At 38.4% G+C, this 125,700-nt stretch overlaps 1 long non-coding RNA gene, 1 other non-coding gene and 1 pseudogene across 2 annotated transcripts; 2 read left to right on the top strand and 1 right to left on the bottom strand.

Annotated features, from left to right (window-relative positions):
* Nucleotides 1-4,466: 4,466 nt before the first annotated feature.
* Nucleotides 4,467-4,527, bottom strand: MIR155 (microRNA mir-155). The gene has a single exon (NR_049305.1). It is a non-coding gene; the product is annotated as a microRNA mir-155 (primary transcript).
* Nucleotides 4,528-26,363: 21,836 nt separating this feature from the next.
* Nucleotides 26,364-26,770, top strand: LOC100684297 (annotated as a pseudogene).
* A 4,329-nt stretch (nucleotides 26,771-31,099) lies between these two features.
* LOC111093524 lies at nucleotides 31,100-109,676 on the top strand. The gene is made up of 6 exons (XR_005381974.1): nucleotides 31,100-31,237; nucleotides 44,161-44,257; nucleotides 95,194-95,322; nucleotides 101,061-101,227; nucleotides 108,801-108,911; nucleotides 109,439-109,676. It is a non-coding gene; the product is annotated as an uncharacterized LOC111093524 (long non-coding RNA).
* The last annotated feature ends 16,024 nt before the right edge of the window (nucleotides 109,677-125,700 follow it).

Genomic DNA, 125,700 nt, shown 5'->3' with positions numbered 1-125,700 from the left:
TGAAGCACTTTTATAGGAGAGCTACAAAGCGTACTTTGGGAGAACAGAGGAGAAAGATCACTCTGGGTGCAGGCCTTTCCAGCTTTTCCTATGTGCTAGGCACAGGCCAAAGGATCAGAAATTGTTGAGCTGTCAGAATTTGGGAAAGGATGAGATTTTCCTAAGTGGAGACTGGATATCCTGATTGGTGAAGCTTTGGCAGCACAGGATGAGTGAGGATGGCAGTGACATTTTGTGGTTGTTTCATCAGTCAATCTACTCTTTCCAAGACAGCAACTGGCACCTGATCCCCTCACTGACCTTCCCTAATGACTGCTCTAAGCAGCAGCTGATAGTTTGGGCATGGCTAGTCCAAGGTTATTCATGTTTTTGGTGGGGAAGGATAATAGGCCCTGAAATGTAATGGCTGACACCTCATCACTCAACCCATGCAGCAGAACCTGTCAAGGACCTGGCACCTCATCACTCAACCCATGCAGCAGAACCTGTCCTTACACAGAATAAACAGTGTGTGAACAGTCAACAGAATTGCATCTGTATGTTGCAGGATTTCTGTTGGGCGTCATTCCTAGTTGCCATGTCATCAGTAGTGCTGGGTATAAACCACTGTTTCTCAGAGTTGGCTTGTGAACCATTTGCTTCTGGATCACTTGGTTAGCCTGGTAAGAGGGTAGGTTCCTGAGCTTCACTACAGAATCAGAAGCTCTGCACACGGAGCCTGGAAGCCTCCACCTGGACATGTTTCCAAAGTAAGAATTACTGCACTAGCTCTTCAGTAAATGTAGAATTTTTCAGTCATTTGTTTGCTGTAATGACCTTTTATTTACTAAAAATCACCCCTTGGAGCCCATGGGCATAGCGTGAAATGTTCATTATATTTAAACTTGCTTTTACAATTGGACTTGGAATAATAATGGTGTAATTAAATCAATAAACATTTGAATATGACATAAATCTGCAAGACGGTGGATTGAGCCTCAAGGATACACTTCTTCTAGTGCAGTCATTTACACACCACAATAAATTATGAGGCAGTGTGTTCAGACTAGCACTGCAAAGAACAGTGGAAGAATGATATTTGATAAATCTATCTAAAACAAATCCATTACTTGAGCGGTTAGGAATATATGTGTTAACCAGGTGCAGACTAATACTGGAATACTTAGATCCGTTATAATAGTAGAAGAAAGCCCCAGACCCTTTATGTGTACATTATTTCCTTATCCCTACTGCCAGGAAAGAATTTGAAGTCCAAAGTGCAAAGCTGAACTCTTGTACCAGTTTTTTGTTGTTGTTTTCATTGTTTTCTCGTCAATATTACCTGAAAACCACCTAATGGGTCAGCTTTTTTTTTTTTTTTTTTTTTTTTGAGTGCTTCCAATTTACTAATTTTTTTTCAAGCTTTTTTGCCTCTTCAGAAATTTTCCCCAAATTTCTTTGACAAAAGTACTGGTCATCTCTTTATTTTTGGAAAAATTCTAATACTCCATGTTTTCTATATATCCTTCAATCCCTTGACTTTGTTTTCTTTACCCCCTCTTTAATTTTTTAGCTCCTGAGTCTTACTGGTGACAGTGAATAGTCTCTAATTCAGCAGGTTTCTGGGGAAGTGGGTCAGATCCTAGGCAACCCTCTTGATATTCTTCAAGTTTGCTTGTTTTGTTTTGTTTTTGTTTTTGTTTTTTAAAGAAACCATGTCCATGATGTCATGCTTCACTCAATTCATTCAGCATTCTGTGTACAAAATCAAGTTCCTTTTACCTTCTCCATCTGCCACAGCACCCACTTTCACTTCAGCTACCCTTAGTTTGTCACTTCAAAACACACAAGCACTTCTCTGCTACTTACCCCTTCCTCCAACCTAAACACACACTCAGTCTTACGCATGTTCCAAGAATTTTTGGCATGGCTGAACATATTGGTCAGGAGGACTCCAAGACTGGGAGATCAGGAACTAGCAGCCTAGGAGAGCTGGGCATCAGAGAAAACCCAGCGACCCTGGCAGATCTCGGTTCTCTGGGTTGTCACCATGGGATTATGGTTAGGTTGGAGCTAAGTGTCCTCGGGGAGATGTGCTACAGGAGACCGTTTAATTTAATGACTGAAATATAGAAGTGTTAAAGCTAGTGTTCATTTAACATATAATGCATGGTAAGACACTGTGCTCTTTACATGCACTATTTCACCAAGCTCATCATCCTTCAGAAATAGATTCATCATTTCACTGGTGAGACAACTGGCACAGAGATTAAGGAACTCACCCAAGTTTCATGTAGTCTAGCGCTCTTGAAATAAAGCATTTCACGGTGCAGTTTTTCTTTTCTTTTTTTTTTTTTAATTTATTTTTTATTGGTGTTCAATTTACTAACATACAGAATAACCCCCAGTGCCCGTCACCCATTCACTCCCACCCCCCCGCCCTCCTCCCCTTCTACCACCCCTAGTTCGTTTCCCAGAGTTAGCAGTCTTTACGTTCTGTCTCCCTTTCTGATATTTCCCACACATTTCTTCCCCCTTCCCTTATATTCCCTTTCACTATTATTTATATTCCCCAAATGAATGAGAACATATAATGTTTGTCCTTCTCCGACTGGCTTACTTCACTCAGCATAATACCCTCCAGTTCCATCCACGTTGAAGCAAATGGTGGGTATTTGTCATTTCTAATAGCTGAGTAATATTCCATTGTATACATAAACCACATCTTTATCCATTCATCTTTCTTTTCTTTTTTAAAGATTTACTTTAGAGAGATTGTGCGAGCAGGGGGAGGGCCGGGGGGTGGGGGGAGAGAGAGAGAATCTCCGGTAGACTCTGCATTGAGCAGAAGCCTATGTGGGGCTCGATCCCAGGACCCTAAGATCATGACTGAGCCACCCAGGTGCCCCTCACAGCACAGTTTTTCTTATGTTGCCCTTTTGATATTCACAGGCCTAACATTCTGGCTGAGGTAGCAAGCAGGGTTTTGGAGAATTGGGACTCAAAACAAGGACTCCAACTAGAGATGAGCAGTGCAGATAAAATGGGTAGTCTGAGGAAACTCCCTTCAAGGGACGCACCTACTTCAGGGCTCTTTGGAGCCAAATGTTCATTCCACGGGTTAAGAGGAGAACTTTATCTTGGCAGCACACACATCTTGAACACAAATGTTTGCCAGGCTGAGGGGATGCCTTCAGATGAGAATACCATGTCCTAGGGGTCAGGATCGTTCCCCCTGGTATTCTCATAATTTTTTTCCATTGTTTTCTTTTTGTTTGTTTTTTTGTACAAATGACTTCTGAAATTACAGTTTGTACTTTGCAAAAGAAAAAAGGCCATAACAAATTACTTTAAATCAACTAAGGACTAAAAGAGGTTTATTCGGTTACAGTGTATAACTGACAAAATGTTGCTAGAAGAGTTGCTAATACAAATATACACTAAATATGCTAACAATTATAGTTAACTATTTATTTGTAAATGATATAGTCAATTATGGGGGAAAAAAAAAAACTGCAGAGAAGTCCAAACCTGAACAATTCTGTAAATCAAATCATTAGCTTTTCTCTAACAAAGTGGGGGAAGGTACTAGTTCTTGGATGAATTTTACGAAAACATTAATGTAACACTTGCTATTTTACAAAATAGTTCTCTATTTCAAACTGACTTTGTAAAGTGTTAGCCCCTTTCTGTGGATGAAGACACAGGCTTAGAGACGAAAAGTGGATTCTCTGGCCTCACGACATGGTTATGTGGCGAAGCTTATTAAAGTTGAACCTAGATTTGGGACTTAATTTCAAAAATGAATTTTTTTTAAATCAAATCTTTGTCTCTTGTAGGGAAAAGACAGGGGCTACTTCTCAGATATCATTTACCATGCTAATTGGTAAAAAATATTTTATTAAAAACATTCATTGTCGTAGCCTTACAGTTCCCCCTTCAGATTCACATAAAAGTGCTAACTTCGAACTAAAGTTGTCTGAATAGAAAATTGTTAAATGAGGGGGAAATATGGCCAATTTGTAAAATCTGTTTAAAAATGTTGCCAGACAATTTTTATTTGTATGTAACTGAAGAGTAGTAGTCATTCTAATTTTTAACGACAGATATTCTAGTGATTGTGTCAGAATGTGTTTAGTCCATATTTCTGTCAGTTGAGTTATGAAAAGTGCTTCTGAACAGTTCTAATGAACACACCATAAGTTTGATGCAAAGGATGTGAATACGTTTTCCACTAAAGATAAAAACAAAAGATGTGGGCTTGAAGGTTCACATAAAAATGTTTGCATTCAGAATGCTGCTGATAAATCTGAATGATCTTACTCTCTTAAAACTTAAGGTGGAACATCTCGGTGACCAGATTATGATTCACAAAAATAATAAAGTCCGAAGTCTTAAGTTTATCCAGCAGGGTGACTCATGCTTCTTTGTCATCCTCCCACGGCAGCAATATGTTCCAGTGAATGCTAGTAACAGGCATCATACCCTGTTAATGCTAACATGTAGGAGTCAGTCGGAGGTAAAAACCCCTATCACGATTAGCATTAACAGCATACAGCCTACAGCAAGCCTCCAGCATTCAGAGGATGAGGCATAAAGAATTTAAACCACAGATTTCCCCTTGCTGGTCTGCGGCACCTGCAAGAGAGAGAGAAATGGTTGTGTGTGTGTGTGTGTAGTTATAATGCTGGAGTAAGGGAATATAAATCTGGGAGCAAAAACAGACTTTATTTTCCTTTTAAGGGAGAGGGTTAGCTCATGAAATCCTAGGAAGTAATTTGTTGAAAAAGGTAGAGAAACCAGGTGATAAAAAGACATTTTTACCTTTACGTATATTTGAAAGTAAACTTATGTTTCAAATTCTGGATTATTTATACATACGTAGCCTGTTCTTTTTTTTTAATTTAAAAAAATTTTTTAGAAATTTTATTTATTCATGAGAGACACAGAAAGAGAGGCAGAGACATAGGCAGAGAGAAAAGCAGGCTCCATGCAGGGAGCCTGATGTGGGGATCGATCCCGGACTCCAGGATCACGCCCTGGGCCAAAGGTGTCTCTAAACCACTGAGCCACCCAGCAGTCCCTAGCCTGTTCTTTTAAAACAAAAAACCAAAACAACTCTTCGAAGTCACCAAATGCTAAAATGTAAAGAGGCGATCATGAGTTTGGGCATTACTGTCTTTTTTGATTTAAGTTTTTACCTGGGAACCAGATAATTTAAGTAAAGGGCCCAAATATTCAAAAGAGTATTTTATGATTTGTGAAAACTAAACCTGAATCCACCTGGTTTATAAAGGTTGAATTTGGGCTAGATTTTTATTCAGTAGTAAACAGTTGAGGCTTTACCTTTCTTTCTTTCTTCCTTTCTGAGAGATAGGGTACACGCAATGGGGGTCTCTCCTACAAATGAATCCATCATAACATGGCTCCATCTGCTCTTTGGAGAGTCCTGTGGGGAAAGCACCCCCCAGTGGCTTTGGTTTTGGTCTACGTAAAGGAAGTAGGACTTAAAAGGTGCTGTTTCTCGAACTTCTTGTCTTCAGCAAGGAGTGGACTAAAAAAAAAAAAAAAAAAAAAAAAAGATGAATTTGCTACTTCCTGTTTGAGTCTGATTTTACTCTCTCAGATAAAGTGACATTTCTCCCACATGCTTCTGGTTGCAGTGTTACTATAGCAGAGCCTAGAAGTTACAGTATCATTCAAGTATGTGGTCTCCTCAGTGCAAGAGGGGAATCACCTTCTCTTTTATTTAATCATGAAACCAGCTAGATGTAAAACTGTGATTAAGTTCAAAAGAAATTATAAAGTTAAAAATTCCCCAATGAACGTATTTTGACAGGGCTGAATATTGTGGTTTGGAAATTTCCAAACCAAGGAAATATATCATTCTTACTGATAGTAATTTTTTTTTCTTACCTTTGGTGTTTTTTTGAGATGAATTAACTTAAAGCCGAAGAGCTTTGAATTAAATGATGTCAGTTGAGGATTTTAATACCTTTTACAGATTCTTCAGTCCGTAAAGATCATAAAAATAACTACCCCCCCCCATCCACAGTGCCTTAGATACAGTAAATACTCCACATATATTAATATCCTTATGCTGGTTCCTCTCCAACCAATATAATTCAACCCTTTCTTAAAGAGCTATGTCTAATTTGTGTTGAAGGTAAATTGTTTGCATACTATTCTACCCAGGAGAAATTTTTCTCCTATTCTTTCAAGATGACATCTGAGCACAGGTATTTAAAACAAATGCGTTTAGTATGATAACTGGATTTTTTTCTTTCATCTTTTGTCACAAATTGCCTGATTAGAGTGCTCAGAAAAGTGGCAAGTGTTTTTCACAATGTGCTATGCTGTCTTAAACATTCTAACAGCTTTCTTTTTATTGGCTCAAACTCTATAAAGGTATGCTGAAATGAAAAGCATCGTGCATCTTTTGATCTCAGTGCTCAAAAAGAAAACCGCGGTACTATGTACCAAGACAGACTTCTCAGGCATGAAGAATTCCTAAGGCTGCGCAGAATGAGCAATTTGTCTGATGCTACTACACAATCTTAAGTCTCATTTAAGACAACATAACGAGAGATAGAAAACATTAGCCCTGGTAAACAGAAGAAAGGAGAAAATATCCTGGAATAGCTTTTTAAAAAGTAAATTGAGTAGACTTTTAGACATGAGATTGGCCAGAGGGCTCATTACTGTTGAAGCTGTGCTCACTTTCAGTATTTTTGACTAGGCTTGTTAACCAAATTAGCCAACAACAGAACTGCTGTGTGTCTGAGTGGAAACTAGTGATCACAGGAAACAAAGCCTGGTCTAATATAGCCAAGACATTGGGCAGAAAATGCTGTCACGAGGCAATGAGGAATGAATATAGTTACTCCACTGGTAGAGTGGCAGGGTAAGAACTGGACACAATTCTAGACCTAGCAATCAACAGCCATGGCTGCTAATAAGCATTTGATAAAACTGTGACAAGCATAATTTACAATGTATAGCAATATAAATTTATCTGGATCATACAATATAAATTAGAGTGGGAGTCTTGACAGTGGTGGTTCTGAAGACCTATTTCAGACCCCCCTCACTCCACATACTTTATTAGGCCCACATCCATTGTCAAGATAAGCTTTACTACTGCACAATTCTATTCAATTGCTGAAGATAGGTTCCAAGTTAAATCTGAGACTTCAAAGAAACTATCCATTCTCACCTTGGATAAAAATCTACCACGATGAAACCTTAGATATATACTAGATAAAAATACTAGATATCTTTCATCATATGGCAGGCCTACTTTTCCTCTGGTAGTAAGAACTGAAGGGAGCGCTCTGGGAAATTTTTCCTCAAAGTAAGCTTTTCTAAATGATGATTTTTTTTTTTTTTTTTTTTTGAGGAGGGCCATATGATTTCAATATATACTTTTTTTTTTTTTTAAAGTAAACTGCACCAAACGTGGGGCTCAAACTCATAATACCGAGATCAAGAGTTGCATACTCTCCCAACTGAGCCAGCCAGGCACCTCAATCCTTTTATTTTTACCTTACCGATTTGCTAGGAAAGATGGTATCAGCTATATATTCAGAACAGAAGTTTGTCACTAAGGACTTCTTTTCATAATGAATCTTAAGTCATATCCTTCCACAATCTTATATGTCTCTATATTTTACCATTTTTCTTATTCTCAGCACCCACTACTTAATATTTGCATATCTAAAGAACTGCATGCCATAGTTTTCTTTTAAAAAAGAGTCACAGTGGTTGAATTTCATAACCAAGCCATCATGAGTTTATGCATCCTGAAATATGCAAGTACTTGGAAACTATTAATTTGTTGTTACAAAGTAAATGTACACTAATTTCTACTGAAAGGCATGATCCTAGATTGATATAGCAGTACAAATTCTAGTCCAAAGCCATTTCAATGGGTGAAAAGTAATTATGCTTTTGAAAATTAAAATGGTTAAATTCAGATAATTTAAGTGTTTCCCACATTTACTTAATTTTCTTATATACTAGTCAAAACATAATCATTAAAATGGAACTCAATGTTGAGCACTATTTGGATCCAATCACTAAAAGCAACTAGTGTATAATTGCCTAAGAAAGCATTATCTTGCTTTCCCACCAGAAGTTACTCTGATTCCCTATATTCTGAAGTTGCTTATTTTGGTTTAGGTCATGAAAGTAAGCAGTGAAGATTAATACAGGTATGTGAAGATCAAGATCCTGAGAAAACTTGGACCTGTCACAGTTAATCTTTGTGATGACAATTTCTTGATTACCATTTTGACCTAAGGTCAAACGATGAAGGTGGCTGCTAACATGATTCCTTAAAGACCTGCCCCTCTAAAAATTCTACATCTGTCACAGTGTTTCCCTTTCCTTCCACTTAGTCTGGATTTCTTACATTAGAACCATCTCCTTTGAGTGGGAGAAGCAAGGTGGCAGGTAAGGTTTCAGGTGAGCTGTTCTTGCAGTGGAAAGAAGTTATCTGCAGAGGGAGGAAAAGGTTGAGTTGGAGCCCCTCCTATTGGCACTTTGACTTATTTAGTAGGTTAGTTAGCTAAGTCATCTTGGAAAGCAGAGATCAAGGACTGAGGAGACGGATTCATGGTGGATAAGTTTTAAAGGGATAAAGAATGATTAGAGGAGAGATGAGGATATACTTCAAATAGTTCAAGAGCCAATCCTTTTCATGTCCAGCCTAGAACAGTCACAGATTGAGTATTTAGAACAGTATCACCTGAATTTGAGTTCAGTCCCGTTTTTTTTTTTTTTTTAAGCTTCCTACATTGGTCTAAAATCTCCTAGTAAGTGTTGAGTCTCTCAGTAACTCTTCATAATTACCTTGAGGATTGTGACAAAAGTAATGTTCAAATGACTGGTTTCCTAAGCTGTTTATTTATGTGAATTTTTTTAATCACGTTTTCTATGATTATTCTGTTACACCTTAGTAATCAATTTTCAGGTTAACCTCTGTGCTGTCAGGCAATGAGGCAAAGAATATTATGTTTCCTCTTGAATTCACCTGAGTTCACCTGTTACTGATTGAGATGGTAAGTAACTGGGGTCAAGTCTTCAAAAGCATACAAATGCATCTTCTAAAAGTAAAATGGATTGTTCTGTCAGAGTCATCCATATCCTGACCTCTTGGTGAATGGTAAGATACTTTTTATATCATTAGCTTTTTTCTTACATTTAAGAAAAATTCCCAGTATAAGCCATTCCTGGGGAAAAAATGATCAACTCTCTCTGTCATCTATTTTCACAAAAATCTAACATCCGTTGATAGTTCTAATTATGAATTCTTTATTTTTTAAAAATATTTTTATTTACTTATTCATGAGACAGAGAGAGAGGCAGAGACATAGGCAGAGGGAGAAGCAGGGTCCATGCAGGGAGCCAGATGCAGGGACTCGATCCTAGGACTCCAGGATCACACCCTGAGGTGAAGGCAGACGCTTAACCGCTGAGCCACCCAGGCATCCCTAATTATGAATTCTTTAATTAAAATACCATTTCTAAATTAAGAGCTCCTTATTGAAAAGACTGGTTTGCATATGAAACAGCTTTAGTACAACATACCTTTCTGTATTTTGAAATACAGAAAATGAATGTTTTAAAGATATATGCCAGTAATAATATTAACACATAAAACTAAGTGTGACATACTTTTGAACTGTCTCACAAGAAAGCCAATGTGGAATTCACAGGATCACTATGGAAACATCATACTGAGTGGCCATTTACTGTGAACGTACAAACAAGAAAGAATCTGGACCTTAGAGGATTATTCTGCTTTTCCCAGTTTTAAAACCAGGAAGTTTTTACTGAAACCTACTTACAGGATCTTATGTACAAGCAGAGCAGCCTTCCCAAAAGATTTATTGTGGACAGTGATTAATACCTTCGCTTTATAGATAAGAATGTGGAAAAAAAATCAGGTTAGAAGTATTTGCCCCCAGAGCCAGTCTGTGGAGGAAGCAGAAGTAGGTCCAGAGGCAGCTTGAGTCCAGCCCCCTCTATCCTCAGTCAGTGTGTCACAGAGGGGGCACTTCCTCAACACCCCAACCTCACAACAGCTCAGCTGCCAGCCCAAAACTTGGGGAAAATGTTATCAAACAAATATGGACAAAAACAAGGGGCAAGAAGGAGAGAACTTAGAAGAGAGATGCATTCTTTTGCTTTAAATCATGGCCATTCTTCTTTCAAAAGTTCTCAAAAGGTTCTCCACATACTAACCACTTAAACTTTTAAATATACTTCCATGAAGAGAATTATAGTAATAATTTTCTATTTTTGTTTATAATTTGTTTTCAATATTCTTTACCCCCCTACCCTCAGTTCCCCCAGGGAGAAAGGAAACGTGATGGCAGTTACCAACTCTGGAGTGCTCTGTCATCACTTGAAGAGTTACCTTTTCTAAGAGACTTCCTCCTCCTCCTCTACCTGAGTTCACAGTGTTTATTCTCAACATGGAATTTCAACAAAATGCCTCCTTGGAACTTACTATGTATAACCTGTTTGTCGGTTACCTGTACTGGGGCCTATATGTCTGGCATCCTAGGAAAAGTCCTCTTTCCTATTTCTTCCAAGCCACAACTTACGTGTTTCTATTTCTACACATGATCATGGCTCCAAACAAGGAAGGATATTGTGTACTGGGAACGATGTCAGACAAACTGAGCAAGTTCTGGGAAACTAAAGGTTTGGTTTTGCCTGCTTAAAAATTAGTTTTCTTACTACATATGGGAATACCCTGTTATAAGGCAAACACCATACCGTTTATGACTTACACTCCCACAGCGTTTTACTCATGTCTTAACACACCAAATGAAGGTCAGGATTGGTGCTCCTTGAAATTCATCTCGAAATATAATGTCCTGTGTACGCTTAGGAACTGGTCTACCTACTTCAAATTGCTCCTCAGATATGGATTCACTCACCCTGCTTTATTTCTTTCCCTCACCAATAGCAAACCCCTGGAGGCGGGTCCCTCTTTGGCTCCTGGTGTGACCATCTCTCTCTCTCTCTCTCTCTCTCTACCTCCCCCAGCGTGGTTAGTCCTGGCTCTGACTTCCACCACAGCTGTCTTCACACTGCGCTGTGATTACTTGTTGTCTCTTCCCCAGTGCTGAGGTGTACTTGAGGGCAGAAATTGGGTCCTACCCCAGTGCTTGATACACGACTGACACTCTGAGATTGACACCTGACGTACTTCAAAGGAATTTCTGTCTGCACAACCGGCTTGGCTTTGGCACTGCAGCATTTCAGAGAGATTGAACTAATATGCAGATTCTTGGAGAATCAGTGTTGTAGAAGCTTATAAGTGTGGAAATATATAAATTAGGTCTGTTGATATTCCACATTAGTAATGGACTACTTACATTTAGGGGATTCCAGGCTTGGATGTCAGTCCACAAAGTTTGATCATTATAGGATAAAGCTGGAGAATCCTACCAGAAATAATCATCTGAAGTTATGGGTAAAACTTAGGTTCCTGTTCTTTCTTTCTTTTTTCTAAACCACCCTTGGATGTCATAATATGTGTTTTCACTTCATTGTGGAGGAGTGTGCCCTTAGGAGATATGCGTCCAAGCATTTAGAGGTGAGATGCCAGAGATGATACAGACATCAACAGAGAGAGGTGAAGGATAGGGACAGAAGGCAGATGTGACAAGTGTTAACAATAGTAAGTCCATGTGGAGGGTCTCAGAGTGTCATTACTCTGTTGCATTCAACCTGTCTGGGTTCCATTCTTGACCTCGGCCATGTTCCTAGCTGTGTGATTTTTGGGAATTTAAACTCTTTAAGTCTTTCTTGCTTTAAAAATGGAGATAGTGATAGAACTGACTCAAAAGTTTATTGGGAAGATGGAATGACACAATGAACATGAAACATTGAGGGTGGGAGTGAGGCTCATAACCCAGGCTCAGTGGATGCTAGCTGCGGTACTAGCGGCAGCAGTCACAAGTACCTGCTAGGGCCTGAAAGTACCTGTCCCTGTACTACCTGTTGCCCTTGTCATTTGAAAAGTACAAGATACATCCACAACTATTTGACTAAATCATGATATAAATTAAGAGATTATCAACCAACACATACAAGTCAAACAAAAATAATTCTTTGGTATCTTAATCTCTCAATCATAAAGGTATACCAAAATGCTTCCTTAGGAATTTTCTGAAGTGTCTTTTTTCTTTGGATTAAGGAGAAAAAAATTATTATGAAACTCTTAAGAAACTCTTTACAACCAACCAAGTTTTTGCCTTGTCAGGATTCTAGAGATCATTTTGTCCCTATACACTTTACTTTCTCAAATTGTCTTTGTATCTAGCCTTCCAAATTGGGTTCTTGAAATATGCAAGATCATACAGGGTATACAAACTAATTGCAAACACTTATATGGGTCTCTGGGCCAGGCAGGAGTTTGACTTCTTATTCCTCATCATAGCCTTGGGGATGAGTTTTATCACCTCCCCATTTTTCCTTGGTGGCCCTAAGGGTCAGGGTGCAGGCAGGGGCACTAATCTGCCCCAAGTTAGAGTGGGTAGGCAAGCGCCCTACTAGAATACAAACTTGAGCCATTAAGCACCGGTGTCCACGCTCTGAACTGCAATGCTGGCCCGACGGCAGCTGAGCAACATAAAGGAGCATAGCATTTTGTTAGGACAGCCGGAAACTTCCACTGTATAGAGAACATGCTCATTATGGAGAATTCCACAAACGTCATGGTATTTCATTTCACCTTAGCCAAACATCAGCTCCACAATTTCATTAAATCAGCTGTTTGATATTCTTCACTAATCTTTCTGCCCCACATGTGGATACTGTTTTTCAGAATCGGTACCGAATTGGCACAGTCTGTCCCAAGCCATGCCACTTGACTGATGTTAAGTCTCTTCTGCTGGCTAGCATGTCATCGTGAGTAGGGGTGGGACCTGTGCCTTTGGTTCACTGTTCTTCCATTGCTCAGTCTTGTAGCCATGGGCGAGGATGCTGAACTGCTCAGATGCGTGATGTGTTACTTGGAGGATAAGTGTGCTTTTGGCCCTGACTACTGTAAACCCAAAGACAAGACTGATGGACAGAGCTTCAGTGTTTCATGGCAGGTGACAATTACACAGCAGTCATCAAATTAAGAGTGGTGTTTTCCTTAAGAGACTGAGATAGAGGGAATACCTATAAGCAAGATGTCAGTGCAAAGGTGGAATAAAGAGAGACTTCTAAGATTTTAACGCTTCTCCATGAGAAGAAGCATTTCACAATTTTCTTATTCTATCCAAATTCAGCCAATGTGTGACAGCTTTGAAGCCAGTAAGATAGTGAAAGACAACCATACACTGTCCAGCCAGTTATCCTGGTACTTACTTACTCTGACTCTCTTTTGGGCAGAGAGGATATGAATTCACTGAGTCCGACTATGTCTTAGAAGAGGTATTGAAAGTGAAGTGAAGTGGTAGTCATGCTGGAATCATAGAATTTCTTCATCAGTTTAAGGGACTTTAAGAATGACTCAGTCCCAGCCACCTATTTTAGAGATGGGAAGAATGCAGCACAGGAATTTGCACAGAGGTGGGACTAGAACCTACTATGGTTCTCAGGCTGGTGCCCTTCCCATAATACCAGGCTTTTGCACTGTGGGCTGCAGGCCCATCACCAAAACTGAAAAGCTACTAAAATCAATAGTTCAGCTATGATTCACAGCCAGTGACTCATAAAAATGCAGAGATGCCAACTAGTCAAGGACAGAGGTGTTCTGTCTCGGTGGAAGGTAAGAGTCCATACACCACTTCCATCATTCAAGCTACTGACTTTTCCTAGGTTTAGAAGAGGGATTATGAAAGTCCACCCCAGAAGGGTCACAGCTGAGATTCAAGGAAGCCTGGAGCTCACAGACATGAATGCAAGACTGTGTGTGAGGATGCATATTTTCTCTTCTTAAAATTTCTGAGAAAAGCATACACAGCTTCCATCAGATTTAAGGTAGGAAAAAGGCCTTCAGAACTAATACTCTAAAATGAAAAATCTCCTTTAGATTGAACAGCAGAGCTTGGTCATGACATAAAATAGTTGATCAAAAAAAAAAAAAAAGGTTCTCAAAAGTTGAAACCTAGGGGGCTTTTTGGGAGTGGATTTTTTTGATTCACAGACTAACGAGCTATAAAGAAAGATGAAGGTTATTTATTTTCCGTGTTGGCCACTGGAAAGTAAAGAATGACAAAATTCACAGCACATCCTAGTTTAAGTATTTAGGTCCCTGACAGGTCAGCTTCCAGGGCGATCTCCTGTTAGCCCTGTCTCCTCTGACTTTTTAGATTCATGAGGGTAGGGACTGTCACTTGTTTGGTCACGCTGGCTCCTCTCCAGTGTCCAGCACGGTGACTGGAGCAAACAGAACGTGATGATGGCCTTCCCGTGAAGAGCATGTGGCACTTAGGGATTTTGTTTTTTTAAAGGCCACTAGAGTATACCGTTTCCTTATAGTTAGGTAAAAACAGAGGAGGAATCTGTGCAAATGTCACCGTTCTGCCTTGAAACGGGTCTCGGCCAGTGGTCATGTTTTCTCTTTCTTGACACGTGTGGTGTGTGGTTAGGAAGCTCTGTCCTGCAGTCAAGGTGAGCTGACCGGCCGGGGCGAGGGAACCTAATTATTATTACAGGCCATTACGGAGTAGCCCGGGCAGCAGAAGTAATTACTGAATGCGCTTGGGTCCTCTGAAGGAAATCACGGAGACAGAAAAGTCTGATGGAAATGAGCCTGAACTGACAGGGCTTAATGTGCCGAGTCCCCCCACTCCCCAACATCCCACATCTCACAGGTGCGCCTCACGGCAGGCTTTACACTAAGAACCTAATGACCTTAGCAGGGAAAACACAAATTCTGTGAGCCACGAGTCCTCATGGGCAAAATGGGCATAACACCCCCTACCCGGCCAGTTTCCTATCATTATGACGATCAAATAAGACAATGCACAGGAAGTCGCCTTGTCAACTTTTTAGCGTACATTCCTGCTCGCACAGATAAGCACTTCAATATACATACCCATTTGAAAAGATCAGTCCTACGATTATTAAAAGCTTGGCTGTAAAAAAAAAATAAAAAAAAAAAAAAAAAAAAAAAAAAAAAAAAAAAGCTTGGCTGCCCTAGTTCATTTAGATGATACATTGTGTTGAAGCCATCTATATAAGGGAGGCACTCCTTCAGGGAGATGAAGGGACATAATGAGTGACTTGGGCTTTGAAATATCACATAACATGATGTAAAAAGTCTATTTCCACTTAAGCTTATCTATTTGACCCACGATATAAATTCTATTATGACCATCACTAGATACCCTCGGCCTCTTCAAATTATAGAGGAATCCTAGATTTGCTGTGTGGTCCTGGAGAAGTAACGTCACCTCCCTGGGCCTCAAGTTCCCTCCTGTCTTAGGACTGGATTCCCGTTTCTCCCCGTGTCGGGCCGTCAAGCTCAGTAATCCTAGCTTCCCTCGGATTCCTCATTCCCCCCCCCCCCCCCCCCCCCACTCTGCCTGCTTGCAACGACACAAAAATCCACAAAACTACAAAACTCGAAAGACCCGGCCCGCCCTCGGGAGCTGCAAAGTGTCGGGCACAGGCGCCCACAGGGGCTTTACGAGGATAAAGCAAGGGAGCCCACGTGCTGTGCAGAAAAACTGCAAAACTGCCCCCCCTGGCCTGGCCTCCCCCGCACCCCGGGAGCGAGCCAATCCCGGAGCTCACTGCAGGTTCGGCTGCGGCCTCCCGTCCAGGAAAGAAGACCTCGGTAGGAGACGTTTAGGGTGCTGCGGCCTTTTTTTTTTTTTTTTTTTTTTTTTTTTTTAGAGAAGTAAGGCCTCTTATTAAGTTGCTTTTGAAAAGCAAAGCAAAGCAAAAAAAGCAAAAAAAAAAAAAAAAAAAGGCACGTGCTGCGCGCTGCCGGCCCCGCAAGTGTGCCCTGCGCGCCCCGGGCCGCCCCGGTCGCTGAGCTGGTCCTGGGTGCGCCTCCGCCAGGCCGGCGCGGGGAACTCGGCGCAGCGGCGCGCACTGGGGCGGCCCCCTGCCCCCCGGCCCCCCGGCCCCCCGCCCCCGGCCCCGCGCCCCTGCTCCCGGTCCCCGCGCCCCTGCTCCCCGCGCCGCCTCTCCTCCCGGGGCCCGCGGACAGCGCCCCCCGACGGGCGCCCGCTCGGCCGCCACGTGCGCGCCCCCGTCCCTGGGGCCGCGGGCAGGGCAGGGCAGGGCAGGGCGCGGAGGGCGCGGAGGGCGCGCGGGGCGGCGTACCTGGCGGCCGGGCGGCTCCGCTGTCCCCGCGCTCTGGCTCGTGGCGTCCGCTGGGTCCCCAGGCTGCCGGCGGCCCGGCCCGGCCCGACCCGACCCGACCCGACCCGGCGGGGCCGGCCGCTCGCAGGAAGCCCGCGCCAGCGAACGTGCGACCCTTTTATAACCCACTTGTGACTCATAACCGACCGGCCGCCCGTTCTGCAAAACCCCCCGCCTCGGCCCCCTCCTGCCTGTTCTTGGAACCTACAGCTTGAAAAACTTTTTTTTTTTTTCTTTTTAAAGGAAAAGTCGAAAAAAGCCCAGCGCCCCGAGGATTGGTGTTTTCCCCCTTTCCCTTTCTCGTGGGCTCGTGGGTCATTCTCTCTCTCTCTGTTTTTTTTTTTTTCTCTCTCTCTCTCTCTCGACACACGCCGCGTACTTTCCTGCCTCCACGCTGCCGGGCTCCGACTCCAACCTTTGTTCTTCATGAAAAGGAAACGCATTCAAATGAGCGCCCCGTCGGCCGCCGCCGGAGGGGAAGTTGCTACTTTTTGCAACTGGGTGCCAGGGCGGCCTGGGCCAAAGCCGTGCCCCGAGCCCCGGAGCCAGGGGAGGGAGCCGCAGAGAAGCAGACGCGAGCCTGGGGCAGGGGCCCTGACCGAGGGGGACGTGGTCAAGCGTGGTCAAGCGGCCCCTCCAGGGGAGCCTCCCCTCTTCGCCCTTCGAGAGGCAGAGTTCGGTTTGGGAGCTCTGCGTGGGGATGGAGAACGGTCGAATTGGCCGCATTTGTGCTTGGGGGATGCTGGGATACAGGGCTGGAATCTTCTTTCATGTTGACCTCAGCCGCATGCTTTCCCGGCCCCCTTCCCGCCTCCAGGACACATTCCTGGAGCATATGAGACTTGAGTCTTTGGAAGTGTTGACTTCATCGCCTTTCCTCTTGACCTCTCCCATCCTACCAAAAGGGGGGGCATTTTCCTGGAGCAGGTCATCTGACACACTGGGGTGCAATGGATAAACCAGATCTAAGACATGGCACGTGTATACTGCAAGACTGGTTGAGTAACTCATTCTTGAGCCCTGGTGTAATGACCTTTCAGAAGTTGAGGAAGAAGACAGAAATGCGCAGGAGAGAGAGGAGGTGGTCTGGGGTGGATTTAGCCTCATCCCCCTGTGGTTCATGCCTTTTCCTGGATAAGACAGGATCCCTGCGGGATCCCTCTTGTAGTTGAGTCTCCATCCCCAGGGCAGAAGACATCCTGGAAGAGTGTGCATTAAGCTGATGTCAGAAAATTCATTTCTGGAAACTTGGGATGCATTGTCAGAGCACAGAGTCCTTAACTTACATGGTGGGGGTTGGCTAAGAAACTGGGAAGCATTTAAAAATTCTCTGTTCTTAAGACTTAACATGGCCATAACGATAACAGGTAACAGTTATGAAGCATTTGTAAATGTTCCAAGTGCCGGGCCACGGTCTGAAAATCCCTCCATGAGGGACACTGAAACACAGCAAGACCACACGCTTTGCTTTGGGTCCTAGTAGGTAGCAGAGATGAGATTCAGAGCCAGCTCTGCCCCGTGCATATGGCTCCATTATACAGCCTCCCTACCTGCTGGATCCACCATTCCCCGGTGATCTGGAGCAGAATAGTGCAGTTGGCAGTGGGGAAAAGAATCATGGTCCTCACCGGGGTGGGTCATACCCCTCTGCTGGTTATAGACACCTGCAAACCCTTTCCAGATTTCCCTTCTGTCATATTAGGTCTTAGTTTGGGGCACCCAGTAATGGTGGACAGAGAGATAAATGGTTTTTGGGAGTCAAACCAATTTGCATCTCATTATAGCTTCTAGCTGTGGGACTTGGGGTTGAGTTTCCTGCACTTCAGTTTTCTCATGTGAAAAATGAGGAAAACAGAATCTTTCACTGGGGATTGCTAGGGAGTGACTTGACTTGTATGTCTCCCTGCCACCCTCCCCCACCCCGCCTCTGCCATTCATTTGTTGTAGCCCTAACCTGTAACGTGACTGTGTTAGGAAATACCGCCTATGAAGATGTGACTAGGGTTAAATGAGGTCATAAGAGTGGGGCTCTCATACTTATAAGAAGAGGAAGAGACCCAGAGCCCTCTCCACATTTACACAAAGAGGTCATGTGAGTACGCAGTGGGATGGGGGCCACCTACAGCCCAGGAAGAGAGTTCTCACCAGAATCCTGCTTGACCTGGATCTTGGCCTTTCCAGCCTACAGAACTGTGAGAAAATAAATGTTTGTTGTTTAAGTCACCTGTCTATGGTACTTTGTTGTGTCAGCTCATAAAATGATGGATACAGAGTGCTGCTGCTCTAAATAAAAGCTTAAGAAAGTAAAGGCCAGGAGTATTGTCCCATGGGCTGAATTCTGTATCCCCCAAAATTAAATATTGAAGACCTAACCCCCAGTATGATCTTATTTGGGAATAACATTGTTACAGATGTAATTAAAGTGCAGTCTTAAGGTGGGCTCCTAGTCCGATAGGCCTGGTGTCCTTATAAAAAGAAAAAATTGCTGTATGTAGAGAAAGAGACGCACATTGACGGAAGATGATGCGAAGAGACCCAGAGAGAAGATGGCCATCTACAAGCCACAGGCAGAGGACTGGACCAGATCCTTCCCTCAGGAGGGCTCAGAAGGAACTCACCCTGCCAACACCCAGATCTCAGACTTCTGCGTGAAAAGATGCATTTCTTTGCATTAAGGTTCTGTTGTTAAAGACCTCCAGTTTGTATCATTTTGTTACAGCAGCCCTGGCAAACGAATCCACATGTTGTTGCTGGTTTGGTTGGGGTCCTCAGCCCTCCTCAGGACCCCTCAGGTCCACCAGAGGCCCAGCAGGTCAAACCAGATAAGAGTTGCACTTGTTGATACAACTAATTGTAAATAACAATGAATAGATGGTGGCAGCTGGCATAATTACATACTAATGAAGAAGTCCTGCTAAAAGCACCGTAAGTTCATGAGATTCTGAAGAAAACTCAATAATCCCTGGGAATGGTTAGGAACCAGCCAAGATTTTTCTCCTTAAATAATTAATCATGGAGAAAAAAATATAGCCCAGGGGCTGAGTACTAAACTCATCTTGAAGAACATAAGAGAGACATTTATCAGAGCAGGTAATACTTTTTTAGAGGGTGGGTGAAGAAAAAGACCACCATTGCAGGCTTGGCCAGCTTACTCAGTGTAGCACAAGGTTTCAGTTCATTCTTTACTCCGTTGGACATTAAAATGGAGATAATGCCTGACTCTGTGAACTTGTGGATGCTCTCTCCCTGGGGATGAAGCGAGTTGAATCGGCTTCCTCTAGACCCCATTAGTGGCGCAACCATAATTACTACCCGAGGCTAAAAATGTTGCCTCCATAAGATGTTCAGACTTAATAAATTGTGTTTGTTTTTATTTTTCAGACACAAAACATCAGAAGTTTTTTTTCTAATATAATTTAATTTTTATTCCTGTCACTGTTTATAACATCTTGGAAGCTCAAATCTGAACTCTTATGTTTTTCTCAGCCACATTTCCTCTGTAAATGGGTTACTGGTTGAGAGTGCTATGTGACACTGTCAAATGCTGGGGTGCCTTTCCCTTCAGAGGACAAAGGAGTGGCTTTTTTTTTTTTTTTTAAATCTCTTTCTGTCACAGAGATGGAGTTTACAAATTACAGAGAATTAACCTTTCAACTTTCTCTTTCCCATTCACCCCCTCCTAAAGCACAGTGAGATGAAGTCAGATCTCTGAGTGGGACAGTAGTGTTCATTACAGTGAGTTTCAGGCTCTGATTAGCTGTGCCCTAATTGTTTAATCATTTGTATGCACCAATTTTCTGATGAGAATCCTTTGGGTGCATATATGCTCCCTTCTGTAGATAACTTCTTTCATAATCTTAATGTTTAAACTTTTTAATAGTGAAGATCTTTTGCTCCAAGTTCATGTCTTCTTCTTTTAGGCTTTGGGAAGCCAGGTTGTCATAGTCTTTTAAAAATATTATATATAATGAGGGAAGAGTTAGGGCCTTGGGACTGAATTGAGATGCTGACAATAATTTGGGTCATGAACAGTGTTGGCAGGGACCATTCTGCTTCCCTGTCTACCATCATCACATATAGAGAACATTCCTCTGCCCACCCCCATCACTCACTTCATCCGTATCTGACCTCAGCCTCATTCTTATCTCCCCTGGCGTGGCTCAGCGTTCTCAACTTCAGTTGGTGAATTGATGAATCACTCTTAGTAAATCATTCGCCACTGTCTTTCTTTTTTTTTTTCCTTCCTCCCAGAAATGACCAGGGAGACTTCCCTTGAATGCCAGCACTGTCTGTTCTTGTGTTCTGTTTCTTCTGGAAGACTATGGCGTATAACGGGCACCTGGAAACAGCAGTAAACTCAGTAACTACCCTGATGTCGTTCACTGTTTTGGTCAGCTCTGGCTGCCGTAACAAAATCAAATACCATAGACTGGGAGGCTTAAACACAGACATTTATTTCTCACAGTTCTGGAAGCTTGGAAGTACAGATCAAGGTGCCAGCAGTTTAATCCTGGTGAGGACTCTCTTCCAGGCTTACTGACGGCCTCCTTCTTGCCATGTGCTCACAGAGCCTTTTCTGAGAGCATGCATATGGAGAGCTCTCTCATTGTCTCTTCTTAGAAGGCCTCTAATATTATTGGATTAGGATCCCACTCTTATGACCTCATTTAACCTTAATTTCCTCCTAAAAGCTTCATCTCCAGATAGAATCACATTGGCAGCTAGTTAGGGCTTCAACATATGAATTTTGGGGAGACACAGTTTAGCTCATAGGACTCATTGACTATGATAATGACTATGATATGTTTGGTTTTCTCTTTGTATTTTAATATAAATCAGCTAATCCCTGTTGTCTCTTTACAGAGATTTGTTGCTAACATTATAATTATATTTTAAATATTATTTAAATATTCCCAGTGGCTCTTTTGCATCTTCTTCTGCATCTCCATGCCTGGTTTTTTTTTTTTTAGATTTATTTTAGAGAGGGAGAGAGAGGAATGAGGGAGGGGCAGAGGAAGAGAAAATCTTAAGTGACTCCACAATCAGCATAGACCCCCATCTCACAACCCTGAGCCTAAACCAAGAGTCGGATGCTTAACCAACTGTGCTACTCAGGTGCCCCTAAATGCCTGTTTTAAGAACAGTTTCTAATGTTTATTCTGTTGGGTATAATTTAATAAGGACTCCAGTGCTGGCCTTAGGAAATGGGAAAAAGTGGATCCAAGGAAGTAGCTTTCACAAATTATCCTATTTGAGAAATGATACAAAAGAATTCAAAAAGTTCTACCCCCATTGGGTCAATTTGTAGAAAACAGAAGATCCAATATCATTTGGAGAAAAGATGTATATGGATTACTAATCTCTAAACAACTTTGGCCTTTTGGGAGGAATAAATTGTGTGCAAATACTAATATCTTTCAGGGAGTTAAATATCCTGGATCATGCACCTACTGGGAAAGTGTCCAAGGATGAACAAGAGAATCCAGACAAGTTGCATATTCTTTTTTTTTTTTTTTTTTTTTTTTAGGACTTCATCTTTTAAAGATCATATTTAGGGTCATAGCAAAATTGAGAGGAAGATACAGAGATTTCACATATACTCCCTGTCTCTACACGTGCATGGCCTCCTTCATTATCAACATTCCCCACCAAAGTGGTACATTTGTTACAATTGATACACCTGCATTGATACATCATGGTCATCCAAAACCTATAGTTTACCTTAGGCCTCACTCTTGGGTGTACATTCTGTGGGTGGACAAATATATAATGACGTGTACTTCCATTATAGTATCATGAAGAGCATATTTATTGCCTTAAAAATCCTCTGTGGTCTGCTCGTTTATCCCCACCTCACCACTCCAACTCCTGACAACCTCTGATCTTTGTATTGTTCCCATAGTTTTGGTTTTTCCATGTAATTGTAGTTATAGTTGGAATCACAGCCTTTTTAGATGAGCTTTGCTCACTAAGTAATATGCATTTAAGATTCCCCAGTGTCTTTTAATAGCTCAAGTGGGGAATAATATTCTATTATCTGGATGTACTACAGTTTATCCATTCGCCTACTGAAGGACATCTTGATTGCTTCCAGCTTTTGGCAATTATGACTAAAGCTGCTGTAAACATCTGTGTGCAGATTTTTGTGTGGACATAAATTTTCAACTCCTTTGGGTTAATGTCAAGGAGCATGATTTCTGGATTGTATGGTAAGAGTATGTTTAATTTTGTAAAACACTGCCAAACTGTCTCCCAAAGTGGCTGTTTTATTTTGCATTTTCACCAGCAATGAATGAGAGTACACGTTGCTGCTCATCCTCACCAGCATTCTGGATTTTGACTATTCTAATGGGTGTGTAGTGGTATCACATTCTTGTTTTAATTTGCCTTTACCTTATGACATAGGATGTGAAGTATCTTTTCGTATGCTTACTTGTCATCTGTATATCTTTTTGGGTGAGGTGTTTGTTAAGGTCTGTGGCTTATTTTTAAATCAGGTTATTTTCTTATTATTGAACTTTAATAGTTCTTTGTATATTTCGAATCACAGTCTCTCATCAGATGTGTCTTTTGCAAATATTTTCTCCTAATCTGTGACTTGTCTTTCCATTCTCTTGATATTGTCTTTTACAGAGCAGAAGTCTTTAATTTTAATGCAGTTCAGCTTATCAATGATTTCTTTCATAGATTGTGCCTTTAGTGTTGTATATAAAAAGTCATTTGCCATACTTGAGATCATATAGGTTTTTTCCTATGTTATCTTCTAGGAGTTTTATAGTTTTGCATTTTACATTTAGGTCTATGATGCATTTTGAGTTAATTTTTGCGCATATTGCATATTCTAAAATTTTTAAAAAATCTGTTATGCTACAGGGAAATTTAGCTGTAGAAGTAGCTACTCATGTAACTAATTATGGGGTTTTGGGGGGTATAGGAAGCCCAGTACCATGAAGGTAAAATAATTTTTTGTCTCATCCCAGTGAGAGAAGCTGTAAGGGTCCCTTCTTGCTACGATTGGTTGCCCATTCGGTTTTACTGCTCCTGTGTCTCTAAGTTGTGTGAATGAGTTATGAATGCACTGTGGATTTTTCTGTCCTTGTTCTCCTTTTTCATTGCAGCATTACTATATAATAAAATTTTGCTTAAATTTACTGAGTGTTAAGTGCTTTCATTTGCTCTCATGGAAATTATCTAGCAGTACTGGTCCAACATTGTGGTTGACCACGATTGATCACTCTAAGCTGTAGGATGTAGTTGGTTTCCATGGATCAAAGAGCTTACTAACACTAAACCTGCTGGATTAGAGTTTATTGGGGAAAATTCATTGGGAAAAGAGTAGGAGCTGATGTGACAGTTCCTTGTTGGCATTTCTACTCTCAAGCGGGTCACAGCAACCTGATGGGGTAAGATGCTAGCTTCTGAGAGAGTGACCTTGATCCTTGGGCTTGAAGCCTTTAGGCATGATGATTAAGGAAGCACTTGCCATTTTGTTGCGATTAGGGCCAGGGTCCCAACCTTCTGAAGCTGTATAATGTAACAAGCTAGTGACAAAGTTCACCCTTTTTCCCTTCATAGTTGGGGAAGCATAGACTTCTTTTCTGGTGTTTTCTGAGTGGTTTGGTAGGCAGAATAATAACTTTCAAAAATGTCCTTGTTCCAATTCCTCGGACCTTTGAATATGTTATGTTACATGGCAAGTGAGCATTTAAGTTGGTGTTGGAATTAAGTTTGCTAATCAGCTGACCTTAAAATAGAGAGATTATACTGGATTCTTCCAGTGGGATTAATGTGACCATAAGGGTCATACAAGTGTAGAAGGGGGAAGGAGAAAAGTTAATATCAGAGTAATGCAGTGTGAGAAAGACACAACTGGCCATTGTTGGTTTTGAATATAGAAGGGGGTCATGAGCCAAGGAATATGGGCAACTTCTAGAACCTAGAAAAGGCAAGAAAACAGTTTTCCATTAGAGCTTCCAAAAGGAACACAGCTTTGAGGATCCATTTTAGAATTCTGATTTCCAGAACTGTAAAATAATAAATCTATGCTATTTTAAGCCATTAAGTTTGTGAGAATTTGTTATAGAAGCAAGGGAAGCTGATACAGGTGGAGTCACTGAGGTTTAAACTTCATGCTTGGCCAGTATCTATCACCTTAAGAGGCTGGGTGGTAGCCAGTTGTCACAGAACATTGCAGAGGTCCCCTTGCTGGTGATTGTTCTTGTTCAAGGCAACACTTATCATGAACTGTTACCTCTCACTAATATTTCTTTTTTTTAAAAGATTTTATTTATTTATTTGAGAGAGAGAGAGTGAGAGAGCGCATGTGTATGAGCAGAAGGAGGAACAGAGGGAGAGGGAGAAGCAGATTCCCCACTGAGCAGGAAGCCTGATGTGGGGCTCCATCCCAGGACGGCAGGATCATGACTTGAGCTAAAGGCAGACACTTAACCAACTGAACCACCTACAGGCCCCCTAATATTTCTAATTCAAGTGTATATGTACACACACAGTATTACTTTAACTTTGATGTTAGACCTGCACCTCTTATTTCCCATGTGAAATATTGTGGCTCCCAATAGCATTGACATTGCTACATTTGCTTTATCTTAACACACACACACACACACACACACACACACACACACAATGTATAAAACCAGTATTATAGATGGTTCTATTACCACTGAAAACAGCTTAATACTTTATAATTTTTTTCAGTTCTTTTTGTCCCACAAAGAATATAGCCCGTGTGGAATGTATAATCTAACTCTTTTGTTTTAAGGTCACTTGAAATAATTTCTGTCTGTTACTAACTTAATACAAAAGTTAACTTACTTTCAATTTTTAAGTATTGCTTTTTTAGTTTGAGTTGTTTTCATTTTATCTATTTTTATAACTAATTTGCACGGTTTCAAAGTCAAATTTGCAAAACAAGGTATATTTTGAGAAGACTACTTTCTTCCTTTTTCTTAAAAATATTTTTATAATTTATTCTTCAATTTTTGAATCTATGTGAATATGTATTTCATCTTCCCTTTCTTGGACAAATGTCAATGTGTTGTCTATACTTCATGTTGTTTTTCTTAATATGTCTTGGGTATCATACCATAGCAGAACATTGAGATAGTCCTTATTACAGGTGCATGGTTGTCTTAGTTCCAGTTTCTATAACAAAATACCATAGACAAAGTGAGTAAATAACAGAAACTAACTTCTCCATAGTTCTGGAGGCTGGAAGTTCAAGATCAAGGTTGTCAGCAGATCCAGTGTCTGATGGCCATCTTTTCCTTGTGTCCTCACAAGGTAGAGAGAGGAAGCAAGCTCTTTCCTGTCTCTTCTTACAAGAGCTCTAATTTTATCATGAGGGCTCTCATGACCTAATTAACTCCTAAAGGTCCCATCTCTGAATACCATCACATTGGAGGCTAGGGTTTCAACATGAATTTTGGAGGGACATAAGCTTTTGGTCCATAGCAATAGCATTCCATTGCAATCCCCACAGAGATGGACATTTGAGTGGTTTTCAGTGTGTACAATTATAAATAGTGGTATAATGAATACTCTTGTGTTATGTCATTTGGTATTTTATTTTATTTTATTTATTTTATTTTTACCAATTTTTCTAGTCAGAATTCCACCAGAGAAACAGAATCAATAGGGTCTTTATTGCAAGGATTGGCTTGAGTGATTGTTAAGACTGGCTAGGTAAGTCTGAAATCCACAGGGCAGGCTGGCAGGCTGGCAGGCTGGCAGGAAGGCAGACTGGAATTCTTAGGCACAAGCAATTATGTTTCTAAGGACTTCCAACTGAATTGGGCCCACTCAAATCATCTAGGATAATTTTTCTTACTTAAAGTAAACTGGTGCAGTTTACTTTATGGTCCAGGAGGCGGGGCCTGGCTAGGGTGCTCAAACATGCATGCGTGGAAACCCACTCCACCCCCACCCCTTGCCACCCAGGTGCTATAAAGAGAATTCACCTGTGAGCTCTTCCATCTCCCTCCTGCCTTTTGAAGCCACCTTCATGAGTCACTCATCAGACCCCAGCCACCAAAATGGTGAAGCAGATGGAGAACAAGTATGCTTTTCAGGGAGGTGAACAGTACAGAAGATAAACTTGTGGTAGTTAACTTCTCAGCCACGTGGTGTGGGCCTTACAAAATGATCAAGCCTTTTTTCTCATTGCCTGTCTGAGAAATATTCCAACATGGTGTTCCTTGAAGTTGACACGGATGACAGGCAAGGTGTTGCCATAGAGTGTGAAGTCAAATTGATGCCAACTTTCCAGTTTTCCAAAAAGGGGACAAAAAGGGTGGGTGAATTTTCTGAAGCTAATAAGAAAAAACTTGAAGCCACCATGAATGAATTAATCTAATTATGTTTTTTGATAACAACCAGCCATTGGCTGTTTAAAACTTGTATTTTTTTGTTGTTGTTGTTTACAAAAGGAAAGGTCAGGTATGAAGACTGTCTACTGCCATCTGAATATAAGTGAAAATAAAACATTAATTCTCTCCTTTAAAAAAAAAACTAAGTGGATTATGGACTTTAACGACATCTACAAAATACTTTCGCAGCTGGGGACTATAGTCTAGCCAAGTTGACATATAAAACTGACAATCATGCCAGTGTGTCTTTTGGATCTATTTCTAAATGTGGAATTTCTGGGTCAAAGGATACATGCATATACAATTTTTCTGGAGATTATCAAATTCTTTTCCAGAAGGATTGTACTGTTTTGCATTCTAACTACCAATGTGTGAGAATGCCTATTTCTCTACAGCTTCACCAAGAAAATAGATTTATGGGTTTTCTCAACTGGACAGTCTTATTTTGTGTCTCTTTTATTATGTATAAAGTTGGGCTTTGTAGTAGGTTAGATTGCTGTTCTTAATCCATCACCACTTGCTTCTGACATAGAACCATGTAGTACACTAGAGTAGATGTGATCTATTTTCCTGCCTGCAATGTGCTGAATGTTTATGTACCCCCCCCCTTAAATGTGTATTTGAAGCTGTAATTCCCCAATGTGATAATAATTGGAGATAAGCTCTTTGGAAGGTAATTAGGTCATCAAGGGTGAGCCTTTATAAGTGAGATTAGTGCCTTTGTAAGAAGAGACACGAGATAGAGAATCTCTCTCCCCATCATGTGAGAAAATAGCAAGAAGGCAGCCATATATATATACTAGGAAGAAGATACTCACCAAAACTTAGCCATGCTGGCACCGTGATCTTGGACTTCTAGCCTCTAGAACTATGAGAAATAACTGTTTGTTGTGGTAGGCCACCCAGTCTGATATTCTGTTATAGCAGCAGGACCCGAACTAAGATACTGCTCCAGTGTTTTCTGTGGAGAATGGAATGTTAGTGGACAAATGCATATAAACGCCTTAAGTGTGCCTTAAGTGGATTTGCAAACCTGGAACTTAGAACCTGAATCCTAGAGTCTGGAACCTAAGGTAGTCTAGCATATTTTCAGCCGACTTGAAGACCTGTAGTGAGAAACATGTGGTTACTATTTTTAAGGTGCTGAGGTTATTTGTTATCAGCAGTATGGATGCCATGACTGACTAATAATGCATATTTCTTCAGTTTAAGTCTGCTTTTGTGTCTTTTTAAAAATATTTTATTTATTTATTCATGAGAGACACACACACACAGAGAGAGAGAGAGACAGAGACAGAGACACAGGCAGAGGGAGAAGCAGGATCATGCTCTGGGCTGAAGGCAGGCACTAAACCGCTGAGCCACCCAGGGATCCCTGCTTTTGTGTCTTTGAGGAGTGTAGTGCTTTATAAGATTTGTAGTATTGTCATATAATATTTAAAAAATTCTCTTCTTTTTAATTTCTCTTTTTGTATCTTTTTATTGGAGTTTGATTTGCCAACATATAGTATAACTCCCAGTGCTCATCCTATCAAGTGCCCCCTCAGTGCCCGTCACCCAGTCACCCCATCCCCCCATTCTTTTAAATTTCTATAGCCTTTAAACATTTTACTATTTTTCATTTAACAAATATCTACAGAGTACCCATATGTACTAGGAAAATTTCTGGTGCTGAGAATGCAGTCACAACAAGGTTTCAATGGAACTTAAATTCTTGTGTGTGTATGTGTGTGTGTATGTGTGTGTGTCTGTGTGTGTGTGTGTGTGTTATTAGACTTGCTTGAAGTCTGTGTATTTATTTCATTGGTCTTTTCCAAAGAACTAGTTCTTGGATTTATTCTCTAAGATTCACTTTCTCTTCTGTATTTTTTCTTTCTTTCTTCTTTCTTTCTTTCTTTCTTTCTTTCTTTCTTTCTTTCTTTCTTTCTTTCTTTCTTTTTCTTAGCTTTATGCTTCCTTCTACTTTATTTTGGTTTGTTTTATTCTTCTTTTTCTAATTCCTTAAGTTGAATTTTAACCTTCCTTCTTTTTTCTCTTTCAAATAAACTTAAAGTTAAAACCATTTTTTGAGTGCCACTTTAAAACAATTTCTTAGTTTTTATATGTATTGTCATCAGTTTATTAATTTCTAATTAACCCATAATTAAAGTTTAGATTCACTTTTATTCGAGTATTTTGTAAATGGTTAAAAAATATTTCTAGGTGATTATCATTTTTTGTGTGGTTTGTTTTATGATAGTCTGTTCTTGTGTTTTTAGACAGAATCTTTCCCCCAAATATCTTTGAGGGGAGGTATTTCTAGTTATGGAGCCATGAAGGGATTGAACACTGGAAGTCAACCAGAAGCAGATAACAAATTGAGGAGCTTCATTCTTGAAAAGCTACTGGAACTTCAGGTAAGAACAGTAGGATTATGGCCTTTTGCACTCAAACTGCACCCATCTCTCCTTTCTCCCCTCAACCCAACTCGGTTAGCAAGAATGATAGTTTTATCAGCATGGGGATGATCATGGAATCTAATAGCTTTGCTGCCAGAAGGGATGTACTCAGTTTGGGTGTGTGTGGAGGTGGTGCTGAAAATATTTGGATTTGTTGTTTAAAAGGTATGGACATAGTTGGGGACAAATAAAGAAAGGCACAGCTTCGCAAGCCCGATTGGGGTGAATGGTGGATCAGCCAGAAATTTAATGCGGAGATTCTGGAAGTGAGAGATCCATGGAAGTGCTGAGATAATTTCTCCATGGATGACTAGAAAACTGTGCATGCTTGGAGAAGACCTGAGGGAGGCTGGTGAAAAAGAAAAGTTGAGGGAGACTTGAGAACTGGCTGTCACTCTACATACATTTTGCAAGCAACACGAAAACCAACTGACAGAGGTGGAAGCCTTGTGGGAACGAGGTATTTGACCTCAAGCTCTCCCTAATCATTGGCTTACCACTAAGCTATGCACAGAAAAGGGGGACCTTTAGGAAAATAGTCTAAAAACAAAAATAAGAATAAAAAAACTGAGCAGAGACATCAGTGATTCCACAGCTTAAATATAGGTAAGTTACTTAAAAAATTACTTAAAAACCCCACAGCCTTAAGAAAAATAAAGCAAAATCAAAAAGTAACACCCATTTGATAATGAAATTCTAGGAAAAGATACAATGTAAGAGAAACCCCAACCAGCCTTTCAGAGGTCAGGCTAAAAGAATCACAGTGATTTTTCTGTTTCATTCCCCAATTCTCATATCCTTATCCACATCAGTAGAAAAAAATTGCTATTATATTTATCTAAAAATGTTTATTTTTAAAGATTTTATTTTATTTTAAAGATAGAGAGCAAGAGAATGCATGTAGCAGGGAGTGGTAGAGGGAGAGGGAGAGAGAGTCTGAAGCAGCTACACTCTGAGTGCAGAGCTGATGCAGGGCTCAATCTCATGACCCTGAGATCACAACCTGAATGGAAACCCAGAGTCAGATGCTTAATTGACTGCACCACCCTGGCACCCCAAGATTTTATTTTTAAGTAATCTCTACATCCAGCATGGGGCTTGAACTCACAATTCTGAGATCAAGAGTCTTATGCTCTACCAGTGAGCCAGCCAGGTCCTGCCTAAACATGTTTATTTTTAAAACAAAATTTATTAGGCACACCAGGAATAGGAAATATAACCTATACTCCATTAAAAAAAAAAAGGCAGTCAATAGAAACTGTTCAGGGTGAGTCCAGATGTTGGGTTGTAGACAAAGACTTCAAAGAAGCTACTATAAATGTGTTCAAAGAATTAGAAGAAATTATTTTCAAATAATAAAAGGAAAATTTGATGACAATGATTTTACAGGGAATATAGGGAGAGAAATAGAAGGTATAAAAAGAACCAAATATAAATTCTATAGTTGAAAAATGTAATACAGTAGTCCTCCCTTATCCATGGGGGTTATGATCCAGGAACCCCAGTGGATATCTGAAACCTTGGGTAGTACCAAACCCTATATACACCATGTTTTTATCTATATAGTCATATCTATGATAATATTTACTTTATTTTTAATTTTTTTAAAGATTTATTTGAGAGAGAGAGAGAGAGAGAGAAAGCACATGAGGTGGGGAGGGGCCGAGGGAGAGGGGGAACCAGACTCCCCAATGAACAGGATGTCTGACTTGGGACTCAATCCTAGGACCCTGATCTGAGCCAAAGGCAGATACTTAGCTGACTGAGCCACCCAGGTGCCCCAACATTTACTTTATAAATTAGCACAGTAAGAGATTAAGGACAATAACCAATAACAAAATAGAACGATTATGATATACACTGTAATAAAGGTTGTGTAAATTTGGTCTCTTTCTCTGTCTCTCAAAATATCTTATTGCACTGTACTCACCCTTCTTCTTGTGATGATGTGAGGTGATAACATGCCTTTGTGATGAGATGAAGTGAGGTTAATGACACATGCATTGTGACATAGTGTTGGGCTACTATGGCCATGTGACAATACATCAGAAAGAGGATCACCTACTTCTGGACTGCAGTTGACCGTGGGTAACTGAAACTATGGTGAGGAAGCTGTGGATGGTGGTGGTAGTGGTGTTGGGGGGACTACTTAATTGAAATAAAAACTGACTAGATAGGCCCAATGGCTGATTTGAGATGGCGGAGGAAAAAATGAGACTTAAAGGAAGATCAATAGAAATAATTCAATCAGAAAAGTATAGAGAAAAAGATGGAAGAAAAAGGAAACATTAGGACAACATAAAGTATATAATATACATACAGTGGGAGTCCCAGAAGGAGAGGAAAGAAAGAGAGATGGGTATAGACAAAAAACCTTCCCAAATTTGATGAAAATCATTTACCTACATATCTAAGAATCTCAGTGAATCCCAACTATTACAAACATAAAGAGAGCCACAGTTAGACATGTCATAATCCCAAAGCCAAAAATTAAAGGGAAATCTTGAAATCAGCAAGAGAAAAACAACTCCCCACACACAGAGCATTAACAATACTGTTGTAAACAGCTGGCTTCTCATCAGAGACTCAGAGGCAGTGAAGCGACAATAAATGGGCTGAAGAAAAACAAACCTGCTTATAGCCAACAAAAATATTCTTCCAAAATGAAGGTGAAATAAAGACTTTCCCAGATCAACAGAAGCTAAGAGAATTCATTGCTAGCAGTTTTTTTTTTTTTTTTTTTTTTTTTTTTTTACTGCAAGACATGCTAAAGGAAGTCCACCAGAAGGGGAAGAGATGACACGAGATTGTAACTCAGATCCACAGGAAAGATGAAGACCATACAAAATATTAAATATAGGTATGCATAAAAGACTGCATATATATTTTTTCCTCTTTTCTCCATTTCTTCAAAAAAAAAACCCACCTAGAGATGTTTAAATCAATAAATATGATATATATTTAAAAATATATAAATTATGTATACATACATAAATTAAATAATTATAGCCCCATATAGCTGAGTATATATTTTATATAAAAAAGATACACATTTGAGAAAAATATATATTTGACACTATATAACATATTTAATAATTCTAGTACAGAAGGGGTTAATGAAGCAATATTGGGATGAATTTGCTTTACTTAACCCAGAGGCAACTGTGGCAGTCAGCTGCCCTGAGGGTGGCAGGGGTGAATCTATTCTGTACATAGTTCATTTCATTTCGTATCATCTCATTTCATTTTCTCTCATTTCAATATGAAAGTTACTAATAACTTTGTGACTTATTTAAACATTTAGCAAGCACATCGCTTAAACAAGATCACATGCAGAGACTTCAAGTTCAAAACAACAGTTCTGCCCCAGGCCTCCCACTCCCTCTTCTGCTTCCCAGGGAGCTATTTAAAAATTGTTTAATCTTTTTATTTTTATTTTTTAAAAATATTTTATTTATTTATTCGTGAGAGACACACACACATACACAGAGGCAGAGACATAGGCAGAGAGAGAAGCAGGCTCCATTCAGGAAGCCTGATGTGGGAACTCGATCCTGGACCCCAGGGTCATGCCCTGAGCCAAAGGCAGATGCTCAATCGCTGAGCCACCCAGGTGTCCCCGCCAATTTTTTTTTTTAATTTAAGATTTTATTTATTTATTTGATGGAGAGAAAGAGACAGAGAGAGCGCACAAGCAGGGGGAGGCGCGGAGACAGAGGGAGAAGCAGGCTCCTTGCTAAGCAGGGAGTCCCACCAGGGCTCAATCCCAGGACCCCAAGATCATGACCTGAGCCAAACGCAGATGCTTAAGTGTCTGAGCCACCCAGGCACCCCTCCAGGGAGTCATTCTAAACACGTCTCCCTGTTTTTTCCAAGCGGTTTCAACCGTGTTTCTGAGTGACATAGTCATATCACATCATCCTTCACATGATCAGATTTGGACATTTTAGCTCCTCTACACCAGACATTCCCTGTTTCCTGTCTTTTCCATGTGATTCCATTGTCACTTTTGCGTTCTGATTCGGTACCATACACCCCTTATTGCTTGTTCTATCAGAGCCATGCTCCGCTTTGTAGAATGAGGATAATACAACGAGAGAGGAGGCCTTTCCTTTGTCTCCTCTCCCCTTAACCTTTCAACTTCTTTGATCTGTATTTTTACTTATACACTGTAGTGAATAATGACATTTACTTTCTGTTTTGCAACCGTGATTAAATCTTTCATGTCTGCTTACAAATTGATGCCTCAAATTGCAATGCAATATTCAGTATTTACATTATTACTGTACATTTATAGAGATAATAGAGTTCTCTCCTCAAATGGTTTTGCTTCCCCCGCAGCCTCATTTCCCCCCAGCCCAATCTCCAGAGCATGGTGTGTGCTCTGTCAAGTTCTGTTTCAAAGACATGGTTCTTTTGCCTTCCCAGTGTGGTTGGGTCGAAGTGTCCCTGACTCCTGGTATAGTTGTCATCCCGACACCTTTCTCCCTGCGCTGCTGGGTTAGAGCCATTGTTTCCTGGATCATGTTCCTTCCTTTCCTGTGTTCTGTCCCTGCTCTGTGTATTCCATTCTCTTATAACTTCCTAAAAAGTGCATGATAGACTAATTCATTAACTCTTCCGTGCATGTAAATATTTACATGCTCAGGCTTTCATGATGATTTGGGAGGTTGTAGGAGTCCAGGTTGCGAGAATCATTTTCCTTTGGAGCAAGGGTCAGCAAATGTCTGAAAAGGGCCAGATCATCAATATGTTAGGCTTTGTGGGCCACAGAGCCTATGTTGCAACTACTCAACTCATTTTGTAGCATAAAAGAGGCTACAGACAAGAGGTAAATGAATGAGCCTGGCTGTGTTCCAGTAAAACTTTATTTTCAAAAAAAGCAGCAGGCTGGATTTGGCCCACAGGATAGAGTTTGTCAATCCTTGCTTTAGAACTTTGAAGACCATATTTTCATTGTACTCTAAATATGTTGAACTGATCCTTGTTCTTTTGTATGTGGCTTCCTTTTTCCTTTTTTGCCCCCTAACTGGGAACATTTAGAATCTTTAATTCTTGCATTCTAAAATTTCACTATAATATGTACAGGTGACAGTCTTTACTCATTAATTTTTGGCTGTTGTCTTGTTCTTTTTCCTCGGGTCCTTTGTTGTTCTGATGATGGGCCACCTGGATTCATCCTCTTTTGTGTCTAATCTTTTCTGTCTTTTCTGGAGGGGGAGGCCCTCGGTCTTATTTTTTGAGATATATTCAACTATATCTCTAAGAACTTTTCTTGATGTTTGTTTTTTGGCAGTAACTTTTGAAAATGCTACTTCTTGTTCTCTTTCTCCACCTCCCCCATTTTTGTGTGTGCCAGAGTAGATTTGCCACGGAGCTCATGACTCCATACTTGAGCACCACCAGAAGTTTCTGGGAGTAGTAGAGTGTTCTCAGTGGGAAGGTACAGCTAGGTTACAATCAGGAAGCATTGCTGTGAAAGTGTTTCTGGCTAAGTAGATCTCAAAAGAAAGGGACTAGGACCTCTAAGTTTCTGTAATTTAAATTGTGATATTTTTTCATATATAAATATTTATTTTTTTGTACCTAATTTTACATTCTGATTTTGTATTTGATTTTGTATTTTTAAGAAGGCCCTAGGTATTGATTAAGCTTCAGAGTTAGGCAAAATCTAGGTTTTTTTTATCTTAGTTTAATTTTTCTGAGGGTACTAATTATGATTTTTCTAGGTTCTTTATTGTGTTTTGTTTTGTTTGCATTTTATGTTTCCTTGAGGAAATTTTGTGGTTAGTATACTGTTCCCCACCTGCCCCCCGCTCCCACAAATGTCTGGTGATCCTTGGTTTTCCTTATTTGTTTATTTATTTATTTATTTATTTATTTATTTATTTATTTATGAGAGACACAGAGAGTAGAGAGAGAGAGAGAGACAGGCAGAGGGAGAAGTAGGCTCCATGCAGGGAGCCAGACGTGGGACTCGATCCCGGGTCTCCAGGATCAGGCCCTTGACTGAAGGCGGTGCTAAACCGCTGAGCCACCCGGGCTTAACCTCCATTCTTATTTAAAAGTGAATTGGAGCATGTTGGTGGCTCAGTTGGTTAAACATCTGGCTCGATTTGAACTCAGGTCGTGATCTCAGAGTCGTGAGATCCATGGTGGGCTCCATGCTGAGAGTGGAGCCTGCTTAAGATTCTCTCTCTCTTTCTCCCTCTTCCCCTTTCCACTCCCTCTCTAAAATAAAAAATAAAAATAAATAGAAGTGAGAAAATAGAAAAGCTGACTATAGGGTCTGCAAACATGAGTGGGACCTAAAGGTTTTCCTTTAGGGAATCTGGAGGGGGATTTTTGAGGTACTGATCCCCAGCTGCCTTCATTCTCCCAAAGAATTCATTCATTTTTTTTTTTTTTAACTAGAATTAATTCAATTTTTAAAGAGAAGAATTCCCCATTTTTTCTTCCTTTGGGAGGAACATGTGGCTGTCAGGAAAGGACTATTTTCCTCTGCAACCTCTTATGCTTCAGCCCATATTTCACTTCCGCCAGCAGACCAGTCTCCTTCCATTGGTATAGCTTTTGTCTGTGTGTTTTAGGCTGCAACTTGCTCTGTTCTACATCATCAATAACTATTCCTCCTCATGCTTTGTGTCTTCCAGAAATTCATTGAAATCCCTTATTAATTAATAGTCACCTCCTGTTCTCTCAGCTGGAGTTTTGTATGCTCTTTGAGTGTATGAGGGCCTTGGCAGATAGAGACTAATGTGTACCTCACTTCACCTTGAATATGGAATCTTGTGGGGCTTTAATCTCACCTGCCAATTTACAGCTTACTAGATGGCTCAGGTTTTGCTGCCTCTGCTTTTAGGGTTTCTTTCTTTCTTTCTTTCTTTCTTTCTTTCTTTCTTTCTTTCTTTCTTTCTTCTTTCTTCCTTCCTTCCTTCCTTCCTTCCTTCCTTCCTTCCTTTCTTTCTTTCTTTCTTTCTTTCTTTCTTTCTTTCTTTCCTTCCTTTCTTTCTTTCTTTCTTTCTTTTTTTTTTTTTCAAGATTTCTCCTGAAAACAAAAAGCAAAAAACAACCTCACTTTTTGAGCAAACCCTCACTTGTTGATATCTTCTCTTGGAGGACATATGGTTTTTGAGTTTCAACACCCATCTAAACTCTTTTATATCTTTAAGGAATTCCTCATTGTTTCTGTCCAAGCCTTATTTATTAATATTTTTTTTATCCTGTCATTTCTAAGGGATTTGTGGTGGGGAGAAAAGTAAATGTGTATGTTTAATCAACAGTTTTCATCTGGAAGCTGCAACTTCCACATTTTTAAGTGATATAATTAAATAGTATATTCTTTCTTAATACAATCCTCATAGTCTATACATCAGAAAGCTTTCAGAAAAAGTGCTCTAAAAATACAATTATGCACACACATTTACAGAAGCTTTTAATTAACTTCTTTGTAAACATATTTGATTCTGGAGTTTGATCTCAAGCTTCTTATCAGTTACATTCCATTTTTGACTTACTTTCTTCTCACAAGATATTCTTATCTGTCCCTTCCTCTTTTGGTTGGATATTTAACTCCTTGATACTGTATGATTTAAAATTTCCCTGTCTTTCTTTGAAATTATACTGTGCTTTTAATTCTTTTCTTATGACTCTTCACTCTTCTGCCAAATATCATTGATATTTTAGGTGAACCAGAATCCACTGAAAATTATAAGAAATATTGTGTATTATGTTACTTAAACTGAAAGGAAAATGTAGTGTTTTTCTGAGTATTCTCAGATCTATATACACCCAAGAATCAATCTAATAAGAGATTTTTTGAATGCATACAATGTGCCAGAATATTTTAGGCTCTAAAAGTGACCAAGTGACCACTGACCAAGACAGAAAAATTCCTGACCTCATGATATTTACATTCTAGTGAGAGACAGACGATAAACAGGATAAATAGGTTAAGGACGTGTACTAGGACTCTCCAGAGAAACAAACCAATAGGATGTGTGTATATACATATATATTTATTATAAAGAAATGACACATGTGATTATGCAAACTGGAAAGTCCTAAGATCTTCTAGAAGAGTCAGCAAGCTGGAAACCAAGGAGACCTGGTTTAGTTCCAATCTGCATCTTAAGGCTTAAGAACCAAGAAAGCTGGGCAGCCTGGGTGGCTCATCGGTTTACCACCGCCTTCTGTCCAGGGTGTGATCCTGGAGACCCAGGATCGAGTCCCATGTGGGGCTCCCTGCTTGGAGCCTGCTTCTCCCTCTGCTTGTCTCTGTGACTCTCTCTCTCTCTCTCTCTCTCTCTCTGTCTCTATGAATAAATAAATAAAATCTTAAAAAAAAAAGAACCAAGAAAGCCAAATGTATAGTCTCAGTCCAAAAGCTGGCAGGCTTGAGTCCCAGAAAGAGTTATGTTTTAGTTTGAGTTTGAAGGCAAGATAAAGCCAATATCCCAGCTCAAAGGCAGTCAGGCAAGAGTTCCCTCTCATAGGAGAGGATCAGCCTTTTGTTCTAGTCAGACTTTCTTTTTTTAATAATAAATTTATTTTTTATTGATGTTCAATTTGCCAACATACAGAATAACACCCAGTGCTCATCCCGTCAAGTGCCCCCTTCAGTGCCCGTCACCCATTCACCCCCACCCCCTGCCCTCCTCCCCTTCCACCACCCCTAGTTTGTTTCCCACAGTTAGGAGTCTTTATGTTTTGTCTCCCTTTCTGATATTTCCTACCAGACTTTCAACTCACTGGATAAGGTCCATCCATATTAGGGAGGATGATCTGCTTACTCACTCTCAGTATTAAAATGTTGATTTTATAGGTAATACAATGCCACTAAATTCATATCTATCAATAATTACTCTGAATGTAAATGGTCTAAATGTTCCAATAAAAAGACATAGGGTATCAGAATGGATTAAAAAAAAAAAACAAGACTCATCGATATTCTGCTTATAAGAGACTCATTTTATTTTTATTTTTTTATTTTTTTTATTTTTTTTTAATTTATTTATGATAGTCACATACAGAGAGAGAGAGAGAGAGAGAGAGGCAGAGACACAGGCAGAGGGAGAAGCAGGCTCCATGCACCGGGAGCCCGATGCGGGATTCGATCCCGGGTCTCCAGGATCGCGCCCTGGGCCAAAGGCAGGCGCCAAACCGCTGCGCCACCCAGGGATCCCAAGAGACTCATTTTAGACCCAAGGACACCTCCGTACTGAAAGTGAGGGTTTGGAAAACCATTTATCATGCTAATGGATATTATAAGAAAGCTGGAATAGTCAGCCATACTTATATTAGACAGACTAGACTGGATTTTACACCAAAGAATGTTATAAGAAATGAAGAAGGGCACTATATCATAATAAAGGGGTCTATCCAATAAGAAGATTTAATAATTGTAAATATTTATGCCCCCAACTTTGAAGCATCCAAATGTAAAAATCAATTAATAACAAGCTTAGGGACACCTAGATGGCTCAATGGTTGAGTATCTGCTTTTAGCTCAGGGTGTGATCCCAGAGTCCTAGGATGGAGTCCCACATTGGGTTTTCCACAGGGAGCCTGCTTCTCCATCTGCCTACATCTCTGCCTCTCTATTTCATTGTAAATCAATCAATCAATCTTTAAAAAATTAGCAAATTTAAAGAAACTCATTGATAATAATACACTACTAGTAATATAATACTAGTAGAGGACTTCAGCATCCCACTTTAACATCAATGGACAGATCATCTAAGGAGAAGATCAACAAAGAAACAATGGTTTTGCATGACACACTGGACCAGATGGGCTTAACAGATATATTCAGGGCATTTCATCCTAACGCAGCAGAATACACATTCCTTTCAAGTTCACGTGGAACATTCTCCAGAATAGATCACATACTGGGTCACAAATCAGTCCTCAACCAGTACAAAAAGATTGAGATCATGCTATGCATATTTTCAGACCACAATGCTATAAAATTTGAAGTTAAATACAAGAAAAAAAATTAAAGGTCACAAATATATGGAGTTAAAGAATATCCTAATGAAGAATGAATGGGTTAACTAGAAAATTAAAGACAAAATTAAAAATAAATGGAACCAAATGAAAATGAAAACACAATAGTCCAAAACCTTTGGGATGCAGCAAAGGTGGTCCTAAGAGGGAAGTAGATAGCAATACAGGCCTTCTCCAGGAAGTAAGAAAAGTCTCAAATACACAACCTAACCTTACACCTAAAGGAGCTGGAAAAAGAGCAGCAAATGAAGCCTAAAACCAGCAGAAGTAGGGAAGTAATAAAGACTAGAGCAGAAGTATGTGATACGTAAGTAAAAAGAAAAAAAGAAAAAAAAAAAACCAGCACAGATGAATGAAACTAGGTGCTAGCTCTTTGAAAGAATTAACAAAATTGATAAACCTCTAGCTAGACTTATCAAAAAGAAAAAAGAAAGGACGCCCCCAAAATAAAATCACAAATGAAAGAAGAGAGATCACAACTAACACTGAAGAAATACAAAAAATTATAAGAATATTATGAGCAATTATATGCCAACAAATTGAGTAATCTGGAAAAAAGGATAAATTCCTAGGAACATATAAACTTCTAAAACTGAAACAGGAAGAAGTAGAAAACTTGAGCAGAACCATAACCAGCAAATAAATTGAATCAGTAATAAAAAATTTCCCAAAAAACAAGAGTCCAAGGCCAGATGGCTTCCCAGGGGGAATTCTACCAAACATTTAAAGAAGAATCAATACTTATTCTTCTGAAACTGTGCCAAAAAATAGAAAGGGAAGGAAAACTTCCAAAGTCATTCTATGAGGCCAGCATTATATTAACTTCAAAACCAGACAAAGACTCCACTGAAAAAGAGAATAGACCAATATCCTTGATGAATATGGATGCAGAAATTCTCAACAAGATACTGGCAAATTAAATCCAATCATACATTAAAAAAATTATTCATCACAGTCAAGTGGGATTTATTACTGGGCTGCAGGTGTGGTTCAATACCCACAAATCAATTGACATGATACACCACATTCATAAAAGAAAGGACAAGAACCATATATGATCCTCTCAATAGATACAGAAAAAGTGTTCGACAAAATACAGCTTCCTTTCTTGGTAAAAGTCCTCAAGAAAGTAGGGGTAGAAGGGACACACCTCAACATCCTAAAGTCCATTTACAAAAGATTCACAGCTAATACATCCTCAACAGGGAAAAGTCTGAAAGCTTTTCCTCTAAAGTCAGGACCACGACAGGGATGTCCATTCTCTCTATTACTATTTAATATAGTACTGGAAGTTTTTGTCTCAGTGATCAGACAACAAAAAGAAATAAAAGGTATTCAAATTGACATCCAGGGATCCCTGGGTGGCGCAGCTGTTTGGCTCCTGCCTTTGGCCCAGGGCGCGATCCTGGAGACCGGGGATCGAATCCCACATCGGGCTCCCGGTGCATGGAGCCTGCTTCTTCCTCTGCCTGTGTCTCTGCCTCTCTCTCTCTCTCTCTCTCTCTCTCTCATAAATAAATAAAAATTAAAAAAAATAAAAAAAAATTGACATCCAAAAGGAGTCAAAGGAAGAAGTCACTTTCACTATTTGCAGATGACTTGATACTATATATAGAAAACCTAAAAGACTCTACCAAAAAATTCCTAGAACTGACACGTGAATTCAGCCAAGTCACAGGATACAATATCAATGTGCAGGGGGCACCTGGATGGCTCAGTAGTTGAGTGTCTGTCTGACTTCAGCTCAGGGCATAATCCCAAGACCCTGGGATCGAGTCCCACCTTGGGCTCCTTGCAGAGAGCTTGCTTCTCCTTCTATGTCTCTGCCTCTCTCTGTGTGTCTCTCATGAGTAAGTAAATTAAAAAATCATTAAAAAATCAATGTGCAGAAATCTGTTGCATTTATTTACATCAGTAATGAAGCAGCAGAAAGAGAAATTAAGGAACTTATCCCATTTACAATTGCACCAAAAACCATAAGATACCTAGGAATAAGCCTAACCAAAGAGGTATAAGATCTGTATTCTGAAAACTATAGAACATTTGTGAAAGAAATGAAAACATAAAAATATGGAAAAGCATTCCATGCTCATGGATTGGAAGAACAAATGTTGTTAAAATGTCTGTACTACCCAAACCAACCTACACAGTCAATGCAATCCCTATCAAATAACATTTTTCAAGGAGCTATAACAAACAATTCTAAAATTTGTATGGAAGCAGAAAATACCCCCAAACAGCCAAAGTAATGTTGAAAAAGAAAAGCAAAGTGGGAGGCATCACAATTCCAGACTTCAAGCTATAATCATCAAGACAGTATGGTACTGGCACAAAAACAGACACATAGATCATTGGAACAGAATAGAGAATCCAGAAATGGACCTTCAACTCTATGGTCAACTAATCTTCAATAAAACAGGAAAGAGGGATCCCTGGGTGGCGCAGCGGTTTGGCGCCTGCCTTTGGCCCAGGGCGCGATCCTGGAGACCCGGGATCGAATCCCACGTCGGGCTCCTGGTGCAGGGAGCCTGCTTCTCCCTCTGCCTATGTCTCTGCCTCTCTCTCTTTCTCTCTGTGTGACTATCATAAATAAATTTTAAAAAAAAAAACAGGAAAGAATATCCAATGGAAAAAAGATGGTCTCTTTAACAAAAGGTATTGGGAAAACAACAGTGAGATGCAGAGGAATGAAACTGGAACACTTTCTTACACCATAAATGAAAATAAATTCAAAATGGATGAAAGACCTAAATGTGAGACAGGAAACCACCAAATCCTGAAGAAGAACACAGGCAGCAAACTCTTTGACCTCACTTAGAGCACCTTTTACTAGACACGTCTACAGAGGCAAGGAAAACAAAAACAAAAATGAATTATTGGGATTTCAAGATAAAAAGTGTCTGCACAGCAAAGGAAACAGTCCATAAAACTAAAAGGCAACCTAAAGAATGGAAGAAGATATTTGCAAATGACATATCAGATAAAGGACTAGTATTCAAACTCTATAAGGAACTTATCAAACTCAACATCCAAAAAATAAATACTCCAGTTAAGAAATGGGCAGAAGGCATGACCAGGTATTTGTCCAAAGAAGACATATAAATGGCTAACAGACACCTAAAAAATGCTCAACATCACTTATCATCAGGGAAATACAAATCAAAATCACAATGAGATACCATCTCACACCTGTCAGAAAGGCTGAAATTAACACAGGAGACCACAGATATCAGTGAAGATGCCTTTTACACTGTTGGTGAGAACAAACTGGTGCAACCACCCTGGAAAATGGTATGGAGTTTCCCATACTGTTAAAGGTTTTTTTTTTTTTTTTTTTTTTTGTTAAAGTTAAAAATAGAGCTACCCTACAGTCCAGCAATTGCACTACTAGGTATTTACCCAAAGGAAAACAAAAATGCTGATTCATAAGGGCATAATGACCCTGATATTTGTATCCAGCATATCAATAATAACCAATGAAAAGAGCCCAAATGTCTATTGACTGATGAATGGATAAAGAAGTAGTATATACATAAAATGGAATATTACTCAACCATCAAAAGGAATGAAATCTTGCCATTTGCAATGACATAGATGGAACTAGAGTATATTATGCTAAATGAAATAAATCAGAGAAGGACAAATACCATAGGATTTCACTCATATATGATACATAGACATGTCCTAAATGAATTGCTGTATCTTAGAATTGTAAACATTTTTCATTATTGGAAAGTATAATTTAACCTTCTGCATACCTATTAATCATTTGATCTTAGCCTAAAGGCAGAGACATGATTGTATACCTATTAATAAACCAAAATGATCATAACAGACTTTTAATGGTGTCTGTATATTTTTGGTGCAATGGTCTTGTAAAGGTTTTTATTGAAAACCACCGTTAGCCAGTCTTTTTTACAATAATGTTATTAAGAAAAGAATAGAAAATGTTAATCTCATCCAGAAGCACCCTCACAGACATATTCAGAATAATTTTGACCAAATATTTGGGCACCCCATGGCCCTGCCGAGTTAACACATAAATTAGCCATCACAATATGGTATATTAAGTGTGTCTGTCATGTTAAGTAATAGCAAGGAGGATGATGTGTCTGGAATGGAGTGAATTTAGGGGAGAGAGGGAAGAAATGAAAGCCAGAGATGTAATGGGGGGGGGAGGCACAGATATACCCTAGCTTGGTAGGCCATTTAGCTGTTACTTGGTGTGGGAACAAATAAGAGGGATTTGAACAGAGAAGTTTTTTGTTTTTAAGTAAGTTCTATGCCCAATGTGAGGTGCAAACTCATGACCCTGAGATTAAGAGTCGCACCTGAGCAGAGAAGTCTTGATCTGATTTAAATATTGAGTTCTGGCTGCAGTATTGAGTACTGACTGAAGAAAGCAATGGCAAGATCAGAGAGGTCGGTTAGGATGCCTGTAGTGGGTTGAATGGGGTCCCCTTCCCCCAGTATATCCAGATCCTAATCTCCAGATGTGAATGTTACCTTATTTGGAAAAAGGGTCTTTGTAGATATAATTGGGCAAAGTAGCCTGAGATGAGGAGATCATCCTGTATTATCCAGGTGGCCCTAAAATCGAATGACAAGTGTCCTTACAAGAGAAAGACAGAGGGGGATTTGAGACTGACAAGAGAGGACAGTAGAGGAGGCAGAGAGGGAGTAACATGGCCACAGATGAAGGAATATTGACAGCCTCCAGGAGCTGGAAGAGGCAAGCAAGGACTGTCCTCTAGAACTTCCAGAAAGGAGAGGCCCTACCCGTACAAAGAATAAATTTCTTTGTTTTAAGCCATTCACCATGTGTACTATGTAATTCAATACAGTAGCTACAGCAAAGGACTACAGGCCCTTGTGATAATGCTGGTGCAAGCGATCTCTTCCTGAGCTCTTTTCCATGAACTCTGGATCCTGACTGCCTAATGGTGGTCACCTGAATTAGCCAACAAGCCACTCAATCTCGACTTCAAGTAGAAAACTGTTATGCCTTCTTTTCTCAGATTCTGCCAAATGTCCAGAATTCCCTATTGCAGTTGATGCTATGGCATTCTTCTTAGAGTTTGACTAGTTTTATGCACTATTCATTCCAAAGCAAAGGTAAGCACTGTCTTCTTTTTTTTCCCCCCCCAGTGGACCTTTCCCATCAATTTATAATAACATTTATTATGTTTTATTACATTATTGTCTCTTTCACTACACACTCTGGAGGACACGGACTGTGTGTTGCTTATTTATCTTGTGGTCTTAGCACCTGGCATATTGCCTGTTTACAGTATAGGCTTAATATAATTTGATGATTTACAAAATAAATGACCCATCTTCCTAGTCACACAAGTCAGGGGGCTTTGGACATGCTCAGTTCTAAATGCTCCATTAACCCCTATATTTAATTGGCTACTTAGTTCAATTCACTTTACTTTCCAAATATCTTTTGTATCAGCTTTCCACCCTCCATCTTCACTGTCATCGACTTGATTTTCATAATTGTACCATTTTAAAGGCTCTTGCTTCCTCCAGTTCTATCCTTCTATGGTCTATTCACCACATGGCCACAAGGATGAGGTTTTAAACATGTACATTTGATCATATCATTTCCTGTTAAAATGACTCTGATGACTCTTTCAAAGACCTTATCTGACATACAAGATTTTTCATGATTAGGCCATTTTCCTGTATGTCCTTATAATACATCTGTGCTGAGCTACTTGTTTTCATTCATGTAAATCTATATATCTGTATCTTGATCACAGAGCACTGGTGATAGGCTCTTGGGGCAGGGAGATTTATAAGACATGATTCCTATCCTTATTGAATTCCTGGTTGCATATCAGAGAAGTAATTTTAAATATTACAACCATTCCAGTAAAATTGATTACAACAGTGATATAAACATTTGAAACCCTCACTGGGGGATGGAAGTGTCAGACACAGACTCCTGGGTAGGAGCTATCTGAAAGGATGAAGGGGAATTGGTCAGGTAAAGAAGGAAATATAAGGTTTGAATTTTTTTTCCAGTTAGAGGGAACTATATATGCAAAGAGAGAAAGTGCCTTGTTTGTTAGGAAAAATGGTTGTGTGAACCTGTGTGTATGAGTTGGTAGTGATAAGACTGCAATTACTAGGAGGGGCTAGATCAGGAACTATGTTGCATACCAGGTTAAGGGGTTTTCATGTTATGTTCAAGGCAGTGAAGGTTTATTGAAAGGTGTAAGTGTGTAAGTAGCATGATCATATTTGTGTTTTAGGGAAATAATTCAGGAAGGGATCTAATGAATGGATTGGGTAGACCAATGGAAGACCTTGACAACAATCCACCTGATAAATTATGAGAACCTGAATTAAGTCAGTAGCAGGGAGCCAGAGTAGAAGCTATAAATTTGAAAGGTAGAAATAGTAGTAATTGATGCCTGACCATGTGGGTCAGGGAGAAAAATGAGTCAAAGATGATTCTTAGGTTTCTAGTTTGGTAGAAGAGAAAAACACAGGGAATATATGAAGAGGATATTGTAAAGAAGATGATCACACTGAACTAAGATGCTCTTTGGACATCCAACTGGAGATAGGAATGCACAATTAGATATAGTGATTTGGAGCCCAGAGCATTCATTTTAGTTTCAGGTATATATATTTTGGAATTACTGGCATATAGGTATGAACTGATGTCCTGGAGATGATATAATATCTGTTTAGGAAAAGTACTCATGTGAGAGGAAGAGCTAAGAAGAGAAGTTTGTTTGAAAGTCTGAGAACCTCATTACTTAAGAAGTGATTGAAGGAGGATAAAGTAGAGGGACAAAAGGGAGAAAAACCATGAAAGAGTCTTAAAAGCCAATTGAGGAGCCACTGAGGGGAGCCAACTGAGGGAAGCCAACTGAGGAGGACAGAATGACACAGGGAGATGCCCTCCAGTGTCAGGTGTGGCAGGGAAGTCCAGTAACATAGAATTTTAAAAATTTTTCTTTCAATCTGGCAACAAGAATGTCTTTCATGATGTTCTTGCAAAAATAAATATAAAATGCAAGATATAATTATTGTTGTTATTTTTTAAAGATTTATTTATTTATTAGAGAGAGAGAGTGAGAGAGAGCAAGAGAGCCTGTGAGTGAGAGACAGAGAGAGGGAGAGAGAATCTCCAGCTGACTCCATGCTGAGCCCATGGACTGAATTGGGGCTCGATCTCACGACCCTGAGATCATTGCCTGAGCTGAACCCAAGAGTTGGATGCTTAACTGACTGAGCCACCCAGGCCTCCATAAAATGTACGATATTACTAATAACAACCAACAAGTAATGATAGTAAGGCTGAGGATTAAACATCTTCTAAATTGAATAAGATAGCTTAAAAGATTTTGTCTCCCACTTGGTCTTATGGTCTCCACTTAGACATAGCTTCTTTCATAAAATGTTCTCTGAACATTTTAGTTAAGATGTGGTCAATTCTATGGGCATCTGTAGCATCTTTTGCTTTCCCTTAATTGTCCTTAAAATACTGAGTTGTAAATACCTGTTCAACTTATATTGCTTATATTTCAACTAGGTTTTAAGCTGCATATGGACAAAGTCTAGGTTTATCTTTTTTGGCACTGGGTTTTCAAATTTTATCACAGTAGTTGCATAGAGTAAGGGCTCAATATATATTTGTTGACTGAATATATGAGTTTCACTTTTGATTCTGAAGTTTGGATTTATAGATTAGAAATTATTTAAAAACAACTTAAACATAACTATTTATAGAATTTCTAAAAACAGGACATATTTTTCTATATATTAAGACAAGCATAGACAGTTGAATGATATGGTAAAGAATATAAATAAGAAATAAATAAAAAGCAACATTAAAGGATAGAATTAATAACAATATTTATAAATGGGTTAAACACCTCTGTTAAAAGAACAACAAGTTCATGTAGGATTTTTAAAAAGATTCATTTATTTTTAAGGAGAGAGAGAGAGAGAGAGAGAGAAAAGGAATGAGTCGGGGAGGGGCAGAGGGAGAGAATCCCAAGCAGACTCCCTGCTGAGCACAGATCCCGACTCTGGGTTTGATCCCACAACCCATGAGATCATGACCTGAGCTGAAAGCACCAGTTGGGTGCTTAGCCAGCTTAATCACCTGGGAGCCCCTCATGTAGGATTTTTAAAAGTCATCAAGATAATGTTGAAAAAAGATACCTTCAAGAAGAATCACCTAAAATATTAAAAGTTAAAGAATAAGCAAAGGTCAATGCAAACCAAAAGAACGCTGGCATCCAAAGCAAAAGCATTACCAATTTATATTGATAAACGGTAATATTCACATTTGCCATCCCTTTTTCACCTATCTCTGTTTATGTAGATGTGTATATTTATTTAATGAGTTATTGCTGTTGTGTGTGTCTTTTTTTTTTTTTTTTTGAGGGGGAGGGTTAGAGGGAGAGGAAGAGAGAGAATCTTAAGCAGGCTCCACACCCAGTACAGAGCCCTATGTAGGGCTGGATCTCACAACCCTGAAATCATGACCTAAAATCAAGAGTTGGGTACTTAACTGACTGAGCTACACAGGAGTCCCTGCTGTTTTATTTTGAAGCATATTCTAGATATCTTATTTTTTCACTAATAACCACTTAAATAACATAGATATTAGAAAATTTTGTATTCTATAAAAAGAGACCATATTCATAAAACATTAAAGCATGATCACATATTAGAACACATAAGCTCCAAATGTTATTTAAAAAACAGAAGTTTATGGTACACAACCTCTGAACGTAAGTAGGAAAAAAGGAAATATAAACACTATAAGTTTGACTTAAAGATTCAATTACTTGGAGGGGCCCCTGGGTGGGTTCAGTTGGTTAAATGTCCAGCTCTTGATTTAGGCTCAAGTCATGATCTTAGGATAGTGAGATGGAGCCCTGTATCAGGCTCCATGCTCAATGGGAAGTCGGCTTGGGATTCTTTTCCTGTCACTCTCCTGCTCATGTTCTCTCTCTTAAGTAAATAAGTACATTTAAAAAAAAAAAAGATTCAATTACTTGGAAATTAAAAAAAAAATATTCTGAGTAGCTTCCAGGTCTAGAGTAAAACAAAATTGCAATTATAAGATAATGAAAATAGCATGACAGCCAGAATCATAAGACTGCACTTGAGGCTTTTAAATGTGTTATTTATTAAAGAAGAAAAATAAGATTAAACAGGCTGAGTTAATATAAGAAGTTAAAAGAGGGTAGTATAAGGAGTATAAGAATATCAGTAGGATAGAACAAAAAAGATTAAAGCAGAAAATTATTAATTTAAAAACAAATTTCCAGGGTATATATTTAGAACACAGTCCATTGAAAGGGTCAATTATTAGGCAAATCTGAAGCAAAACAAAGAAAACAATCAGATCAATAGGAGAAAGAGAGAGAGAGAGAGACATTATAAATGAAAATGGTAATAACCACTAATAAATTAAAATTTCATTATTATAGAGATGATTTTTCTCAAATCATTTATAAATGTGATGCATTTCAGTTAAAGTTGAAAAACTTTTTTCAGATTTGACAAAATGATGCTATAGTCATCTGTAAAAGTAATGTTTTCTAAAATTAAAAACCAAGTAAAGTAGACATTGTTTGGTTAAATATAATGATATGTAAAAATTATTTTAAAAAGTGGGAAAATGTTCAACAGAAAATTGAGGACAGTGGTTGCCTCCAGGTGTGTGTGTGGAAAAGAGAAGCAGGAGAATAGAATGGAGAAGATATGGGAAAATGTCAGTTAATGTTAATGTTCCTGATCTTGGCTTTAATGACAGATTTTTAAAAATTTCTTAAATTATTTTATTTTTTTTTATTAGTAGGCTCTATGTCCAATGTGAGGCTCAAACTCATAATCTCTAGGTCAAGAGTCGTGTGCTCTACAGACTGAGCCAGCTAGGTCTTCCATGGATGATGGATTAATGGGTATCTATTTCAACAATCAATGAATAAATGTTAACTAAATAAAAAAAAACAAAATAGGTCTATTCCAATAACTAAGATTGACCAAGAATTATGATTAATCCTATTTCATGCACCTAAAACTTACTCATTTAATGAGGAAATAGCTAAAGAAAACTTTAAATAGAATAATTGTGTGTGTGGTGGGAGAATAATTGTGTGTGTGGTAGGAGACCATTATGAACTAGGATTTTTAAAAAAATACTTTATTTATTCATGAGGGACGCAGGGAGAGAGGCAGAGACACGGGCAGAGGGACAAACAGGCTCCCCACAGGGGGTCCATCCCAGGACCCTGGGATCACAACCTGAGCTGAAGGCAGATGCTCAACCACTGAGCCATCCAGGTGCCCCTAAGGAATAGGATTTAAACTTGGCATTAAAATATATTGTAAAAGTACAGTAATAAATTTAGTTTACTTTTAGTCTAGGGATACACAATCTAAAGAAACACAATTTGTTTTTTTTTTTTTAAGAAACACAATTTGAAGTCCAAAAATAAATGCGTGTATATTTGTGTATATTAGTTATGATAAATGATGTATTGAAGAGAATTTAGCATAGTGATCCTGGCCCATCTAGTTTTCAAATCATATTTGTATTATCTTCATTAAGTTGATACTTCAAATCAAATGTAAGGAATAATAACCATTTACAAATTATCTTGAGATGATCACTAAAAAATTAGGAAAAGATTAAATTCCATTCCTTGCTTCCCTAATAACTAAAATAAATTCCAGTTGGATTAACCTTAAATATAAAAGAGAAACATGGAGATTTCAAAAAACAATATGGGCAGATATTTATATAATCAAGAAGAATGTGAAAGCCTTTCTAGGTTTAATGTCACAGAAGTAAACAAAAAGGCTTTTGAGTTTTGCTTCTTCTGTTAAACAGTATCTCAGAGCATGCCGTCCCTCCCTTAGGATTTTGTGAATAGTTGCCTTCAGGAAGTCTTGCCCAGCCTGATTTCTATGACCTCTTTTAATAGATCTGCTTCATTGTTGTGGATATATGAATAATATTTTATTTTTCTTTGACATTCAATCATTTATAAAGGGTAGTTATGAGTGAGCTATAGTTTGCAACAGATGTACCTGAAACAACATACACTCTTCTTCTTTCTTCTTAAAATTTTTTATTTTTTAAAGATTTTCTTTATTTAAGAGAGAGCATGAGAGAGGGAGCAAGTAAAAGTGTGGGGGAAGGGCAGAGGGAGAAGGAGGTGCAGACTCCCTGCTGATTAGGGAGGCTGACTTTGGGCTCCATCCCAGGATTCTGGGATCATGACCTGAGCCAAAGCCAGCTGCTTAGCCGATTGAGTCACCTAGGCACCCTACAACACACACTCTTTTGCATGGCATATTGAAGTTCTTTCTTCATTTTAGAAATATTTTTCTGTATTATGTCTTTGAATATTTTTATAGAAGATATTTTGCTGGATTTAGGAAGATGGGGAATATCACCCATTTCTTTCTCAAATTTGAAATCAAGCAAGCAAACCTAGGAGACAGGTTAATGGAACTTAATATTATTAGTGAATCACTGGAAAATATGACTTGAGAGCTGAGGTCAAATGGATTTATGATATTCCTCCTGAATCAGACAGATGTACTCACCTTGTCTTGTGCCCCTCAGACAGCCTCTACCTCTCCACAAATAGGCAGACCAGAAGCGAGGGCCAAAGGGTACCCATCCACCCATTTTCACTCTTATTCTCAATTCACCTGTCAGATAAATCACCCTGTCCCTGGGGAAAAAGGAATGAAAGGACAGAGGAAAGATGAAATTGTTGTTCCACATTTTTTCTTCCTAGAGATTGAGTAGAGCTTCCCTCCTCTTAGTAGGAAGATGAGGCAAGGAGCATAGGGGATTGACACAGGCTTTGTCCTTGGCCAAACTTCAGCCAGGCTCCTAAACCTTCTCCTAGACCCATCTTTGCCCCTCCTTTTAAAATCCAGTTTTAGAACAACAATGCTGAATTAGTTTAACCAGAATTCCTATCCTCAATATATGAACACCTTCAATGTCTGAACTGGATCCCCTTGCCTCTCCCCCTGGGAGTGTCTGATCACCCTAGCCTGTCTTCAGCAAAGAATCCTGTCAGGTCATTTTAGCCAGAATCTTTCCTCACTCCTGATATTTCCTCTTAATAATTTTCTATCCACCGACTCCCATCCTGCTCCTTGGGTATGAATTCCCACTGGTAGTGTTGTATTTGAATCTCTCTCCCTCACTGTAAAATCTCATTGTAGTGGTCCCGATGCTTGTCATGATGGCCCTGAATAAAGTCTGCTTTACTATCTTTAATGAGGGTCACTGAGTTTTTTTTTTCAATAAAAGTGTTACTTCAAAAAACAAAACAAAACAAAACAAAACAAAAGTTTTACTTCAGCATTAGTGGGCGGGGGGGTGGGGTGGGTTCTGCTTCGGACACCAATTACACCACACTATGTTTACCTAGATTTCATCATTTTTAGTTTCTCTTCTGATTGCTTTAGTATCTTTTTCATCTGTCTTCAGCATGACTGTCTCCATCCTTCCTTCATGTCAGTTATTCTGTTTGTATCCATGTGTAATAGTTTCCCGTTTCAAAATCTATCCATCAGGTCTTTGATAATAGTATTTAGTCCTCAAATAGTCTCATTTAACCTGAAATATTCCCATGTTCTTCTTCTTCTTTTTTTTTTTTTTAAGATTTTATTTATTTATTCATGAGAGACACACAGAGAGAGGCAGAGACATAGGCAGAGGGAGAGGCAGGCTTTTCTCAGGGAGCCTGATGCAGTCCTCGATTCCCGGATCCCGGAATCCCTCTTTGAGCTGAAGGCAGATGCTCAACCACTGAGCCACCCAGGCATCCCTCATGTTCTTCTTTTTAAAAAAATCTATCTTTGAGCAATTTTTAAAAAAATGTTCTAAATAATTTAAAGCACTTGTGGGGATTTTTCCCCCTTAGGTTAGATATATTTTTTCCTGTCTTCTATATGCCAATTTTTTCCCTGTCTTGCCCTTAGTCCTTTCTCCCTTGCCTCCCTCCCTTCCTTTCTTTCTTTCATCCTTCCTCTGTGTAGTTTGCAGACTTCTTCTGTGTAGCTTGTAGAATGCCATGCCATTCCTTTTTCTGGCTTATGCATGGTTACATGGCTCTGCCACGACATTTTATTTAATCTGGTAGAGTATGGGAGGATTCTTACCTCTCTCTCCACTTCACCTTTGACATATGTACTTCCTCCACTGCTTCATAGTTTGAGTACTGGGTTTTTGGTGATCCTTCTTCTTTCTGTGGTACCAAAACACAATGGTGGCCAAGAGGAGCCCTCAGTTAAACTCTAGCCATTATCGGAACACCTGAGTTCTGGTATCATGTCCAAAATTGTGTAAGCCAGTAGAACCCTCCAGGATCCACTCTACCAGGCTGAGGGTTGTTTCCCTTTCCTGGGGGAGAATATCTTTTTATTTCAGGTGAGACCCTCAATTTGATATATGTAGCTCTGGATCTTGTTTTCTGACATTTTTCCACAAATTTCTCTCTAGAAATCATTTGTAGTATTCTTGCCTTAGAAGAAGGGAAAGATGATATCTCCACCTCTTTGCATTAGTTCCTTTTAAATGTTGGTATGACTGAGAGAATGTCCCTCTTACCTCTCTCTCTCCCCTAAATATGTCTATGCCCTAATCCCTGGACCCTACGACTATGTTATGTTACATGGCAAAGACGTCTTAGCAGATGACCATAAAATAGGGGGATTATCCAGGATTGTCCAAAATAGACCAATATAAATACATAAGCATTTAAAAGCAGAGAACTTTCTCTAACTGGAGGCAGAAGAGATGTGGCAAAAAAAGAAGTCCAAGAGATTCAAACTATGAGGAGGACTCAACATGAATTTGCTGGCTGGTTTGAAGATGGAAGGGCAACATGATGAGCAATTCTGGTGGTCTCATGTAGCTGAGAGAGGCTCTCAGTTGACAGCCAGCATGGAAACAGGGACCTTGCCTCTGCAGCCTGAATAACTAAATTTTGTCAATAGCCTGAAAGAGCTTGGAAACAGACTCCCTTGTCAGAGCCTCCAGATAAGGGTCCAGCTTGCCAACAAGTTGATCTTAGTCTGTGAAACCCAGGCCAGAAGACCCAGCTGAGCTCACCAGACCTGACCTAGAGGACTGTGAGTTATAGATTTGTGTTGTTTTAAGCTACTAAATTTGTGCTAATTTGTTATGGCAGCTACAGAAAATGAACACAGGGAGGATATTTAGTAAGAAATGTCATGAATTTGATGACTGACTAGTCTGTGATCAGCATGGGAGGGGTAAAAGTAGGACTCACCATGCTGTACTACTTGATTTTGCTTTAGTTTCTTCTTCTTGGACACCTTTTCTTTGGAAGTTGATATATAGACTCTGCTGCTCCCCTCTTTTTGAGTACTACTGGTGAATTTTTGTTAATATTGATGTAAGTGAGCTTTGATTTATGTGATATTGCAAGAGAGAGAAGCAATATAGTTTTATTTGGCTCTCTTGCTCATCAAATTGTTAGAAATGAGAGTGAAGGATCATTCCATGAGTCTAGAATCAAAATACATTGGTAAAATAAGGGCTATTTGAAAATAAAATGAATTATATATATGTATATGTGTATGATAGTTACTTTTATGTATCAACTTGACTGGATCATCAGATGCCCAGGTAAATATCTTAAAAATTATTTCTGGGTGTATCTCTGAAGGTGTTTCCAGAAAAGATTAGCATTTCAATTCATAGATTGAGTAAAGCAGATTGTTCTCTCCAAGTTGGGTGAGTATCATCCAATCTGTTGAGGGCCTTAGTAGAATAAAAGGTAGGGTAAGGAGTAATTCACTATCTGCTTGACTGATGACCTGAGACATTGGTCTTCTTCTGCCCTTGGACTAGACTTACACCATCAGTTCTCCTGGTTCTCAGGCCTTTGGACTTGGAATGGAACTATACCACTGGCTTTCTGAGGTCTCCAACCTGCAGATGACAGATTGTGGTACTTCTCACAAAAACCAATTCCTTATGACTATCTATCTATCTATCTATCTATCTATCTATCTATTATCTATTATCTATCTATTATCTATCATCTATCTATCTATCTATCTATCTATCATCTATCTATCTATTATCTATTATCTATTATCTATCTATTATCTATCATCTATCTATCTATCTATCTATCTATCATCTATCTATCTATCATCTATCTATCATCTTCAATTGGTTCTGTTTCTTTGGAGAATCCTGAAGCGAGGATACATTGTATGTATATACTTATATGTACACAAACATATGACATCATATAATTTTAGGTTACTCATATATTAAAGTATAAAAGGCAGTATAACTTTAACTTTGAAGAGAACATCAGTAGTATATTGACCTGTTGGTGACAGAAATGAAAACACTCATCTTGCTGATAAGAAAGAAAATTGGAATACAAGAATAAATGTCTTAAAAAGACCTAAATTTTATTATTTGGTCTTTGAGTTTTTTTCATTTCATGAAAATGTGCTAGACACCCATCTTGTGTCAGGTGCAATGCCAAATGTTGAGAAGTCAGTGATGAGCAAGGTAGACATTATGCCGGCCTTTTTGGAGCATTTGTGGCAGCCCAGAAGAGCCTGTTTGGTCCCATGAAATCAGCAAGGGTGGATTTGTATTGATATGAAAATCAATTTTCTAGATTCTCTAGGCACTCTTCTAGATTCTTGAACTGAACCAGAGTTCCTGATTTAGCATACACTGGGAAATATCAGTCACTAAATAAATGTCATGAGAGTCTATGGGAATATGCAGTGGGGCACTATGTGCCACTCAGTAGCCAAATCGATATTTCTTTTAGGAAACCTGTAAGGGAGATTATATATAATAAATGTGATATATATATAGATATATATATCTATATATATATCACATTTTCTTTATCCATTCTGATAGACACTTGAGTTGTTTCCATATCTTGGCTATTGTAAATAATGTTGCAATGAACACGGGATGCAGATGCCTCTTTAAGGTAGTCACTGAATTTTCTTCAGATATATACTCAGAAATGGAATTGCTGATCACATAGTCATTGTTTTTAAGTTTTGGAAGAATCTTCATACTGTTTTCCATAGTGGCTGTACCAATTTACATTCCCACTAATAGTGCATAAGGGCTCCCTTTTCTTTACCTCCTCACCAGCATTGCTACCTCTTTCTTATCTTTTTTGATAGTAGTCATTCTAACAGGTGTGCAGAGATATCTCATTGTGGTTTTGATTTGCCTTGCCTTGATGATTAGTGATGTTGAGCAACTCTTCACATACTTGTTTAAGTCTGTCCATCCTTCCCTCCCTCCCTCCTTTCTTTCTTCCTTTTAAAGGTTTATTTATTTATTTTAAAGAGAAGGAGAGAAAGAGAGAACGTGAATGGGTAGGAGGGGCAGAGGAAGAGGAAGAGAAAATCTCAAGAAGATTCCTTACTGAGCATGGAGCCTGACAATGGCTTCGTTTCCAGGCCCTGAGATCATGACCTGATCCAAAATCAAGAGCCAGTCATTTAACCAACTGAGCAAACCCAGATCCCCTCTCCATTTTTTTTTTTAATGTGTAATCTTCATCAGACATGTTTTATCCACACTCAGTTGAATGGGAAAGCTCAGAGGAGATGATGTTAAAATGAGCCTCCAGATCACTTGTTATCATGATGTTGTGTGCCTGGTAAAGACTCTTGTGTTTAGTGGGCCCCAGAATGTGGTTGCTATCTGCACCATATTCCTTTATTCACTTATTTTTTTATTTTTTCAACAAACATTTATTGAACACCCTGTTTGTCCTTTTATTTGTCCTTAATTCTTGGGCACAGTTCCATGTTAGTTTTCTATTTCTGCCTAATGAAATGCCACACACTTAGTGGCTTAAAACAATACAAATTAATGATTTCATAGTTCTATAGGTCAGAAATCTGACTCTTATCTCACTGGGCTAAAATCAAGGAGTTGGTAGGGCTACATTTTTTCCTTGAAGTTTTAGGGGAGAATTTGTTTCTTTGCTTTGTCTAGCTTCTAGAGGCTCACATTCCTTGGCTTGGGGCCTCCTTTCCATCTTCAAAGCCAACAACATGACATCTTTCTGACTCCACTTCCCTTGTTACATCTCTTTCTCTGATTTCCTTCCTACTGTTTTTTCCATTTTTAAAGATCCATGTGATGACACAGGGTCTACCCAGATAATCCAGGAAATCTCCCTATTTTAAGGTTACCTGAACAACAATCTTAATTCCATCTGCAACCTAATTCCTTTTGTCATGTAATGTCACATATTCGAGGTCCTAGGGATTAGAACACGGACATCTTTGGGAGGCTATTATTCTGTTTTACCATATGATCCCTTGGAATCTTCTTGTCTTTTTTTATTGGGTGATAATAAACTTTGATTTCTTGATTTTTTTTTCCCTTTAGATATTTCTCTAGATGAGTTGATCTCTTGTCTGTGGCCCCCTTACCCCATCCTTCATCCTTCTGTATCTCATACACTCCCATACCTATCAACTGAGCTAACTCCCAGTCCTGACATTTTCTGGTCTATTTTCCCCATCATCTACTATTAACCACAGTCTTACATTCTAGGCACATCTTATGCTTTGGGTTTGGGCAAGTGGCCCTATTAACTTGTTCCTAATGCTGAGAATAGCATAGTACAATGTTGAGAGTTAATCGCAGTAAGTGATTCCAAAGAGGTTTCCTATGGTTTTTAGCTATGAGAAATGATAGATACTGCCCTTCTGCATGATGTTATACAATAATAGCTACTGTTCTTAAAATTTCAATGCTAGCTCATTCATTGCTTTATTTTCAGTTAGCTTTACCACAGTAGGAACCATGTTAGAGATGGATTATGAAGAAGGATTTATAGAGCCAGAGAGAATGTGAAACAGGGCATATTATCATTTTTTTTTAAGATTTTATTTATTTATTCATGAGAATACACAGAGAGGAGAGAGAGAGAGGCAGAGACACAGGCAGAGGGAGAAGCAGGCTCCATGCAGGGAGCCCGATGTGGGACTCAATCCCCAGTCTCCAGGATCACACACTGGGCTGTAGGCTGCGCTAAACCGCTGAGTCACCGGGGCTGCCCCCATATTATCATTTTAGATTTGTAAAGTGTGCAAAGTATCTTAGAATCAAGGAGATTATCTCTATTTGTACTTAGAGGACAGGTTAGTAGAGAAAAAAATTTAAAGAGAAAATGCCACCCAAATAAACTATTATTATTATTATTTACAGATTTTACTAATTTGAGAGACAGAGATAGCGAGTGGGGAGAGGGTCAGAGGAATGAGCAGACTCCCTGCTGAGCACGGAGCCTGATGTGGGAATCAACTCCAGGACCGTGAGATCATGACCTGAGCTGAAGTCAGACACTTAACTGACTGAGCCACCCAGGCATCCTCAAATAGACTATTAACAATGTGAAAACAGTGAAGAAGCTTGTAGCTTACATTTACAAACAACAAATTATGTGAAAATTTCACAACAAATCATAAAAACCTATTGAGTTCATGGCTGAAGAGGTTTTCAGTGGTATGAAAATATTTTGTTATACAATTTAGGTATTTTATTTAATTTTATTAGGAATATAAATTTACTATAAATGGGAAAAATGGCCTAACAGGACACTGATGATACCCACTTTCTGAAATGGCAACCTGACTAGCTTGGTTATAGTCTATTTTAATTACAGTTAACACTCATTTTTGTTTATTTTTTTTCAGCAGGCAAAGCACTATTCATTCTTATAAATTAAGTCTTAAATCTTAAATTTGCTGTGGACAAGCATTAAACATACTTAGAAATATTTAAATTTTCTTTCTACAAGAAACTAGTTAGGGTTCTCTAAAATGTACAATAATATTTCATTGAAAAGTGATAAATGAGGAAAAATAATAATATGTACTTTCATGGTTTTTGAAAAATTTCCTTTAAAAAAAACATATCAGCATATCAACAGGAGTGAAGTACATACTGTAACAAGTACTAGATGAAAAAAGTAATTTTGGTTTTGTTTTTTTGATGACTTTCAGGCTGAATTATCTGTCTTTGCGACTAAAGCCAGGTTTCATAACCAGGAGAGGTGGAAGGATAGAAAATCTTTAATGGGCTTTCAGTTCATTTTGCCAATAAACAGAAGTTCAGAAAAGAGTTAAGTTAAACTTGAAAATGGAATGTTTCAACATGACCTCTCAGAAACCTACCCTCTTGCCCTTGTCTCTCCAGCAAATGAATTCTGTTTGGTGGTGGTGGTGTTGGGTGTTTGATAGTATGGAAGTTTGAAATCCTGAGGGTACTGCAGAGTAGTTGGAGCAATCTGTGTTATTAATTTTGTTTTTTCTCCTAAAGATCAAAATTGAGCTATAGATTTATGAGCGGCTCTTAGGCACTTTGTTTTTGCTTGCCTGGCTCAGTTGAGTAGATGGAATTTCGACATGGTAATACAATACATTTTATTTTATTTTTAAAAAAGATTTTATTCATTTATTCATGAGAGACACAGAGAGAGGCAGAGACACAGGCAGAGGCAGAAGCAGACTCCATGCGGGGAGCCTGTTGCGGGATTCGATCCCGGACCCCGGGGATCACACCCTGAGCTGAAGGCATACTATCAACCCCTGAGCCACCCAGGTGCTCCAGTACAATACATTTTAAAAGTATCTGAGTAAATAAGGCACTTTAGTAAATCTTAGTGCTCCTGAAGATCCAAATCAACTATTGTAAAGTAATCTGCTTGTAACATTGGCAATAAATTCAATTAATGAATATTTATTATTATTTATTTAATATTCTTGGACACATCTAATGTGCCTTTTTATATGTATAATATATATTAATATATATTAATATATATATATATATTAGGAAGAGAAAGACTACTTGAAACACCACTTGAAACATGCTCAAATTTTCAGAGCTCTGGGTTGAACATGCTTCAAGTGGTCATTGATGTTATCAGAGTTATCAGAAATCTGGGAGCAGAGAACAACTAAGACATGATATGAAATATATATATAAAAAGAATAGAAAATATAGTCCTTTATTTTTTTCAGATATTGACAGAGTCTACTTGAAGAGCTGGTATTTAAAAAAAAAACTGGAGCAGTATGGAGAGGGGATTTTTTTTTTTTTTAAATCCATGTGCATGTGTTATGTTGCAGTAATGAGAAGCATCTAAATCACATTTCCTGTAATGTCCTGAGATCGAATGTTATATATTTGACTTTAAAAAAAGCACATGTTGAGAAAAAGAAACCAACACGTATTCTATGCTAAGGAATGAGAGGGTTGGGACTTTGAGACATGCTTCAGAGAACAATGTGGGTGGGGAGTTTTTAAAATGAATTATCCACTTGCAACGTATTCAGAAAATTTTGATCAAGACAGTCCTTTAATTTTAGTAACACATGGGATTTCACACTTTCTCTGAGCAATTCAAGTTTCCTTCTCAGAATCTTTTGACTGCTTAGCTTGAATTGTATCATGTTACAAACTGTAAATTTTACGAGCTCAATTGTAAAATGATTCTCAAAAATAAAATTGAAAAACCATTTTAACAATAAGACTTTTTGGTTTGATATTTGAAAATTCAGATTCAGTGTCCTATTCAATGAAAGAGAAAAGACTTCCCATGTCGATAAGATAGATAGAAGGGCACACATGCTTAAAGCCATTATGCAGGAGAAGATGGAAAGTCAGAGATTGAATTTTAAAATTAATTAATATAAATGCCTCCTATTTATGTAATTAAAAATTCAGGTACAGAAAATTGTGTTAGGCATTTGGAGAACAGCATAGGACACAAAAGTAATTGGTGAAAAATGAATTTGTATCAATACAAAAATAAAAATCATAGGATTTAATGAATCTTATTCTGGGAAACTTATCATTACTTGTCAATGTGAAGAATTCAAAGCATAGGACTATATATTGGTTCTCTTCTAATTAACACTTTAAAATATGTTTAGTATAAACCAGAGTTCTGTTAGATAAAAACCTAGGTTAGTGTAAAACATCATTTTTTTGAGATAATTGGACCTTTTGGATAATTATTTTTCTGCAAACCTCTTTCTTCCTAAAATTCCACTGAAGGAAAAAGCGTTCTGGAAGTTGTAGGCAATTATATTCTTAATTTAAATGTTTACTTTAGAAAAGATGATTTGAAGTTTACTCATAAATGAGTTTTGAAAGTGTTAGTTATCTTACAACAATTGAGCATGAGTCAACATGGATTTTTGACAAATAAATCCCGTCAAATGAATCAACTTTTTAAAAACTGAAATAATCATGGTCATAGATACACCTCCTCCACTCTTAAAAAAACAACAAACAAAACCTGTCTAGACAGTTTGCTTTTAGGATTCCTGGAATATAGTAATTACACCTACCATTTGCTGGGCAACTACTTTATGCCAGATACTTTTTCCAGGAACTTTTCATACTTTTTCATTAAATTCTCAAAAAGTTATGGGGCAATTATCTTCATATTACAGTTAAAGAAAATGAGGTCTCAGTGGTTAAGTGACTCGTCCCAGATCATACTGTGAACGGCTGAGGCAGAATTAGAATATAAGTGTCTTTTCCTGAAGACCCTGTTTTTTGCCGCAACCTTCAGCTGCCTTCCCCAGGCCAAAGATAGCTCTGGCTCTTAGGGATGACCAACGGTCCCAGGATTCCCAGGAAAGAGGGATTCCAAGAATATGGGTCTTTTAATGCTAAGCTTGAGAAAGTCTTGGGCAAACCCTCTCTATCAGTAGCATGCGCTTAAGGTAGAAAGTGCATTGTCAGCAAGGCCATGCTGTTCTATCAGAAGCTTCTTATCCCTATTAAATTATCTGCACCAATGAGGCTATTTCTCTAACCAGTAAGATAAAATTCAGAGAACTGCCTTCTGGAACAGCTGGAAAACTGTGCTGGCCAGCTCTTGACACATTAGGAAGAATTAAGGCTGCTCTTTATGAATCCATCCTAACTTTTAGCATAAGTGTAGAACTCTTAGACACAATTTTGAAACATTATACCACACTCCAGGACTCTACAAAGTTAAAGAAACTATTAATTAAGGATAGATTTTTTTTTGCCTCTAATGAAAGCAGAATTAGGGTGTTCTCTGAATAAAATTCCTTCCTTGTAAATATAGCAGGCCACTTAAAGTCCTTTACTTTTCAATCTAATCCTTTTCCTTGGGACTATTCTCACATTTTTCATCTGATACATATGTATATTTCTTCAGTAGGATGATAAGTTTCTTGATGATGGAACGTATACCTTTAAGTCAGCATAATAGGTAAGATCACAGGCTGGGGGGTGGGGGGACAGACTGCTAATTTCTAGCTCATGTACCTAACTTCCTTGTTTCTAGTTCCTTTATCTTTTAAATAGGGACAATATTAGGTCTTACCATACAGGGTTATTGTGGTGATTAAGTGAGTTATTTATGTTAAGCACTTACAATAATACCTGGCACAAAGGAATTGCTACGTAGGTATCAGCTGTATTAAGCATGTTTACTGTTACTGGTGTTAGATGATGCTATGTTGTTCTTTGCATTGGGTGCGCTCACTGTCACAGCTGATTAGTTGGCTACAGTTGGGGAGTATTTGTCATGTAACATGTGTGCTGAAAGTTTCACAGCTACTTTCTCTGAGAAATAGGAGTTTGTTATTGTTTGGTTTTGGTGTCCTAATCAATCTATGTTGTAAGGAAGAGTTTAATGATTCTTATCATAATTCACAGGGGTCACCATCTTAAATTTGAGGCTAGAATGTTCTCTGTATATCAGCTGAAAACTCTCTCTCTGGTTATTCTTGTTGCTCACTTCTTTTTTTCTGTGTAAATTACAAATGATTTATAAATATTGAGAGCAATTTTGTTAAGGAGAAAATGCTCCCTGATTATTTAAAATATACCTAAGGTATATCATTTATACATATTACGGTACAATTTGAGCTAGTTGACCAGGGTCTTTAAGATAGCAAAAGATTGCCAAGTAATGAGGCTTGCCAGTGGCCTGAAAAAATTTACCTACTATTACATGAAAGTGCTTCCATTAAAATGTAAATTTTAAGTGAGATAAATTACACCTTTGTAATTTTGCTGTCCAGAGACTGACACACATTTTAGGATATATGCCTTTTAAATACCATACAACTCCACTGGCATCTGCTATATCCACTGCAGATATTGTGTCAATGATTCAGAACATTTATTGACATAGTGAGTCATTCTACTCTTGGTTAATCAAGAGAAGTTAGCAATTGCTTTAAGGAGGCATGGCATGGTAGTATGTCCAGAAAACAGCTGGATTTTGGCAACAGTTAAAGTGTGCAGATGTAAAAACAATAAACAAAGGGACAGATTTGAAGGAATCAAATCTCATTGCGTGACTTCTCTTCTTTTGGTTTATAATGCCACGTATGTAACATAGCAATATTAATTAATAAGTACCAAGAATTATGCTGAGCAGATTAATAATCATCATTGCTTGAATTTAAAGGTTGTGATCAATTTTGTGAAATGACTGAAAATGTGAAATAGTGACAGAAATTATTAAAGGTACTTCTCTCGTGAAGTATTTATTTAATATATATAATGTTTATTTAATATGTTCCGTTACATAGAGCAATAGTTCTGGAAAACACCAAGGCAATTCTATCTGAAGGTGTTATATTGGGAAAAACCAACGTAACTTTGTTGAAATTAGAGCTTTGCCTTTTCTAGGAAACTTCTGATCCTCTAAACTCATTTCCAAATATCTCCTTGGTCATTATATTAGAAGCAATGCAGTGATCTTTGAAAATATAGAAAGTCTTTCTGGAGTGTTGACCTCAGAAAATTTTGGGCCGGTATTGCTGAACTATCCACCTTGGCATCTAACTTTGGGATGCCCTTAAGGAGGAATACTTAAGTACGGCTAAGATGTTTAGGAAGAACACCACAAGCCAAGAGCTGAATTCACTGACAAAGGTCCAGCTTCCTTGCTTGTCTTATAATCCTTTGTCCTAAATACTGCTTTTTGTGCCAGTGTATTTCTTTATTTCTTTGTGATAGGAAGCAACTGCCCAGAGAGCTGATTATAAAGGTCACTAAAGGGCCAGAGAAATCAGCTGGAAGCTTGGTGCCAGTTAACTTAGCTTTCTACAAACCACACTCTAGATAATTATTAATAAATAATAATTAACATATAAAAATAATAAATATACGCTTGTCTCTCTGGGAACTGGGGAAGGCTTCTCCTTTTCAATTAAGCCTATCTGGAGCATAGATGTGATGCTTGGGGATGAGGTAGCTATTTTGTGCCCATAATGATATTAGAAATCTTGGGAGAAAAAAATGATATACATGATTTCTTTGTTTGGACACATTATTCATGTATGTGTTTGCCAGACTTTTGCTGTCCTCTGTCTGCCAAGAGGATTCTGGTTTCTGTGGGTCAATTATGTCCCTCTCTGTAGCCTTTGTGGGGAGCTGTGTTGACAGAAGGATTCTTTTTTGTCTCTTATGATGCAGAGACAAAACACAGGATGTGACAGAAAGGAGAAGAGTCAGGATAAGAGTCTTGCAGGTAGGTAAGGAAGAAAAGTTTATTTTTTTCTACCTTTTAGGGACTATGTATAAGAGATATGACAGCAGCTATGGTGTATGAGGAAAACGATTATGGGGTTCATGAGCCCACATGGCAGATACTGAGGGTTTAGAAATTTGATGCTATCTAACCCCTGCATCCTTTGCCTTTCTCTAACATAGAGCCTGGAAAGCAATGCGCTCAATGTCTTGAGCGCCCTTATAGGTAGGCGGGTCATTAAACATCATTTTTGGCTAGCAATATATGGGATATATGAGGAGGCAAAAATGAAATTTCTGAATAAAGCCTTGCTAGGAGAAAGCTCTTGATCCATTTCCTGTTGTGCCTCTACAACATGGACTATCTTGCAAACATGATGATGTTGCCAAGGATGTCACTTGCCAAGGATGGCAAGATAGGAGAAAGAAGGAGAAACATGGTGGGTCTCCTGCACTGAAATGGGATTGCCTACCTCTGGACATTGTGAAGTGAAAAAAAAAGAAAAAAGAAAAACCTTATGTATCAGATAGGGGCGTGGCAGACATAAAAGGTAGACTCAAAGACCTTGAAAATATCTTAATGAAGAGGCTCTACAGAGATGTGAGAAAGATTAAAGGAAATGTGTTAGGGCTCTTCAGGGAAATAAAACCAATAGGCTCCTTCCTTCCTTCCTTCCTTCCTTCCTTCCTTCCTTCCTTCCTTCCTTCCTTCCTTCCTTCCTTCCTTCCTTCTTTCTTCCTCTCCTTCTTTCCTTCCTTCCTTCAACCATCCACCTCCCCTTCCTCTTTCGTTCCCCCCTCTTCCCTTTTTCCTTTCTTCCTTTTGTTTTTTCTTTCTCGGAAGCGGTTTGTGTGATTATGGAGGCTGGTAAGTCTAAAATCTGCAGAGCTGATGTCTCAGTCTCAGTCCAAAGGCCAGCAGGTTGCTATACAGCCAAGAGGAGCTGATGGCTTAGCTTGAATGCCATCAGGCAGGAGGATTTTTTAAAAAAAATTATTTATTCATTCATGAGAGACATGGAGAGAGAAAGAGGCAGAGACACAGGCAGAGGGAGAAGCAGGCTCCATGCAGGGAGCCTGACATGGGACTTGATCCCGGGGGCTCCAGGACCATGCCCTGGGCCAAAGGTGGCGATAAACCACTGAGCCACCCTGGCTGCCCCAGGCAGGAAGATTCTATTTTACTTGAGGAAGAGTCAATCTTTCTATTCTATCCAGGTCCTCAACTGATTGGATCAAGCCGACCCTCATTAGAGACGACAATCCACTTTATTTGGTCTACCAATTTAGCCATTAATCTTATTCAAAAACACCTCCTCCACAGACACACTCAGAATAATGTCTGACAAAATATCTGGGCACCCCATGGCCCATGCAAGTTGACACATAAAACTGACCATCACAGGAACTAACAAGAGATGGTACAATACCCAGAGACTAGAAATAGTGGGGACTCTGATAGATTAAGGGAGGGAACGCTACTGAGTGGAGCCAGAACTTGAGTCAGAGAAGAGGCGCTACCTCATATGACCTGTGACTACAAAGGAGAGCAACTCTGCCAGAACTATAGCTGTGCAAGTAGGGGGGTGGGGGTGGAGATTATGGGAGATAAGTACGTCATCCTTTCTCTTCCTACCTAAGCCAGGGAGCAGTACAGCTTGGATGATGCTGTCCATGCAGGTCAGCCTCCTGGGACACTGAGTAGCTCAGAGATTGGTGCAAGGGAGATTAAGATTCACCAGAACACTTTAATTTAAGCCATTCTGTAAATAGTGACTTCATTATTTGTAGAAATAACTTCATTGAGTTAGTTAAAAAAAAAAAAAAGCCAATATAGGATAATTCAGCCATTCAAATGTAATCTTTGCTGATAAGGTGACAAGTGAGCTTTTTGGTTGCTGTCCTTGAGTGAAATACTATTCAGATTGGATCATATAGATGGTGCTTTATATGTCTTTGCCAACTAAGGCATACTTTAGTTGGGTTTGCCAGGAACAAACTGGATTAACACTGGTTTACTTTATTTACCTATTAAAGGGTTTGCATATATTTCTTAGGTTTTCCTCATTGGATTAATATAAATAACAAACAAGTCTAAAATTTGCATATGATTTTTGAGAATCATAAAATCAGTGCCAGATTCTTGCTAGAGGAATAGTGAATAAATATTTAAATGCTTTTGATTTAAAGGGGAACCAAAATATTAGTCTCCTTTGTTCTGATGTTGGATCAAAGGTTCTAGGTAATTCCTGCTTTACAGACTGAGGTGTTTCTAATAGTGCAAGAAACAGTTTGGGCTTGTGTTTGGGTGACATATGAGCCGGCTCTCCTGGAGTTGACTGAGGCAGGGATTCTGTTCAGTTGTGGGAAAAGCATCTGGGGCTGTATCTGGCTCTCTCAGGACTTCAGCTGCTTCCACGGGCCTTGGAGCTGGGCTGAGGAAGGAGAAGGTGAGAGACCATACTGGGATTGGGAATGCTGGCCTTTCTGCTCTGGAGAAGGCAGATTGTTTTCAGTAAACCTCCAAGTGGTTTATCTGAAGGGTGGGCAAATATTTACGTCAAATCAGCCATTAACTCCTAATTCCTGCTTGAAAGCAGACAGGGCTAAGTGCTTATCTGATTCTGCTCTGACTAAAGCTGAATATCTTTAAACATGTGGGTGTGGCAGTTCAGGAGGCAAACAAGCCAAGGATCTGAATTGCACAGAGAAAATAACAAGTCTTCTGACCCAAACTTGGCAATATTGTACACTGTTGTTAAATAGCACTGACTCATAGCAGCCATGGTCCTTTCCAAGTGGTCAGAAGGATGGAGTGAAGGAACAGTAATCCCACCTAAATTGGATTGGTATGTCTCCTGGAGTGCTTTAAACCTGTCTCAAATATACCAATGAGTATTCCTTTGAGACATCATGGCTCAGCAGCACATAGGGACCTCTATATCCTGGAGAGACTCTTTTTTTTTTTTTTTTTTTTTAAGATTTATTCATGAGAGACAGAGAGAGAGAAGGCAGAAACATAGGCAGAGAGAGAAACAGGGTCCATGCAGGGAGTCTGATGTGGGACATGATGTGGGACATGATGATCCCGGGTCTTCAGGATCACAACCGGAGCCCTTCGAAGGCAGACGCCCAATCACTGAGCCACCCAAGCATCCCAGAATCTAGTTTTTTTTTAACAGACCATACTATTGGCATGGTGTACATGCTGAGAACTGGGTGTCCTGTTAAGGATAGTACACCACTTGGGGGATTCTCAGTGTCTACATCCTTTACAGTGAAATGGTTGGTGGGTGGTGGTCTTTGGAGGAAACTATTGATATAACCATGGAATTTTGACTATTTATAGTCACTATGAATTGTATAGATCATTGGAGATTTTTTTTTAAAATTGTATTTTCTTTTTCATCTTGGTGCATTTTTCCAATTTTAGTATATGTGCTGCTGAAGCGAGCACATCTTGGTGCATTTTTAATTTTTGAGTTGTTATTATGAAAATCCAGTACTCTCTGCATGGGTATGAAAGGCATGATTTTTGTGCTAATTATTCAGAGCCTTTGGTTGGTATTACATATATAGTTCATATAAGGCATTTATTTATGTATTCATTCATTTACTTGGTTTATTTTATTTATTATTATTTTTTGTTTTGTTTAAAGATTTTTATTTATTTATTCATGAAAGACACAGAGAAAGAGAGGGAGGCAGAGACACAGGCAGAGGGAGAAGTAGGCTCCATGCAGGGAGCCCGATGTGGGACTCGATCCCTGCTCTCCAGGATCATGCCCTGAGCCGAAGGCGGCGCTAAACTGCTGGGCCACCCAGGTGTCCCCACTGTTTTGTTTTTAAGTAAACTCTACCCTCAATGTGGAGCTTGAGCTCATAACCTCCAGATCAAGAGTGGGATGCCCCACTGACTGAGCCAGCCAGGTGTCCCAATGCAAGATGTTTATTGCTCATTGCTCCATCTCAACATTGAGCTGACACCTAGAAATAACTGAAAAGCAAATTAATTTTTTCAGTTCAAGCTCTTGAGGACACAGAGAGAGAATACATTCATGATGTCCAGTTAAGTGTCTGAAAAATCTTCTTTTCCCATATTTTAGTTATCTGTTGCTGTATAGCAAAGCACCCCCAAATTTAATGTCTTGACATCAGTAACTGGGTTGATGAGATCAGCTGGATGGTAGTTGTCTTCTCATGCTGTTGGCAGGTACCACAGTCATTTGGAAACTCATCTGGCTGGAACACTCAAGATGGCTTATTCGCAGGGCTGGCAGTAGGTGCTGGCTGTCAGCCGAGAGCTCAACTGAGATGTTCAGTCAGAATGTCTTGGTTCTCTTCACTTTGGCCACTCTCTGAGGTTGGGCTTCTCACAGCATGGCAGCCAGGTTCTAAGAGGGACCGTTCCAAGGTTTTGTAAGAGGCCTCCGCAGATCTCTCTGGGCTCAACCTTGGAAGTTATGCAGTATCACTTCTGTTGCATTCTATTGGCCAAAACAAGTCACAGAGTCAAAGGAATTGAAGAAGACTCTCCCTGTTGGTAGGTGTAGTGGCAGCATTTGTGGCCACCTTTAATCTGCTTTAGCTTGTTTTCCTTAATATCTCACTCACACGGCGGCTGCTTCTGAATTTTTCTCCTCTCTCCCTCTCAACTCTGTCCAGACCTGCCTTGCTCCAACTCTCTCACATTGTTGCTCTCACTTCCTTCCTACTTCCTTTCCAACCCATACAATTCATCCCTCTAGCATACCTCTGCCCTTTCCAGTGCTGACCCAGCTAGACTTGCAGTTTATCCGGTATTTATTTCTTCCTTACTCATTTGCCTTGGTGTTCATGATAAATTGTTAAGTTTTTCAGGGCTAATGACATAACGCTTCTTAATGAAGAGTTTCATTCTCACTTTGGAAGAAAGCTCAGTGATGTCTGGGTAAGGAATTTCAGGGTCCCAGGTACCCAGAGCCTGGTCTATAAGGAAACATAGGTTCTGCATGAGCAAGTTTCGTTCCATGAGCTTCTTGACTTGGGAGGGACATGGTGGGAAGGGGCCAGAACGAGCCTTCTAAAGCTTAGGTCTCAGCACAGGGGCCTCATCCAGGTCAAGGGCAACAGTGCTTTCAGCCGTGGATATGCAAACATTCAACCTATTTTTTCCCCCCACAGGTACAACAGCCAGAGTCCCACCCTGCGCTTTCCTTCTTATTGTAGAAATCCATGAAGGACTAGACTGTTGGGGGTTGGGTTGGACTGTGAATGGTTGGAAAATCTGGAGGTGAGCAAGAGAATGAAGGGGGCTGAGGTTGCCTATGGACTTCTACTAGGAGGGAATTGGATGCTGAATCAGGGTGGAGGCACTGGACGGGGCCATGTGACCTCGGTAGCATATGATTCTTGTCTACTGAGGTCACCTTGGGTAGATGGCCTCACTGGGACTATTAGGGCTTAGATTTTTGAAATAGCCTAGTGATCATAGAATACCCATGTGTAAGCTATACATATGAAGTCCAAATATTGAAGGGTTTTTAAAAGGCATTTCAAGCAGTCCTTTCTGCCCAGTACAGAAGGTTCTGTACTGGATGTCCTAAACTACCTTTCAGGCTTGACCTGATTCAGTTTCTTTGGAACTGCTTTCTGTATGTACATAGACAATTATTTATATCTGTACTTTCTGAGTCATTGCTTAGTGCAGGTTCACATCATCAGATAGACCTTTAAGTCAATCTACAGAAAGTTTTCTAGTGATTTTTTTGTGATTAGAGCTGTGTGTGTGTGTGTGTGTGTGTGTGTGTGTAAGGTTTAGGGGTTTGGACCTCTGGAATTAACCACCACTCAACCATTTCCTAAAGTTTAAGACTCCTTTCTGCCTACTGATAACACTATCAATGCCATTTTGGACTAAAGTACATATGCGGATTAGGTGAGTCTTTTTTTTTTTTTTTTTTTTTTAAGAGCGAGAGAGAGCAGGGAGAGGTAGAGGGAGAAGGAGAGTGAGAATCCAAAGCAGGCTCCACCCTCAGCATGGAGCGTGAGGCAGGGCACCATCTCATCACCCTGAGATCATGACCTGAGCCTAAATCAAGAATCAGACATTTGACTGAGCCACCCGGGTGGCCCCAAGTGATCCATTCTGAAGGCCGCAGCAGCGTATTACATGGGCAGCTGGCCTTCTGAACTGAACGTGAGTTATCACTTTTCATACATCTGTAATCCCTAAGCATTGTGTTGTTAATAAAAATCTGAGCTTCTGCAACTCAGGCCAGCCTTGTTTTTTAACTAAATTGTGACTCCGGAGCTACCACTCAGGTCTAGGAAGTGCATGTCGAATCATCAGATTTTTTTTTTTTATTATCTTCTTTTTTTAAAAAAAGATTTATTTATTTATTCATGATAGATATAAAGAGAGGAAGAAAGAGGCAGAGACACAGGAGGAAGGAGAAGCAGGCTCCATGCCGGGAGCCCCACGCGGGACTCGATCCCAGGGACTCCAGGATCGTGCCCTGGGCCAAAGGCAGGCGCCAAACCGCTGAGCCACCCAGGGATTCCCGCCCCCCCCTTTTCTTTCATTTGTGAAAATAGCCTGCGGGCTAGAAAAGGGATGGCAAGGTAGTCCTATGTATGTGTGTATGTGTACATGTGACTGTACATGTATGTGTCCATGCTTGGGTCCATGTGCCCTGCGGCTGCACCTAGAATCAATCGGGGAAATTCAGGATGGGCTTGAGGAAGGAGCTATCTCCCAGGCTTGCAGAACGTTAGGAAATACAGAGTTTGTCAACATGGGAGAGAACGAGTTGCACAGAGTAGCTCCCCTGGGACATTGAAACTCAATAGAAGAATCAGAACATGTTCCTTCTCTTAGTTTTCCACATTTCCCCCTTTATTTGGACACAACAGGGTGGAAAAGAGAAAATTATTTTTATTTTGCAATTTACAGCTCAAAAAAAGTCAGGGTGTAGTGGGTAGTCACGTATTTAAAATGACAAGATTTTTTCTGATTGAAAATATATCCCAGGCAGCAGGAAATGGGGTTGGAAATTTGTACCATTTGTCTCACTTCACTGGGATATGAGGCAGATTTCAGAAAGCTCTGGTAAAATCAGAAATATTATCTGAGAAAAAGTCACCCATTATTATCTCTTAGAAAGGGTTGCTTTTTGTTCAAGATCGAGTGGAAGGAGTCGGACAGCACAAGTACATTTTACAAAGATCCCAGGGAGAGGATCTGGAATGGGGAAGAACCAGGTCTGGGTGGAATATTTTTCAGGGAGGACTTTGCATTACCAGGAGCTGGCTTGTGTGGATTGAGTGCCTGGAAGGAACAGGTGGAAATACTTCAAAGAAAACAAAGAATAGATCCAAATTTTGACTTCATAATTTTTTCTGGAGTAAACCTTGAATGTTTATTTATTGCCTATCACGAGCCCTTATTAGCGCTTTCTGTATGCCAACTATTACAGGTTATTTACTGATATTAACTGCTTTAAGCCTTAAACAATGAGGTGGTTATGATGAGTGCCACCCTTATCATACGGGTGAGGAAGCAGAGGAAGGGTGGTTGTTGTCCAGGGGATCTAAATAGCCATGGCTTAAATCTAGGTGTTCTGTCTCTGAATTAGCCATCTTATCACTGTGCAAACTGCCCACGCATGTACAGTATAGTCATGCATGTCAGCATTCCTGGAGAAGCAGATTGCACTTACACCTCCACCTGAATTTTTCTTTTAGAAAATCTGGGGAGGATGATGTATCTTGATGGTTTTATTATTTTATTTTTTTTTGAGATTTTATTTATTTATTTATGAGAGACACACACAGAGAGAGGCAGAGACACAGGCAGAGAGAGAAGGAGGCTCCATGCAGGGAGCCCGATGTGGGACTCGATCCTGGAACTCCAGGATCATGTCCTGGGCCGAAGGATCCCAGGGATCCCCTCTTGATGGTTTTAGAGTTGCTTCCAGTCTTATTATTGAGCTATGATCTTTACATGCTAGCATGGCATTCTTCCCTAGTTCATTCATTCCTTCTTCCTTCATTCTGCCCATTAAGTGATTCATTCATTTCTGTGTACAGCATGGCGAGCTGCTCCCTTTTTTTAGTCACTAGTATCTGAAGGTGGAAGGACTTGTGGACTATCTCACAGCGCTTCAGTTTAAAAGAGATGAGTATTTCTAGGAAAGATAAACTAGAAATTATAATTCATTACAGGTTTATTGAGCACTTACTACATGATAGGTATTATGTTGAGTACATTACCAGGAGTTGCTCATTTCATGCTTAGCCCAAACCTCTGAAGTAGCTACTGTTACTGTCTTCATTTTATGAACGAGAAAACAGGATTAAGAAAGTAAAAACAGTGCTCGCTTCGGCAGCACATATACTAAAAAAAGAAAATAAAAACAGGAGAAGAAAAGGCAGCAAAAACAAAACAAAATACCTAGAAGTAAGCTGAGCCGAGATTTAAACCAGCACTCAGACTGTCTGCAGTAGAATCCTGGATTTGGCTTTAGTAGTGTAGATGACATAAATTAACACATAAACATGAGATAAACATTAATTGAAACAGAAGCAAGCCCTTCACATAGAATATAAATTAGTTTTTTTTTCAGTTTAAACATTTTTATCTTCTTTTTTTTTAGTTTATTAAACTTTTTTTTTTAATTAGTCTTTAAATACGTAGACGGTACACATACCCTAAAGTGTAGAACTCATTGGGTTGTTTCACCAACTGACCACTCCTATGTAATTGGCACTCAGATCAAGAACAGAATATGACTAATACCCAGAGACTCCTTTTGTTCCTTTCTAGGCACACCCCTCAAGTCCCAGGGATAACCACTATCTTGATGTCCAACAAAATTGATTGCTTTCATCTGCTTTTGTTCTTCATATACATGGAAGCATATAGTTTTATGCTTTTCGGCCTTTTTCACTCAAATTACATTTGTGAGATTCACCCATGTAGTTAAGCTTGTTTATCTTAAAGACTAACGTCAAGAGTAAGAAAATATGACAAAGCATAAATTAAAAAATAATGGCGAGAACTCAGTAGAGCCATCAGCTGACCATCAGTTCTCTGGTTGAAACTATGTTGTGCGAATCTGTGCCTTCAAAAAAATCACAAGTGCTCCATTTCTCACAGATGAAAAGAAGACCAAAGCTGTTAGACCGTGGGAGGATTCTGCTAGAGTTTCTAAAAGGATGAGAGGTGTGATAGTGCCTTTGAGGTGAGGGCCATGATTACTCACAACAGATTCCACATGGTCATTCAGGAGATGTACTTCTTTTTCGGTGCCACATGTGAGTTAGGAGGAGAGTCTGTCAAGGCTTATCAACCCCCTCCCCACAGAACAAAGAGTTAAGTGGAGAACAGGATGAGTAATTTTAAACAAGAGCAGTTGGTAGGGAGTATGTGACTATGGTCCCAAATAATCACAGTTGGATATAGTCTGCATGTATGTCACATGGGAACAAACACCATAATAGGAAACAGGGCATGGTGTGCTTCTAAATGTGATTTAAAAGTCCAGGGTGGGAAACTAAGTGTGGGGTATTAATAGGTTCCTCTAGCTGAAGGTTACAACTTGGAAGAGAAAGAGGTAATGGATAGAAATTAGCTGGAATACAGATATTACCAGAATGTAAGATTCAAGTTTTAGAGTCATTAGCTGCTCGTAAGAGACAGAGTTGAAATGAAAAGTACTGGGGAAAATATGTAGGTCAGATTTGTTGACCCGATAAAAGTAGCTTTACATTTATTTTAAGGGGTGGGGGAAATAGCCACAACTGTTAAGCTAAAAAGTGTGCCTTCGACAAACTACACTCAAAAATAAGTGCCAGCAGAAATGGGGGTAGTTTTGCCCAAATAATAGCATGGAAGATGGACATGCCATCTTAAAGAAGGTGGACCAGGCAGAGACAGTGTCAAAGAAATTTAGGGTTAACAGACATCTTAGAGATTATCTGGCCTAACCCGCACATTTTATAGATAAGTAAAATGGAAACTTGAAGAGGCTGAATCAGGCTCTCAGGTCAGGCTGTCTGGGTTCAAATGGCAGCTATCAGACTTATTCACTGTGCCCAATTTTCATTTGTAAAACAGGATAATAATTATATCTATCTCAGAGTTGTTTTGAAGATTAAATGACATAAACTCTGTGGTCCTTAATGAGTGTCTGACATAGAGTAAGAGTTACTGGTTTTAAGTGACTCAAATTTTCATGGCTCATTAGGAGTTGAGTTGTAACTAGACCCCAAGTCTAGCAGGTGCTCAAACTTCCAATTTAGTGTCATCCAACCATATCACACTGCACATTGCCGGCATCTCAGAAACCCTGTTTCCTTGTTCTGAATTCAGAGCCAGTTTTGGGGTAGACACGATGGTCAGGCAGATGAGACCGACATAACTAATTCTCTTACTCCTTAAAAGTAGATTGGAGGTTATGACTTAGATATAGGACAACAATTGAATTCCTGCCCAATTTCCTTGCCTCTTCCCACTTGCCCTAATTTAAACTTTGGTAGAGTACACCTAAAGGAAAATATATCAGCAACTAAAACTGCTGTCTTGTTGGGAAGAAAAATACAGCAGAGGGGGAGAAAGGCAGAAAGATCTCAAATCCCCCTTGTATAGAAGTTTTGAAATATTAGTTCTGTTCAGTCAAGAAATATGGACCAATGACCGTCATCTACCAATTAGATAGTGTGGTCTACCTTCAGAGATCGATTATGTGCAGTCTCTGGGAGATGACCAAGGGTTGGTCAGAAAAAGAAGGGGAGAAAAGACATTCTGGGAGAAAGAAACAGTGTAAATAAGTCACTCCTGGAGCTCAAAACAATGAACTGAATGCAGACTCTCGGAGGAGGGGTACCAGCAAATCAGGAGTGATGCATCACCTTTCTCTTCCAACTTCTTCCAATACTAAAGGAGCAAGTCAAGATTTAAAAATTACTTGATGATAACTTGATGATATAGAAATGGAGGGAAAATAATTTATTGAATTCATTCAACAAATATGCAACAGTGTGTTTTCAAGTGCAAGCCACTTTGTATCACTGTTTTTAAAGGCATCCAGTGGCTTGCAATTCCATGAGAATAAAATCCAAATCCCTTACCATGGCTTTCAAGGCCATACCTGATCTGACCTCTGCCTACCTTTCTTTCTCTCTTACTTAGGCCTCTTTCTCTTCCTTGGACATGCCAAGCTTGCTCCTGCAATAAGGCCTATAGGCACAGCATCTAGATCTTCTTTCTTCTTCTTCTTCTTTTTTTTTTTTTTTTTAAAGAAAAAATTCAGAATCTCTTTATCCCCAGCTTTTTTTTTTTTTCTTAAAGATTTTATTTACTTATTCACGAGAGACACAGAGAGGCGTTCCCATCCCCAGCTTTATGGGGATATTGTTGACATATGGACGTTTGTAAGTTTAAGGTACATAATATGATAACCTGATACATGTACATGTGGCAAAATGATATGACCAAAAGGTTAGTTAACATATCCATCCTCTCACATAATTACCATTTGTGTGTGTGTGTCTGTGTGTGTGTGCATGTGTGTGGTGATAATGTTTAAAATTTTCTGTCTTGGGATGCCTGGGTGGCTCAGCAGTTGAACTCCTGACTTTGGCTCAGGGTGTGATCTTGGAGTCCCGGGATCCATTCCCACATCGGGCTCCCTGCATGGGAGCCCGCTTCTCCCTCTGCCTGTGTCTCTGCCTCTCTCTCTCTCTGTCTCTCATGAATAAATAAATAACTCTTTAAAAAGTTTCTCTCTTAACACCTTTCAAATATATATTGAAATTGTTATTGAATATATATTGAAATTGTATTGTTATAGTTACCATGCTATGCATTATATCCCCAGAACTTATTTATCTTATAGCTGGAAGTTTGTACTTTTTTCTTTCTTTCTTTCTTTTTCTTTCTTCTTTTCTTTCTTTCTTTCTTTCTTTCTTTCTTTCTTTCTTTCTTTCTTTCTTTCTTTCTTTTCTTTTCTTTTCTTTTCTTTTTTTTTTTTTAGAAAGTTTGTACCTTTTGACCATCTTCACCCATTTCTCCCATCCCTCAGGCCCTGGCAACTACCATTTTCCTCTGTTTCTTTGAGTTCACTTTTTTACTTCCTCATATAAGTGAGGTCATATAGTATTTATTTTTCCTTGGCCTAATTTACTTAGCATCATGCCCTCAAGGTCCATTCTATGTTGCTACAAACAGTAGAATTTCCTTCTTCTTCTTCTTCTTTTTTTTTTTAATGGCTGAATGATACTCCATTGTCTGTGTTTATGTGTGTGTATAGATACAGATATAGATCTCTTCGAGATAATGCGTTCATTTCCTTCAGATGCATACCCAAAAGTGGAATTGCTAGATTGTATGTTAGTTCTATTTTAAATTTTTTTATAAATTTATTTTTTATTGGTGTTCAATTTGCCAACATATAGAATAACACCCAGTGCTCATCCCATCAAGTGCCCACCTCAGTGCCCGTCACCCAGTCACCCCCACCCCCTACCCACCTCCCTTTCTACCACCCTTAGTTTGTTTCCCAGAGTTAGGAGTCTTTCATGTTCTGTCTCCCTTTCTGATATTTACCACTACTTTTAATTTTTTAAGGAAACTCCAAACTGTTTTTCATAGTGGCTACACCAATTTACATTTCCACAAACAGTACACAAGGGTTCCCTTTGTCCACATTGTCACCAACACTTGCCTCTTGTCTTTCCTTTTTTTTTTTTTTTTTTTTGCCTCTTGTCTTAATAATAGCCATCCTAACAGTGTACCATGCTATGTCATTGTGATTTTGATTTGTATTTCCCTAATCAAATGTTCTTAATGCTGTTTTTTCATGCCATGCAGACTGCAGTTCAAGTATCCCCACACAAAAAGGCTTTGTCTTACCACCCTATCTATATTACCCTTCCCATCACATTTTTATTGGACTGTACTATATATTTTATTGATAGCAGTTAACAACGGAAATTATTTATTTATTTGTTTACTTGCTCATTGTCAAGCTTCATCCCAACTAAAATAAAAATAAAAAGCCTTCAGAGAACAGGGATCTTGTTTGTGTCCCTCAGTGCTGAATTTTGGAGTCCAGAAGACTGTTGGCATATAGTAGGCTCTTGAAAAATGTTTTTAATGAATGACTGAATGAATAAATAAGTGGATGAATGGATATACTGGATAAGCACCAGGGACTTCGAGGTCAACAGCGTTTCCTTCAAGGGCTCACAGTCTATGCACTTAATTTTGGTGCAACATGCCAGGTATTAGTAGAAGCACGTGCAAATATTCTGGAAGAACAGAGATGGAGGACTGGAATGCTTTAGAAAAGAAGTGATTATTAAGTAGGGGATGACAGAGAATTGGCCAGAGAAAGAAGAGAAAGGACATTCTGGGCAGAGGGAACAGTGTGTGAAGAGCCAGTTCTTAAAAATCAAAACAAGGAAGGAAGAGCAACTCCAGGCACTTGAAAATGTCATTCTGGCCTTTTGTGAAACAAATTTCAAATACAACTAAAACAAAAAAGTGGTGCAATCCATAGCAGGGGTCCTAGCCCATAGATAGTGTGGTTGGAGAGGGATTAGAGGAGTTTTTCTAAACAATAAGTCCCTAACAAGAAAGAAGGGGGCATCTAAGAGGCTCTGGGATATATTTAGGTTTTGATAGAAGAATGAACAGAATATTGACAGACCGGGGCTCTTGGAGAAGTGGGATGAATTAAGAATTGTGTGAAGCCAGAAAGAACTGCAGCTTCAAAAAATTCTAAAGCTAAAAAGGACTTTCAGACCCTCAGTAAAAGAAAAAAAAAAAAAAAAAGAATACAAACCAATAATGAAGAGGCAGTTTGCCTCACTCATGGAAGGTAACATAATAGCTGATAGAAGGCACATATTTTCAGACTGGAAGTGTTATATGCAGCAGGAAATAAAGATCAAGATAGAATAGTGCCATTTTATAGGAGTTTATGCTTCCAGACTGAAAATACATTTAAGTTAATGAAATAATTGAAAGTTTTAATAATGGAGAGATTTGCTTATTTCTCTGAAATAATGGAGAATGAGAGAAGGAAATATGAGAATGAATAATGGCAAGTACAGAAGAAAAAGATTATTGCCCTACCCAGGAATGACTTATATAGGACATTGCACTTAATTCTGGTTTCAGAGCACACAGAAATTGGTTTTACTCCCTCCAGAATACCCTTTTGGATTATAGTAAATGTGGCTTAATTTCAGACATTTCCTGGCTTGGCTTTACTGTAAAGAGTTGGGCTTAGATTGTTTTTAAGTATTTATATATATATATTTTCCATCAAATTTCTTTAAATCTCAGATATTTCTCCAAAAGGCGCCCTTTGGCTGAACTGGAAAATGTAGAAAATCTCTCAGAACCACAATACTTTGATTTGGACATTGATCCCTTAATGAGTATTAAAGAGTGATTGTGAAACATTGAGATTTAAGAGACTTGTCCTCAACCATAGGGAAAACCATCATTCAGCTCCCAGAGACCAGCTCTTCCACTCCTAATTACTTGGCAGGAAATATATGTTCTGAATGTCTGTGGTACCTATGTACATTTATGACACATAACTGGATTTTTTTGATGTCTTTAAAAGGCAAAAGAGAGAAATGATTAAAGCATCCCTGGGGAAATGTGAAGAACTCTTTGAGTCACAAAATTACCCCCAAATAGAGCATGTTCAAAGGGACTTTTTGTCTGAATAGTGAATACAATTATTATTTTTCATGCAAACTACATATACTTTTGCAACTTAGAATTTAGCAATTCATCTAAACCACTGAACGTTAGGAAGTATTCCTGCCCAGTTTCTTAGAACTTTCACTGTTCCCTTTTCTTCTGAAGCCTGTTGTTATGAACATATATGTCAGAAATGATTTATGGGCTTCAGGATAAGTCTTGGTCCATGTTGTTATTCAAAATCTTCCTGTGCTGATTCAAAACGGAGTCAAAAACAAATTTATGAGTTGACATGGTTGAGCTGTAAAAAAAAACTGATGGTAAGGTTTTAGATTGCTTCAAATAAATTGCCTCACTGATCAAAAGGAAAAAAAAATTGACCTCACTGAATTTCACACCTCCTTCTGTTCGAGTGATTTAATTTTACATCACTTGACCATACACATAAAGATGTTCATCATTAGCACTTACTAAATTTAAAATTACAAACAAGGAGAAAGTTTTTTTTTTGCCCTCAAGATAATAGGTAATCATGTAGTAATACTAATTATATTCTAGATGATTGATGTAATTTTTGTTTCAAAACAAAATTTTTCCAATCAGTAGCCTTTTAAGTTGTATTTTCTAAACACATAAGGTCCCAAACCATAATAACATGGACTCAAGATGTGCTGAAAACTAAATTTTTCTGTTAAGTCCAAGAACTATTAAAGAAGAATCTATACATATTGGAAGAATTCGTGAATATTCTTTAACTGTTTCCTGTCAACTTTACAGTGAGAAGGGAAGACTTTCTAGGGGCCTTTTGAGAGGCCCTGTAAAAAACTGAAGTAACCCTAGAAATACTATCAATAAATATGACCAAGCATATTGAAATGTTCCAAGAAGGGAAGATTATCTGAAGGAAAATATAAAATAAGAAGAAAGGGGGACTGGACTGAAGTCAGTATAAATTTAAGACTTATGATAGGAAAGACACTCATATACCTCTGTAATGGCTATCTGAGCCCAATCTCTCGATTGTGGTTGTTACTCGAAAGGAAAAGATTGTTTGCAATACAAAACAGGGCAAACTAATGCTCCATGTCCAACCTCCCTCTCTCCCTCCCTCCCTCCCCACCCTCTTTTTCTCTCTTCCTCTTTTCTTTCCTTCCTCTCCTTTGAACACTTATCATATGCTCTCACCATGGTAAGTACTGGCAATCGATGTTTAGCAAGTGAGGCTCCCTGCTCTTCTGGAGTCTATCATATACAAGTCTATCATATACAAGTTGTGTCATAGAGGGGGAATTTTGTGCCTTGGTAGAGTCTCCAAGGGCACATGGTTGATTTCTTCTCTTTGCTGTTTCTTTAAATGTTTTCTTGCTATTGGAGCTTCTCTGTTAGAGTGACTATGCTCAAGACTTTCAAATATTAAAAAAAATCCATGCTAAATTTTTGACTCCCTTTTCTTTTTCTTTCCTTTATCTTTTTTTTTTTTTTTTTTTTTAAAGAGACGTGACACAGAGACTGGACACATGGCTCAGGTCTATAATTCCTACCTAAAGGACAAAGGCCATTCTGAACTGAAAGCAGCTGAGGGGTGGAGCTAAGGCTGGAATCTCTTGGTGCTGGAGGGAAGATAAGGAGGGGACCTACCCTGTCAAAGGAGGATAGAGATCTTATCTACATTCACTTAGTTCCCATCCTATACCCCACTCCACTATCATCAGGATCTGTGTTCTTCTAGCTCCTGTTAGCTACACCAGCTTGTCGGGAAAATAAACCCACACACTGAACATTTACTTAAAAATCTGCACACAGAGAGAAATGAGGAGGATGGTCTGCCAGCCAGGAGCCAAGGAGTATTATATTTTAGTTCTGCTTTTATATATGAATAAAACCCAAGATGCCCCTCACCTTTCTGGGCATTGTTTTTGGATCCAAAGATAAGGGAGGCCCTTGTACTCACAAAGAAATAAACTTATAGTTTCCAAAGAGACTCAAGTATATATTTTGAAAACATGGTGGAGAAGGTATAATGGAGGTCAAAAATACATATGAAGAGATTCAAATTTACTTTTTGAAAACAAGGGGAGTTGTAGTAAGCAATGCAAAATGTACCTGTGAAAAGGTGTTCAGGTTTATTTAAAAGTCAAACCAAAACAATTGAGCCACCATATTTGTTGCAGAGAACAAAGGGAATTATGACATTCAGGGGATAAGGCATGTAAGATATTGTCTGTAGGTTGAGATAACTTTCGAACACATGAAGTCAATGTCCGTTGATTATGATGGGGTGGGGGCTGATTTTCCTCATCAGAGGAGAGAAAGTGAGTGTGGATCATGAAGAAGGATATAGCAAGCTTTGAAATAGGATTGAAAAGAGTATCTATGGGAGCACAAAGAAGAAAGAAAGTTAACTCAGGACGTCGGAAAATACTTCATAGAAAAGATGTATGCACCTGCAATGTAGGAGAAGGAGCAAAATTTCTAAAGGTGGTGGTGGTGGTGGTGATGGTGGGGAAGACAATAATCTGGGATGATGCTAGCCACCCTGAGGCAGCCATTTTTTTAATTCAGAAAATCTGTATTGAGCCTCTACTGTGTTTAATGGGCTTCATTTACTGAGGGCATCATGTGATTGGAGCTTAGGAAGTGTAGAAGGAGTATAAAAGAAAAAGTTTGGAAAAGGTAGGTTGAAGCTTGGTGATATGTAATAGGATTTAGTTGAGGCAATTTATATAACTTTGGTCAATACTTGGTATCTTATTTAAAATAAAGGTTGTAAAAACAGAGGTTAAGAGTTGAGGGGTTGACTCTATAACATGCTAGCTTGCTTTCCTGCTGTCCTTTTTTTTTTTTTTTTAAGATTTTTATTTATTTATTCGTGATAGACACAGAGAGAGAGAGCGGCAGAGACACAGGCAGAGGGAGAAGCAGGCTCCACGCAGGAAGCCTGACGCGGAACTAGATCCTGGGTCTCCTGGATCGCATCCTGGGCCAAAGGCAGGTGCCAAACCATTGAGCCACCCAGGGATCCCCCGGCTGTCCTTTTTAAAATTAAATAAAAAAACATTTTTTTATAGCTCCCATTGGCCATATATTCTAACTCCTAGAGGGAACTCATCCCCTCTAGGAGGAAATCCTCTGCTGTCTCTCACCCCTTCTCTAGGAGAAAGATGCGTGATACAGGATGTAAAACAAGGCCACGTAATTGGACTTGGGTGATGAGGAAGGAAGGAGCAGTAAAGGAATTACTGTTTTCCTTCAGCATAGGGTTTTCTTTTAATTTTGATCTCTTTCCATTTCTTTTCCCTACTTCCAATTTGGATCATTTTCCTTGTTGTTTTACATTGCCTCTTTCGGAGATTTTTCCTTTTCAGGTAAGATGTCTGGCTTTGGACCACCTTCCACTTCAGAAGAATCCTGGGCTTTTACGGAGTTAAGAGTTCAGAGCAAAGGGAGGGGAGCAGGATGCCTTGGGTCACAGGGTTACAAATTAGGTGGCTGTTTAGGTGGTGCTAAGCAACATTTGGAGGTCAAAGTCCTAGCCAGTAATAGAGTACCTGTGCCTTTCATGTTTTCTGTCATACAGAGAAATCTCTGAAGATTACTCTATCAGCGGAGCAGGTGGTTTAAACAAGATAGAATTTAGACACTTGACTATCTTTTGATAAAAAAACTGGACGAATTTCTCCTCTTAATCTATTGGTTTAGGAACTTTAGGGCAATTGAACATACACAGAGTAAGGTGGGTGAAATAGTATCCTAACCATAAGGCTTGCTGAGCTTTTAAATTATCCATATCAGTATAAGGAATATTTCAAATATCTCATATTCCCCTATATCTTCTTAGACAATAGCCACCCCCTCTTTAGCAACATCCATTATTTTGATTTCTCTTATTATCTAGTAGTTCTATTATTGAACTTCATATACTTGGAATCATAGATTCTGTACACTTTTATGTCTGGCTGCTTTCACTCAACATAAGGGCTTTGAGATGTATCCATGCCTTGAGTGTGTATTTGTTCTTCTTATTCCAATGTAGTATTGCATTGTGTTAGTATACTTGAATTCACTTATCCACTTTCCTTATTTGGGACATTTGGATTGTTTCCAGTATCTGGTTCTTTTGTATTGACCTGCCTTGAAGATTCTAATTACAGTTGGTTTAGGAGTAGGATTGTGGATAGAAATATGCCTATATTAAAAAAAAAAGAAAAAGAAAAAGAAAAAGAAAAAGAAATATGCCTAAATTCGGTAGGTTCTACCAAATAGCTTTCCGAAGTGATTGTGCCAATTTACACTCCACCAGAGCAAGGTTTGAGAGTTCCACTTGCTTCATGTCCTTGCCAACACTTTACATTACAGCCTTTTAAATTTTAGATACTCTATGGGCATATAGGTTTATCTTATAGGGCTCAATTTTATATTCTCCTGATGAGTAATGATAGCGAGCATCTTTTCTATTTTTATTACTCATTTCAGTTCCTCTTTTGTGGAGTACCTTTACGAGTCATTTGCCCATTTAAAAAATTGAGTTGTCTGTCATCTTATTATAGATTTGTGGGGGTTACTTCTACATTCTGGATACTAGTCTACTGTTGGATAGATTTATAATAAATACATTTTTCCAGTCCATGTCTTGCCTTTTCAGTCTCTAGTGGTCTCCCCATAAACAGATGGTCTTAATTTTAATGAGGTCATATGCATTCCACCCTCCCCCCACGGATGCTGTAACAAATTACTACGAACTTAGTGGCTTAATACAACCCGTTTCTTACCATATAGTTCTGTACATCAGAAGTCTGATGCACTCTCCCTGGGCTGAAATGAAGGCATTAGCAGGACAGTATTACTTTCTGTGGGCTCTGGGAGATAATTCATTTCTTTGCTTTTTCCAACTGTGGAATATCGTTTCTGCATTCCTTGGCTTGTGTTTCCTTCCTCTATTTTCAAAGTCAGCAACCTTAATCCCATATCAACCTTAATTCCCTTTCACAATGTAATCTCACATATTCACAGGTTCTGGGGATTAGGACCTGGATATCATTTGTGGGCCATTATTCTGCCTCCCACATCATATTTATCAATATTTTCTTTTTATGTTGAGTGTTTTTTGTATTCTTTTTAGAAATCTCTGCCTGTCCCAGGGTTATGAAGAAGTTCTCCTATGTTATCATCCAAAAACTTGATTTATTTTAGCTTTCATGTTTAGATCTATAATCTATATCAAATTAATTGTGTGTATGGTGAAAGATAAGGGTTATTTTTTCCACTCATAAATATTCAGTGGACCCAGACCCATTTATTGAAAAGATCTTCTTTTCTCAGCTGAATTGCACTGCTGTGTTGTTCAAGTTACTCTGCAAAGGTAGATCTGGGTTTGAAATTTCTTCTGTTTCTTTTTGTCTTACTTTCCTAGGGTGGCCCTCAGAAATTACTATAAGTTAGGGGGCTTAATACAAAAGAAATGCATCTCAGCTGTGGGTAGTAGAAGTCTGAAATCCAGATGTTGCAGGACCAAGCTCCCTCTGTAGGCTGAAGGGGAAAATCATTCTTTCTTCCAGCTTCTGATACCTCAGACATTTCTTGGCTTGGAGCTGCGTGACTCCAATCTCTGCCTTCTCCCCAGTGAGTCTGAGTCTCAACTGTCCTGCTTTTCTCTTATAAGGATGCCTGTCATTGGATTTAGGACCCACCTTAACTACTTATACAATCTAATCACATCTCTTTTTCCAAATAAGACCATATTCACAGGTTCTAAATGTTAAAACACAGGCATACCCTTTTGGGGCTACCATTCAACCCGCTGTGCTTCTGTTTCATTGGTCTATTTATCTATTCTCATACTAATACCCAACACCTAATGTCTATTACTGTAGTTTTACAGTAAGTTGTGAAATTGAATTATATAAAATTTTCAACTTCAACTGCAAATCACTAGGGGTCAGTTTCAAAGCAAAAGGATAAGTAGCTTGCAGTCTGAGATTAATGAGAAGGATGCTTAAGTGCCTCCCTGTAATATTGTGCTCTGCACAGCCTCATTGTGAGGGTCCTCTTGGGACGTTAATAGAGTTCTTGTAATGTGGAGTTTTCACTGCTCTTCTGTCTTGGGAATATTGAACTCTTCTTTGCTCAATTATATTTAGCACATGCTTTGAATGAGCAGCTAAAGTCATTTTATGACGTTTTTATGATTACTGGCTAGTTATTGAGTACTCCTGTTGTTCTTATGGAAGTAATAGGCACTTCAAGAGATAGTAGAGGCTAATAACTGCCAGAAACAGACAATTATGAAGAAAGAGGTGCCTAAAGAATTCCAGGATTCTTCCCCATTCTCACTGAGGTCCTCTGAGATTCCCCTCCTTTCCCCAACATGAATCATACTTCCTAGCTTGTCTTAACTGTGCCATTCTCTGAACACAATAGGATCCATTCACACCTCCATTCCATAGGTCCCAATTGTTTCCTTGATGTCTTAGTCTACTCGGGCTGCCGTAGTGAAATACCACGGACTGGGGAGCTTAAATGACAAGAATTTATTTCTCATATGTTACAAAGGCTGGGGCAATTGAGATCAAGGTGCTGGCAGATGCAGTGTCTGGTAAGGACCTGCTTCGTGGCTTGTAGACAGCTGCCTTCTAGCTGTGTGCTCACATGGCCTTTCCTTGGTGGTATGTGCTGGTGGGGAAGGAGGGGAGGAGGAGGAGAGGAGAGGGAGAGAGATGAGGAGAGAGCAGGCGTCTGGTGTTCTAATTATTTTAAGGGCATGAATCTCATCATGAGGACACTACCTCATGACTTCATCAAAACCTAATTACCTCCTAAATGGCCCACCTCCAAATACTACCATCTTGTGCTTTAGGCCTTACATGTGAATCTGGGGGGAATACAAATATTTAGCCCATAACGCTTGGCATACCCTTACTCCCTAGCTTCCCCTGGTAGGGAAGCTATCATTGCTATCCAGTGCAGAGCACTTACTATATCAGGCTCTGGATTATATGCATTACTCTAATTCCCAAAACAAGCTTAGAAGATAAGAATCATCATTACCAATATCATTACCTTTACAAATGGTAGAATTGAGTTTTGGGAGTTTGGGACTTTCCTGAAGATTGAGGAGCATGTTGTGAAGCCAGAGATCCATCAAACGTGCTTTAAATCAGTGACTCTCAAATCATGATCATTGGACCAGTGGAATCAGCATCACCTGGGAACTCAAATGCTTATGTCCTACCCAGACCTACTAAATCAGAAGCATTGGGTGGAGCCCAAATAATCTGTGTTTCAGCAAGCTTCCCAGGAAATTCTGATACATGCTTCAGGAAAGAATCACTACTCTAAGTAAGTATAAGAAAGGAAATTATAGGTAATTAGTTACTTATTAGTGGAGTAGGTTGTTTCCATGTTAATATTGGGTCTATGTTGATGTGAACAATATTCATTAGACACGTTATAGCATCAAAACAGCAATTTGTGGCTCAAAGCCACTGTGTGGAAAACCTCCCCATCTTCCAAGGCCCATTTCAAATCTCACCTCCTCCATAAAGGTTTTTGTTTTGCTTTATTTTGTTTTGCCTTGGTCACTGCCATTTGCTTGTATCATCCTGTGGTCGATGTAAAGTATCACTATTCATCTCCTTCAGGGTTGTGGCTATCTTTCATTAGTTTGATTCAGCATAGCAATAGGAAGTGCCTCCTATACACTATTTGCTCAATAAATATTTGCTGGATTATGAATGGATTTCTATTTACAGAAAAACTCTATTTGGTTCCTTCTGCTTGAAATTCTGAACCAGAATAATTTGTGATATGTATATATTTTGAAATGTTATATATATGATATATATTTAATATGTGATATATATCATATATATGTAAACTAATGTTTTTATCCCTTTTCAGTCTGGCATATATTTATTTTGATCTATTGCTAGCTCCCAATAGAGAGGAAGATCTCATTATATTACTTTATATAACAAAATCTTCAGATAACTCCTAAATATATTAAATTGAAGGATAATATATAACAGTTTAAAATGCCCAGGCATTGGAAAGAGGAGGTATAAAGAAGGAAACTGGGAAGTCTAAGAAATATATAATCATTTTTGGAATAATGGAAGATTGGCCACATGCTGGACTGACTTAAGATGAACTAAATAAAGACATTTTTGACAATGCTATTACTTTCTATTGTCTACCTCCTTTCCAGTCCATTATTAATATTAATTCTTAATATTATCTGTATCCAGTGTCATTTCATAAGATAATTAGCTCATTAGCAATAAAAGATAATATAGACAGACCCTGATGTATTCAAGTGACATTTTTGTCTAGTTTGTCATATTTGTACTTGTTTGTACTTGTACTAAAGTATACTCCTGCATACATGGTCTGAACCACGGGCTTGTAATGATTATGTGCTGTTCCATTCACCAAGCAGCTTCTACACAGGATAAAAGTACTAGCCAAGAAGTACTTGATATTGCAGCTTCCTTGGCCCTACAAACTTGATGGGATGCAATGTATGTTGCTAACATCCATGATTCTCAGCATGATTTCAAGTCATCAACAGGAAAATGTGCACAATTAATTCTCCAGCATATTAGTGGTATATGGAAATGGATTTTTATTAGTGATCTTTTAATTTATAACCTCCCCCCCCAATTTTTGCTTACAATGCTTTTAATAACAATTAGGGCCTTATCAACAAGTTATTACACAACATATTTCAAATATAATATTTTGATTTTGGTTAAAACGTCATCCTATGCTAGTCAATACAAGAACTGAAGGTTGAAATTGAGAAAAATCTCTTTAATTGTGTATTTCAGATTTGTCTCAGATAGGTACTTATCTCCAAAAACTAATTTTTCACTTCCTTTCTCCCTTGAAGCTAAATTTTACCACAATCTTTGATATGTTCAGAATCAATAGAACCATGTTTCATTCTCCAGCCAATGTGTGGACACAAAATTCTCAGACACAGTTTCTGTGGTAGAGCAGGAAGAGATGGGGACCGAGGGCAGGAGAGTATTTTTTGTTTTAGTTTACATTTAGCGAAAGCTCTTAAACCTCCTATTAGTTGGGTTCAGAGGAATGAGTCTGACCAGTGAAATCTGGTATGAATTTAAACACAATGAAAGGATATAATGATGGTAGAGGGGTAGTGGGTATATTTTCGATGGCATAAAACTAGTGATACCTTTTCTTATGTACTAGCTGCAAACATATGAGGAATAGGAGAACATCCTTGTCTTAATGTTTTGCTCCCAATGAAGAAGAAATATTTAGTCACTTGTCTTGAAACACATGCAATCATTTTTGTCCCAATTGAGTAAATAATTTTCTGGAAATTTATAGAAAAGCATGGAAATATAAATTTATTAAAAATAAAATTTCTTTTGTTAGTGTATTACTAGATCTATGATCAAAAGATAAAAATCAAAAGATGCAGACCAGCAGAAAGGATCTGAAATTGGTGACATTTTGGTGCATATACTTTCAGACATCCTATTGTAATGCTATTTTGTTGCTTGATTTTTTTTTTTCCCTTAAAAGACTTTTCCATGCCACAAGCACTATCTACCACATGATTTGAACTGGCTTTACAATTTTATTGTGTAGGTGTCTTCTCACTTAGCCAATCCCTTTTTATTGACGTTTAGATTGTTACCAAATTTGCTATTCTATGCTGTGCTATGATGATCACCTTTATAGCTTAATTTTTCTTTTCATTTTAATAATTACTTTCATTTAAAATACATCTAAATTATTTTTTTGGTATGTAGATATGGAGTTACTGGGTCAAAGGTAAGAAATACTACTGGAATTATTTGCCTAAAAAATAGATGGGGAATTTTAGGTCAAGCATGTTATCCTCGGTCGCCTGGGTGGCTCAGTGGTTAAGCGTCTGCCTTCAGCTCAGGGCATGATCCTGGAATCCGGAGATCGAGTCCCACATTGGGATCCCTGCATGGAGCCTGCTTCTCCCTCTGCCTGTGTCTCTGCCTCTCTATCTCTCTGTGTCTCTCATGAATAAATAAATAAAATATTTAAAAAACCCCAAAACTCCACATGTTATCCTGATTTCTCATGCACATCACCAATTTGCTCCCAAAACTTTGGACCAGTTTATCACACATGATGTAATGCATTTCCCTACCCGTTTCTTTTTATATATTTTCCCAATATAATAAGTAAGACATTAAATTATAATTATTTCTCTTTATCTTACCTTTCACATTAGGAATAGCTATTAAAATGTTCAGCTATTGGGTCTTTTTAAAATGTTAAGTAGGATATATTTGTTACCTATTGCCACCTTAGAATTATAGCCATTTAAAATAATGCAAATATATTATCTCCCAGTCCTATATGTCAGGAGTCTGGTGAGCTCAGCTGGGTCCTCTGGCTTGGGTTTCACTGGCTGAGATCAACTTGTTGGCAAGCTGAACCCTTATCTGGAGGCTCTGACAAGGGAGTCTGTTTCAAGCTCATTCAAGCTGTTGACAGAATTCAGTTATTTAGGCTGCAGAGGCAAGGTTTTCTTGCTGGCTGTCAACTGGGAGCCTCTCTCAGCTCCATGAGACCACCAGAATTCCTTGTCATGTCGTCCTTGCATCTTCAAACCAGCAAATTCCTGTTGAATACTCCTCATGCTTTAAATCTCTATCATTTCTTTCTTTTTTTAAAAAATATTTTATTTATTCACAACACACATGCACACACACACACACACACACAGAGGCAGAAACATAGGCAGAGGGAGAAGCAGGCTCCATGTAAGGAGCCTGATGTGGGACTCGATCTAGGAGTCTCGGATCACGCCCTGAGGTGAAGGCAGACTCTCAACCACTGAGCCACCCAGGGGTCCAATCTCTCTGATTTCTACTGTTTGTTGTCTTTCTGCTTTTAAAGGCACATGTGATTAGATTGGGGCCTCTTGGATAGACTAATCCAGACTAATCTTCCTGTTTTAGGCCTAGAGACTTAATACCTGTAAAGTCCCCTTTGCCACATAAGATAGTATATTATTTAGTATTCTCTAGAGAAACAACTAATAGGATATATATATATCCTGTTTGAGTATATTTGAACATGTTTAAATATAGAATGATTTATATATATTATAAATGTATGTTATATACATATATATTTAAACATATTTATTTAAAATACATATTTATTTATTATGAGGTATTGGCTTATGTAATTATATGATTATGGAGACCGAGAAGTTTCATAATCTGCTGTCTGCAAACTGGAGATGCAGGAAAGCTAGTGATGTAGTTCCAGTCTAAGCCCAAAGGCCTAAGAAGCAGGAGAGCTCATGGTATGGATCCTCGTTCCATGGCAGCAGAAGATAAGATGAGATGTTCAAGCTTAATCCGTGAGGCAGGAGAAAGGAGTGAATTCCTCTTTCCTCGTGCCTTGTGTTCTATTCAGGCCTCCAGAGGGTTAGATGATGCCCACTCAAACTGGGGAAGATAAATTTACTTTACTGGGTCTATCCTTTCAAATGTTGATCTCATTCAGAAATAACCTCACAGACCCACCCAGAGATAATTTTTAACCTAGGCACTCCATGGCCAGTCAAGTGACACATAAAATTAATCATCACATAAGGTAATATATTTATTGGTTTCAGGGGTAAGGGTGTGAATATCTTTGGGCGGCCATTCTGCCTACCACATCACCAAAGGTTTGGTTTGCCTACTGCATTCATCAATTCTAAAACAAGAACATAAGGCTTTTGTCTTTTGGAACTTGTAATAAGAATTATGTACTACTTATTTATTTAAAAATGAACAAAGTCGGGGGATCCCTGGGTGGCGCAGCGGTTTGGCGCCTGCCTTTGGCCCAGGGCGCGATCCTGGAGACCCGGGATCGAGTCCCACATCGGGTTCCCGGTGCATGGAGCCTGCTTCTCCCTCTGCCTGTATCTCTGCCTCTCTCTCTCTGTGACTATCATAAATAAATTAAAAAAAAATTATAAAATAAATAAATAAATAAAAATGAACAAACTCAAATTACTCAAAAGTAGAGTGAACAGTAGAAAGAAGTCCATGTACTTATCACACAACTTCAACCATTATCAATATTTTGCTAATTTGATATAGCTATTTGTCTCACCGTGCTTTTGTTTTTACGTATCTTTTGGTGGAAAAATATCTTTATTTGCAAAGACCAATTAAACTTCTTATTTTATTGAGACTCATAATAGTTTCATATAATACAAATTAAAGAACAAAACAGTAATAATTTAATGCAGGCAAAAGAATACTAGTGCCTTTTTTCTCATTTAGTGAATGGGAAATAGGGTGTGGAGTATTGAAATCTTGCCCAACTTACATAGTTGCCATTGTGATTCATTGACATTCTTGATAACTGTCTTACCATATAGGATTCTCTTATTTCATTCTTGTGCTGGTATATAAGGGATAACTGAGTGAAAGAATATGCTTAAAGTAGTCAGCTTGTCTCAGAGAATTTAAGAAATGAAACCCAAGCTGCATGACATTTCTTCTTAATTTCTTTTTTTCTCTTGGTGCCACGCCTTGGATATGTGTAGGGTAAGTAGTAATAAAACTTACTTAAGATATTTTATTATTATAACATGATTACTGGCCATCACTGGAGAGTATGGAGTTATATATAGACCAAAATCCATGGCTAATCCAAAAATAACATTTCTGTATTTGCAGTGTGTTTTCATATCGTATTTAACTGAGCATGTGCTGATGTTCTGGGAATTTCATTTGAAAAGAATAATAAAGTATACCATCAAAATCTGGCTTCGGTCTATGAACACCTGGCTTTGAGACTGGTGAAAGGGTTCCTTTTTCCAAGTGTTTCTTTGAATAGGAAAATTATGTTCAACTCTTCTATTTAAAAGGGCTTCTTGGTATAAACATTTTTAGATTAAATTACATATAAAATATTTAGTTTGGAGAAGCATCCTCAGATTTGTAATTTATTACACTCCATTATCTCTTACTCTTCCCCCCCGCCCCCTGGTTTTAGAGACCAACACATTCCTCTTTTACAATATTGAATATTTGTGCTGTTATTCCAAACTTTCTCATCTCCTCTAGAATTATGTTCCAGTAAATATCACTTCTTTGGTCTCTATCCACTTTTCTTCTACTCTCAATCACTCTCATTTCATTTTATAGTAACTTACAAATAGACACAACTTCTTTCCTATCTGAAAGACTTACTCTACTTTTTTTTCCCCTTTACCAATGAAAATATTAAATACCCACCTTATCAGCACCTATGTGTTTTTAAATTCATCCTAACTTATTTTCTGTTCCACATTGTGTTTACACTGTGCTTGGAACAAGTCCTAGCCACTTACTATTCAACTGAATCCAATAGCCACTTTCTTAGTTGTCATATTCTTTAACCTCTTGTACTAGTTGACAACCATGAACTGAACCGACCTACCGCCCTTTGCCAAAATCTCTCCTTTGTGTCTCTTTAGACATTTTCTTGTTTTCTGATTCTTATGTTACTCCTCCAACTACTCTCTTTTCTTCATTTAGATACAGGTGTTTAAATGGAGCATCTGTCCCCTGTTGCTACCTTCTCTATTTTGTATTCTCCTCCTGGGCAAGCTCAGCCCATGACTTAGACTCTACTTTCCTTGTAAATGGCTTCTAAACCCATGTTTACACTCCTGAATTTCCTTCCAAAGCTCAGTCTCAGTTTTCCAATTTCTGGCTTGACATTTCTACCTAGATATCCTTCTAGAGTGTTCTATTGAGCAGTTCAAAGGATTGAAGTCTTCATCTTCCTCTTAAATCTACTTCCCTCACTATTCCCAACTTTCATTACAACCATTGCCTTGTCATTTAGACTCAATCCATGAAGACCATCTTTGATTCCTGTCTTTCCTTCCCCTTGTCAAAGCAACAAATGTTGATAAACCTGTTTGATTCTCTACCCAGAACGAGTGCTTTCCTCTCTAACTAAATATCATGTAATCTGTCATTTCCAAACCCACAACCTCTTTTGTGTTTCAGAACCCTCTTATCTTTGACTAGGAATATTGCAAAAATACATTAACTTTTCTCTCTCTCCTGCTCTACCCAGTTGGCATGAGAAGTCTTGCCAGTTTAACCTTTCTTGACTTTAGTGTCATCCTCTGCTTCAAATTGTCAATAACTTTCTCTTTTTAAAACAGTAGTTCTCAACTGGGGATGATTTTTGCCTCCCAGGGGGCATTTGACAATGTCTGCAGTTATATTTGATTGCCATAACTAGGGCAGGGGGTGCCTGGGATACTATACATCCTACAATACACAAGACAGCTTCTTATGGCAAAAAAACTATCTGACCCAAAACGTTAATAGTGGAAGCTGCAAAACCCTGGGCTAGAGAATATGCAAATAATTAATTTGGCACTTTAATTTTCTTCTACATTTCATTTACAACCCCATGGGATTTTTATAATTGTTCCTTTTCTCCATTTCCCACCTCTTGATCTTTGCTTATGTATTTTCCTCCCTCATTCATATTTTTCCTTACCTTTTTTTTTATTAAAAAACAAATCTCAGTGCTATCCATCTTTCAGTATTTAGCTTTATTGTCTTATTTTTCATAGGCCCCCATAATAATCCCAGTTGAAAGTGATGATCCTTTGTCTGAATCCTGATAAGGATTTTTTTGGGGGTATTCTTCTTACTACTTCTTGCTTTTTCATGATTATTTATAATAATGTCTTTTAAAACTTACTAGTCTTTACATTTCTGTAAATAAAAGCTTTATTGAAATATAATGCATATTCCATAAAATTCACTCTCATAAGCATAAGATTTTGTGGTTTTAATATATTCACAGAACTGTGCAACCATTACCACTATTCAGTTCCAATACACTTTCATTATTCCCCAAAGAAACCCATGCCCATCCCTCCTGTTTCCCCCTTCTCCTAGCCTCTGACAAGCACAAATCTATTTTCTGGGTCTGTGTTTTAACAGTTCTATACATTTTGTGTAAATGGAATCATGTGATAGGTTGTGGCTTCTTTCACTTAGCAAAGATGTTTTTAGGGTTAAAGACTGTCCTGGGAAAATCATGATATAAATGTCCTATCCGTATGATTTGCTTCTTACTTTGCAAATACTGAGCCGTTTACCCAAGACTTTACTGACTTGTTTTATCCATCAACACAGTGCCATTTATTTTTTTTTTTTATCTTTCAGAAATGTGTTGATATTTCTTATTTGTTGGTAAGACAACAAACACTCTATGCCCCAACTGTCTATCACCTTATCTTCTCTGTAATGACTTTATTCCTTTTTATACTTTTTTTTTTTATCAGCACGGTGTGAAGTATTAGAGAAAGATATGTATGTAAAGTCTACTATCGACAGAATTTTAAAAACCGGAAAATAATCCTTTCCTGCTTAACTTTTCAAGTTCAACTTTGGCATTTGTGAAATAATTGATGCCACTTGCTAGGCTGTACTATGATATACATTATACTATGATTTATGTTAAAGTTGGAGCTGACAAAAATGAATGTCAAGTGTATCATTTTGAATTCTCTGAGTGGAGAAAAAGGCATAAAGCAAGACTTAAAGCATTTGCATATTTATATATAAAAAATATTGCTTATATCACCAAATTGGGCATGAGGTAAGTACAAAGTAGTGACTGGTCTGAGTTCTAAAATATTCTAAAATAAATACAAATTTTCCCTTTCTTTCTTTTTTCTTTCCTTTTCTTTTCTTTTCTTTTCTTTTCTTTCTTTCTTTCTTTCTTTCTTTCTTTCTTTCTTTCCTTTCTTTTTTTTTTTTTTTTTTAAGATTTTATTTATTTAGGGAAAGAGAGAGGCAGAGACACAGGCAGAGGTAGAAGCAGGCTCCATGCAGGAAGCCCAATGTGGGACTGACTCTATGCCAGAACTCTGGGATCACACCCTAAGCCAAAGGCAGATGCTCAACTGCTGAGTCACTCAGGCATCCCAAAGAAATGCAAATTTTAAACATTAAGTGTGTACCCCCACTGCTTTCTAAGATTATTTGGGGAGAAGAACTTTTCAGGCAGAGGGAACATTAAGTGCAAAGCCTTGAGCAAGGGCTTGCCTGCTCTGATCAAAGAAGGGTTATGGGGCCAGTTTAGTTAGGTGGAATGACAAGGGGGAAGTAGGAGGAAACATGGTCAGAGAAGTAATGAGGACCAGATAACATAGGTCCCCATATATCATGGTAAGGACTTTTAGCTTTTCTTCTGAATGAGCTGGGGAGCTGCTGAAAGGTTGTGAGTAAAGGAGTAAGATTACATTTTAATCGAATCTCCATTTCTGCACTTTGGGGAATATGATGAAGCTGGACAAACACAAAATGGGGGCATAGTTAAGAGGTGATTGCAATCATCTTGGGCACAGATAGTTGTGTCGTGGGCTGTGTGATTAACAGCCAAATTCTGGATACATTCTGAAGATAGAGTCAAAAGAATTCACTGACGTATTTGTGTAGAGTATGAAAGAAGGAAGGACATCAAGGATGATCCCTGGAATTTTGGTTATTAACTGAAAGGATGGGGTTGCTATTGTATCTGATGGGGAAGACTAGAAAGGGGCACGTGTGGGGCTTGGGGCAGATAGATGGTGATCGGAAATCAATTTTAGTCATTTCGTTTGAAATGCCTTCCAAGTGGATTTGTTGGTCAGCATTGGGAATTCAGAGGAATGGCTCCGACTGGAGATTGTAAATTAGGAAGTCATTGGTATGTGGATGGTACTTACAGCCGCAAGACTGAGTTCAACCGGAGGAAGCATGTAGATAAAAGAGAGAAGCAGCTCAGGAGCACTCCAGAATCCAGCAGCCAGGAGATAAGGAAGAATCAGCAAAGGAGGCAGAAAAGAAGAGAAGACAGGTGAGTGTGGAATCCATCTCCTCATTAGATTGTAAACTGTGTGATGATGGGAATCATATGAGCTTGTTCAAGTGTTATATCCTTCTTTAGTATCTCATTCACAGAAAGCAATAAGTACTGACTGAATGAATATCAATAGCTTGTATATGAAGCAGAGTTCTTTTCTATGCCACCAAATTCTTGATTTTTTTTAATTGACATAAAATTGGTATAGAACATTAAGATTCAGGTGTTCTTTCTGACAGTCTTTCTCCAGGCATAGTGATTGAAGATGTACAGAGTCTTCCTCTTCAGATCCAGGTGTCTCTTCCGAATGTCCTCTGGTCATTTTGACACCCATGGCTCTAGCCCTGTAAGTCGGTAGTTGGTTATTCTTTTATTCTTCTAGATCATGCAGGGCAAGGTGTTGTCATGTGGGCCAGCTTCCTTTTGCTTCCTCTAAAACTCCTGGATGAGAATTAGCCTGAGCGTGCATTCTCAGGGAAGAAGGGCCTTAGGTCTTTTCTCCTATGCTTTCCCATATTTTTTTTCTCTCCATCCAACATATTTTCCTATGTGGTGTTTTGAGTTTTTGAAGAGTCAGTTATAACCTCTCAAAGTCTCTCAAGAAGGTTCTCATAACAGCCAGTCTTCTGAGCCCTAATTTAGCACCATTTGCAGCACTGAGCCCTGCAACCAAGAACTCAGTGAGTCATTTTAGTCCTGTTACTCTGGTAATATTCTAATATGGTATAACAAATTGCCTCCCTGTTGGTGCCTAGAAACAGTGTATGTTGACCTAGTTACAAATGTTCTCCACATGGTGCAATACTATACAGTACGGAAAATCTATTTGGACATATATTTTAGAGTAAAACGATATAAAAAAGAATTAAAACTCAGAATTTTACTTTCAAAGTTTTTGCCACAGGAAAAAGTAACAAATTCAATTCAGGAGGCTCATAGCTATCAATAAAAAGTCACAGGAAGTAGAAAAGAACACAGTGTTGAGTTTTAGTTTTCAAACATTCACATATCACTGTGACAATTCTAAAATTGTTGGGGAGATTTGATAACAAACATAACAAACATGTCATAATGCCCTAGAAATTAGTTCTGTCTTCAGGCCACCAACTCAGTGTGGTAGGTACAATTTTTGAAGAAAAAAAAAATGAAAAGAAAAGAAAAAGCAAAAGCCGTGACCTTCAGAACAACCGAACCATTGTCCTTCTTAAGTTGTTTGCGTTGCTATGAAAATGTCAAGCATGTTTGTGCTAATGGCTTAGAATGTCCTTCTATTTATTGCTTTAGAAGTTGGTAGATGTGAAAGTAACCTAGATCAGGATTTTTCAACCTATGTTAGTATGGCCATTTGGGACATCATCATGGTAAATGTGTAAAGCATGTGTTACATTTCTCAGTCCATTCCCTGACTACATAAGGCAAATTTCATTCAAGGAGCTCTATAGTGAGGGTGGAGTTGCCAGCTTGTTATCTCACTAATTTTGGTTTGCCCATTTCTGATGACCAACTTTACATGAAAATATGTCATATCATGAGACAAATATGAGAAATAAATGATATTTCTTTTTGTGTGGGATACTATGCTTCATAAGAAACAATTGAAGCATTTCTCCAAATTAGAAAATGTAGGTGATGTTGTACACAATTGTTGAATACTTACATCTGAAACTAATGATGTACTATATGTCAGATAATTAGATTTAAATGAAAAAAAAAAAGATGCTTTCTAGAAAAAAAGAGAAAGTAACACTTATGAAATGTGTTACCAATCTTTGATGAAATCTAAAAAGAGAGAGGGCATTTACATTAGGTTAAAATGATTTTCAAGCTTTATTAGTTAATCAAACATAATCAAAGAGTCCTCTGGCAAGTGACATGCAAGCTGAATAACTGGTTCTTCATAGGACAAAGTATTTTTGTGTTAAAGTCATTTACAACTTATATTTTTAATTTTTCCCCTCTAATCTACTTTGTTATATACTATTTTTAAACATTTAGGCTACCATTAATTTCACAACTGTCAAATATTGTGCGAAAATTCATTCTTAGAGGGTCCTTATAATGACTTTAAAAAAAGTTTTTTCTTTGGTCTTGTTCATTGTCATAAAGCCAAAGAAAAGCATTAGCATTTTTACTGGATTATTGATTTGATCTTCTTGGGCTGCCATAACAAAACACAATAGACTGGGTGGCTTAAATGATAGAAACTTATTTTCTCATAGTTTGGAGACTAAAAGCCCAAGATCAAGATGCTATCCAATTCTGTTCCTGGCAAGAGGGCTCTTTTTCTGGCCTGCAGACAACTGCTTCTCCATGTGTACTCACATAGGTTTCCTTGGTGTGTTCGTGTGGAGTTCTCTTCTCCTCTTCTTATAAGGACATCAATCCTATTGGATCAGGACTCCACCTTTATGATCTTATCATCTTATTTTATGATCTTATTAAGCTTAATTACCTCCTACAGTCACATTGGGGGTTAGGACATCAATATATGAATTTGTAAGGGTGCCTGAGTGGCTCAGTTGGTTAAGCATCTGCCTTTAGCTCAAGTCATGATCCCAGGGTCCTGGGATGATCCCCCCATCAGGCTTCCTGCTAGCGCGGAGTCTGCTTTTCTCTCTGCCTCTCCTACTCTCTGCTCACTCTCTTTTTCTCTCTCTGTCTGAAATAAATAAGTAGAATCTTTAAAAAGAAAAACAAAGCAAAACAAAATATATGAATTTTCAGGGCCAGGATGGAGGGGGACACAATTCAGTTCATAACACTGAGGTATCAACAGATTTAACTACCAATATTTCCAGTAGTTTAGCAACAGTGTTTCAATTTCTACATTTAACCTTAATGGAGCATGTACTCTGTACCTGACTCTGTGCTAGATTTAGGGCATTAGAAAGATGAATAAAAGAGTCTTCTGTCTGTCAGCTTATAGATGAATATGTGAGACTGATATGCAGACCCACAGACATCATAATACCATGTGAGAAGCAAACGGAAATGTGTACATGCTATTTAAGCATGAATGTCTCTTTTCACTATCTTTACCATAAATATATCTGAATTCATATATATATATATTTTTTTACATAGTAGTAGTCCGTTAATTCAGAATGGCTAAAATTAACAAGTCAGAAAATGACAGATGTTGGTGAGGATGTGGAGAAAGGTGAACCCTCTTAAGCAGTTGGTGGGAATGCAAGCTGGTGCAGCCACTGGAAAACATTATGGAGGTTCCTCAAAAAGTTGAAAATAGAGCTACTCTATGACTCAGCAATTGCACTACTGGGTATTTACCCCAAAGATACAAATGTAGAGATCTGAAGGGGTACCTGCACCCCATGTTTATAGCAGCAATGTCTACCATAGCCAAACTATGGAAAGAACCCAGATGTCCATCGACAGATGAATGGAAAAAGAAGATGTGGTGCACACACACTGGAATACTATTCAGCCATCAAAAAGTGAAATCTTGCCATTTGCAATGACGTGGATGGAACTGGAGGGCGTTAAGTGAAATAAGCCAATCAGAGAAAGACAATTATCATATGATCTCAGTCATCCATGGAAAATTCAAGAAACAAAACAGTGTATCATAGAGGAATGGAGGAAAAAATAAAACAAGACAAAATCAGAAAGGGAGACAAACCACAAGAGACTCTTACTGTAGGAAACAAACAGGGTAACTGGAAGGGAAGGGGTGGGGGATGGCATAACTGGGTGATGGACATTACGTAGGGCACATGATGTGATGAGCACTGGGTATTATATAAGACTGATGACTCACTGACCTCTGCCTCTAAAACTAAGAATACTCTATATATTCATTAATTGAATTTAAATAAAAAAATAAATGAGGAAATTAAGACTTGTAGAAGTGAAGCAACTTAAGACCATGGGTGGTCTATTTGAAATCTAATTTTATTATTTTATCTTTTGAATTTTCTTCCCCTAGTTGTGCTGCTTTCATGTAAATGTGGTTTCATTTGAGGCTTTGTGTTAATATAATCCATTAAAAAAATCCATTATTTCCTTCTCTGATCTCTGACATAGCAGATACTGCCCGGTGAGTTATGCCCACACTATGTTATGTTTTAGATAGAACATTTTATTCCTGAGCTTCCTAACGGATCTCATGCCAAAATTTTCTACTTGTTTCAGGAACTGCAGCAAACTTGCCCTTGTGGTATCGTTCCTCATAGTGTTTTCTCTCCCTCGATGTACGATCAATATGATTTGGAGCGTTAGATGATTTTCACATCCTCTGCAAGTCAATACTTTGCCCCTATCAATTAATAGGAATCACTTGCCACTTATAAAGAATAATTTCATCCAGACGTTGAATTAAAATGAAATAAATGTTGAAGTTTAACAATCACATCAATTTCTGTTTTGTTGTAAAACGAAATTGAGTGTGTCCATTTATCAGTATGTTATGTAATTCACGCTTGGTCACCCTTTCATTAGTCATGAATCATTCTGAAATCATTGGTATCAAGTGAGGTCAAAAGTAGGACCACAGTTACCACGCTTTGGAAACCTTTAATATCAATGCCACTATCAGAACTTTTCAAGGATGTTTGACATTTCATTTCCCAAATTAGGCTGTGAAAGTTCAGGAGACACCCTGAATTTATAAGCATTGAGCCTGGCTTTGTCTTACCTGCTTCCTCAATGCTATTGTAACTATTAAATTTTATAACTGCTACTATGTGTTTTGCCCTTTTATTTATTTTAGCCAGTGGACACACCTTTTCCTTTCAAACTAGTGTGTCAATGGCCTTTCCTTGTAATAACAGTTGACATAATCCTGTTGAGCTTTAAGAAAACACTACCAAGGAAAACACTGACTATTTCTAACTTTCTCAGACCTCTGCAAAGAGGGAAGCAGGTCTCAAACCAGCGTCAGGTGGAGAAAGAGATATCAGTGGGTGCAACTAAGAATTTCAGGTTCTCAGGCATATTTTGCTTTGGATTTACTTTTTAGCCTCTGGCTTAGAATACTGAATTGTGACAATATTTTTCACCTGTCCAGTTGGCAAATGTTTTAAACAAACAATAACAACTATTGCTGGCAGATACCCAAGGATCTGAGCATTCCAGTATTTGGTGATAGAAATGTGAATTTTTCTACTGTTTTGGCAAATAAATCTGGCAGTGATTATTTGAATTAAAATGATTCTATGTCATATAGAAACTCTAGTTGACGAATTCTAATTACATTTAAAGAAGTACATGTGATAAAGGACATATATAGAATAATGCTTTTTGTAGCATTGTTTGTTGCATCAATAAACCATAAACAGAGACACCTGGGTGGCTCAGTGGTTTAGCACCTGCCTTTGTCCCAGGGTGTGATCCTGTAGTTCTGGGATCAAGTCCCACGTTGGGCTGCCTGCATGGAGCCTATTCTGCCTCTGCCGATATCTCTACCTCTCTTTCTCTCTCTCTGCGTCTCTCATGAATAAATAAATAAAATATTTAAAATAAATAAACCATAAACAATCTGAATGCTTTTGTATAGGGAATTAAATAAATTATGGCACATGCATGTGTGCACACACATGCATACACACACACGATGGAAAATGATGTGTTGGGATCTATCAGTGTCCCATACAAGAGAGATGTTTATAATACATAGTGAGGGGGAGCAAAAGCAAGTTCAAAGTAAAGGGGATGATATCAGTCTGATACAAAAATTAAAAGTAAAAAGCAGATTATGTGGTTTTCTTTTCCAGCTGGAACCATGGAAGGTGCAGAAGAGAAAAATGGATGGTCACTGTTATGCCAAGAACCCTTAAGAAAAAGAAAAAAAAAACCCCTCACAGAACTGAACCTCAACTTAAGAAAGAAGTTTGCCCAAAAGATGTTTTGAAAGGCAAGGAAAAACTTACCTGTGATAAAGGTAAGCTATCACAAAGAATATAGACAGATGTAAAGAACTGCTACAAGAATAGTTAGGATGGAGCTGCCCCAGTGGTGCAGGGGTTTAGCGCTGCCTGCAGCTCAGGGTGTGATCCTGGAGACCCAGGATCGAGTCCCATGTCCGGCTCCCTGCATGGAGCCTGCTTCTCCCTCTGCCTGTGTCTCTCCCTCTCTCTATCGCTCATGAATAAATAAATTAAAAAAATTAAAAAAAGAGAGAAAAGAATAGCTAGGATGGCAAGAAAAGCTGAACTTCATGTACCTGTGGAATTCACACTGGCATTTATCATCAGGATCAGTATTCATGGCGTGACTCCAAAGGCCTGAAAGGTGTTGCAGTTTCTTTGTCTTCACCATACCTTCAGTGGTATCTTCGTTAAACTCAACATTTCAGTTAGCATGCTAAGGATTGTGGCACCATATATTGCAAGGGGGTATCCACACTTGAAGTCAGTAAATGATTTTTTTTCATTCACAGTTATGGCAAATTTACAAGAATTGATTGTTGAATCTCCTGGTAAATATGGCATTGTCTGAGTGGAGGATCTTGTTCATGAGACCTACACTACTGGCAAATGCTTCAAACTAGCAAACGACTTCAACTGGTTCTTCTAATTATCTTTTGTATGAGGTGGATTGAAGAAAAAGACTATTCATTTTATAGAAGGTAGAGATGTTAGTAATGGGAAGACCAAATCAACAGGCTTATTAGAAGTGTTGAATAATGAAAATCCAACCGAGTAAATTTTAAAGATCTAAAGGCTTTATTAGTTGATTTATGAATGGAGCAGCATTCCATCCAACAAGTAGAAGAGAGCTCCTAAGGGCTATAGAAAAGAAAAGGTTGAAAGGCAGAGAGGGAGTGGAAGTAAGGAGGTTATAAGCAAAGAATCCATTGTTCTAGGTAAGGTTGTCTTCCTAGGGGGAACGAAGTGGTCTATCAGGAAATTTCCTAGTGCTGACGAGGAAATTCTCATGTCAATTGGTTAAAGGTTACTTATTTAGGGAGTTGAAACTGCAATTCAGTTAGGTGTTAAGTCTTGCTTTACTAACCTAGGGCCTTAACCCAAGTAATACCACTTTTGGTCTGTGGTTTTTCTTTTTAACAGAAGAATGAACTAAGATATCTATCATGATTATTTTTGTAAACTAATCAGTTAATAAACAGTGACTGCTTTCAAATTGCAATGTAAGACAAACAACCATCTCCCCAACCCAAGAACCCCAGGTTTTGTGATTGATCAAAGAGAAAATGGGATAAGTACTCACCCAATTCTTCAGATTTGTGACTTAAAGGAGGTATGGGGGGGATTTCCTTCCTTCCTTCCTTCCTTCCTTCCTTCCTTCCTTCCTTCCTTCCTTCCTTCCTTCCTTCCTCCCTCCCTCCCTCCCTCCCTCCCTCCCTCTTTCTCTCTCTCTCTCCCTCCCTCCCTCCCTTCATTATATCAGGAAAGGGAAGACACAGATAGGAGAAAAGAAAAAGTGGATCACCATTCTGGTGATGGATGCTAGGTGAGAGGAGGGCTGGATACCAGTATGACAGCCAGCCTCATTATCTCTCCACTAATGGGGACAGAGGGCTGTTTCTAACTTTGTGAGCACAGAGATTTGAAGAAGGATATTGATTCAGGAGGAAGAGAATGACTGGACCACCCAAGTTGTCTGCAGTTACTAACGGCCTTTCTCTGTAGAGTTGTCTTTAAGTTGCCCAGGTCAGGTCTCTCTTGGTTAAGTACACCCATGCAATAATATCCTGCTTCAGAAGTTCTGCCCTTACCTGTGTCAAGCTCAAGTTCCTAGAATGGGAAGGATAGTCAGCAGAAGTTTATTGATGGATGAAGGTACCTCTACTTGAGGTATGAATAGAAACTTCTAGATGAGACAAGAAATTTGTCAGACATCTATACTTTTCTCCTCACCCCACCCACAGAGCTAGGCACCAATTTGTGTGTGGGTGTCACTGTCTAGAGATTTTCTAGAAGAAAATAGTACAATAATAATTAATAATAATTAATAATTAATAGCACAATTAATAATTTGAGGTTATTAATCTCTCCTCCTCCTCCTCCTCCACCACCTTTTCCCTCCTCCTCCTCCTCCTTCTTCTTCTTCTTTTTCTTCTTCCTCCCCTCCTCCTCCTTCTCTTTCTTCTTTCTTCTTTCTCTTCCTTTCTCCCTCTCCCTATATATATGTCTTTTCCTCCTTATTTGTGCAAATAGTTGGTGCTGGGGGAGTGTGAGCCAGGATAATATTTCTAGCTATTAATTTCCAATAATGCAAGTCTGAAGAAATCAGGCAAGATTGCCAGAAAAGGCCAAATGGAGGATTTGTGGGCATTGGCCAAGTGTTTGGGCCAGAAACATGATGGAAGGTGAATTTTCCAAGTTAGGATATTTCCAAGGGAATAAGGCAGTGTAGAGAGGAGACGGGAGTAGTCTGTGGGACCAAGGAGGTAGGGTCCTTGCCTGATTTCCAACTATGTAAAAAGAGAATAGTAAAACTCCATAGAGAAAATAGATGCTTGGAATTGAGACAAAGGAAATTAAGAGGATCCACTCTTCCAACAACAAACATTTTGGAATTATAAAGAATGTTGTGGGGCACCAGGGTGGCTCACCCAGTTGACTGACGGACTCTTGGTTTTGGCTGAGGTGATGATCTCAGGGTCATGAGATCGAGCTCTGCGTGGGGTCTGTGCACTCTGTGGGGAGTCTACTTGAGATTCTCTCTCTTCTTCTCCCTCTATCCCTTCCCCCACATGCATGCTGTTTTTCTCAAATAAATAAATATTTAGAAAAAAGTAAGAAATGTTGCAGTGAATATTCTGGTGTCCTTGTGCAAGAGTTTTTCTGTAATTTATACTTTAGAAGTTGACTTGCTGGGTTAGTGCCTTTAAACCTTGCTAAATATTGTGAAAATGCTTTCAAAATTATACACATTTAGGGGTGCCTGGGTGGCTCAGTGGTTGGGCGCCTGCCTTCAGCTCAGGTCGTGATCCCGGGATCTGGGATTGAGTCCTGCATCAGGTTCCCTGCAAGGAGCCTGCTTCTCCCTCTGCCTTTATCTCTGCTTCTCTTTGTCAGTCTGTGTCTCTCATGAATAAATAAATAGATCTTTTAAAAAAATTACACACTTTTGCTCTCTCAATCTCTTACCTTTCTCTTCTCAAATTTAAACTACACTCCCTATAGTAAAACTTCATTGTTCGTTAATCATCAGGAATTAACATTAAGAATTTGGAAGTTCCTGTTTCCCCTACTTCCTCATCACTACCTATTTTTGAATTTTTTCCAATCTGAGGACATGAAAGGGTATCTTGTTTTAATTTGCATGTTCCTATTACTAACAAGTTACTTTTTTTTTTTAAATCATCATTTGTCATTTACAGATTCTCTTCTGTGAACTGAAGGTTTATATTAATTTCTTTCAGGGGTTTTTGTCTTTGCCTTACTTCTAGGATACTTTTCTTTATTCTAGATTATTCCTCAAATGCATTGTAAATATTTGTAGCTTGCCTTTAAATTTTAGTTTTGGTTTCTAATGTATAAAGATTTAAAATGTTTGTTATCAAATGTACAAATGTTTCTAATGTATAAAGATTTAAAATGTTTGTTATCAAATGTACTTACCTTATCAAATGTACTTAAGTTTATACTTAATAGTTTACTCCTTTTTTCCCCTCATAAACTTTATTTTTAAAAGTTTAGTCTAATACAAAATGGAGCAGAAGATACATAAATTTCCCATATACCTCCTGCTCTAATGCATGTGTGGCCTCCCCCATTATCAACATCCCTATCAGAGTTGTACATGTGTTAAAACTGATGACCTTTTCATGTTTTAAGAAATCTTTCCTTACTTCAGTGTTATAAGATAGTCTCCTACATTATCTTCTAGAACTTTTAGGGGTTGCTTTTAGCTTTTAAGTCTTTAATCCATGTGGACTTTCTATTTGCTTATGGAATAGGGAAGAATTTAATCTTCAGATATATTTTTAAATTTCTTCCTTAATTACATGGGGTCATCCCATCCTATTGGCAGATTTACCTATAGCTTTACTGAAAAACTCAGGACAGCAAAGCAGCTCATAGCAGGCATCAGGACCAGACATTGTGGGTAAAACACTGGGCTCATGGATAAACCTCAGACACCAATAGCAAACTTGTGGTGCTCCTTGGGTGAGAATAGTGTGGCTTCCTTGGAGTCTCCCATGCTGTGGACATTAGCTAATGGGAAACCAGGAACATCCACTGATTAAAAAAGCATACAACTGGCCTGTCCTTAACTGAATGTCAAGGTCTGGATCAAAACAACCAACCAACTAGCAAACAAAACAACAAATATGGCAGAACTAAGGTATCCTGAGAATTCTTTGAAGCAAATGTAGATAACCCAGAGGAAATTAATTTCTGGGTAATGTTTCTTCTTTGTAGTATCACTAATATATTTAGCATATACTACAATCTTCTTCAAGTTCTTAAAAAACCGAACATAGCAGAAAGGAAAAATCCTATTTTGATTATTTAGTTGGAAAAAGTAAAAATAATATTTATATTACTTCCCTCCACTTCCAAAGAGAATAAAATAAAATCAATTTTAATAATTTGAACAGAGATTAATTCCAATAGTTTTCCAAAAAGTAAAATAATTACACAGAATTTCATGGTAATCTGGATATTTATATATTTAATAAATTTAATTAAAGAAAATAAAAGAAAGCCTTGACTTACATAAAGTACTTATCTTGATGATTTCTGAAGTAAAAGAATAGTGTCAAAATTAAAAAGCATAGCCCAGAATACAGTGTAATGTCTAAGATGAGTATCAATTTGAGTGCTTGAAATAGATTGATATTTGTAATAAAATTAAAAATAAATTAAAATAATTAGCTGGGAATATCCCACATGTATTCTAAATCCCCCAGGTGGCCTAGGTAATTTTTCTTATTCTTCCACAACACATGGCATTCTTTCTATGAATGACATCAGTTTGGAAATACCCTGTGGGTTTCTGAGTTATAAATGGCCATCTTACTATGAACTCCTGATTATATTATGATTCATACTTTCACTTCTGTTTTTTTATGCTATCATTTTGAAAAGTGAAAATGAAACTGTGTTTAATTGCCCAACAATGCACAAGGGAGAAGAAAAAATGAGGTTGAATGTAATGATTCACAAAATATTTAGGAATTATTGTCTGGAAATATTGTGAGAATAATTTCTTAAGGAAAAAACAATGTAGTTATGACAAAAATGCTCTTAGAGAGTTATTTTGGGACTTAACAGTAATTATTTTTGGAGTTCTGCTTTAAATAGGAACTTATGATTTTTTTGGCATCTCTATTGATCTATTACCTATTTATTATCTATCTATCTATCTATCTATCTATCTATCTATCTATCTATCCATCTACCTATCCATTCATTTGTCTGTAATTCTTTTAAAACTCTTTTTTTTTTTTTTTTCATGGAACTGGGTTATATGAGTCCTTGCCTTCTACCTCTAGAATTTGTTCTCTTAACCAGTACACTATGATAGAAAGATGATGATAGCTACTTAGCTAGATAGGTAGGTACTAAATAAGAAAGAAAGAAAGGAAAGGAGAAAGAGAGAAAAAAAGAAAGAGAAAGCAAAAGTAAGGGAGAAAGGGAGGAAGGAAGGGAAGGAGGAAGGGAAGAAGGGAAGGAAAGGAGGGAGGGAGGGAGGGAGGGAGGGAGGAAGGTAGGAAGGAAGGAAGGATCATATGGAAAGTTCAAACATGATTCCAGGTTTGAGAGACTTTATTGATACTTCAAGTTTCCTTAGAGCAGGGTCATACCTGCTCATTGCTGTGTCAGTTCCTAGCATATGGCAACATTCAACAAATATTTGTTGAATAAATGAACACAACAGAATAAAAGCAAATTCTTGTCCCTCACTGTTTTCTGTGGAAAACCACAAGAAAAAGAAATGTCTTCTGTGGTCACAGCATTCTAGTGACCATGAAGTATCAGGAATCTAATGAGATCCTTCTCCTATAAGATCCTTAAAATATTTCATGCTCCCATCATGAGGTATGAAGTTGAAGACTAGATGCCTCAAGGTTGGTGATTCATTATTTAACATTACTTGTAGAATGAGAATTTTGCTAGAGATCATAAACCCTTTATAAAGATTAATGTAATCTTAAAAATCTTTCTATTAAATTGGAATTTACCTCCTTGGGCCACCTGTCACCAAATGGAAGTTCCTACCAAATAATTAGGTCTTATGGATCAACATGTGTTTTCCTATAAATGAAGTAACTCCTCACCTTCAAATCTCCCCTGCCCAGACCAAATATTTTTCCTATCTACACTGCTTTGATGCTTGTATTTCAGATTTACCAACTACTTTTGCTTAAGGCGTTCAAGAGTGATCTTAATATCACCTGTTTTTATTTATTTACTTATTTATATTTTTAAAGATTTTTTAAAAAAAGATCTTGTAGGGTTTGAACACGTGACCCTGAGATCAACACCTGAGTTGAAATAAAGAGTTGGATACTCACTCAGGTGCCCCTAAATATTTTATTTTTTAAGGAATATCTAAGCTCAATATGAGGCTTGAACTTACAACCTGGAGATCAAGGTAGCATGCCCTATCGAGTGAGCCATCCAGGCGCCCCAAAATCACCTGTTTTTAACCATTATTAACACCTTCAGATAGGGTAGTCTAACAGACTGGTCAGCCACTCACTCCTCAGATTTCTAAGAGGTCAGAACACAGGAGAGATATGACTGTATAATGGTAAGAAGTAAAATTATGCTTAGAAGGCAGCATATTAATGAAGAATGTTCAGTAGGAAATATAAAAGCTACTCCTTCCCAAAACACCATTTAAAAATATTAGAACAGCCTAATGTCAGTTATACCAAGAACCTGAGCTGAAAACCGAGAATGTGCTGAGAATAGCAGTGACACTAATAAAATGGTTTTTGTTTTAAGCCACTACGTTTTGTGATCAGCAATAGGTTGCCAGAATGGAATTGCTGAAGATCAAATGGGTATTAATGAACACAAAGTCAAGTGGTGAGACTCTCCTTGAAAACTTAAGGAAATTAAGAGGAGAAATATGGGAATCATCTTACTGACACAAAATAGTTTATAAATCATTAAAACTTGATTTGTAACCTGTTAAATATTTTTAAAATAAATAATGTGTTAAACAGAAAGGGAGTTGGTCAACCTGGCATATGAAAAAATGTAGCAAAGATTTCATGAAGTACACTTTGGCAGAGAGTTCTAGAGAAATTTGTTCCCAAGTCTTGTCCTGTCTGATACTAGTTGTTGAAATTATAGCATTTTTCTTTGTTTGATGCCATTGAACATCTTGTTTAAATCAACCCCCACTTACTCTGAATTCATTTTCACTAAGCAATATTTTGATTATGATTTGATTTCTGATATAGCTTTACAAGGAAGGAATGCTTTGGCTAGTGGACCCCTTGGCAGTTGTATCTCTCATCATAATTAATGTTTTTCCCCCTTGGCCTGTGTAGAAGTCTCCTGAATCTAGTTTGTATGTTACAGTTCCCAAGTTTGACTATGCCTGGCACACTGAAAAGATGAAGTTTTCAAATAGACAGGACTGAGCAGTGGAGTTTGGGCTGCAGTGACTTCCCCAAGACTGCTGCCACTTGGGTGAGTCCTCTGGGCCTCCCCACTTGTGGGGACAGTGTGAAAGAGTACTCGGTAAAATGTGTGGTTCAGAGTGCTGCACCAAAAACCTTAGCTTCCATCCCAAAGTGCTTTCTCTGACAGCTTGTATAAGGAAGAAGCAGAGGAGGAGGAAAGAGAGAGCAGTTTGCCAAAGGAATACTTTATTGACATATGAAGCTCTGATAGAAATCTCTCCTGCGATGGTATATTGTGCCTTGTTAGATGTTATGGTTAATCTTATATGTCAAATTACCTGGACCACAGGGTTCCCAGACATTTAGCCAAATATTATTCTGGGTGTATCTGTGGGTGTGTTTTTGGGTGAGATTAACATTTGAATTGGTAGACTGAGTGAAGCAGATTGCCCTTCCCAATGTGGATGGGCCTTATCCAATCAGTTGAAGGCCTTCGTAGAACAAAAGGCTGGCCTTCCCGCAGAAGAAAGAACACCTTATGCCTGACAGCCTTTGAACTGAGGCAGTAGTTTTTTTTTTTTTTCTTGCTTTCAGGCTCTAACTGAAACATCAGCTCTTCCTGGGACTGGAGCCTGCCAGTATTTAGACTGGAACTACGTACACTATCATCAGCTCTCCTATGTCTCCAGCATGGTGACTGAAGATTTTGGAACTTGCCAACCTTCATAATCATGTGAACCATTTCCTCGTACTAAATCCTTTTCTCTGTCTGTATACACCTGATTGGTTCTGTTTCTTTCGAGAGAACACTGACTAAATAATCGAGTGTCTTCATCAGATGGCATACTACCAGGAATTTTTACTTTTGCATATGAATTAGGTCTTTTAATGTATTTACTGGCAGGGAAAAATATTTCATCTAAACTAGATTTTCTGTGACTTGGTGTAAATGTGTTTCCTATTTTTTTTTTTGTCTTTAATGAGGATACATCCTGTCTCATTAACACTTGTCAAATTTATCCTCAGTAATGGAAAATTATATACAGTAATGAACTTAAAATTTTGGTGTACTCTTATGTCAGAGATGTCTGTGGTATATCTTGCCTGGTTAGTTTTATTTGTGATGCTGCCCCATTTCCTTTAGCTTAACAGTCTCTTCCCTCAAATCCCCAAACTCAAATCTGACTCATCTCTCCGCTGAACCACCCACTACAATGTCAACAGCTCCACAACTTGCAAGTCCTTTCTAAAGTGTTTTTAAGAATGATTTATTAAAGGAAAATATATATCAACAACTAGATATACTCTACCACAGCAGCATAAGACCATTCATTAATTCCACTAACATTTTTAAGTACCTAACAATGTACCAAACTGGAGAAACAAAGATGAAATAAACACAAACCCTTTCCTTCAAGAGTGAAGATAAGAAAACATGTATACAGGCTAAGAGGGAAAGAAAGTACCTGATGTTTATTGAACATCTATGCTTTATCAGGCAAGTAGTATCATTAAGGGCTTTACAATGAATCTTCACAACAACTATAATTTCTCCTAACAGGAGGACCTCTCTGAGCCTAGGTGTTCTCATACACAAATGAGGGGTAATAGTATCTACCTCAGAGAAAGAATTTGACCTCAATATGGCAACATAGAAATTTATTTCTCACCTACCTCTATTGTTTAAGCCACCCAGTCTGTGATATTTTATTATGGCAGCTCTAGGAAACTAAATAAGCAGGATTTCTATGTTGCCATCTTGAGGTCAAGTTCCTTCTTGGGGGGAAACCTTGGTCTTTTCTCTTAAGGCCTTAAACTGATTGTATAAGCCCACCCGCAGAATGAAGGATAATATGCTTTACTTAAATCTACTGATTTTTTTTTGCCAAAGATTTATTTATTCATTTTATAGAGATAGGGAGAGCATGTGTTAGCATGTGAGTGAGAGGAGGGCCAGAGGGAGAGGGAGAGAGAGAAGGAATCCTCAAGCAGATTCCCTACTGAGCCTGGAGCTGGATGTGGGTCTTGATCCTAGGACTCTGAGATCATGACCTGAGTCATAATCAAGAGCTGGCCACCTAATGGCTGAGCCACCCAGCCACCCAGGCACCCTTAAATCTACTAATTTAAATTTTAGTCATATTTAAAAAATTTTTCACAACAACATCTGGATTGGTGCATGACAAAACAATTGGGCACCAAAGCCTAGCCACAATGACACATAAAATTAACCATCATACTTTGACTCAGTAAAATATACTATCAAAATCATTTCCACCTGTTTCCATTTGCTTTTTAAAATATGACTACTAGAAAATTTTAAATTGTGTATGTGGCTCACATTTGTCACTAACATTACATTTCTCTTGGACATCAGTGCTTGAGACATTTGTGAAAATTGATAGCAAGTTTCATAAAGGATACATGCACAGAGTGTCATGGGGGCCTGGAAGAAATCCACTGACATCCATTTTTTGCAGAGGTGGTGAGATGATTAAAGCACTAATTCTGGAGCCTAGATGCCCAGTTTGAATCTCTGGTCTGCCAACTTACTAGAGCCCAATGTAAGGTATTTTCTCTCTCTGTGCTTTGTTGTTGAGGGTTAAATGAATTTATACATTTAATCATTAAAACAGTGCCTGAGACAGGGAATCTCAGCAAATATAAGTTACAGGTAGTGTTTGAGCAGAATCAGAACAGACGAGGGGCTGGATGGATCCCGAAGGGCTTATTGAAAAGGGATGAATTTCCAGTGAGGGGAACATCAAACCCTCTTCTTTGGGCTTCATTTACTGTTTGACCACAGAGAAGTCAGCCTCAGGGTCGAATGAGTATATTCTGTGGCTTAGAGTTTGGCCAACTTGCTCTGACTCTTTACGTGATTTGGTGAATGACTGGTACATACTTGTCAAGGTGTCTTTGGGTCCTCATCGTACCTGATCTCAGCAGCACTCAGGTGTGCTGACTGGAGCCTTGTTTTCAGAATACTGGATTTTTAGCATGATTGTCTCCTGGTTTGCTCCCATCTCCCTGGGTGCTTCACCTTTGAGTCCTTTACACAGTCAGTACTCTTCTGGGACAAGCTCAATCCTGCTCTCTCTCTTTTCATTCTATACTTCCCCACCCCACCCCAGAACGTCCCATACACACTCATGCAAGACCTCAGTTACTGCAGATATTGTACATGACTCACAAGTTTGCATCTATAACCCAGACTTTCCCACTGAGCTCCAGATCTGAATACTCAAATGCCTACTTGGTTACCTCCACTGCATGTCTCAGAGACGTCTCATATTCAACATGTCCTAAAATGTATTCACCTGCCCCTCATTACACATCCCTTGTTCTTTTTCAGTGTTCCCAACTTGTGTCTTACAAAGCCAGAAACTTATGAATTATCCCATATCCCTCTCCTTTATTCTCCAAATTTGACTGGACATTACAATTTACCAATTCTAATCCACTTAATCCAAGGTTGCCATCAGATCTCACTTGGATCACTGGTTTATATCCTTGCATCTTTTTTGACTCTTTTCCATTTTCTTGTCCACAAGGTAGCCAGGCTGGTATTTTTGAATGTTAAATCTCATTGTATCATTTATCTTCTAAAAAATATTCAGTGGTTTCTCCTGTTCATTGGATAAAGTTAAAATCTTGGAACCCTAACTACCACTCCAGTCCCATTTCACATCAGTCTTCCCTTCATTTAGCCACTTGGATGTTTTGTCGTCTCCTTGTTCTAATCATAGAATCAAAGAATAGTTCCTATGGCCAGGATCTATTCTTTCTACCTGCACCCAACTACCGCATTCTCAGAAAATTATTCTCCTTCAGAAAGATTTTTTCTTTACTGAAGATTTATTCATGTGATCCTTTGATTATTGTCTTTGTATCACCCTCCTCCCCCAGTTTATAAGTACTATGAAGTCAGAAAGGGACTATGTCTTTCTTTTTTTCCTATTGTATCTCTGCCCTAGCAAAGTGCTGGCACATAACAGAAGCCTGACAAATAAATGCAAGGTTTCAATTAGTGCTCATATCAACTCTGTCTTTGTGAGATTTTCATTCCTCAATTTACATGTACAGATAGACAGATTCAGTTGGTTTATCAGCATGCCCAAGATTACAGCACTGACAGGTAGAAGGAGTTGGAACTAAAAACAGGTTATGCTGTGTTTGCTCTTCTCTACCATAGATAAGACCTCCTTGTTCCTGAAGTTTGGGAAATCATAGGAATCAAGTGACTATGTCCATCTCCCCCTTTTTTTGTTGCTGGGTTATACTGGATATCTAGACTCTTAGTGATGTACTTATTTCTGAATATGCGCTTTTGTTCTGGAAAAATAAGTTGACTCATTTTTAATGGAATGTGGTTAAGAAAAAGTAACCTCATATGGCCCCTAAACCAGAAACTCTAGATATTTTTGATTAATATAGACTCAGAATATTGAGAAACATCTTCATTAATGAATAAAAGAATTGGTCCAGATATACTGAAAAGGAAACAAATATATTGAGGTAAAAAGCAGGATGATTTAATCAAGTATATGAATAATACATCAACAAAATTTTACCATTTATATTAGAAATAATATAGACTTGTCTGGTTATACTCTTTTTATTAACTTGGACCACATAAAATTGCTGATTTTTGACCATTTTTTTTACCACAAAACAGCATTTTCTTTTTGACATGTTCAGTTCTCTCATAAAGAGATATTGCCCTATCTTTTCTTTATATCCTGAAAAACATTTCATTTCTCATGAGCCCATTGAAAAGAGGTCAACTTTGGTTGACTTTGGTGAGCTAGAACATCGATTCTCCTTCCTTCTCCATGACTATGTCTACCTCTATCTTTCATCTGGAAGCTATGGACCAGTTAGAAGGAATCTTCTATTTGATCAAGAGTAATGAGGCCTCATGTAATAAAAAGAATAGAGGAGCTCATGGAGATCCAAAATCTACCATAATTATAACTCTCTTTGAGAGAAAATGGCTTGAAGCAGTATCTTCCTACAAACTTTGATGTGACTCATGGCAATTACTCATATTGAATGGAAATAATGGGCACAGAGGATTGGACCAGGGATCAGGAGATAATCTGTTAGAGAGGAGGCCAGTAATCATGTTGACCAAGAGAGATGACCACATTTTCTGAATTTCCAGTTCCTAGTCTGTTTCTAAGAGGCCCTGCTATGCTTTATTTCTCACCTATGAATATCCATGAATTTTTTCTTTCTGTAGCTTTCTAATAAAGCTCTTATTTGCCCTTATGAAGGAAAACTTTTCCTCACCACCAAATAATCCTTGACCAAGACAAGAATTAAATAGGATCATATATGTGAGTTCTTTTCTTTTGTTTCTTTGTAAACTATAAAGACAAATATGAGGAGCAGCTATTCTTTCTTTCTCTAGTGAAATTTGGTTTTCAGAATGGAAATTTATTTCATGTTGGCCAATTAGACTATTTGTGAAAAACCAAGCAGAAGAAGACGTTGCCTCAATGAAATACGAAATGCATGTTATTATATGGGTTTTATCCTAAGATAGCAGAAATGCACAAGCAAACATCATTCATTTGCAATTCAGAGACTTTTAAAAGTCATTCAGCTGGATTTTCCCTTTTTCCTTCAGAAAGGATTAATCTGAGCTTCTACTGTTTATGGACAACCAAAGAGATCACCTCTGGCTACGCTTTAAAATTTAGTTGTACAGCTATGAAATCAATTGGTCTAGGCCTTAAGTCTCATTTCTTATGAAAAGTTTTCATCACTGTAGTTGTATGAACAAGTGTTTTTAGAATTTTTTTTTTTTGCTAAGGTGTAGAGAGAATGTTACAGATGTATTTCTCTTATTTATTTCATAACTTTTTATTGGCCTTCAGAGGGGCTCATTCAAACAAAGATTGAGGTGAACTTGAAGAGTAAAGATCCGAAATCAGAAGAAATGTCTTTCTTTCTTGCTTCTTTCCTGCTTTCTTTCTTTTGCCTTCCCTTCCTCCCTCTTTCCTTCTTCCTTTTTCTTCTTTCTTCTTTCCTTCATCTCTCTGTAATATCTTGTTTTTCTTTATCTATGCAGAAGGAGATCTGAGATTGACCTACATTTTCTTTTGTAATGCTTGTTCAGTTATTTAGAACAGATATCTTTATCTTTTTTATGTATTATCCCTGGTACCAGATGTCAGTGGGGGTATAGACCCATTTTGGAACTTTCCCAAGGGCAAATGGTGAGTGTGAGGAAGAGCCTATAAGAAGATTAATGTCTCGGTTCAGAGAGCTGCGGACAATATCTCTGAATTAGGAGTAAAGTACGCATTTGAGGAATGTTTCTTATCCCTGACAAACAGCATGTTGTGTACAATGGAAGATAGATTTTAATGGTGATTAGAGAGGGACTGGGCTAGGAGGAAACTATTTATTATGGGATAAAAGCATAAACTTTCCTGGAAGTATATTCCTTAAAGCTAAGCTTGAGATTTTACGTAGCCCATATTGAATGCTTGCAATCATTCAGTCATTCTAGGATTAGTAATATGTATTAAGATTCCGAAGTCTCCACTGATTCTCTGTCTGCTCACCATTGCTTCCAGACTTCATTAAGCATTGCTATTAACAAGGGGGTACTAGTAGCAAATATCTATACCTTTTAAATATCTGCTATGTATCAGTTACCAGTTTGACAAAATAGGTAAAATAATACCATTTTGTCAGATTTCAGGCCTTATGTCAAAGCCTCACTATCAACTATTTCATTTTACTCCTAAAAAGCATCCTAAAAAGAAAACAATGCTGAATATATTTTATAGATACAGAGGATGGAATTTAAATAAGTGAGCCTGTCCACCATCTACACACACACACTTATTAAATAAGTTTAAGTTTCAGTATTCAAATCCAAGTTTATTTCATTGTAGATCTGGTGCTATTAAGTAATACAGGCTACTGCTGCCAGATGCCATTTTTAAAAAATTGCATTCACGGTACTAAGATTTTAGTTATACTGGTGGACCAGTATACTGCTTAATTAGTCAAGCAGGTTATTGTGGAGGAAAGTGTAGACATTAAGAAAACATGACAACAGGCACCTAAACTTGACTGATGAGATGAAATACGGCATTCTGGAGAAAGTGATCATGCTGGATGAGTAAGAGTCGGTCAACAATGATGGAAGAAAACCATATTTCAGGCATTGGGAAGGGTATGTGTATATATTGAAAATGCCTCATTGCTTTTGTGAAGTTGGGACCCCAGGCGGAAATTGAGGAGTGACCTTGGATGGGAGTGGAGAGGTGGGTAGGGACCTTATATAAGGCCATTGTATAACACCCTTAAAGAATTGAAATTTACCCATATATCAGTAGAAATACTGAGGATTTCATGAATAAGAGTTACATGATCATATTTGAATTTTAAAAATACCGCTTTGGAGATTGTGTGGAGATTAGGTTTGAAGTGACTACGATTGGAGGCAGGGAAAGTATTTTGTTAAGAAGTAATCTATGCAAGAAAAGATGAGTCTCTACATATAATAGTGTTAATACAGAAGAGAAAGAGGAGATATGAGGGATTTGGGGGAATTGAATTTACTGGATTTGGTGACTGGCTAGAATGTGAAGAGGAGATGAATAAAGAAGAAAAACTGCAAAGATGGTTGCTAGTTTGCTGTCTCGACTATTTCATTAGAGGGGTGGCTACACAAGAAGAGGTTACTGGGGAAATGTTGGGGCACCTCTACAGAGCAGGTAGGTGGGGAGGCTTTTGTACACATGAATCTGGAACTCTGCAGGGAGGCCCACGTTGAATATATGCTTTGGAAATTATTGGCATAAAGGTAATTCAAGTCATTAGAGAGGATGAGTTTTTTTTAAGGGATACTATGAAGAAAGAGAAAAAAGAGGATGGGTAGTAGGAGAAGCTCCAACATTTAAAGGATGGGTAGAGGAAGAGGAGCCTGTGAAAAGTAAAAAAGCAGGAAAACCTAGGCAGGTTGAAAGTAATCCAGGGCTAACTATTGTCAATAAAACAAAAGAAGATAAGAACTCCAAAAGAAGTATTTGGGGAAAAGCTTCAAGTTCTATAGGGAAGTGGTAAGAAGTGGCTAGGAAAAGAGGTGTTAGCTTGGGGTTTGCACATCAATGTAATATCCACAAAAAGGTAGCATGGTAGAAAAGGATTTCTTTTGGTTCCTTGAAGTAAAATTACTGAAATCAAATTTATAGACTCTATTTGTGCATCCCGTCCATGGACATCTAAGGATTGCTCCTTGGAAGGAGACTATTGCAGGAATAAGGGTTTATCCTTTTCTATCTTCAGAGCCTCTCCAAGTATAATCCATGCAGCAAACACTGTATGAAGAAACTGTATTTTGCGTATCAGAAATTGTGGGGGTCCATATTACGTGAATGTGTAAATTAGTTTCAAGAATATAACTTCTATCAATCATAGTGAGTGAGACTATGCTTTTATACCTTTGTGACACTGCAATGAATCAGGAATAAAAGCTTTTAATGGTTGAGCTTTAAGTCAGGTAAGTGTGTGTTTGGACACTGCCTCATATTTTCTGGGTGATCTTGGGCAAATTACTTTATTTTAGTTCCAATTTCCTCATAGGTGAAGTGAGAATGGTAATATCCACTCTTTAAGATTTTTTAAGTAGTTAAAAAGGTAATGTACATTAAGCATTGATAACAGTTCTTTGCACATAACACTTCCTCAATAAATGTTAACCACTATTATTTCTCTTCTAGTTAACTTTTCTTCTCTGCTTTAGGACATAACCCTGATTGAGGCTTTTCAGGCATTGCTCCCACACCTGACCACATCCCACTATCCTTAGAGTTCTCCACCTTCCTTCCTTCCCTCTTCTTTTCCTTCCAACCCCTCCCTCCCTCCTTCCCTCCCTTCCTCCTCCTTCTTTTTTCTTTTTTCTTTTCTTTTCTTTTCTTTTCTTTTCTTTTTCTTTTCTTTCTCTTCTTTTTTTTCTTTCTTTCTTTTCTTTTTTTCTTTTTTCCTTTTCTTTTCTTTTTTCTTTTCTTTTCTTTCCTTCCTTCCTTCCTTCCTTCCTTCCTTCCTTCCTTCCTTAATCCTTCCTTCTAAAACCTTTTTCTTGACCTAGAGGTCAACTACTTTAAACCAATCAGCTTTTTTCCCTCTGGTTTCTGATGCTTATTTAATAAAATTTTTTTTCTTTTTCATGACCAACTCTTCAATAAATAGTCTACACTCACTCTCATTTTTCCATTATCTGTTTTGTTAACTTTGAAAGGGAATTTTAGCCTCCTGAATCGGCTTGTGGGAAGATCATTAGTGACCTATTTCCAGTGAAAATCAGTGGACTTTAAAAAAACCCTCACCCACTTGGGCTATTCAGCTGCATGTGATTCTGTTGAGAACTCCTTCCTTGTAAAATTTCTTACCCTTCTTTTCTGTAGTACTACAACATCCTCACTTTTTGTTCTTTTCCCTCCCACATCCCAGTATTTGGAGTTTCTCAAGAATTAGTCTTTAACTTTCTCTTCTCTTTTATATAATTTCTCCATAGAGCTTTATCTAAGTAGAGTATGTATATACATACATACCATTACCTTGTGCTCTGACTTTTTAACTTCTATCCCATCTCCATATTTCCAAATACCTAGAAGCACTGCTATCTTCCTGTCCTTCAGCAAGTAATTATAATTGTCCCACTTCTTTTGGGCTTTACTATTGTCTAGCCAATAAAGATCTCTCCCTTTTTTATATTTCTTTTAGGCAGTACTATTCAGATTAGTATCTCCCTTAAACTGTTTGAAAACCACTATTATATATAGCTTCTATGGACTTTGAGGATAGTACTTGAGTTGCTATTTCTTGTGTCAAACTTAAGTACTTGATAATTAATTACTGTGTCTACCTTTTGCAAATATCAGTGTTGTGGATCAAACACAAAACATAGGTGAACATCAGAGTAGAGATAGTTTTACATCCTAGAGTGCTGTAATACTTATTTAGGAATTTGTGTTTATTGTCGAGCTAAGTATATTTAATAATATTAAGAGGCATAATTAGAATATGAGATTTAAGTATATTAAATATTGAGGGTCATATGAAACAAACATACTAAACAAATGTTTTTCCCCTTTTTAAAAATCATTTGGCACTGGAACTTAATGTCATGTTTCTTCATAACCCTGGTTAAGAAACAAATAGGAATTTTTTTCTGGAACATTAGAATGGGATATTTAGCAAACATATTCTGGCTCACAATTTGGATACTGCAATTAATTCTCAATATAATTACTTTAATTAAAATCCACTACAATCTGGTTTGTGTAGCTAATTAGAGAAAATCCATGGGTGGTAAGTTTTATGGTGAAAAGTGTTTTGTTTTGTGTGGTATTGAGCAAAGCTTTCCTAAACTTTCATGTTTTTGATTTGAAAAGATCCAAACTAAATCTCAAACTGTAGATTTAGTAACAAACAAACAAACAAACAAACAAATGAAATGACCTCCCTGATCCAATTCACACAAAAAGGAAGCAATTTTTCATTACTTTGTACAAAAGGACTATTCCCCTTACTTCTAGATAGCATATTGTTGCCAATGTCAGAAAGTACATAGATTTGCTTGTGTATTGTCTGGTTGAAAAATGACTAAGATTCTATTCTGGACAGGGTCATTTGGAAAGCCTCTTGGTGGTGGTAAAATAATAATTATGATACTATTTGGGGCTATATGTTGGAATATTGAAAGCTCAATTTGAATTCTTGTTAGCCGCTGAGTCACTGTGGGGCCCCACAAGCGACTTTTATTTTTGCACCTCAATTTTCTCTATCACAATTCAAAGGGGAAATTTTGATCAGGAAATATAGTAAGTTGCTTAATAATGAGAAAAGTTTGAAGTCAAAAAAAGAGAAAAATAAAAAAATTAATAAAGTCTTCTTAGGAATTTTGCCAGCTAAGTAAGGGATGAAGGCCAAAGGTGGGTAAGTTAACAACTGAGACAGTTGGACAATACCAGCATTTTGCGTGAGTCTGTCTGAAAGAAATATATTTCCAAGATGGCATATTTCTGGCCTCAGGTACCAGCTTTATTTGATGTGTTGCTATAGTGCTTTCATTTATTCACTCCTTTAGTGTTTCAAACAGATGTGTACTAAATTAAATACCAACTATGAGAGTACTAGTGATTGGTGCCACCAGTAAAGTGTGTGATGATGTTGCAGACCTTACCCTTGCGAAATTCTTCTCTTTTATTGTCACCCAGGCTTTATTCCAAGATGGGAGCCATTTGCAGGAATTACAAGATGTGGGTTAATATTTTGGGGATTGTGGGATCCATGGAATTTGCTGTGCTGGGAAAATGTGCTTTTACCATTTGAACCTATCATCCTATTTCCTTTGTTGCCCTTATATCACTGGAAACAGCAAGGAATTCAAGACTAACAGGTAGAACTTGGGAAAGTCTGAAACTTATTTTGAGTAACTTTGGGTCTCTTGGAGAAGGAGGAGATGGCCAGTGTGAGTTCCACTCATGTGTTTGGGGGAATCTACTGCCAAGACTATGCTTAACAAGTTTGTGATACATGTTTAAGTGGTAGCTGAGATTTAGAAGATTGGAGACTCAAAAGAAAGAAGGCACAACCTTGGTTTAATATTTTTCCCTATTCTCATGAATCACCTGTGTTTGCCCCTTTCAATTCATGACGTAATCCTTAAACAACTACAGAAGGAATGGGTTTATAGATAGGTCCATTCTTTTCAAGAAGAGATTTTTATTCCAGTTGTACTTTTCTCTCTCTCCTTTTTCCTTTTTATTGTTATGCTCTGTGTATCTTCAAAGATCTAATTCATTTTCTTTGTAAACAATTTAAGAACTTTAGAGATTTATAAAGAAGCACAAAAATAGGGGAACCTGGGTGGCTCAGCGGTTTAGCGCCGCCTTCAGCCCAGGGCGTGATCCTGGAGATCCAGGATCGAGTCCCACATCGGGCTCCCTGCATGGAGCCTGCTTCTCCCTCTGCCTGTGTCTCTGCCTCTCTCTCTCTGTGTCTCTCATGAATAAATAAATAAAATCTTTAAAAAAAAAAAAAAGAAGCACAAAAATAAACAATAGGATGGTTTCTCCTTTTATAGTTAGATTTGCGAGTATATAGACTTGGTAAGAAATAGATTCTATGAAGCTAGGATATGAAGGGGCAGAAGAGAAGAGAATTTCTATGGTGTTTTCACATGATATATAAAGTCCAAGTTATTTCCATAGGCACTGGTCATGTCTGAAGGATATTTTCTACATAGGGAGGAGACTGCTATACAACTGGTAACCTCCTAGGGTGTGTCCTCAGGCCATACCTACTTCTCTAGGCTTCTCTGGGGTAGTGTAAATTACAATCAGAGGGGAATTTCCTTATTTGAAGTCTTGTCACTTCAGTGACTTTCTAAGTAGAAATGGGAGAACCCAGAAAAGTTTTGAAAAAAGTTTTAGTTCTTCCTGGAAACTATGTGATTTTTTTTTCCTGTATGTCATTTGGATGTGAGGAACTCTTACTACCTTCAGAACAAATATGAAGCAGTTCTCTGGAAAAGTGAACTTGATTTTGGGAGAGCATTCATTTTTTTCTCCAGTGGCTTCACAATAAAATATATGTTCAATATAACTGAGGAGAAAAACTACAAATGTTGCTTTTTATTCATACATGTATGTTTGTGTAATGAAGGTAAAATCTGAGTATTTAAGAATATAAAATCAACACAATCTTCAATTTGCTTAATACTTAAAAAAAGTGTATACTGTGAACAGCTATCTAGAAATGTACTTCAAATTTCCACTGACTATCTTATGTAGAAACAGATACCATCATATTCCCTTTCTAAAAAGTGAAAAAGGGAAGTGACAAAGAACAAGTGCTTCATGAGCCACTGATTATTGGGCTCAACAAGCCCATTGTGTGTAGTAGGTATGTGGGTGTATAAGAGTGAATGAGACAGAGAAAGAGAGAGAGAGAAGGGAAGATAGAGGTGTTTGGTGGGATAGGTGTCATAGTAATTTAAAAAATCCTATTGCTATGTTTTTATTTGCGATAGTCCATAAAAAAGTTATGGTCACAAACTTTTTTTTAAAAAAGAATTTATTTATTTATTCGAGAGAGAGACACACACACACACACACAGAGGGAGAGAGAGAGAGAGACAAAGAGAGAAGCAGAGACACAGGCAGAGGGAGAAGCAGGCTCCACACAGGGAGCCCAATTGGGATTCCATCCCGGATCTCCAGGATCACGCCCTTGGCTGAATGCTGGCGCTAAACCACTGAACCACTCGGGGATCCCTGGTCACAAACTTTTAACTCAGTTTATTATTTAGAATTAAATTTGATTTCAAATGGTTTCCCTTCATCTAAGTGTCAAGATGATCACTCTGTTCCTAAAAAGGATTCAGTAAAATTAAGATAATTATTTCTAATAATATTAGATCAATGAATTAGACCAGAATCATCCTCTCAAAGGTTTTAAAGTAGCCCAAATTAAATCTATTCAAATATTTTGGCATAAAATAATGAAAAACAGACTGGTTAAAGGGCAGGTACCAAGGTAGGCACATTTAAAATGTAAAACTATTCTCTTTATATTGAAATATCCACTAATACTTTTGTTTTCATATAGGAAAATCAATTTTCCAGAATAATTCTTTTTCTAATTTTTAAAGAGTTAGCTATTAGGGCATGAAACTGACCTCCTTTCTGATGCCCATAGGTATGTAATAAGTTAAGTCAGGCATCATTTTTCTTCTTTTCTAGTTTAACCCTTGAATTAAAAAAATTGTTTCATACTGATTGCTGATTGATTCCGGCATAGTCTTATGCCGAGCATGAATTTTGAGGCTTCGCAATGTTTTCTAATTAAATTTAATATAAATTACAAGTTTACTTGTGAGTCCTTTGAAGTTTGGGTTTAATATGCAACAATAGTAGATACTCAATAAATGTTTATGGAAAGAATGAAAATTTCAAACTGACTTTTCTAGATGGATTGTCTAGCTTGAATTGCTCCCTGAAAACAGACTGCTTTTCTACACTTATATACTATTTTGTAACTTTCTGCTTTAAGTCATAACTAAACCTAGGTATCTTAAGTACAGCTGTACCTGAACCAATCCATCACCAATTCTACAAAAATGATTGAAGAGGTTGTCTGAAGATTATTCCTCTGGATAAGTATATCACATATTTGCTGATATTCAAAGTAAATATTAATCCACACATAAAAATTAAAACCTTTTACAAAGAATGTAAAATTAAAAGTGAAAATATCCAACCTTACTACACATGACTTGCTGAAATGAGAATGCAGAACCTTACCAAGGTCAGGTTCAATTAACAGCCAATACCACAAGCAGTGTACCCAGAGTGCTGATTAGATGGACATACCCATTATCCACCCCATAAAATGCTTATGGTTTGAAGGAACTTAGATACATATCAAAGAGGATATTAACTTAAAAAGGAGCAACTGGACTCCTATATTTTCCTTTATTTCTATTTAGAGGTGATGTTTGTGATGAATAAAGCCTTAAATCCAAGTAACAATAAGCTATTTAAAACTTATACTTTCTAGAATATGGAAATGCACAACTTTTCCTGGAACATTATCTACTGTTTCAGAGAGGGTAAATAATCAAATGTCTTAGAGATGCAGTATTACATTGCCTGGATTCCTTGTTTTCCATTAATTGATGAGCCTGTGACTTGTCTACTATAGAATGCTCTAAATGTTCAAGGAGATTACAAATATCACGCATTCACTCACTCCTTAAATCATTTACCAAATATCTAGAGTCTCAATAGGTTTGCACTTTATGTAGAGAAGTAAAACAGACAAACAAAACCCCACACACCTAAATAAAAAAACAAATAAAGCCAGAAGCATTTTGTCTTCATGGAATAAACATGAAAAAGTTCTTGTACATTAAAAAAGTTGCTATGAAGGAAAAGCTTGATGTACTGTCACCAGATATAAAGTTTGAAAGGAACCAATAGGGAAAACAGAAGTACCAGTGTGCAAGAGTGTGTGTGTGTGTGTGTGTGTGTGTGTGTGTGTGTTTCCCAGCTATTCCATGCATATAGAATGCCCCTTTCAGGAGAACATCTCTGACCACAGCCCCACTCCCTGGCTGGGCTCAGGGCCCCATGGCTGCCCTCTTCTAGCATTCTCTGTCCTTGTTTGTAGTTCCTTAGTTGTCTTCACCATGTTATCAGAAATGATCTCTTCATGTATTTGTTTCTGTAGGTGAATCATATACTTCACAAGAGCAATGACAGATACTATTTGTCTTTCAATTGGTAGCAATTTAATTGTATAAACAGGTTAATTGATCACTGAAGGTTGAATTTTTTGGAGGAGGCATGATAAGGAGGCACAGCTTTAGTTTTGGGAGAACAGGAAACTGAATTCACTTGGGTTGCCACCAACAAATTCGTTGTGGGCCCTGGAAAGGACATGGCATGAGCTTGGGTGGCTGCTTTGGGCATTGGATTGTGGCGGACGCTCTTTGTACCCTGTATTTTTCCTCTTAGCCCACCTCTGATTTCAGCCGCAGCTTTGAGGGACATACCCTGGGAGTTTAGACTCACACACTGGCAGCTGTGTCCTGTTTTCTTGGGAATTGACTCAGAGAAGTACAGATGCGGGGTGGCAGGGATTTCTGTTCCTGGGAGCAATCCTTAACCAAAGATGATGGAAAGTTGTTGGGAGAACTGCTTCTTCCTCCTTTCTCTTGGAAGGGATGATTAGGAGGGGTGCTGATTTGCTTTTTGGAGGGTCTGGCAAATCAGGTCCTCTATAAGAATGCAGCTCTGTATTTCCTTTGCTCTTTTTCCTCTCACTCTCCCACTCCCTCATTTCTATCCTGGTATCCCATCCCATATAAGCCACTTGTTCCCAGGTCCAAGGCTCTATATATTCAGGGAGACTCAAACCAAGATGCCAGCATAAGCAAGTGGCAGGGGTCACTAAGCACTAAATGGCCAGTGCTTTTCTTCTCCAGGTTTCTAACATAGCACCCAACACGATTTCTCCACCACTTCCTTATTTATAATTAGGTTCAGCCAAGGACAACTTGGCTGGTACTTTTTGTTTTAGGATATCTGTCTTCTATTTTCTATGTAAGATTTATACCATTTTAATATTTGTCTTATTTGTTGATGGGGAACCCTGGATAAGGAAACATGCAAAAACCCATGTCATAGCCTAAGGGATAAGCTCACCCAGCTCTACTTGGAATCCTTTATAATGATCAATGGCCGATACTATTGGCTGCAAGATTTCAAGAATCCTCAGGAAGAAGAAAGAATGTGTGAGCTAAGAGTTCCCAAGAACTTCAGCCTTCTGGAGTTAAGCTCTGGCCTTTTGAATACAAATCCGATAACTGAGCCCCTCCTGCACAAATGCACTAAATGATGAAGTCAGTCTAAAACCTTGTCTCTTATTTTCCTAAATAAGGTCAGGGAATGGAGGACGATGGGTACCAGATGCTCTCTTCTCATGGATTCTCTCATTTGCTGTTCCTGTCTCCCTCTCATTCACTCTGGATCTGCCGTCCTGCTGTACCTGCCTCCTGCCCACATCAGTTAACTCAAAGCCACAGCCATCCGTCCTTTGTTTCTCTATGGTATCACAGGCCCAGACTTGCTACAGAGAGCTTAGCATGAAGCCTTGGTGAAAGTGGCAAGGAATCACACATCAGTAAACTACCTAAATTCGAATAAGTGAATAATCTTTCATTAAGTTCATCAGCCATGTCTGCCCTGGGAGACTCCTATCTTCTTGTACTTCTTTTTGGGTCTCTGGCCTGTTGCCATTTTTGTGGGTCTACTCTTTCA

The sequence above is a fragment of the Canis lupus genome, chromosome 31 (genome assembly GCF_011100685.1).
Source record: "Canis lupus familiaris isolate Mischka breed German Shepherd chromosome 31, alternate assembly UU_Cfam_GSD_1.0, whole genome shotgun sequence".
Classification (NCBI taxonomy): domain Eukaryota; kingdom Metazoa; phylum Chordata; class Mammalia; order Carnivora; family Canidae; genus Canis; species Canis lupus.
Note: the sequence above shows the minus strand (reverse complement) of the source record. Positions and strands in the feature narration are given on the sequence as shown.